Below are 121,601 nucleotides of genomic sequence, written 5' to 3' on the forward strand. Positions count from 1 at the left end.
CAACACGCTCCCCCCCCCCCCAAAAAAAAAAAATTGAGGGTCATCCCCCATCAAACAGAATCTTGGTTAAGGGAGGACATTGATAGTGCTGAGGTTTCTTACCCGGGGTATGTTGTGTATCGTCAGAACAGGAGGGATACTCATAATGGAATTGGTGGGTGAGTTTTACTGTATGTTGGGGATGATATTGTAAGTGTTGAGAAATGTCAGTTGCAAGGCTCTTTTTTAAATTCTGTCTGGTGCGAGTTGTCCACGTGCCCACAACTCTAAGAGGTCCAGTAATGTTATAACTATTGGCGTTGTTAACCGTTCTCCTGACAGCAGGGAAGATAACGATGTCTAGTGTTTGATTCAATTATAGAAAGGCTGCTAAAGATGATGTTGTTATAATGGGCGGCTTTAATTTTCCTGACCTTAATTGGATAGATGGTTCCGGTAGTAGGAAGGGTAGTAACTTTCTAGATGTTGTGCAAGATTGCTTTTCACATCAGCATGTTACTTTCCCTACTAGGGGGGATACCATCCTGGATCTTGTTTTGAGTTCTGATCCAAGCAATGTTGTTGATTTGGAGGGTCTAGGACAACTATAGAAACTAGCGATCATGATATACTAGCATTCGATGTATTTGCAAAGTTGTAAATTCTGTTGGAAAAAGTCCCTGATTTTTCGGGATCAGATACAGGGGGGTTGAAATTTTACTAAAGGGTACCGATTGGATTAATTTGTTTACAGATATGAGTGCTTCTCAATCTTGAATTTGTTTAGCTGATAAGTTAGAGTTCATTATGGAAAATCCTGTTCCATGGAAGAATCGTCGTCGTAAAAGCAGTATGCCTTCCTGGATGAATAAGAATTTAGATGTGCAATAAGGCAAAAACGTAGAATGTGGAAGTTGTTTAGGAGGACTAATTCTGAATCTCTTTTGGCCAAGTTTAAAGTTCATCAGCCGAAGGTAGAACGTATAGTCTCTGATGCAAAATTGTATTTCGAAAATGACATCGCCCTAAACATTAAGGATAACCCAAAGGCCTTCTTTTCTTATGTCAGGTCAAAGCAGAAAGTTAAAGATGCAATTGTTTCTCTTAGGGCACCACAGGCAGATAATAAAGTTACTGATAGTCAGGATATCTTGCAGATCTTTTGAATAACTATTTTGTGTCGGTTTTTACAAGGGAAGATATGAGTAGCATTCCAGATTTTCAGGGGGGATATGATATAGTCCTAAACTAGATTTTTTTTTTATCGGATATGGTTGTCTTAAAGGAGCTACTTCGTCAAATGTTTCTAAAGCTTCTGGACCTGATGCAATCCATCCGTATTTGTTGAAGAATTTTGCACGCCTTTTCTGCGCTCCACTCTCATTGTTTTTTTGTTGTTGTAAATTTGTGAATGAAGGTTAGGCCTATGTTCCTAAGGACTGGAGATGTGCTAATATTACCCCAATTTTCAAGAAGGCTGATAAGTCTAAGCCCTGTAATTATAGGCCTGTTCAGTGGCGTAGGAATGTACTTTTGAGTGGGGGGGGGGGGGGCTGAAGACTGATGGCCGGCCTGGGGGAGGGGTTTAAGGGGAGGGGGTGTCCCCCTCCCCTTTGAAATTTTTTGCATTTCCAGGTAGCCTCAGATGCAATTTGGTGCAATATAGCACACTTCAACACCGACTCCATTTTGTAAACTTAATTTTGTATTTTCACCTGGCCTTAGATGCAATTTGGTGCTCCAAATGAGATTTTTTTTCTCATTTGGAAATGAAAAAGGGGTTTTCTGACTTGCGAAGCGGGGGGGGGGCGGAATGATACTTCCGCCCCTCCACATTTTTCACTGGGGGGGGGGGCTGGTGCCCCCAGCCCCCCGGTTCCTACGCCCTTGGGCCTGTTAGTCTCACTAGTGTTGTTTGTAACGTTACGGAGCCTATTTTTAAAAAGTGTATTGTCGGTCACTTCAGCAGTCAGTCTTTGTTCAGAGAGTCTCAACGTGGTTTTTGTCAAAAAAAGTCTTGTCTCACTAATATTTTTGAGTTTATGGAAGATGTAACAAGCTCACTAAATAGGCAGAAGTCTGTATATGTTGTGTTCCTGGATTTCCAGAAAGCCTTTGATAAAGTTCCCCACCAGCATCTTTTACTTAGGCTGAAGAGTATGGGTGTCAATGGGAATTTACTGTCTTGGATCGAGAATTGGTTTGGTAATAGGAAACGTAGGGTGGTAATTAAAGGCTGTGCTTCTTCTTGGCAGGACGTAACTAGTGGTGTTCCACAAGGGTCTGTTTTGGGTCCCTTGTTGTTTGTTGCCTATATAAATGAAATTGACAGAGATATTTTGTGTACAACTGAGAAGTTTGCTGATGTCATCAAATTGTATTCTGAGGTCTCTTCCAAAAGCGATTCTGAGAAATTTCAAACGGATTTGGATGTTTTTTCCTGGTCTCAGGGATGGCAAATGCTTTTTAATATTAATAAATAAAAAGTGATGCATATTGGTAGTAGTAACCAAAAGTACACGTACAATCTTAATGGTGTGGGGTTAAAGGAGGTATTTGTTGAAAGAGACCTAGGTATCTACATTGAATCATCTCTGCAACCTTCTAAACATTGTCTCGAAGCTTCTAAATGAGATAATAGGGTTTTAGGTATGATCAAGAGGAACTGCAGTTTTCTGAAAGAGCACATGGTAGTTAGGCTTTTTAAGCAGTTGGTTAGGCCTCATCTGGAGTATGCTGTGCAGGCTTGGAACCCATATTTTTGCTAAGGATAAGGAAGTACTCGAAAAGGTCCAGAGGAGGGCTACCAGGATGATTAGTTCCTTAAAGAGTGTTCCTTATTATAGGCGGTTACAACTGTTGAATCTCACCACACTGGAGCTTACTTAGGAGGTTACGTGGTGACTTGATTCAGGTTTTCAAGATTGTGTATGGTTTTGACAATTTATCCTTCACTTGCTAATAGTAGTTGTACCAGAGATCATTGTCTTAATCTACAAAAGTCACAAAGTAGGATTAATATTCAGCATAATTTTTTCCTATTAGGGTTGTGAATGAGTGGAACGGTTTGCCTGAGAAAGTTGTACTTGCAAGTAGTGTGGATGGGATTAAGAATGCTTTGGACAAGCACTTTAAGCATTGCAATCGGGTCTGAGTGTTTGTGTCTTCAGTTTTTCTCTCTCTCCTATAGGGTCCTTGATGGGGACTTGAGTGTCCCTCCTGATCCTTTTTTCTACTAAACTAAACTAAACTAAACTAAACACACACTGGCAAAACCTTTACATGTAATCACATTAGCAGAAAAGTTAATATTTTGACAACACACAATGCAACTTTTCAACAGCCAATGAAGAACATAATGGAATAATGGAATTAAATTAAGTCTAAAAAGTGCTGCTTAATATGAGATCACATTGCTTGAGCAAAAGTTATACCATGAAACAAAGACTGACAAACAAGATCTATATGGTAAGACTTGTATTTACATATATTTACATGTTAATGATTATGCAAATATTTACATATTTATATATGATATAGTAAGAAACAAAAGTGAATAGTTATGCTGAGTGTAAACACCAAACCATAATCCTTTCCCTACCTTCATACCATAAAGTTTTGTGGCAGATGCAGTAGCCTAGCCTATTAAGCATATTAGAATTGGGACTAAAGTTGTCCTATCATACACCTTTAATGATAAGTAACACCTACTTTCATATTTCTTAGAAGATGCAGTAATTTAACCTAATTAGAATATTAGAATCAAGACTTAAGTTGTTATTATCATACACCTTTAACGACAATTACCATTTTCTTTCATATTTTGTGATAGATGCAGAAGCGTAACCGGTACCTATTTAGAATATTAGAATTGGGACTAAAGTTGTCGTATCAAACACCTTTAATGAAAAGTACCACCAACTTACATATTTTGTGGAAGATGCAGTAACGTAACCTATTTAGAATATTAGAATCAGAACTAAAGTTGTTATTATTATACACCTTTAACGATAAGTACCACCTTCTTTCATACTATGTGGCAGATGCAGTAACGTAACCTATTTAGAATATTAGAATCAGAACTAAAGTTGTTATTATTATACACCTTTAACGATAAGTACCACCTTCTTTCATACTATGTGGCAGATGCAGTAACGTAACCTATTTAGAATATGAGAATCGGAACTAAAGTTGTTATTATTATACACCTTTAACGATAAGTACCACCTTCTTTCATACTATGTGGCAGATGCAGTAACGTAACCTATTTAGAATATTAGAATCGGAACTAAAGTTGTTATTATTATACACCTTTAACAATAAGTACCACCTTCTTTCATACTATGTGGCAAATGCAGTAACGTAACCTATTTAGAATATTAGAATCGGAACTAAAGTTGTTATTATTATACACCTTTAACAATAAGTACCACCTTCTTTCATACTATGTGGCAGATGCAGTAACGTAACCTATTTAGAATATTAGAATCGGAACTAAAGTTGTTATTATTATACACCTTTAACAATAAGTACCACCTTCTTTCATACTATGTGGCAGATGCAGTAACGTAACCTATTTAGAATATTAGAATCGGAACTAAAGTTGTTATTATTATACACCTTTAACAATAAGTACCACCTTCTTTCATACTATGTGGCAAATGCAGTAACGTAACCTATTTAGAATATTAGAATCGGAACTAAAGTTGTTATTATTATACACCTTTAACAATAAGTACCACCTTCTTTCATACTATGTGGCAGATGCAGTAACGTAACCTATTTAGAATATTAGAATCGGAACTAAAGTTGTTATTATTATACACCTTTAACGATAAGTACCACCTTCTTTCATACTATGTGGCAGATGCAGTAACGTAACCTATTTAGAATATTAGAATCAGAACTAAAGTTGTTATTATTATACACCTTTAACGATAAGTACCACCTTCTTTCAGACTATGTGGCAGATGCAGTAACGTAACCTATTTAGAATATGAGAATCGGAACTAAAGTTGTTATTATTATACACCTTTAACGATAAGTACCACCTTCTTTCATACTATGTGGCAGATGCAGTAACGTAACCTATTTAGAATATTAGAATCAGAACTAAAGTTGTTATTATTATACACCTTTAACGATAAGTACCACCTTCTTTCATACTATGTGGCAGATGCAGTAACGTAACCTATTTAGAATATGAGAATCGGAACTAAAGTTGTTATTATTATACACCTTTAACGATAAGTACCACCTTCTTTCATACTATGTGGCAGATGCAGTAACGTAACCTATTTAGAATATGAGAATCGGAACTAAAGTTGTTATTATTATACACCTTTAACGATAAGTACCACCTTCTTTCATACTATGTGGCAGATGCAGTAACGTAACCTATTTAGAATATTAGAATCAGAACTAAAGTTGTTATTATTATACACCTTTAACGATAAGTACCACCTTCTTTCAGACTATGTGGCAGATGCAGTAACGTAACCTATTTAGAATATTAGAATCGGAACTAAAGTTGTTATTATTATACACCTTTAACGATAAGTACCACCTTCTTTCATACTATGTGGCAGATGCAGTAACGTAACCTATTTAGAATATTAGAATCAAGACTTAAGTTGTTATTATCATACACCTTTAACGACAATTACCATTTTCTTTCATATTTTGTGATAGATGCAGAAGCGTAACCGGTACCTATTTAGAATATTAGAATTGGGACTAAAGTTGTCGTATCATACACCTTTAATGAAAAGTACCACCAACTTACATATTTTGTGGAAGATGCAGTAACGTAACCTATTTAGAATATTAGAATCAGAACTAAAGTTGTTATTATTATACACCTTTAACGATAAGTACCACCTTCTTTCATACTATGTGGCAGATGCAGTAACGTAACCTATTTAGAATATTAGAATCAGAACTAAAGTTGTTATTATTATACACCTTTAACGATAAGTACCACCTTCTTTCATACTATGTGGCAGATGCAGTAACGTAACCTATTTAGAATATGAGAATCGGAACTAAAGTTGTTATTATTATACACCTTTAACGATAAGTACCACCTTCTTTCATACTATGTGGCAGATGCAGTAACGTAACCTATTTAGAATATTAGAATCGGAACTAAAGTTGTTATTATTATACACCTTTAACGATAAGTACCACCTTCTTTCATACTATGTGGCAGATGCAGTAACGTAACCTATTTAGAATATTAGAATCGGGACTGAAGTTGCTATTATTCCCCATACACCTTTTATGATTATTAACAGGTACTTTAATATACGGTTAAGAATGAATACTTCATAGAGTTTTCACACAGACTGTTGCGGGGTTTTAGAGTTGAGAGATAATTCTTGCACATCTCATCAAATTATAGGCAACAACCTAGCTGTGACACGAGACAGCTGTGCGATATAGGCCATTGCAATGTTGTTTCACATTACAGATCAGTCCGAAGTCAAATATATGAATCAAGGATTCTCGCCTAATTTTTTCACGAGGGCCATTTGAGAGAAATATTATTGGATTAAATTAAAGGCAAAAGGAAAACACAAATCACACAATAACATGATTGAGCAAAAAAGAGGGCGCTATTGCAAAATTGTTCTTGTTGCTTGTCTGTTATCCATTCAACATGGACCAATACAATACATTTCACTAAATAGATCTATCTTCTCAAATGTCTTGATCCAAAGACTGCCGACTTTCCTCTGCATTCTGTTGCCTCTTCCATATGATGACGAGTCCCTATAAAAATGAAAATGGGTAAAAATCTATTCAAAAATATTGAATATATGGGGTAAGTTATAACATTAATAGTATTCAAACATCTTCTGAAATCAAAAATACCATATTCCTTCTATGCACATACAAGACGTACAACAGCATGTTATCAACTGTGTCAACTTAGAATATTGTTATTACATGAAGGTCAAGACCAACACACATTGCCCAACTGAATACAAACTAATTCTTGTTAATATTTTAAGACTCCAAAACCTGGTGTGAATCATAAAAATAGAATGATGACATCATACTATCCTTATGGAAAACGTTTTGGAGAGATGGGCTTAATACAAGTTGAGTTGGGTCACACTCGCAGTTGGCTTAACTTCCTTCTGGTTGGCAAATTCAACTTAACCACCTAAAATCGGGAACTTGTACAACCCATCTGTGTTTTCCCATTATCATATCATTTGTGTCCTAACGTCATACCAAGGTTTGTTCATGTGATAAGCTAAACTTTCCGATGTACTTACATCTGAATCTGATGATGCTAGAAGACTTTCATCGTAGTTGAAACTGACAGAGAGGACCGGAGCAGAGTGTCCCTGTAATTTATTCACACAGGGTTTGGTGGTCCTCTCAATATCAAAGAAATAGACAGACATGTCTTCGCTACCCGTAACTGCAAGTCAGATAGAAATTTGTAAACTTATGCAAAGGATTTAGTGGTCCTCTTAATAGACAAGAGATATAAAAGACATGTCTTAACTTACTTGACATGCAAGTCAAATAAAACTAGTAAACAATATGTTTAAACCAAAGAGAAATAAAAGAAAATGAAAAAAAATAGAAATAAAAAATCTTAATAAATCAAAGAGAAATATCACAGAAATATATACACTAATATCTTCTCTTCTTGTGTAAAAGTAAGTTGGCCTGACATTTTGATCCTAGCAGGATCTTCTTCAAAGGCTAAATGACAAGTAGTTTTTATAAATACAATTTTAATACTAATAGTAACACTAAGTTGAGTCACTGCTCACAAGTAATATTCTGTTTTCACTCAATTACATCTCTATGACGGAAATATAGTCTTTCCTCAAGCACAAGTATTTCAGAAGAAGAAAAAACAAACACAATGCAAAGCTCTTTAACACCATAGTGAGAACCAGTTTTTAAAGTGTCACATAGCTCTGAGACGGGCAAGTTCAGGTGAAGTACAGAGTGAATATCAATTATGTACATAGATGTTAACGGTAAAAACCAGAGAATAATTTATCTGGTATTGCATAGCAAAATGCTATGCAAACTGGTCAAATTACTATACAATTACTATACAATTGAGAAGCTGTGTAGTAGTTTTTTAACACAGAAACCACAGTACTTTATAAGGGGCAAAGTTCAGAGCCTTCAAATTGCTACGCAAAATTGGAACACTAGATTACTCCCTGCAAACATTTCTATCTAAAAATCTGGGCTGGAATGGTTTTCTACTGTCATCAACTGACTAGGTTTATAACCAAGATATTGCTTCATTGTTTTTGTTGCATATCATTCAGTAGAATACAAGTTACTTGATTGAATATAGACGGGCACCTCGTCCAAATTGAACTCAGGATTTATAAGTTAACATAAGGAAATGGCTCTATCTGCATTAGTCATTTTACTGGATGATACTGGATGAAGCTATTTCTCTCACCTACACAAGCTCCCTCCCTGAATGACATCAGAGGACAGAAGGAACTGCGAATGTTCTCGTTCCTGTGTTTGATCGAAAATGTCTTCCTCAGGCGAACTTCACCATCATTGTTAACAATCCTAAACGGACAAAATATGTGACAGAATGATACCAGCTCCTTAGATGTGATAAAAAAAATCATCATGATTTTATTTCAGAAATATTCTTCTGATTTTAAGGAAGGTTGAGCGGGAAGGGGCAGGGAGGGGAATGAGGTGAGGTCTTGTTTATATTTTAATAAAAACTTCAAAGTAACATTAAAGAGATTTCACCATGTTGAGTTATAGCACAAATTTGAGATGAATTTGTAGTGTTAGGCACTTCATTATTAAATTATGTATTGACCAATTTACCAATGACAACAAACTATATGAGCAGTGAGAACTACATTAACTTTCTTTTAATGTTTTTGTCAACTAGTTTGTGGTGCATCCCTCTACCACCCCCCCCCACTCTCCCCCTCCTCACACACCCTTCTCAATGAATGAAATCACAAACCTGTAGAGACAGAGTGAGTTGTATGCACAGTTAACGAGTAGAGATGGGTCCGATGCTTCCCGACTGATCCAGGCTCGGAACGAGAGGCAGGTGATGGGGTGACCTTCACTAACCACCACTCTTTGTAACAAAACAGAAAAGAGTAATCAATCAATGTGTCCATCTAAATCAATCTAAGTCAATCAAACCTAAGTCAATCTAAATCATTCTGTCATTAGTACTACGCATTACCCGTACATGATATTTTTGTCATTTGACAAACATAACTTGGTCTGCTCAGGCACAAACTTCGACCAGACTTTAACCTGCATAAAAAACTTTATGCACACTATGAAGTTATCATTTCCAATGCATATAATCTCCAACCAACCCTCTATAGACAAAGATGACAATTCTATTCAGTTAGGCACCGTGTAAAATAAGTGGGATAACTGAGGGGGCTGCATCAACCTGCAGCCAGGCTGCATAGGCAGTTACTATTTCCTTGCTATATCATTTAACACAAAGGTACTGCAGTTACACACAATAGGCACTGCAGGTCTGGGAAGATAATCCCCATTGTTTGATATATTGATTCATCTTAGCCGAGCAGGATTAGCTGCTGCAGTCTCTCATTGTGACATGGTACATTAAGCTGCTACGGAAGAGCTTTTCCAAAACCTGCTTTTACAAGTTTTAATATCACAAACGAAAACTGTTATTTTGAAGAATATTTGTGTATTTCCAAAACCTGCATTTATGAGTTTAATATCACAAATGAAAACTGTTATTTTGAAGAATATTTGTGTAATAATTAAACTTCAAGAAAACTTCCAAAAAAAAAATTGCATCTACATACAAAGTAAACAGTGTATGAATACTTAAACAGAAAGGAGGTATCCGTGAACTTTACCTTTTGCCTTTAGTGAGTTTTCCAGATGTGACATCAAATATGAAAGACTGTAAATTACTCTGTTGAAATTAAAGCACAAAAAAAAATAATGTTCTCATGAATTATTGAAAACAGTTGAAGTACTATACAAAGCATGTGAAACAGTTGGAGTGTGGTGTCATAGTACATGAATTCTCAATGGGAAGCCTGTGTTCCAAATCCAGCCAGTGCAAACAAGAAACGGCCCACAGTGTTCCCCTAATATCGGGTATGTGGGCCTTTAACGAACACCTTACTATCCTACCCTGCACATGGCTCAAACAAAGTTTAATGTGACATTGGTTCCCTGTGGCCATATGCTACAACCAATTTTTCATTTCTGGCTCTCACAGAAAATTAATCCAGAACTCCTGTTATACTATGTCAGATGTTACAACATACAAACATGTCACATCAAAATGTGAGAATAAAACACCAAATTATTCTTTTATAAAGAGAGATTTAGCCTTACCCTGTCATCACCACCCCATAGCAGGCTTCCTGTGTCATTACAGGCTAGGCTGAGTATACTACCAGGCATCTTGCCTACACCTCCTCTGACTCTCTTACCCGTAGAGACATTTATCACTTGCGCATGGCCTCGACTATTGCCCGACTGAACCGTTGTGTTAAGGATTTGATAATAAAAAACACACACACACAATGATAAACAGTTAAAACAAATAAATATGGATACCTGAGGGAGGGCTAAGTTCCAGAAACAGGATATGAAATATGTCATTAATTATCATGATTTTATAGATTCTGAACTCTTCAGTGTTTTCAGACAGTTTTTATATTAATATTTCTAACATGCAAAGAGGAAAACTTTGAAATTTTAGACCTCTCATTTTATTTTCACATGGTACCTGACTTTAATTTAGGCTTAAATTAACTACATGTTTCATGGTATTATAGGTTTTAAATGGTATCAAAAATTGAGAGAAAAACAAGGCAAAGAGCTAGCTTAATTCTCCAAATTCTACTCAATTATTTCAACTCATCCCTTTATTCACAGTCATTAGTGGTATGATTCTATAAAATCTGTTCATTCTGCTGTATTCTGTTGTATCCTTCTCATCTATGTTAGTTCAAGAAAGACAATTCTAACAATGGCTCTTTAAATTAAAGATTTTCAGGCTTTGTTAAGTATGGACTTTTCATAAGAAACTATACCACAAAAATGTCACAAAATCTCCTACAACTGAAGACATCATGTCTGCTGTGAGCCTAGCATATTTTTAGGGTATTCATTACTTGCAGTAATCTTTTCTGTAACATTCTTTACCTTCAGCAATGTTTTATTAAAGTTATGCCTCGGTCACTATGAAATGTATACAAAAAAAAAAGAAAAAAGAATCAAATCACTGTATACAAAAATCTCATAGAAGGATACAATGACTAAGTTATTGTTGATTGGTTGGAATGTACAGCAGAGGACAGGGGCCTTGTTTGGGTCCTCCATTATGCGGGCACACTTGCCACTGCTGACCACCCAGAGACGAATGGTCCCATCCATCGAGCTGGAGAGGAGGAGGTCATTCGAGAGTGACCAACAGAAATCTGACCAGGAATCAAACGGTTAAAAAAGTTAGATCATCAACCAAACATGATTGATACCAGACGTTTTAAATGACAGTGCCCATCAAAGATGCCTATGTATTAACTGTTTAGCCATGTAGATGGATTATTTCAAACAGAATCACATCTGGAAAAATCTACAAACTTTTGAAAAGCAAAAATCATTTTAAGGGAATATAATCAATGCTTTAAACATTGCCGATAAAGCTTCAAAATCGTGAGAGAAAATTTTTTGTTTAGTCAACAATTTTAACAAACCTGCTAAATAATACTGAAAAAATAAAATTGAAATGGATCAGACTTTATCATGTTTACAACCTTCTTACCCTTTATTTTAAAACCAAATAACTGTAAATGTTTCAGTAACTAATGTATGACAGAGTGATGACAATTAAATGATGTTGGTTGATCGCTTACTTTAATATTAACCTGCACTCTGTTAAAAATATCTAAGAGGGTGGCTTTATTTTGATCAATTCCAATCTTATTTTGAGTGAAATTCAGGAGGATTGTTATACTGTCAACCACAGACAAAAATCTGCTTGCAATACTGAGAAGAGCAGATTATGTGACAAACACTGAAATATTTAGAAAACTTGTTGTATATTGTTTAAAGTTGTGGCAATGAATGAATTTTGGCAGATGGGCCTTGGGGTAGGTGTTCTATTCATTTACCTGTTACTCCATCACTGTGACCTTTCAGAATACATATCACGGTGGCTGGAGATGGTAACACCTGGCAGACAGACAGGGTACCGTCCAATGAACAGCAAGCAACTCGAGATTTGTCATCATTTGCAAACTTGACAGATGTTACTGTAAGAGAAGAAGAAAAAACATCAAAGATATTAAAGAAAGTTATGGAAGGTTCTTGTTGAAGAACTTCAAAACAGAAGAAATGAAAAATTAATTTGAGGGTTTCCAAACAGCAAGAACTGTTTGACTATATCATATGGGATTATTCGGCATTCGGAAAGCGCTAAACGAATTCTTCAGCAAGAAGTGCATAAGCTTTATTTTAACAATACAAGCAAAAGAATTGATAGGTTCCTTGACCCTTTACACTGTCAAATTAGAAATTGACTTCACTGTGCAATTTCAAGTAGCCCTCTTGATTGACTGAGTTCTGAAGCTGGTCAAATTTCTATTAGTATTCACATAATACTGGGACATTAGTTTGGCTTGACAAAATTTTAAAGTAGAATTTTATTTTGAAAGCTCCTTTAAAGTGGTAAAGAGTATGTAGTAACTTTTACTATGTCCATCGTGCCATGTGCATATGATTATAAAACACAATGCCGATCTAAAATATTGCCTAGAATTGATTGAAATAATTTATTGCTCGCTTTAACAACATTTGCTTGGTGACAAAAGTCTTGGAATTTTACTTAGTTGGATCAAATGCAATTAGTTTGAATCATTGTTGGCAAAATGAGTAGGATTGTCAGAAATTGCTGACCTAATTATGCAAATGAGCTACTTTATAAGAAACTTTAACAGGCAATACAAATATGTTTTGTATAGTTTGAAAACTTGTCCATAATGGGTATTTTCAAATATTTACACTTTTAAAACACAGAGAGAACACTGCAGCATGAATACAATGAAAACAAATCCTTCGAGGTGCTTTCTTGCTGTCTTGAGTCAGTCTGTTGTGTTGTTCATGAGAGTATGTTGTAAATGGTAAAAAAAAAATCCAAAGGAATCAACTTTTACAAGTCTATTTTGCACGGCAATTTGATTATGTTTGTTTATGTGTATATCTAAGGAGCCATTTTAAAAAATTTGGAATCCTTCCTGATCCTTTTGTTAAGCAAAGCACTAGCTGTCATACTAGCTTTCTACGTTAGGTTCACTGCTTTAGAAAGTCAAGACATACCTGCTTTGGTGTGCTGATCAAAGATATGGTGCATACCAGCAAAAGCATAATTTTCTCCAATTGTGTTATCACCAACCAAAGCCCTGAAATGTGAGAGTGATATATCATAAACTGATGTTTCTGTTCTTGAGGGATGGACTTCAATTTACAAAAAAAAAAGATCTTGGAAGTAAAAAACAACTCACATCATGAAAGCAAAGAGAGGAGGGAGAAAACAAACTGCCCTGACAAGTTACATGCTTAAAAAAAGATTTACAGTTTGATGACACAATAGCAACACCCAACCCTCAGAAGCTATGAGGATACAATCATTGACTGTACAAATGAGAATAGATTTCAGAGAGGTATATAAGTCAATGTGGTTGTTTATAACAAGGACCGACCCCTGCCCCCCCCCCCTTATGCAACAGACAATACAGTACATCTTTTACTCAAATATAATAATAAATAATCAAACCAGTACATGATTATTGTTAGAACAATACAATATTATAGATACCTGCTAGCCTCAGCATTTTTTGTCGGCGTCAATCCTTTTGGGACAGGATTCTCTCCAGATATGTCTAACTGATTGAACGATTGTCGGCTTTGGGATCTTCCATAAGGATCGTCTAATGCCTGAGATCAAGAGACGGAGAGTCAATGAGAATAAAGCAACACAACAACAGACACTATTCTCAGACTAACAAGTCCTGGGTGCTGATCACAAATATGATAGTCAACGGGAATAAAGCAACACATCAACAGACACTATTCTCAGACTTACAAGTCCTGGGTGCTAATCTCAAATAAACTGGAGAGTCAATGGGAATAAAGTAACACATTAACAGTGGCGGAGCTAGGGGCATTGGTCAGGGGGGGCGAGAATGGTCTGTAGGGGCGCTTTCGACACTTTCTAAGCAGAGCGCCACCACAGGTTGGCGTGGAGCGTACAGAAAGTTTTTGAGTAAAGACACTCCCTAGATTGCCGGAAATGACCCTTTCCGGGCCTTGCTAATTTGTGACAAATGTCAATAGGTAGATGAGAGCGCAATAAAAAGTCAATAATCGCGAATCAGTAAAAAAGTGGTAAAAAGCTGAAAAGGGCCCCCCCCCCCTGACTGTATGGACGCTCCACCACTGCACATTAACAGACACTATTCTCAGACTTACAAGTCCTGGGTGCTGATCTCAAATAAAATGGAGAGTCAATGGGAACAAAGCAACACAACAACAGACACTATTCTCTGACTTATAAGTCCTGGGTGCTGATCTCAAATATGATAAAGAGTCAAAAGATGGCCACTCATGCTCAAAGTTTGACAAGAATGCTAATGCCACCTTCATTGCATTCTCTACATGGAGGCATTGCACTGTCTAGCATTATCACAATCCAGTGGCGTAGGAAGGTACTTTTGAGTGGGGGGGCTGAAGACTGATGGCCGGCCTGGGGGAGGGGTCTAAGGGGAGGGGGGTTTTTGCATTTCCAGGTGGCCTCAGATGCAATTTGGTGCAATATAGCACACTTCAACACCCACTCCATTTTGTAAACTTAATTTTGTATTTTCACCTGGCCTTAGATGTAATTTGGCGCTCCAAATGAGATTTTTTTCTCATTTGGAAATGAAAAAGGGGTTTTCTGACTTGCGGAGCGGGGGGGCGGAATGATACTTCCGCCCCTCCACATTTTTCACTGGGGGGGCTGGCGCCCCCCAGCCCCCCCGGTTCCTACGCCCTTGTCACAATCTCTGGGAATAATCTGGACAACCACATGGTGACGTTTGTAAACTTTAAATATTAGTGTGTTTGACTTTGGGACGGATCAATACTGCTGACCTTTAAATTGCAACTTTTGTTAATTTTCAACAAAAGGGGTTGCAACTTTTTATTTTTCATTATTTTCATTATTTTTAATGTTGCAAGTCATCTTTCCCACTATATTAATACGGTTAGGCCAGTAACAGGAGCAAAACACTTCAACCCAAATCGTGCATAAAACATGTGTTTTCAAGGCATAGCGTCACCTTATACAGTACAGGTTGAAATGAGTGTGGCATATGGAACCTCTGAGATGATAGAAAACTTGCGTTCTACATGAATTTCAGGTGCTGTTACATGTTCCTCACTTGTTTGTCTCAATTTCTCATTTTTGATTCTCAATATTAAAGGGCATACATTTTACTACTTATGGAGGAAACATCAGGACAACTAAAGGGGATCCAAATCAAGATTATTGGAGCAATGAAGATATCTGTATTAGTGAGTATGGCATGCCAGTTGAAACCTCTACCCTACTACTTTTCATGCATCGTAAGTCCAACAAATTTACCGTGTATGATGTCAATTGAGCAAATTAAGTTGTGGTACATGACTGATACACTAACTTGTTCAACCAATTTTGCACAGGCTACCAGTCTATATATAGGATACTCACACTGAGATTGGTAAAACTCCCTCGGGTGCTGGCACTGCGGCTCCGAAGACTACTGTGGGTGAAATGAGCATAATAAAACACATAAATGCACACACACACACATACAAAGAATCTAGCATTCAATTTACATTGTAGGGGGAAGCTTGCTCGAAAGTAGATGTCTAATTTTTATATATATAACAAACTACTTCAGCATGTTTGTTTGGAACTTTACACAGTTTGTTACTGCCAGATGTTCTGTTTCAGTATTTAGTAGGGTGCATCGGTGTATCGATATACCAGGTATACCCATTATTTTATTCATTCCCATACCGACGGTATTGAGATCTGTCATAAACGAATATACCCAAAATACCATATATATATATCCGAAATAACACTTGAATACCTGGTAAAAATAGTACCCGATTAAAATACCGACCCAGATAATACACCCCGAACTTGAAATACATTCCCGGTGCTAATTTGTACCCTAGTATATAGTAGTTTCATGTACATGAGAGATATCAAACACTGATCATATTAATGAATTAACATAACGAAATTACTAGTCAGAAAAAATAAACATTCAGCAAACAAGGAAGAGAGTAAAGAAAAAAGAAAGTAAAATTACAGCCAAAGACATCAGTGGCATAGCCTACTGTATGTGGAGTTAATTGAGCAAAAGCAATAGAAACTGAACTACACAGTTACATCACTTTAGAAACTGCTTTGAGTCACGCAACCATGACAACTTCCTACCTTTGGTCTGACAAAGTAATTGTAGCTCCATACTTGTCTGCAAGCAGCTGCATACGTTGTCGTAAATACTGCTTCCTGATCAAAGGATCAAACTGCAAAGACAACATGTGAACAGACAGTAGATCATTCCATAAAACATTTGAAACAGGAAATTTGAAGAGAATTTACTTCTGAACAGTATCAAAAATTTACCAATACTATATCAGCACAAACAGCTTCTTTCATTTAAAGGGGTTGAGTGGGGGAGGGGGTTGAGTGGGAGGGGTTGATTGGGAGAGGGTGGGATCAAGTGAAGTGCAGTTTTTCTTAGTTTTGTCTTTGTACAGTAGTTCATTACTCTCTCTCATCTGTCTTCTTCTTGCCTAGAGGCCTCCACACAGCGTCTCCATTCGTCTCGGTCGGCAGCCACGTTTCTGGCCTCATTCCAGGATCGCCAACCACCCCTATCTCTCTCTTTTTTCACATCCATGCGCCATGTTATGTTTGTTCGCCCTCTCTTTCTCCTGCCCTCTGGTGCCCAAGTCATACTGATGTTGCTGTCGTTGTTTGGCTTTTGGCGCAATAAATGCACAAAAAAAGTATATTACTAATAAACACATAATAACTGTTTATAATTACCCCTGCCTTGGCATTTTCCCTTAAAAGCTGGCTTCTTCGTTTCACATAGAGAGTGCCTGTAGTGAAAAATTCAATCCCGATTAGGCTAGTCATGTTATAATTCACCACACAGTACGTGCAACTAATATCATTGGACAGTCTTGTAATTTCACTGTAATGATATAAACTTTCAACCAGCCTCAACATAAGAACAATGGATTTTTGTTTATCAAAAAATGTTTACCGAACTGATTGTTCACCATGTTGCTAAATTAAGTCCAGCCAGATAACTAGATCGAGGTATGCGTTGTAAAATTTAACACATTATCAGCACTGTACAAAATGAGTAGCCAACTACATTTTGTAACATTTGTGTACATCAATCACTGGGGGTTGCTAAATGTCAAACACTGAAAGCGAACTAAGCCTAGCCTGCAATAGTACTGCTACTTCACCTATCTCTTTTTCTCCAGGCACAAAACTACGTTAATGTTGCAAGTTCGCAAACAAACTAACGTAAGAGACATAACCTAACGTTAGGCCTACCCCATCAAACTTGGTAACTCACGGAATTGTGGACTGTTGGGTGTACGATATGCATTGTATCGCGCATCCAGTGCTAGGATCTGCTGCCAAGAAGATGCCATTATGGCAAATCCTCAAAAAACGTCCCCTTCGGTCTTCAACTAAATTTGGGATTGGCCTAGGTCTTGTTGCTGTTTCAGCCGAAACCACACAGAAATGACATTAAGTCAAACCTAGTCATACATGCACAATCATATATTTGTTTATTTGAGCCGTCTTGGGATTATGCAATATAGTGCTTCGGTATATTTCTAACCAGACTGAACTTTGTGAATCTTTCCTGATAGGCCTATAAAATCATACATGGATGTAACTCAACAGTGACACTGATTGTTGTATCCTTGCAGTTTGTATTTTCTAAGCTCATTATGATACGTTATCGAAATATTTCAAGCAAAACTGCAAAAAATATGCGCGTTTACGAGGGCATTGGGTTGCAACTATTTTACAAATGAGGATGATCATTTCTTCGTTTCTTACATAAAACGACTGAAGTTCCATTTCTAGTCTAAGACTCACACGAATGTTTATATTTCATCCAAATGAACTTGTGCTGTGGACTATGCATATAATACAAACAGTCAATTGACTGTGCATGGCCGTAAGACCGAACTAACGTAACTATAACCGACTACTAACTTTGTGCGTAGGCGACCTGTGTCGTGTATTGTAAATGAGAGAACGACATGAATCATTGCTGGTGCAAAAATTGGATTGATTTGTTTTCGTGGTGAATCACACACTCTTTGGCTGGTCCGCCTGTTGCCTGTCTCTATTTCACTCTAAAGAATTACCTCACCAACTTCTTCATTTTACTGATACTCGTTCAGAACTGATTGGTACTAATTCTTCTGAAAAAGTGAGGTGTAGGCCTAACTACTTTTGATGAACATGGTTGACGTGTTTTCTGATGACTATCGGGACCAAGGGCTAGGAGGCTATGGTGATGTCAATATGAATGACTCTCTCCAAGTTGACCATCTCTCTGGGAATGACCATGAATTGACAGATGCCGAATTATTTCCAGGTAAGAAGACTAATGCCTACCTGTTACCTTAGTAGACTTAGAGAAGTTAACAGCCTAGGTTCTGACCTAGGCCTACTGTAGACCTAAGTTCTAACTGTACCTAAGTTTGGCCTATACTATAGACTGCAGTAGAGCTAAAATCCTATTTAACCTAACATTGCCTAGGCTAGACCAAACTTGAGTCAGTGTAACTTTCAGTCTAGGACAGTTACCTTTTAAATTTACCATTGGTCAACTTAGTTTTGTAAACACCCATAAATAAAGCTCTGCCTGACATTAGGCCAGGAAAATGAAATGCAACTAGGCAACATCAAACTCTTCTGAAGTGATAGTTTGAACTAACATGTTAATTTCAAGATTGTAAGAGCACATATATTTTTATGTTGTAATGACAAACCCCCTGATATTGCTTTTTAATTTTTTAAAGTTTGTGGAAGGAATCCCCCCCCCCCCCAAGTTTATTACAATTATGCTGTGTTAGGTCTAGATTACATTTATGGTATGTAATTTTTTTACTGTCTTCATATGATGTTGTATCCACTAACAAATCATTGGAGTATCAATCCTTATGTTGATGCAGGGCCGTATTTAGACATGTGGAGGCACATTGGCAACCTTCAGTAGTGGAGGCCCGTGCAGCACCTCAGTGATCGCCCTCCTGGTGGAGGGGTCTAAGGGGAGGTTTTTTTGTGTAATAATTAAGGGTGCTTAGATGCAAAATGGTGCAGTATTTTGTGATTTTTGAAGTAAATTTAGCTGTTTCTACCATTCACAAAGAGATATAATTACAATTGAATATGACTTGCGCATATGTAGATGACGTAAAACGCGCGCAATATGATTTTGATTGATGATACGTGTCAGCCTACATTTCCTCATATTATTTTCATGAAATATGTGGAGGCCCCTTGTTGTGGAGGCCCAAGGGCAACTACCCACGTTGTCCTACATCCGGCCCTACGTTGATGTGACTTTAAACAGTATATACAATACCAGTTTTCTTAATCTACATGCTTCTATTCTTTTTTTTTGTGCTTATCTTTGGCACCCATATGAAAAATACCATTGTTTTAAGTGTTATTAATAGATGAGAGAGAATCATCTGGATTTAAAGTACTGTACTGACAAGCAACAATAATTATGTTTCAGAATGTCTGCACATGTACAACATGTAACTTTGAGATTAAGTTGAATTGCAAGTTACAGTTTCATCAGAAAAGGAGGCTATGTGTCATTTACCATGCAAAATACCCCACAGTACTTCCAGCTGTAAAGCCTACAGCAAAACTTATTAACCTTCTTTTATAACATGGAAGTAGAAGAGAAAGTTCAATGATGCAGTTAATGATGCCATTGTAATGATGCCACTGTAAGTACTACAAAAGAAGTGGAAGATATGCTGTTTTGCACACACAGAACATTATACATACATACTGTACAGTACTTATACTCTTTCCCTGTTGTGAAATGTGAACCCCTTTTGTTAATATGGAACACACTTTAAGGGTCAATGATTAATAAGGTTAAGGTAACTTGACTATCAAACTGGAAATGCAGTAAGTTCTGCTGCAAGCAAACCTGTGACACATTGTCCTACAGTAAATCTTGGCAATAAAAGGACACTAAAAAAACCTATTAAATGCTTCCTCAACATGTACTTTTACAATAAATAGGTACAAGTGGCAACTAGTTTCATTACACAATGGCATCATTAACTGCATCATTGAACTTTCTTTCTTTTCTACTGCCATGTCATAATACAGTAGATGGTTAATAAGTTTTGCTATAGTTTAGTGATGGAATATGCAGCCATCTATTTCATTGGTTATGGATGATACTGTGCATCATTCATTTTACATGTACACTTGTACAGTGTCAATATAATTTACATGCTCATTATTACACAGTCTTCAATGCTGAATGTTAGAGCATGTCGTAATTACTTTAAACTTGTACACACAGATTACAGTTTGATGAACTCCAGATTTTAACCTTCATAACTAGTCATTAAAAGTAATGATTTTTATGTTGAACTCATAGTTTCCTAAATGTTGTGCAAAAGTAGTAAGTAAAATAGACTTAATCAGCAAAGTTGCATCTTCTGTATTATATACCAGACATTGACAACAAGGACCTAAGACTCACACAGTTGCTATTTTTTTTTGAAAAAAAAAGTTTTGGTTCATATCTGGGAGTTCCTTTCACAAACATTTTTTAACAATAGTGTCAGCCAGAAAACAGAACAAAAAGAATTCCATCTCCATTTGTCACTGCTCACCTCCTCTGAATATACTGTACAGTAAGCTGTGAACTGCAGCTGTTTGGTTGCTACACATGATTGCACACAAGTATTATTGAAATCATTCAGAAAATAATAAAAGCATTCAATGGTGAATTATTCAGTGTGGGCATTAACCTTCAAATTGGCAAAGGTGATAAATATAGGGACATTGCAAACGACTACAAGTAATTCAGTTTTATGATGAATTAACTTAGCATTCCAGAAGTTTCAATACCCTCAATAGAAATATAGCTCACTGTTTACAGTATCTTTGTCTTATTCTCGCTGTCCTCTATTATTGTTTTGCAAAGTACAAGGTGTTTCAAAGGGCCTAGGCATTAAGTGAAATTTCACAAATGCATCCCTTTATAGCTTACTGTACTGTAGCTATGCAAAAGTGCCAAATTTTAACACACATACGCTCAAAGGTGTACTGTTTTGAAACCATATACATTTTCCCTGAATTTATAATTTTAAGATAAATATCATCAACCTACTAATTGCTCTGAAATGCACCAACTATAAATTATGTCGTCAAATTTTTTTCTAGATTGTGAATGTATAGTATTATATGTATTTTAGATCCTCCTGCAAGCAGGAACTCGCGAAGAAGCCATCATTGGCTTATCAAAGCCGCAAGCTGACCGAAGTCAGTCTCTTAGATTCATGTTTAACGTCCATGATTATGAATTGTCAATTGTCAACAACACTGTAACTGGACGACATACATTAATCTTGGAGTGATTCAAACTTGGGACCTTATGATTGAAAAGCAATTAACAAACAACCTTTTTACTCCCAGGTGATTCCAGCAGATTATTTTCTTTCGGAAAGTTGGTATGTGAAAGTTAAACTATTGGTCAATGTACTTTACTGTTTAGCTTTCATATTTTTATTAAACTCTTCTTAACATACTGTATTTTACCAAATTTTACATAAACTTACATCCTATCACATGACAGTCATAATACTGTGCAAGACATGGCTTAGTCCCGTCACAAGAAAAACATCCTGCCTTTACATCAAGGCTTAGATGGCACCGTCAGTGTGTCTCCCTGTTAATGGAAAAAAACAAATCCGATGGAAAAAAAGTGAAACTGTTATAGCTATTAGGATTATGTGTGGTGAGAGATTTCTTCTGTTCTTGTACTGTATGTTATACCTGTAGGTGAATAAGAATACCACAGGATGTCACTGGTAGGACTAACTCTTCAATCAACAATTCTTTTAACCTGTGTCAGTTGTGATCCATATATTCATCTTCTTACAACCTTGCTTTCTCTTCTGTTTTTGTGGGTGGTCTGCCATAAGAATCTGAAGGGTGAGTGGACAAATACTACGGAGTATACACTGTACAGTAGGCTACTGTACAATTCACAGTACACTTACAAGCCTGTACATTATAGGTTTGATACATGATAGTGTTAGGGAACTAAGGGAACCTTAAAAATACTGTACTATTACATGAAGCGTGGTTTGTTTGTAAACAGACTGCTTCTTTCTATCAAACCATAATATTTGGTATATAGTTAATACGTTTAGAAGTAAACTGTAATTCAAATTTGTGCAATTACAGTAATATAGATTCTCTTTGCAGTTTTGGCATACTGTATTGGCAGGCAACACCTGTCCCTCCCCTCTCCCTCTCCCCCATCCCCCATCCTAACACCATTCAGATTCATGAATTAAGTGTTAAAAGCACTTGTCTGTGTGGTTGTGGGTTGAATGTTCTTGATGGGATTAAATTTCTTTCTCACCTTTCATTTAATCCTGACAGTTCCCTAATTCGAAGAGAATGTTTGATATTTGGCTTACATGTTGACGATGGTCATTATTGATTGAAAATTCAGCTTGAGCTGAGACATGTTCATTAATTAATAATTATAGATAGATACTGTATTGAGAGTAATGAATGAAAACATAAATGCCAGACATATATATAACAGAAAATGGACAGAAATTTCAAAAGGGCAACCGATGTCAAATTGTGAAGATTTTCTGCTGCGGGTATTAACTGTATAGTATTTAGCTATCAATTGAGAATTAAATCAGATATAAAGAACAGTTACTGTATGACACACACACACACATAAAATAAAAAGTGGTAAGCTAATTAGTCAAAAAGCAAATTACAGCTGAGCTATTTTTAATCCCTTGGTTAATCAACAAAGGGACATATCTCAGGATACACAGTGAAATATTTTAAGTTCCTCTTCCCATTTCTGCTCGTTGGCAAAATAGGCTGCTGTACAGTATGTTTTTACACTTATTGGCATGGCTTGCAGTCAATATTTGGCAATTCATTTCCTTATTATTGGCAGGGGTGTCTCCCTCTGCCAAGGTTCATTGTGATATATATACTGTACACATACAGTATATTGTACAGCTTGGAGATCCTTTCTCGACCCTTGACCTCAGCAGAGCTCTGTAGTACTGTACAGTAGTTATTTTCGACTGATAAGATCCCTCTTGATATCTTGGCAGATCATTTGTCCATTGTCTTATCATTGAGTCCTGGTTGTCAACAACTCTGGGGAATTGTGATACACCACCAATCCATAGTTAAATGAGCTGTGAATTTGTATTAAATTTGAATTTGAGGAATTAAAATATAATATCTTGGTCCCCATGTTCAGTATGACTATATTCTAGTGAAAGGGGGAAGGGGGGGGTCAGGGGTTTACAGAAGGGGAAAGGAGCAGTCCACCAAAACGTTGCCTTCAGGACTACCTTTAGAAACACTTCTTTTCACAATTTCAATACTGTTTGTTGTACAAAACTACCATTAATAATCCAGATACATCATATGTTATATACATGTAATATTGTTTATGTAATATTGTTTATGTAAGAATCATTTTATAACATTGTTTATGTAAAATCGTTGTGGAAAACAAATAAATGAAAAAAAATGGATTGAAGTAATCTGTTCGCTATCCTCCATACACCCACCCAAAGTGGACAGAACGGCCCAAATGCTTAAAGACCAACTATGGAGACAATTTTTGTTTTCAGGATTTTCCATTAATTTGGGAGTTAACATACCCATAATCAACATGTGTAAAAATAATCTTCGAAAACCTACTATAACCCACCAAAAAAGACCATGAAAATTGACATTTTGGGTCGTCATGTGACATGAACCTCTGGAATGTCTGAAAACAGAGATTGACCCAAAGGAGCCTCTGGTCACGGTGTGACGTCATTGTTTGTATACCGCGAAAATCAAACGCTGATATAGGCACTGTTTATACACAGATAGCGAACAATTCTACTGTATTTGACTTCCAATTTCGAGTGTTTGAAAAGCTGTTAGCTTAAAACAAGAACACATGAATGTAAACAAATAGTTTTAAGACAATTGATCCAAAGTCTGCGGCGTTTAACGTCGGTTCTGTTACTTGGAAATCTAAAAAAGCTGATGCTTTTGTTGGGTGAGGTATAACTGCAACCTCCAACAACACAGAATTGTGGCATTTCGGGGGAAAAGGAGTATTATCGTTGATGTTTTTGGCAGCTCTAGTATACAACTTTACACACTAAAAGTATTGTTGTGAGTGAGGTATACAAACAGTGACGTCACATGGTCACCTGATGTCTTCGGAATGTTTCAGGAATGTCTGAAATAGGTTTCATAAAAAGCTGACTTTTCTTCCCATTTTTCACGTATGTAACGTCCAAAATTGGTAAAGTTAATTACAGCAATGTAATTGGAGTGAGTTAAGGATTACATACATGCAAAATGGTGGGATTTTATGTTCATCAAAAAGTCTCCATAGTTGGTCTTTAAAATGTCTTTACCCAAAAACATGGAGAAGACTCACAGTACTAGACCTACAGTATAGTGAACTACAGTACAGTGCACATCCATGGATGATGATGTGAACATAACTACTGTAGGAACGTTTTCTGAGGGAAAAAGACAAAAACAAAAGTTCCTTTCACCAGCGATCACAATATCAATGATTACTTGGAAAGGAAGTTGACCCGTCATTTTGTGTACCTAGACCTCGTGTGAAGTCTTACGGATTCAGAAGTACATGTACAGTACTTACTCTGCTGCAAGTCTTTGGAATCAGTTACCAGACCATCTTTGAACTTGTTCAAAATATCAAGATTAAATCATTTACTGAAGACCATATTTTTTCTGTTCTGCATTTCAATGTTGATGCTTTCCACTTTTTGAAGCGCCATGGGCAGTTACTCGTTTCATGGAGTGGCGATATATAAATCTACATTATTATTATTTTCATTAAACATGTTAGGAATTATACTCTACCAGTTGTACTCCATCCAGCTACTGTAAGCATGAAACTGTAGAAAGCTTATAAAGTTTAAATAATTTTTACCTTTGCTTACTAAGCTCAATCGTGACAATTTAATTGTCCAATTTTGATGTCAAATGTCATTTTATTGATGATGTCAGTAGGCGATACATGATGTGAATAGTTTATGAATCATGGTAAGTTACAGTAGCAACTTACAGTAGGTATATAAAAGCATACTGTCTTTAGATTTTGTGGTGGAGAAAATGTAGTTTAATGCCTGTCAAATGGCTAACATACTGTACATACGTACCACACCAGTACAGTACTACTAGTATTACAGTACTGCTCTCAGTCTCAATTCCCAAGACGTTAAGTTTTCAGCATGTGTTTTTTACATAAAGTCTTGCCCGCATTTGATGTTGATAATACAATAATTCTCACATCCATGCATAGTCCCAGCAAACTAGAAATACTGTGTTTCTTGAACAGCGCTGCCGCTGCACATAAAATAATATCCGTTTTGGCGAGTGCTTTTGTCATTTCTGCTGCAGTAAATGTTGCCGAATAAGGACTACATTAACGGAAGTCGTTTTAAATGCTGCAGTAAAGACTGTCGCATGATGAGTGAGATTTACGTTAGTCCTTATTTGACAATACTGTTGCTGCATAATTAGTTTCATTCTTTCTTGATCATTATGTGACCATAAATATTGCCGCATAATAACTACGTTTTTTGTGAAGTCATTATGTGGCTGTAAAAACTGCATTATAAAGACAGTATGATTTTTGGGCGAAATGGGGACCTTTCTGTGACAGCTGATAGACTGCCCAAGAAAAATTTAAGCCTTGGTCGTTATGCTGTGTAAAAAGAACCTCACATAATGACTTGTAATTGTTTTTCTCATTATGTGACACAAAATTTACTTCAGTAGAAGGAGTAAAAGCTGCATAAAAAGTTCTTGAATAATGTCCGTTTTGGTGTTCCTTACTCCTACAGTGTACATGTTTATTGGCAAGCCTTTAATAATCATTTTTTCAGACCAAACGGTAAGAACTGGGTAGTAGGAGGGACGATCAGGAAAGACACCTTAAAAAAAATTTGTCATGACGTAATTAACTCTAGTACAAAGAATTTATACAGTACAGTAGTTCTATAGAATATAGTTCTTTGAAAAATGGTGAATTCGTTATCTTTGCCGGTCGCGTGTCTATCAGGAAATTATTTGTATCATGAAGCTTCCACTCTAATATCATTCTTGGAATTAATACCATTAAATTACATTACTTTGGCCTTTAAAAATCCTTCTGCCAATTGTTCAAATTTGTAGATCAGTATCTCTGTCAGTGGAGTTTGTGGCATTTAATATGGGGCTGTCTTTCCTCTGAACTTCCTGGAAAATAAGTTGTTCACTTCGTGCGTGTGTGCGTGTGCGCCCCTTAACTCCCTCCACCTTGCCCCGAATTATGTAACATTAGTCAATGCCATACAGTGCAGGTGTACAGTGGACATGTGCGATCCGTTACCAAATGTAAAGGGGGATTGTTGACCCTATCGTTTTCCGTTTCTGGTTTGACCTGGACTGTTTATCTCATCAGATTGCTATCGGAGTATCCTTTGCTTAACAGGCAGGTTGTTCCTCGGTTTCCTGATGGGATACATGATTGCAACAATTCACTCTGACCCCGTCAGACAAAAATGCCTTTCTTTGTAAAAAATTCATTCTTTGAACTTTTGGCAACAATTTCAAGAATCCACACAGTGTCATACTGTAAACTTCTTTAACACTCTCAGGACAGGTTTATTTTTGTGTTGTAACTTTCGAACTTATCAAGGGAAATTACCTTGGATATTTTGACTTTTCTCATCAAGGTATGTTTTCTTTATTTGTTTCTCCCGGCATCAGTTAATTACTAAGTACTTTTTTCCCCGTCCTTTTAGGGTTACAGTGATTTTGAAAACGTGTTGACTGGTATTGTAATTACCGTAGTTTCAAACCAGTTCTTAGCATGACATGTAGGGTACCATAGATCAAATCAGGTAAATCACTTTTCAATGTCACCTACTAAAATTTTGATTTTCTTTTCATGGAGGAAATGTTTGGATCGCCGTGGTTTCCTTTTCTGTTTATGATTTTTTTATATATATTTACATGTTTACATGAAAGTACACGCCAGCAAAACTCCAGTAGATTTTTAGGTACAGTAGTAGATATTATTTTTTTTCTTTTTCAATAAAAGAAACTAATTGTTTAATTATTCTATTTTTGGTATAGATGGGGGTGCTAGGGCAGTTGGCCCTTTTTGCCCCTCTATAAATTGGGCATTGCATATTGAATGGTATATCAAAAGAAAGTAAGTTTGATGTTCATACTTTCAAGTATTTAAAAAATTCCTGTGAGACTTGTTGATAAATTTACTGTAGGAAAGCTAGGTTTATAATTGAAAACAACTTTCAATAGTTCGGGTATATCTGAACACTGTAGGGACATGTACAGGATTGTACATGTACAGGATTGTACATGTACATGTACATGTACATGTACATGTACAGGGACATGTACAGGATTGGCTACTGCAGTACAGAGTTTCTTCTACAATACTGTAGATACCTTACCAAGGTAATGCAGTAATATACAGTAATAAAATAGTACAGCAAGCTACTTGCTGGTTGAAAGTTTCAAGAGCCAAGAAAAACAAAGAACTTGTAGAAGCTTGTACACTGTAAGTTCATAACCAGTTTGGTCTTCACCAGAATATCAGCCACACTGGTAGAAGCTTTATACTGTCAATTTATAGCCAGTTTGGTCTTTACCATCTTTGATCAGCCACACATTATGAACATTGTAAAATGTATAAATTTTAAATATAATTTTATTATTTCTTCAATAAATATCAGAAGCTATTTCACAATAATATTTTTAATTATCATTGTCAACCTGTCTAAGCCTTCCAATAAATCTGTCGATTTTTTTTTCACTGGCTGACAGTTTGTGTGTAGTCCTGAGGTTCATCAGAGGGAGCCAATCTCTTACCCTGATCAGTGGCAGAGCGTCCATACAGTCAGAGGGGGCAGATGCCCCCCTGACGGACTCAAATGGACTGCTGGCGCCCTTTTCAGCTTTTTACCACTTTTTACTTATTCGCAATTATTGACTTTTTTTATTGCGCTCTCAAATACCTATTGACATTTGTCACATTTTGTTGGTGTAATTTTCTGACAAAATGACGATGACACTTATTTATTCTTCGTTTATCTGCCAATTAGCAAGGCCCGGAAAGGGTCATTTCCGGCGATCTTGGGAGTATCTTTACTCAAAAAATTCTGTACGCTCCGCGCCAACCTGGGGTGGGGCTCCGCTTAAATAGCGCCAAAAGCGCCCCTACTGTACACACCATTCTCGCCCCCCCTGACCAATACCCCTAGCTCCGCCACTGACCCTGATACTGAACACCACAAAGTTCTGCAGTGCACTGACCTATTGGAGTAGGCTTTCTGGCATCTTTTGAATTTAGGACATATTTTAGAGCCTGCCTCTGTCTCTTACACTTGAATTGTTCTGGTGCTAATTGCTTCCTGCATTTGGTGGAGGGATTTTGTCTTAAAACAAAAAGGGGAAAAGTTGAGATTTAATGGCTTTCAGCAGTTGAATCCACCAAATACCAACTTTTTCTAAGTGTTTTATTGTTTAAGAAACCACTAACTTGTCACCCCTTGAGGAAATTGGTTTGTTAATTTACGATTTTTGAGATCAAATTTTCTTCTTTACCTTAGTGGGTTACTGTTCCCAAGAGGAAAGAGATATGTTTTCACTTGGGGCAAAGATTGTTTATTTTAGAAAGACATAGGAAGAGGGATTTTGACAGTTTTTTTGAATGGTTTCCTAATTTATACTTAGATTGCATGACACATTGAAACCTGTGTGTTTCGTTATGTCAATAGCAATTCTATTAGGGTCTGACCTTGCAATATTACCATGGTAGACAGTGTTAAACTGAATTATTGAAATATATCCCAAAAATTATTGCAGTAATAGCCTCCAAAATCGCTGCTATTTCTGCTGTTGACTTTATATCCAGATGGGAAGGGTTGGAAAGGGGGGGACAATAAAAAAATAGATAAACATAATAAGGAAAGTAGGTCAAAGTTCAATTCGCATCAATTGCATAATTGAAAGAAGGAAGTGAGGATAAAAACTCAACATGGTGCTTGTATATTTTCTTATTTCTTACATGTACTCGATTGGAAATCTTTATTTGGTGTACTGTATCTGCAGGAAATGGAACCCGTTTTTTTGTTTCACATTATGCAACAGTAACGCCATCACTCGTGTTCACTGTACATGTATGCGAAATATTAATACCCAGTGTAGTATTGTACACCTGATTAAAAGTGTGCCCTCGTCACCGTTATTTAAAGTCTGTCGACTGCTGTTGGCAATTTTGAGGGTTTCATGCCAAGTGCTAAAGGTGTGTGCTGTCTTATCCAAACACTCTGGAAAACACAGAAACTGTGCATTGCATGAATAGATTCTTGATTCAACAGAACTTTCTCGTCTGGTTTATTTCCAGTTTTTTCTTCTATTCTTTTTTCTCATGTGTCTTTCTCTGTCTCTCTTTCAACATTTGTATTATTCTAACTTATGAATTCTGTGAAACTTGGTCTTTACGGAGAGATGTTATCCTTTCCTGTATTCACTTTCATTAAAAGTTGTGTTGTTTCCATATATGTACTAGGAGTTCACAAAATAAAGCAGCCATGCCTAGTTCCTACTACATATATAGAGGCAAGCACAACACCCCCTTGTGTAAGAATATGTTAAAGGAATACACTCAATGGGTGTACCCTGTTTGAATTTGGTTTCCTAGCCTTTAAAACAAACATTTCATTTTATATCATGGCTATACTGTATGTGGTCTCCTTGGTGCCTTTTCTACATTGAGTGATGCATATTGCCCTAAATGTTTTTTTTTTCTCTCACTAAAGTAGGTAACTTCTACAGCAGTACTGTACCTTGAATACTTTATATTGTTATTCAAGTTCTTCCATAAACAGTACCTTGAATATTTTTGTTCCTGTAAAAAAGTTTTGGAATTCAAACTCTCAACCTGTGTGATTTTCAATGTCGTCCTTTAAAATATCAACCTTTCCAAGGTCACCTTTGAAAACTTGAGGAATGACAATAGACGCCTGTGTTCTGGAATGCGGTGTCCTCATTAAAATTGGGGAAGTGACCACTCACTCAGTGTAGGAGGGAAGTGGTGTGTGTCATCCCTAGGTTTTGTGTTCCTTCCTTGTGACAATGCCATTTATTATTGTGGTTTTTCCAAGATAATTCCTACATGTTTAGAACACTCATCATCTATCTAGTCCTGATCTCTACCACAGACAGACACAGTTGTAGTGTTGGGATGGCAACAATGCTTTGGTTGTAGTGACTGAAGTGGGGTGCATGCTATAACAATAATAAAAGTAATAATAATAATAATCAGCAGTTATTTTACGAAAAAATGTGGGAGAAACCAGCAAGGGCTAATGGAATACAACTTACACGTCCAGTGGCTTCTAATTCAACATTTTTACACAAATTTGGAATGTTTTCAAATTTGAAAGTTATTGCAGACAGGAAAACCATAGATTGCTCTTGGAAGAAAACCTACCTTACTATCACCCTGCTGGGAATCGAACCCAAATATCACCCTGCTGGGAATCGAACCCCAAACCTCCCAATTGCTAAGCCTCATTGCTTCAAATGCCACTGCCTTCATCCACTCGGCCACAGCACTGGTTAAGCATAGACCTATCATAGACCTTTAAAACGAGGTCCTAATGTTGAGAAAGTGATTGCCAGATGCTTGTGACCTGATTTATCATTGTCAAAACAACTGAAATATTCTGTAAAGGAACCACCCTTTTACGGAAATAGTTCATCATCAGTCAGTATTTACAAAGGGATGATATCGTGGAACACTTCAGAAGTGCCTTGAAAGAGAAAGGTCATAAGCTGTTTCTTGAAACTGCTCAGTGAGTGGCAATGTCTGAGTTCATGTGGCATGGAATTCCATAAACGAGGGCCAATTCTAGAAAAATGCACGACCACCTTATAAATTGAATTTGAAGTGAGGCTCAATAAGGAGAAGTTAGCATGTAGAGAGCGGAGAGAATGAGTTGGCTTGTAAGGGGAGATGAGATCACACAAATATTGAGGTGTTTGCCCATGAAGGGCCTTCCAAGTTTATAGCAAGTTCGTTGTCCTGTATGCTCTACAGTACAGTAGTTTACTTCCAGAAACGAGAAACTACGGTGTTGGTGAAATAACTGCTCATATTATGACATAGAATTGCTTAAAAGTGACAGTTCCTGGAAGTACAATGTCAATTGTTTCACTTTGATTGGATGAATTCACTACTTTGAATACATGTATTGACTGCACAGGACCTGTATACACAATGGACATATTCTGCAGATTGGTTCATTGTGATGCAGGTCTCATGGGCTCCATAATATTTCTCCTTGCTGCTGAAAGAGAGAAAAAAATATTTATGAAATATTTATGAAATAACAGCTTATCTTAATTGAGACAGAATCACTGAAAGGTGATATATGTAAGGTCACTATAGATGGCATTTGATTCCCAAACAGCATTGGACTGACTGTACATAAAGTATATTCTGGAAGCCTGTGGCTTGCACACAATTAAGTAGACATGTACACAATGGACATGTATATTCTGCAATACTTTTATCTCAATTATATCAATTATATTAAGTCCATTGGGAATTTGGGAGCTACAGTAGTTCCTTGTGGCTGGCCACGGGAGGAAAAGGGAATTTCTGGTCACAATTTTAATACAGCTTTCTACATCAAAAGTGCGTGCGTTATTTCATGTGAAGATAAATGTTTATTGGTATAAAGCTTCAAAGCTGCTTGCTGTGAGTGAAAATTGGAATTCTAACCGATCCAAGATCGAAACAAATAGAATGAAAAATAAAAGGGGAAAAGACCTTATTTGTCAATTTGCAACTATGACGTCTTTCCTGTAAGTTCAATGTTCCCTTTTGGGACCAAATATGACAACTTCAACGACAAAAATTTAGGAAAAGGCATACAGGAAGGAAATTGCATGCATGTTGCACAAAGATACTTACTGTGGATTCCTCCTTTATTGGCTAAATATAAATTTACCTCATAGAGCTGTTCTTTTAAGCATTGAAAGGACGAATTTTGCTGCAATTAAAGTAACACTGTCTATAAAACCTTAAAGCAAGTTTACCCCCACCCCAATGATGAAGTATCTTAGAGTAACCTACAGTTTGGTTCTGTGTGCTTTGATAATGTCAGGACAGCTTTAATATTAAACCAAAACTGTGACAGGTGACTATAGATACTGTAACTTTAATACTTAATACCATAATGGTCTGGATGTCTAACAGTGAAAAAAATACACCAAAAGTTTTTTATTGGGAGCTATTTGAAAGGTTCCCAATATGTTTCTGCAGGGCAGCTCTATACTTCCCGATTGTATTAGTTAGCCTGTGAGTGAAAAATTCTGCTGTGTTGTTTTGTACTCCTGAAATATAGCTTGTACATTCAGTCTTGGCAGAAGGGTGATGAGTGCATACAGTAATTATTAGCTACTTCAAGTAGATTGATGGAGTTAAAGTGAACATTCATCACCTAACATGCTATTAACCATGCATCATCCAGCAAATTAATTAATTTTCAGCTATAAGTTTTTATTTATCAGCTATAAGTTTTTAATTATTCATCATCCATCAATTTTCAGTGAAGTGCTAGCTGAAGACAGATGTTACCTGTGAAGTGTGTATCTTCACATTGAGTAGTAAGTTAACATGTTTTTGAATTTTCTCACTGTGTTAATGGGGTTTTTTTTTATTTGGGGGGGGGGGGTTATCTCTAGACAAGGTAGAACAATAGTTCAGTAGTTGTGTGGAGATTGGTGAGTGAGTCCCTCATTAATTCCCAAAACCTGGGAATTTTTTTTGAGGGGAGGGGGCGGGGGTAAACATACACTAGATTAACAGTAGTATGGACCCTGTCACTGTGATTGTGTCAGAAGTCACTAAATTTTAGGTTTTGAGTGGAAGTTGTGTGTTATCCTTATCAAGCCTACTGTATCACAACAGTTTTCCAACACATGATCCTCATGGCATCATACAGACCAAACTACAGTAACCCCAGCTATTGTAATGTAACTTCAGTTTACCTCACAGCGGTATGTGACGAAGAAATAAGGACAGAAACAAATACTTAAATTAAACAGAGTATATTAGAGCTTCATCTGACTAGATATCTACTAACTGCCTCAGTCTTCATATCATGCATCAGAAAAAGGAACAGTAGAGATTACATTTTACTTATATAGCTATACATGTAGAGAATCTAATTTTTTGCACTCTCCATAAAGACCTTAATTTCTTACTTGAAGGATAGGTTAAAAAAAAAAGAGAATTCAGGATTATTCCACAAAAAAAAAGGGGGAGGGAGTTGGAGGGAGAGGGAGGGATGTGGTGGGAGGGGCAGATGGATTTTTTGTCTCTGAAAATTTGTTCCCAGAAAGTATGAGCAAGATGCCATTACCTCAATACTTCAAGTCCTCCTTAGATGTGAACTGTTTTGTGCCAACATTCTTTGCACTCTTGGCCATTACTTTGTGTCTTAGCACATCATACAGGCTAAATAAATAGACACCACCATGACACACTTTGCCAGCTTTGATGTCCATTCCTTTAACATTTTGTTACCTTTTATCAAGTTCTATTGTTGCCGTTCTTTAGATTTGACAATCTCCTATTGTTACTTACTGTCCAGTTAAGATACCATTGTTACCTATATCCATAATCTGCTAGGAAGTTACTCCTCAAAAGAAATCTGCTAGCTATTGGAATTTGGATGGTTTCCTGTCTTTTATGCTCTCTAATCCTGAATAAAAAAGAAGACTCACTTTAATGCTGCCACTTTACCCGGCTCTGTCCAGTCTGTGGTATCAGTTTTCAATTAGCCTGTTTAAAAGGTCATCATGATTGCTCCAGATTTTTCTAATAACTTTCTAAAGTACTTCCTGGAGGTCCTGACCCTTGGAATTATTTCCAGCCATTTTGACAGTTTAATTATATATGGTGAATCAAATATATCAGAGAAAAAAAGTTGCTGTTAAAAAACCTCATTTTTGCATTCCAGTATATAACACACAACAAATAAAGTGCAATCTATTTTCTTTGAGACTCCTCAATAAAGAAAACAAGGAACAGAGGATCAAGAGGGAAGACGAAAATGACAGACAGAAAGTTAACCCCCATCCCCACCTCCTCCCCTCCCCAAAAAATAAATAAATTAACAGACAAACAAGCAAAGCAGCTACAAAGATAAAATAAAATATAAAACATCAACTTATTGAACATCTTATTGTTAGATTTACAGACAGTCAAGTATATTGAGGGCTCCTCTGGAAAGCAGTGCTTCTGCACTGTGCAGGACTACCCTCATTAAAGATCACAATAATAAAAAATATAATAAAAAAATATTATTGCTTGTAAAATAACATCTAATTTACATTTCTATTGAAACTCTTGAATATTCATGTCTCAACATATATTAGTATGTATAGTAGTCTGTATCAGTCAATCTGGTTATATCTCTACAAGATTTCCCCCTGGCTTGGCCCATCTATGTTTAGAATGTTTTTTTTAGATGAAGGAAGTAGGTAATCTTAGTTGAATTTGACCTGCAGGAAACAGAGGAAAGCCGAGCCAAAGATGAATGCTTCTTGACTTCTTTTTGACTTCAGTCTTTGACGTGGACAAATCACGTACAGGATGTACCTCTGCTAGTTCCTCGTAACACACATCCGCAATCAGCGACAGGTTTCTCTGTTCATTGTTCTTGACCTAGCTCATGATCTGTTACATGCTCGTTAATTTAATCTCGTCTGTGTTTAGATGTTACGTTCTCATTGGCGGAAGAAAATTTGGTAAATGGGATTATTATACACAATGTGACACCTAATTAAGTCTTGGCAAGGCAACTACTGTAAGTATTAATAGCTTCAAGTTCATTTCTCGGACAGCCTGAAGATTTTTTCATGTGTAATTATTCTACTGCCTTAAAACCACTGTATTAATGGAATACATGTACACAGTGAATCAACTAAACTGCAGTCTCTTCCTACCATTCTGCAATTCTATGTATTCTATATTCTATATATTTTCATCTAAGCAGGCATTCTTGGACCATCTGCAATTGACATTTGTCCTTTTGAGTCATGTCTTATGTAGTTGACAGTTGTTAATGTGGAAGAAACCTTGTACACTTACTTATGGACTAAATGTTTACTAAAATAACAAAGTGAAAGTTAGAATTCAGGCAGAAACATTTTGCCATAAGTGTTGTTGTATATTTTTACCTAGTGCCTGTGTACATTTCTATATATTACCCCTGTGTATATTTCTACATAGCGCCATCTGTTATGCTCCAAAATGTAATAGTATGTGTTGGTGTGCTACTACTGTATGAGATGCCTGTCACATTTGTACAATGTAGACTGATTCACAAAAAAATTTCATCATGAATGCAAAATCAAAGAGCTAGAAAATGGACTAATGCTGTATGAAGATATAAGTATTGGAATATTTAGCCAACATTGTTAGCATGTCTTGGCAGAGGTGAATAACTGTAAAAGGCAGAACAGCAAAATCACTTTTGGCTTTAATATATACCAATCATACTTTTATTGTAAGTTGATTCTTTGGCTCATTGTTGTCTTGATGATCTTGGATAAAGCTATGCAACTGAAGATCAACAATATGTTATGCCAGATATAAAACAATTGAAGAATTGCACATAAAGAATAAAAAGAAAAAACACATTTCTTTGTGTGTCCTTCAAAGTACAAGGTAAAGATTGCACAATAATTAAATTAAAAAGTAGAAAAGTCAGAGATGTTGTCATTGTGTTTCATACAGATGTGAAAGAAAACTTGAGATTAATAATAAAACAGGGTGAATTACTGAATTTTCATCTGCCTTTTTAAATATTACACATATCAATTCTTTAAAGACTGAGCGAATAGCTTAAATGCCAAATGTCAGCCTATTTGTGGCATCGCCCCATTGATGGATGAAACAGTGTAAAAATTACTAGGAGACATGTATAGATTGAGAGAGGGTAGAAATTAATCAAAGAAGAACAAAATTATGTCATTTAGTTGGTTAATATTGCTTGTTGAAACATAATGACTTTAGCAGCCTTACCAGTGCTTATATATTGGAAATTGTTAATATCAGACTGGGTAGTCAGAAGATTCGCTTAAAGCAGTTGACTCTGTGTTGCAAGATGACATAGGTCAAGATTCCCTCATTCAAATATAAACAGAATTTGAATAAGGTAAAACAGCTATTTATTGTATTCTTTCGTTCATACATTTGATAGGTATAATAATGATAATAACAATAATAATAAAAACAATAATAATAGTAATAATAATAACTATAATAATAATAACAATAATAATAATAGAAATAATAATAATAATAAATAAAAATACAGAGGATTTATGAGGCCTCAAATCAGAAGCAAGAAGTAGCTGCTCTAGGTGCTAAACAAAACAAGACAATCGCAATCAAAATGAACAACTATACAGTAAATGATGTTTCAAGTTGCTGAATATTCATAAAAATTATCTAGTGTGGATTGCCAATGATCATGCTAACTTAGCGCAAAAGGAGAAAAAAAGAAAAGGAAGAAAGTTACTTTATTAGTAATGATTAGTAGTATTAATTATTAAATTATTGATAGCTATGTTCATAATCAATGGGGGGGGGGGGGTTCGGGAGAGGGGAGAGGAGAAAAATACCCAGCAAGATAAAAACTTGTCTCCTTTAACAGTAAGTCTCTCGTTGTTGTGCTTCCAATGCAGTAACTCATTAAAGCGTGAAATTCACAGATCTTCCCCTCGTACCGTAGAACTGAATTATATTAAAATTCTTTTATCCACTCTGTTATTGATAATTCATTTGTATTTTCACCTTGCTTCCGTTATCGCTCTTAAAGTTTACGAAAAGAAATTTTTACTAGCGATGCGCATACGCTCTCATTGAGGGCCTTGAGTCTAAACTCTAAAACTCATTTACTATATATATTTACATGAACAGGGATAAAAAGCGACACCAATATTTGAATAGAACTGAATCGTTGTGAAAGTGAAGCTGATCTCAAAGGCAAATTGATGAATCTTTGAAAATAATTTCACACTTTCATTCTCAATTCACAGAGATATGAAATATGAAAATACAGACTACTGTCGCCGTTTATCTTGTGAAATCATTACACTAAATTTTTTTCTTTCAGCATCGTATGTGTTTGAAAGCAAGCTTCACACTCGTTGAAGTGACCAATTTTAGCTACGACAACTTTCGATTTTTTCTTTCCTTCTCGTAAAACCCCATTTATTTTTGTGTTGTTCGTCAAAGCCTGACATGGGAAACATGTAAGAATGGAATCTACTCACAGCAGCAATAGATAACTCTGCACAGGATCATGGAGAAGATTTTAAATTATGCTCGAGATGCGGCAGGATTTTTTTAGAGGTGAAATTTTGTGTGTAAAATGGCCGAAGATTATGATGCAGAGTTACATGCTTTACATTCAGCCATGAGCAATTGGGGTTTGTTTGCAGTAAGTTCCGACGGAAGCTTCTTCTTGCCGAGCGTTTACCTCGAGGAGGTGGAGGAAGAAGAGGAGGAGGAAGACGATGATGATGGAGAGGGAAATAATAATAATGAGGTTCACAGTTTCTTTGCGAGTTCGGAAGAAAATAACAATCAAACCATCTCAGGAAAAAACGACGATTTAATAAAGCAAGGTGAGAAACTTGTGTTTAAAACAGAAACTTAAAATTTAATTGTAATGAGGGTTATTTTTGAGGAATTATCAATTTTGTTAGTCTTGAACAAAAATTTAGTGAACAAATTTTGTACTACGAGATGTGTAACTGCAATAGCAATACAATAAGAATACTATACAATTCATGTGTGGGTACTGCACACCATTAGATATACTTTAAGCAGAATCGATTCGTAATTAATTTAAGTTGTTATGTCTAGGCAGCATTAATGTCTGTCTTTTGTTAATGTTCATTAACGGTAGCAGAGTTGAACTTATGTGTTACAATAATTTTGAGTTGTAATTTCAGAGAGGATTTTTATGAATTGATGCTAATGGATTGATGTTGTACAACTTAAGTGCTATAGGTTTCTTTACATTTAGAGTGTAAAATATTTCTCTAGTTAACCTTTTTTACTTTAATGCAGGTCTGCATATTTCATACAATATACTGTACATGATATCAAACATGCATGAAACACTGCAGAATGCAGTTTGAGGATTTTAATGATATGGGCTAGTTTTCAGATGTGTAAGTGGGTTGTACAAACATTACAGGGATTTATTGAACCAAATATTTTACTGTACTTTGGAGAGCTTTAGAAGAACAGGGTATAAACAAGTCTTTGTTTCACCTATCTATCTGTGCAAATATTAAATTGGAAAGGAAAGGAAAATGGGTTGCAACTGCAGGGTTTATCTGAAAGTACAGTAAGATGATTGGGGCGGGGAGGTGGGGATGGGTTGGGAGAGAGGGGGGAGTGGTGATGATATGCACACTATATAGTACTGTAAGTACTTGAATTCAGCTTGGTACAACAGAAAAGAATGTGCTCTTTTGAAGAGGAGAAATACTGGCTTGTGGAAGGAGGACAGGCATATATAATCTTAAATGTACCCAAACCAAGACTTTTTGCATGTATGGAGCTTTTGTATGGATTTTTTTTGAATACACAACACCAGATGTGAGAGAACTCTCAGCATAGATACAGTAGGATGCATAGGATCATGGCCTCATGCATAGGTCACACTACAGATGACTATGGGGTGTACAGTAGATTCTTAAATGGCTACCCATTAATGTCATGTGTTGGTGGATTAGTGCAATAGCTCCACCACCCCTTATATAAGGAACTGGTAGTATAACACATAGCAAAATTACATGCACAGTCAAATTGTTATGCAAATGATAAGGCTACATGTACGGTATTACTGTATACTGCAGTGTACGTAGCAGGTTATATGAACAAAGCCAAAGTAGATTTCACACCATTTATAATCAATTATAGTAAAACATTTATCAATGGAATCGAAACTTGCAAACTTGTCTGGAAAATTTGTGAATAGAAAATTAAATTTCCCTGCAAAATTATTTTGGAGACACAGGATGTGGTAGTCCAATCCACCTTGCATCACACCTCATTTTTATATATTTTTTTATTCTAACCAGTAGTCTGTATTGAAAAACTTTATTATACTGTAGATGGGTTTTATCAGCTTACATACAGTAGGTGAATGAAAAAAAAGCTTCTGCTAATCTAAAATATGGTCAGATCAGTGTCTACAATAAAGATGTTTATGGGACAAAATTTATTTTTAACTTTGGGCATCCTATGGTTTGATTTCATCATTTCATACCAATTAGTTTCCTGTGGTTTGTGATTGCTCCCTGTGGTTTGGGATACTTCTGACAAGAAAAGGTCTGATTGTATGCACTGAGTGGTCGTTTAACCAAAATACTACTCTGATTTCAAAATCTGTCTGCATTTGATGACCATCTAAAAGTGAAGTGTGACTGGAATAAAATGTAGATAACATCAAAGCTTATAACAACGTAAATATTCCTTTCTCCATTACACAATCAGTCTTACTGTACTGTTGGGAAATCACAGGGCAAACCCTCAAAATGCCCCAAAGGATGATAAAGATAAAAAAGTAATAAAAATATTAATAAAAACATCCAAGCTTGAGATAGTTTTATCTAATTTCTGAGAATTGGCCTTAAGGGTGTTGATTTAACAGTAAGAGGAGGATAAGTTGTCATAAAAAAATAAAAAAAGTTCTTTGTCAAGGTAAAAAGAGAAATTAAGATTCCCATATGGTTAACATATAATTTTAACATTAAGCAAGAGGGTACAGACAGATTGACAGATTTGAAAGTTTACTGGGGCAGTGTGATGAAACAATTTGGAAATGATATGAAAGCTTAAAGTATGCATTCATTTTCAATATGTGTAATTAACGATCTTCTTTTGATACTATTGTGTAATGCGTAGCAAGTAATTAATCACACCACCATGATGATGTACTCTTTTTGCCAAATATTTGTGGCCCATTTCGCAGAGTTTGATGAAATGAAAATCCAGACAATATCATCGCCTTTGTTTATCCAAAACATTCATCGGGACACGTACATGTGCAGGCATGTGTTTTGACCTTTCCGATCATTATACTGTACATTAGGCTGTACATGCAGGACTACGTGTTTGAATGCAACCACTGTTAAACGCCTAACACCATTACCGATGGCATTACTTAATGTCTGTCTGTCTCCCTCTATCTCAAATAACAGTTATATTCGTTTATGCAGAGCGAGCCTTTTCGAAGGACACTTTTAACAAATCACCTCGAGTCATTATTTCCTCGCTGGCATGTAGTTGAATCCGTGATCGTATTCATACTCTACTGAGTCCAGTTAAATGCACGGAAGTATACTTATTGTACCCTTAGGTTATACAATGCTTAAAGTGTACACTGTGTAGCCTACTTTGTTTTTATCATGTTGTTTTTTTTTTCAGTATCAGATATTTTACTATAAGGCCAATGTATTTCCTCGTTCATACACCCAATTAATACTTTCAACTGACACACCCTGTATTGACAAACTTAGTAACCAACCATTTAATTGTACTAATCATAATAATAATGTTGATTTATAACGCGCACATAACCACCCGGAAGGGTGCTCAAGGCATTGGAACCTTCCTTTGGTTACAAAGTTCATCGAGTGTGACTAACAGTATTGTTCTTTAACGAATTGCAGTCTTATTTTGAGTCTTATACGTAGTGAAATTTGGTCTAATCTCGACCAAAATGCTAAAAACCTTCTTTATTTCATATACAGTAAACAATTTATAGTATTTCAAAATGACATATGAATTGTACAATCGTTTTTAATAACTTTTTACACAGTTATTTTTAGTTTGAGTTGGGCTCTTGAAATGCCATATTGAAATGCCAGATAATTTACTATCGAGGCATGTTTTGAGAACATAGCAATCTGACATTTCTCTGTTTTATTAAAGCCCATTAATACTGTTGATTTGTTAATTAAAGTAAAGAGATAACCTTTAACGATGGTCTGCAAAAACAACTATATATATAAATATCCTTAATTACTTGTTTATTTTAGTTAAACTCAAACTGAACACCTTAAGTCATTTTGAAGTTTAGGAGGAGGAGGGGGATAACGTTATTCATCTATATATTGTAATGTAATACGATAAGTAGGACAATGAAAAATGTTATAAATAGCTTTATGTTATGCTAACCCAGTAAAAACATTGAAAGTATTGGTAGGCTATATCCATACAGTACATGACTAACTCATCTCACGTTGAAGGTGCTGTAGTTATGCAAGGAATTTTAAAGGGAACGGAGACGTTCGTATGAGGCAGGACAACGTATGCTTTCTCCTGCACGTCTTTAACTGACCAATTTCCAAAACCAATTCAGTTTGTTTTTAATTGCTTAAATTGTACTCTGCTTTCATTATCCATACATTGATGATTTAGCTATACATGTTTACTAGAATGATTTAGCTACACATGTTTATATGTATGATTTATGTATACATGTTTACATGTATGATTTGGCTATACATGTTTGTATGTACTGAACTCTCAGACAGACTTACTTTTTTTTCCAAAAAATTAGTTCTTGATACTCTTTGTATTTATAAAGACATAATAATATTCAGCAGGGACATACTTATAGAAATGCAGTGAACTTCGGTTTTCTGTGATAATAATGGTTCCTCATTCCTCCTCTCCTTCCTCCCCTTCCCTTGGCCTCCCTCCCTTCCCCTTTCATTTCCCCCCCCGTCCCCCACCTCATCTCACACTCCTTAAGATCTGACATCAGACTGAACCTGTAAAAATTTAAGAAAACAATGCACCTTCTCGTTTGTATGTCCTTTTCCCTAGCTTCCTAAGCTGGTCTCCCAGACAATAATTGTAGGGGATTATTTTGGAGTGTCCCATTTATGGAATGCAGATCAGTGAGCTATTAATTGGCTAGATATACCTTTACTACAATATATGGCAATGATGAATAATGATGACAATTCTCATTGTTCCGTACATTTTCCAGTGTGTCTGCTATCGTGGCAAACGTCCATCAACCCAAATGGGTCAAATAAGCCTGGATGCACAGAAGTTATTGTCACTTCTGCCCTCGATTAACAAACGGGCAAGACCTGCAGTTATCATTCGATTTGGTTCTAGTTTAAGGTTATGGTTTCGTTTTGAAAGAAGCATAAGATTTCAAGTTTTGTTTTTAAAGAGATACTAAGAAAAATTGGAATGTATTCCTTTCAATATTGGCTCTCGGTTAAAAGTGTCCAGTCTACTGTAATCTGGCCGTTGTAGGAAATTCAACCCATCAGAACCTAATTAAACGTTGTAGTCATTTCCTTACTCTCAAACGGGAAGTTGAGGGAGGTCCTTCAGCCCGTAATCTATTTCTAAGAGTTCGTTCAGTTTAGTCTCTGTTGTGCCTGCTTGCTTTGTAGACAGTGACCGTACAGTAGAAATGGCTTTTGGTCTTTTGTCCTTTGGTGGTGTGGATTATATACCTACAGGTAGAATGGAATTGGATGAAAATGGTAAGTTTTTCTTTAATAAGTTCATTGCATTAATTGATCTACGAATGGAATTTGTCACAACAAGGAAACTGTAGCCCCTACTTGAGTTGTGTACATAAAGTATTTATGGTGAACTGAATGAATTCAAAAGCATTGAAAAACACATATTGTAATATATACATTACAGTGTTCTTGCAAATGCATTGCTTGAATTTCTTGGCTAAGTTTTAACCATAATCAGAGAGTAATGTAGTGTTCAATATTTGTGTAGCATTTTTAAAGGCTATGAATTTTTGTTCCTTGTAAAATTTTACTGTTCCTGTGTAAAAAAAAAAGACCCTGCTATACTGTACATCTTTGCACTGGTATATAGCAATTTGACCACTTTGCAGAGCATCTTGTGATATTCCATCATGCTGGATAATGTATTCCCTGATTATCTGGGTCTTTTTTGTTTTTTCAAGCCTGCGGTGCTTCATTGTGTCTTTCTACCTTGACACAGAAAAGAGAGAAAGTTTTTACAAAAGAAATTTTCTCTGAGTGTTTTGTGTAAAAATTGTTATAACAAAATAATGTTGTTTTCCAATAAGAGATGAGAAGATTGTGGAAACTTCACAGTCATGATATTTAGAATACCATGCATTGCAGTTGCCTTCATGAGTATGCAGCTTTGGTATTTTCCTTCCATCTACTGTATAGGCAAAGTATACAGTCTGTGTGTTGTATCAGATAAGCAAACCTAGTTTATTAACTATTTGTTTCCTTTCGGGAAGGTCGTTTTAGTTTCTTCCATTCAATGATGTACAGTATCATACTTTAATTGCAAAACATTTCCTTATAATGTTCTTATCAAAGTTATCATTGTACCCTAGTAAGGTGGTTGATGTAATTATGTATTCTGTGTCCGCAGACGACCACAACAGTTGATTGAAAAGTGAAAACTTTTGAAGTTAAGAATTGGACATCATCATAAAGGCTTTCAAAGACTGCATTGTTTAGTTTTAGTAAATGATACATTGGATGTTAATGCAATGTACAGAGCTATTCCAAGAAAACCTTTTTTAATTTCTGTTAAAAATGTTACAAAATGAAACTCAAATTTCTGTATAAATTAATAGTTTTCATGTGCGATGATTGTTTTAATAGTAGAGTGTTATAATTTGAATATCTCCGGTAATTCATTCAGGTAATAAAATATGTAATTTATTAAACCAGGTGATAAAATATGTAATTTATTAAACTTACTTCCCTCCCCTCTTAACTGTCTCCAGGACCAACCTATTTACTTTCCCATATCTACCTAAACCACATTTGTCTTAAGCTGGAACAAGATTTTCTTCAACAATTATTGGAGAGCTGTAAAATTTTAGATCTAGTTTCCTGTGTTTCTTGCTGTTGTTGCTGAAATTCTGTCCCACAAATAAACTTAATGAGTGCATCCCTTGGTGGCAGTAGCATTATAAATCTTGAAAACTGGTTGCTTGGAAAATCTACTGTACTATCACTTAAGAACATGATATTCAAGAGTTGATCTATCTGGATGCCTTTCTATTATAAAAAATTATAAAATACTTAAAATCAGTGTTTTGGTCAAGTGGATGAAGTTGGGGTGGCATACTGAATGAAACAAGGCATTATATGTGGAATCATTAGTTCGATCTTTGGCCGGCCAAAGTAACATGTTTTTTTTTTCATTTTTCATCCAGGAGAAATTTCCCGGTTTTCCCACCTGAAATGGTCTTCCACACTTTTTAGGAAAAAAAAATGAACTACTGTAACACTATCAATTGGATAAAGCCACCCAACCTAAAATAACTGCCTTTACTCCTCACTATATGACGATGCCTTTAAATTAATAGGCAGCTTGATATTAATAACGATGTTATTACTACCCACATTACAGTAAAATTTTTCATTGTACAGTACGGGCATGGAGGTTTGATGTGTTGTAGCATGAGTTTTAGAATTTACTTCATTCCAACCTTATCTGTCTCCTCACAACCTCAGCACTGTCACTCTACTGTAGAGTGAACTGATAACCTTTTAACACTGTGCACCCTCTATGACTGGTAATTATTTAATAAAGATATGAAATTTGAACATGTTGCTCTTCAGTAGAAGTAAGAGTTGTTATGGTCCCTTTAATGCAGTACTTGGATCTTGCACCATCTTGTTCATAATTTAGAAGTTGCTGGAAATTCCCAGCAGAGAAATTATCCAAAGATTGTCAAATCAATTTATTAAACTTTGTGTGTGTGTGTTCAACTATTTATCCTGCCTTTTTATGGTCATAAATGATCTGGAAAAGTCATGAAATATATGCATTAAGAAGAAGGGGGGGAAAAGACGAAAAGTGAGGACATTTAACGAGGAAACCATCTGAGAATCTTTTTTTTTTAATACATGGATGATGTGACCCTAGGGAAGGTGTTTGAACTCTCAATTGTGTTTTAACAAATTTAAAGCCTTAACCATCTGGTGTAGAGATATAACCTTTTACTCTGTTAATAGTTCTCATGGAGATCGGTACAGAGTGTAGATGGATCTGAAGACTTCCTTATGAAGACTTGATAGGTCTTTTTGTGTGTGTGATATTGAGATTATTGTCAGAACCAGTTTCACACTTTGAAGTATTAAAGACTGATTGCCAACAGTAATGCTTTAACAAGTTGTGATTCCAGTTTTTATACCCATTCCCCGAAAAAAAATGAAAGGACTGGATTCTATTTCTGATGTCTTTCTTTTCCATTCTTTTGATCCCTGTGCATGTAATGGCAGTACTGTACTAGAGTGACAGTACTGTACGACAGTACTGTACGAGAATGAGAATTTCAAACTTTCCAGTGGTTTTTATAATATCTTAAAGAAGTGGTATTTATGTCAGTGTCCAAATTCCAGTTGGTTAGGGCAGCCGCATATTAGAGTGGTGGAAGGCTTAGATTGGAAATAGTGGTTGAGGCAGGAAGTGTTTTTCACTGTTCTAGATTTTCCACCTCATTGTTGTTTCAAATATAACATGATCAGTATGTCCTCTCTTACAGTCTGTTTTAGTAACCTACTGTAGACTTCCATCTGACCTTCGACGGTAGTCATGAACCTCTGTCAGGATGTTAGTCCATCCAGAAGTAGTCTGGCTATTTGAGTCATTTCCTGACAATATGACCATTGAGCCTAGGTACCTTCTGTATGATACAAAACTGAGCCAGCTAAGAACTAATTAATATTATTCATTTCTGCCTGTAATATTTATGGTTCCCTATGCAAATTTATGGAATGTGGAAGAAAGTTGATGATGCTCAGTATATATTTGTAACTCATTTTCCTCTCTCTAATGTGTCTTCAAATATGATTCTAATCTATTTAAGCAGAGTTAGGTTGTAGATTTATAATGTAAATTATACCAATTACAGTAGATACCTGTGTTCAGTACAGTGAAAAGTACAATTGTAGTGTAGAGACAGGTTAGGATTATGGCTTGCATATATATCCAAACTAGTAAATTTGTAGGATATTTTGCCATTTTTTTATACACTCCACTGTACAGTATATGCTGATACTTTAACTTCATATAACTTTATATTCAAAGTCTTCAAGTTTGCATCAATAGCCAACATCCAACATTTTGAGCTCACTTTAATTATTAAAACCAGTTGCTGATTGGTTCAATCCGTAAAAAAAAGACAACAACTTTGAACGAAGCGATTGCGGCGTTATGGATAATATATGCAGCGGGTTTCGGTTACGTTCTGGAGACGTCAGTATAGTCTTCCGATAAGGTTATTGGGTATCGTATCTCAACGTTGCCTTAGCGACTGCATTAAAGGCTGCACAGCAACAACTATCTAACTGTCAAAACCCAAAGCATCAAGAATATGAGGTGTCTAATCTAGTTGTTGATAATTCTAGAAGTCCTGATTAAGATCCCCAACCCTCCCCCCTCCACCCCCTCTTGATTCTTGATTTACAGTCATATAAAACCTCACCTTTGCGGTTCCATGCTTGTTTGATGTACTGTACATGTTGTACCGTATATATGTGTATATGCTAAATGTATGGCACGTGTGTGTGGCTGGCATGATCCTAGCCAGGGGTTCTTACAGCTATGAGGTTTCAGACATAATAATTGACTGCAATGGTTGGGTAGAGTATGACTGATACCGCCAACAGCTGTTGGCGTCTCCTTTGGGGAAACTACGTAATTACTATCTATTTAGACCGTCCATGTAGCATAATGAACTACCCAAACATCCTCCAAATTCCTACCTGACAGCGAATCGTAGCTACCGCAGATGTTCGTGTCTCAGCGTTCCCGCATCTCAACCGATTCGCCAAACCGTCAGGAGGACGTACCGAGTGAAAATTGTGAAGGAGCATCTCACCTTGAATTGGTTTCATGTCGGATAAATATTCGTTTCGTGTGGAAATCATTCGCTGAAATCTATCTTTATATCTAAGGATAAAGGGATCAACATTTGGTTGGAATTTCTGCAGGGTGCCTTTGGATGATAAAATGACTTCTTTTTCTACCGGAAAAATGTTAACTTGTTTGTGAAAGGAATAAAAGCGAGAAGGATAATGATTACTTGGATGAAAGGTTTTCACTTTATCGTAGTATTTGCTGACTTACCGTTTCACGTTTTTATAGTAGGTGACTTATTTTAGCGAGGATGTTTAGACAGTTTCACTTTGGTAACTTATTTGTTTATATTGAAGCCCTCACTATACAGTATCTCTCCTTGCTGTACTTTCTGGGATTTTTTTTTCTTACAGTATATTTGTGTATAGTTATGTTTAGCTTGTTTGTTTGTTTTCTTAGGTAAATTAAGGTTGACATACTTCTTCTGCTCTGTGAGTAAAGTCATTTCGGATTTTCTTGATTCGTCAGTTCCTTAAGAACACTACATCAGTTTAAGGAATGTTTGAAATCAGTGAATTCCAAATGCATCACCCAAGACCATTCTGTAATGGGTTTCAGAGGCAGTCATTAAAATCCCAACCCCTCCACCCACCCACTCTTTCCCCCTCTCTAAATGTAACCATAATACAGTAGTTGCCCTAATATACACATTCACAATTCCAATCTAGTCTACTCCAGTTATAGAGATGACCACATTCCAAAAAGAACACCAGCTCACAATCTAACTTTTAGACAAAAGGAATTTTGAATATACAGAATGGAATAGTAGTAGTTTAAAGCAGTTCAATAGGTGATGTACTATAAATGACTTTTCTAAAATTGAAAAGATTCTAAATTTTAGTTAAAATGTTGGATTGGAAGCCACCAGACATGTAAGTTGTAATCCATAATCCCTTGCGGGTTTTTCCCACATTTGTGGTCGCTTAAGCGTCGTAAAAGAAACTGCTGATTATTATTATTATTAGTACTACTTATTATTATACAATAATAACAGTCCCTGTCCTTCAGCTTCCTCTGTTTTATATACCAAATTGGAACAATCACTGTTCAACAATATATATATCCTGCACAGTAGCAGGAAAAAAACTGTAATAATAATAGGGGAAAAAGAAAGAAACTGACGAGGTTAAAATTGAAAGTTAATTGTTTCAGTCTGGTTATGGAAGAACTTAGTCATGGAAAGTGTAATCTGATTAGAAAGTTTTATAATGACTTATTTGAGCAAACTGTGACCTTTAATGTGAAGGTTCAGCTTTCATTTTCTGTTTCTTCAGATTTATTTTGTTTCATAATTCCCTAATATTCATGAAGAAACCATATAGTATCTTAATTGTTTGATACTCCATAATTTGTCTTCATCTTGACCTTTGACATAGTCTGTGCACGAAAAACAGTTGTCTTTGGTGGCGGTCGATGGTCATTTGAAGTCAAGAGTGAATTCAACGTTTGGGAAGAAGTTTTTTTTTTCATGGTTAAAAATAGTGAAAGATGTTGACGCATATTATGTTTGTAATGAATGCTTCTGGCTTTCAGGGAATTTGTCTTTTTGTCATAATTTTCTCTTTATCAAAATTCAGATTTTGATAAAAAAAAAACTTGAAATTGGAATGAGGGTTTGGAATAGGGAGAAAATGTTGAAGAAAATTTCATAACTCTTTTAATTTCAGTTTGATTAATTTTGTACCAGGCAATACCATAATCATTTTAACAGAATTGTTTCTTTTCTGTAAATTGACTCTGAGCACTGTAAAGTCAGTATTCTTTGTACGAAAAGAGATGTGAATATTTGACACATACAGTAATGTACACCTGTAGTCAAACCAAAAAAAATGAAACCCTCAGAGGTGTTCTGTACAGTCCCTTTATTGACTTGATGGTTAATGAAATATGTACCCTTCAGTCTCACAATTTGATGGTTTGGTCAAGTTTTTTTTTTTTTTCTGTTTGGGATTTGGATATCTACGGTCTGTATTCTGTGAAAATGAGAGATGTAAGTAAAAATATTTGATTGTTCTTCATGTGTGAGTGAAAACTGGTATATACATGCTACTATGCATGAAATCCAATCACACATAATTTGCAAACAGCATATAGCATGTCTAGACACTTTTACGCTCTTGCACTGAACCATGTACAGATCAAATGCCTTCTGTTGTTATAATTATGTTAAGATGAAGAAAGAGAAATGGACTAATGTCCTGCAAATGTTTGTTAACTTAAGAAACCATGTATCACTCTTATTAATGATATATGTGTAGTACTTATGGGGAGAGAACGTGTTCGTCAGATGCTTCGACCTATACAGTAGTAGTCCCAAAAGTAGTCTGTAGTGCTACAGGCAGTATTTACTTCCCTGTCCTGTCACAACAACTGCACTCCCACTCTACCATTTCAAGATCACTTCTAAAGGCACCTTTTTACAGTAGTATGCACTGTTTTCTCTCTGTGACCAACCTTCCATTCATTCTGGTCTTCTGCCCTCCTTCTCATTTTACCTTTACCTCGCAAAGTTTCTTGCACACCATCTGTGATAAGAAGTAGAAGTTTTATCTCAAAAATTCTTACATTGGTAAATCAATGGATTATTGTATCTGCAAGGCTGTCCATTTTTTTGTCATCAGAAGCACTTATCTGGACGATGATTGCACAAGTGTCTGTTTTGTATTGGGCATTATTGGAAACTATGAACTTCCCTGGGTTTCCCAATTTGTTGCACGTGTTACTGCTCAAGTCATGTGACTTTATGTGAATTCCATTTAATATAAATAATTTCAATAGAATTTATTCCCCCAAAAAGCAAAAGTCTATTGAGACCCCAACTGTAGAATCATACTGTACTTAAGCATTTTTGACTGGTAGTCATACAGTATCAGTGATAACACCATGCATCCGGAAGCTAAGATGTGACTACAATGTAAAGAATTCAATCAGCTTGTTTATGTGGTTTGAATATCAGCCACAGAAAACGATGATACGGTCCTTGGTGTCATGTGTATTCGTAACACATTCCATGTAATCGTATACAAATGTTAATGTCTTCACAGGCAATAACTCATCCCATGTCACAGTACAGTTATACAGTATACTAAGTGGAATCTCTAGAGCTCCTCCTCACTCTGGCTATGTATCAGCAGTATGATCACTGAGATGGTTGAGGCAGCAAAACTCCAAGTGCAGAGTAAACAGTTTTCCATCTATGAATTCATAGGCCTCATTTACACTTCATTGGTCATGCCTAAACCCCATTAGCCGAGTGGAAATATGTGAAAGATAGGTCCTTATCATTCACATTGGGTTGTTCATTCAATTACGTCGGTCGGCTCTATCGTGCGGGGGCTCCTAGATTCACATTACTACTGAGTGTGTGTGTATGCTCTCTCATGAAAGTTGGTCTGTTTTTACGTCTACAACAGAGATTATTACATCAGGCCGGGTGGTGTGCTTTTCGTGGTGATTCATTTGTCACCCCCTGCTGCTACTACCACTGCATTGTCTTTCTGTCACAGGTATGGTTTACTGTGTACTTTGTTTATATTGGTACTGTAGTTAACTACTGATGTTCTTCCAATATGTCATTGTACATTCCTAAGGGTTCTTTAAAGTTCCTAAGTTCAATTCACTATCTATCTTTTACTTACTTACTCTCCTACCTGCCTACTCCCAACTATTACACTCTTTCATCTATACCCAGACTCATTATAAATTAGATAAGGACTGTACCACCTTTTCCTGTAAAAGTTGATTGTGTCCTGACATTTCAATTGTGGTCTATTTTCACTTACTTGTAAACCATGCTGGTAATGGCCAATTTAAGTTGTTACTTTAGATGCTACATTAAAATTGACAAAGCTGAAATATCTCCATAATATTTTAAAATTCCTTTAAAGTTAGACCAAAAATATTCAACTTTTGGTAAATAGTCCAAAGTAACAATTGTTCCTAGATAGTTTATTTGAACAGTTTATTTGAACAGAACGTACAGTGTAATTCTGGTAGATGTTTGAAGGTTCATGAGTCATATATATTTTATGATTACACAATGAAATGTCAATATGGCAGGGTTCCCTTACTTGTCTTCTAAGAGAGACAGTTATTTTTTCCAGTTTTAGAGACAGCGGCTATAACAGCAAGAAGTGTGTGAGTTGTACTGCTTGTAGAAAGATTTACAGTCATTTCTTTTCCAGTATATGGGGATACTTATCTTGCACCTCAAGTGAGTGTATCTTGTATCAGTGTCATCTGTCACAGATTTTAAAGGAGCTGGACGTAGTAAATTTTCCTACTTAAATCAAATGTCTGCTTCTTTTTCATTCTCATAGTCTATCATTTCTGCCCCCCCCCTCTCATCTTTAATTAAGTACTGTAGACATCAGTACCAAGTACACTAACTACAAAGTGAGGTAACAGTGGGTATAACAAGTGAGGTAATTACTTTAGGCACAATTCTGACATGTGTGGCAGCAGAATTGTACTATTATATAGTGCATGGATGGGTCGTAACAGCCCTCCATTGTTCCCCCCTCCCCATTGGGGAAGCATTACCTGCCAACTCCATCCGCAATCTCTATCCTCAATCCCACCCTCTCTTCCACTCATTCCGACAAAACTCACTCCCACACCCAAATATTGTACATCTTGAAAGTTGACAGAATCTATACCTCCACGCTTCCATGCTAATTTTACTAGATCACTTCCCCTCACACATTTTAATTTTTTTTTTTCACCCCTGCATGTGTCATGACCTTTAATAGATTGTGATCCTCATATTTGAAAATTTCTCACAGCAAGTGAAAAAATGTCAAGTGGTTGTTTGAAGCGCTGCACTCTGTGTGAACTCATATCCATCCTTTCACTCTCAACCAAACTGCCTTAACCCTTGATTACAAGTTCATGAAAATAATGAATTAAGAAAATTATTCATACGAAATTGCAGAATAGTTTGTCAAAAACCTTTATATTTTCCTTCAATTCCAAATTTTTTGATCATAACTGAAAATGGTATTGAGGCTAATTCTTATGTACTTACAGTAACTCTCAAGAGCTTTGCTAAGATGCTCGAATTTCAGCCTCATTTGATCTTGTCACAGAATGCAATTAAATCGGAACTCATTAGCATAAATTAGATCAATCTGAAAACTTTTAATTGTTCAAATTATCAAGTTTTATCTTTATATATTTGAAATTATTTACAAGTATTAGTCACAAGAAATTGATGTCTCTTGGGCAAGTGTCTTGGAGTATGAATTTTCTGTCTGCAAAGTTGTTTAATAAATTAATGAGGTTGGAGATTCTTTCCAGCTGACATAATTTAGAAGTACAGTAGGCTTATACAGGTAGTGTCAAATGCATATAGTTGTGTGTGTTCTGTATATAGGGAGTGTATATACTGAATCCAGACAAATGGATTATAGGAAAGATACTCAGAAAGGCCTTGAAGACTTGAATCCTGGCATATAGCAATTTTGTGAAGAAAAAGGTGTGAAAATCTGGTTTTCTGGTTGGTCGATATTTAGTCTTAGCTGCTCAAGGTACTGTAGTATTATTTTCATGTGTTTGGTCTTTCACATTATTTCATAAGTTATCATCGTATATCTTTACAATAAGAATTTATTATGTGCCTATTTCCGCTGAGAAAAGGGCGCTCAAGGGTGCTTTACAGCTTGCAGGTGGTGTATAATGATCAAGAATTAATAATTCAATTTTGTATCAAACAGCTGTTTACTACGTGAGTTCAGGGTATTGAAACTGATGCCAAGAAAATATGCATAGATTCATCCATAGATCTGTGGTAATGCAGATATGCAGTCACAGCTGTGTATGAAATTAAATAATTTGATATCATGGGGTTTAAAACTGTAGGGAGGGAATGTGCTGAAGTACACAGCACAATACATATCATTAATTTCTGTTATGTCTGTTATAATATTTTTTTAATCAAAAATTTCTTTACAGTAGGGATAAAATCTCTGAACAGTAGCGCCCTTTGTTTTTCTTATCAGGTGTATACCGTACATTACACAGCCGGATGCTAGTGGTTAATACTGTTATGTGATCATTATAACTGACACAGGGTGATGTATTTGTAAATATTCGCATTACAGTGGGTGGTAATTATATAAACGTATGACATAATTGTAGAGGGTGGGAATTCACCTTTGCTCTTCTGAAAGCGCATGAATGTCCTCAATTCTCAGTACAGCAGTTATGTTGTGAAACATTAGCAAGAGAATCTTGGTAAGTGTTTATTTTATGGTCAACATGGACGAGAAATCTAATACATAACTGATCTTAAAGGAAAGAATTGAAACAATAGAAAAGAAAGAACAAACGGCCAATCGCTTTTGCAGAACAACAAATTTGTCAAAGCTAGTTTTATGATTCCTACGGTAACAGCTTTGTTGCGTGAAACTAGAACTGACATAGTATTAACTGATCTTTAAATTTGCGCATTTATGGTTAATGCATTAATCGGTCAAGTTCAGCTTAATTAATGTTCAGAGGTTTGAAAGTGTATAAATCAAGTGTTATATTTTGACAAAGTAATAGTAAGATTGATATTGTCTGTGAGCACCGAAACCCTGAAATTTGAAGTAGTCTTCACTTGGCCTAGTCTTCACTTAATTACATTGAAGGGATATAAGGTGGTATTGTAACCTTCCTTTATAATAAGGTATCGGGACCATTCAACGTGACTCATCAAGTATCCTCCAGCCTCCCGTAAGATTTTTGTTTACAACCAGCATCTTGTCACAGGCCTGTTTTTACTCCACTAAAACCTTGACTAATTGAACAATACTATGATGCTCTACCATCATTTAAAATGAATTTTCTACTCTAGGCAAGTGAGCATGCATTATAGATATATCTTTATATCATATGTATGTAAAGTGACTGTATGGTGCGATAGGGTTGCTTCATTCTCAGGATCAAAAGGTCCTGGAGATATCATCATAAATGTCTTTTATACCCTGCCCAAAATCCTTTGATAATAGAAACCTAAAATGTTGTGAGATGTGACTAGTGCTTGGATATGTTGTAAAGTTTGTTGCCGATACGTAGTGGATACTTGGATACCTGTAACTATGGAGAGATACAGGAGTAAGTATACATTGCCTATTGAGCCTAAGTACTGTGTGTAGGCCTACAGACTTAGGCATGTAAGTTTGTCATGTACATACAGTTGCAAAGTAAAGTGGTAATGAAGAATTATGTTAGACTTATTGAGGCATGGTGGTATGTATGGCAATATTTTGCATCTGTTGTTGTTAAGACCCATGCAGGCTTAGAATTTCACTGATTTATTCACTAATGTTAATATTTGCTAGTGCTTTAAAAAATCTACTGTACACAGTGTATAATTAATTAAGTTCTCACAGGCATTTTCCTGGATCACAGTATAACACACATTGGGTTTAATAATGTACAGGCTTTTGAGGGTAGTCCAAATAGTATTTGTTGATAATAAGCAGTTATATGGGAGGTTTATGTTCGGTAATGGAATCATGATGCAGAATTTTAAGACCGATGATTGTGAACCAACAATACTATGTGTTTAAGTTCTTTCTGTCTACTGGCAGAAAAATTGCCAGTGCCTCTTCTTTTCTACTGGCAATTATGTACTGCAAAATCCACTGGCCATAAATAGCCTGAATTTCGAGGCCTGCAGACTGAGACTCAATTAAATGTTGGACTGACATCTAGATAATAGTTACTTTGGGAGGAACTGGTGCCTGCATGCAGTCCAAACAGGCTGCACGAATGGACAGTTAACATGGATGTTCTATTTCACATTGTATAGTGATCCATTTACAGTAGCACACCAATAGTTATTTAGCTTTCAAGGGACTGTCATTAATATATATATAGACCTGTTTCTCTCTCCAACTTGATTCCTCCAGTATCTTTCTTTTCTTTAATCATTTATCAGTTTGGTAATTATTATTTTTTTTATGAATATAATACCATTGTCATATTTGACTTGCATTGATCAGTTATAATTTATATCAGTGCTAAAACGTTCCTATAGTCTTGTCAAGTACTTTCATTGTCATATTTCAAGCCTATTTACAAAGGCTATACTTCAATGTCTGCACTGAATATGATGCATACTGTACAGTATATCAAAAACCAGGAAATATCTGAGCAGCAGCAAAACATGCAAGCCTTAAAATTTATTTCCTGCATGCTGCTGTCCATGCATCCTGCTGAAAGATATTTAAGTTCAAGTTTTTTGAGGCCATACATTTTTCATAAGCTGGCATATATGCCTGCAGGGCAAAAAGCTTAAAATTATTGATTTGAACACAAGATGGCAACATATGTTTTACAAGGTTGAAACGAAATTTCCCAGCATTCTACGGTCTCTCTGGCATCGGCCTTATAAATTGGCTTCTTAGTCAGTCCGACACCCTGCTGTTTCAACATCGCTCCATGACTAAACCTCACTCTTGTTTGCGTTACGTCCAGAGTCGGCCCTTCTCTCTCACCTGCACGACGACAAAAAATTGACCTGTGCGAGTTTTTTCGTTTGTAGACACAGGCGAGAAGTCATCCTTGTGATTCTAAGAAAATAATATCTGTGGTTTGTTTTCCAAGAGTAAATGATACAAAACACCCTCTCCATATCAAGCCTAGTGTGTGCACAGCAGTCCATGCTAAGTAGGGGGCTTTATACCAACAAAACAAAACTATAAGGGACTTAACAGTAGTCTGTGTGTGTGTGTGTGAATAATCAATATGATCTATGCCCTTTGAATGGGTTTGTAGGCCTGTTTGGAAGTGATTTAAAGCCAAACCATGCGAAGTATGCAACAAATTGATTCTGGTGTCTCATGAAGTCAGGCTGCTGCAGGGATTGTTCCGTCTCACTCGTTGGTACTGGGGTGAGATTAGTGGTACCCACTGCAGTCAGTATCTTCTCCATGGACTCAAGTCTAAATAATCGGATTAAATATCACAGTGGAGAGGTTTTTAACAGGATTTATCAATTCGCTGGATTAAAATTACTAGCGTACCTTCTTTTTTTTTTAAACTTTCATTATTTTTGGATTTTCGAGGAATTTGTATCAGGATTGCTGGATGTTCTATTTTGATTCTGAGGAAACCATGGCAATCATGAGGCAAAAGTGCAATAAGAACCCTTCAGGTACATCAGTCTGTCATTTTATCTTGGGTTTATACTTTTCTTGGGTTTGTTTTCTTGTTTGTATGCTTTTGGGGGTTTTGGGGGGATCTTATTTGATAGAAATCATAGGTGAAATTACGCTTGGTAGGCAGGCCTACTGTTTATCTACTTATAGGTGAAGTGTGCAACAAATTATGGACAAATATAGAGAATAAATACTATGGGATCCTTTGTGTGTGTTTTACAGGTCGTAATGTCTGAAAAAAATTCCCACACTTCAAAAATAATAAGATGATTGGCTATTGGATTTTGAAAGAGACAAAAATCATTTCATCTAGGAATTTTTAAATTAGGTCGCAACGACCATATATTCAGATTTTTTTGATTTTATTAAACAGGTTTTTGACTTATCATTTGATGTTTGGTTACGGTACTACCAAGTGCCATCTGTTAACCTGTTTTATGAATGTGCCACATATATGCACATGACATATTTTGAAAGTATCTCCCCTTTAAAGAGCAATTCATTTCTGAACTTTCTTTTTCATAAAAAAACATTTCATTGACTTTCTATAACTGTGGTGAGCCTATAATTAGAATTATGATTTCCTCCTGTTTTTCATGATGCATATTATATGCGGTAATTTTATACAGTAGTGAACATGTGGAACACATCTGTTGATAATTTTATACTGTACAAGTTGAATTATGCGGAGCCAAAGTCAACAATGTCTATGGTTATTAGTCTTATTTAAAAAAAAGTCTAAAGGCAATGCATGTACATCAGATAGTCTGTATCTATCTTAATTTGAATTGATGCAATTCTGTACCTGTAGTAGATTAATGGTTCTTGTGCACAGTGGTGGTGGTGGTAACAGGCCCTTTTAATGCGAGAGAGACAGAAGGGGCGAGAGAGAGAGAGAAGTTGGAGGGGTGTGGGGGGGAGGGGAAGGGATACATGTGCGAGATTGGTGTCACAGTAATTTATATTATTTGGGATAGCATACTTTATAGCGGTGTATGGTACAGTAGCTATGTGTGAATGTCAGGTACCGATACAAAAAGTACATTCAGAACGACGCAGCACAGTTTTCAGTTACTCTGCACCCCGCAGTGTCTTTTATTACATTTCTCTATGAAAATGGTGTCATGCAGTATTGTAAACATATAGCAGCTCCACACGACACATGCAGGGATTTTGTTTTGATTAGTTGGGTCGTTAACAAACAATATAAATATACTTGCCATTGTTCCAGGATCCATTGTCAGAATGGAAGTGAAAGTATTCTTCTGTTGACTATGATGCAACAAGCTTGTAAAACTGCAGGGAGAGAGAGAGTTATTTCTCTGAGGTGAAGGCCTTTGCTGAGTATGTGGTACAGCTCTACTGTACAAGAGGAAGCATTTTGTACATGTACATGTATGTGAGATATCAGGTACGCTGGGGGAAAACAAAAAAAATTACCTGAATGAAACAAATGAACAATACCAAAGGTAGCCATCTATTTCCTGGAAGATGACTATAATAATACAGATTTAGCACTTACAGTAGTGCAGTACTCTTTATATCTCTTGAAAGGGAAAGGTTTCACATTATAGCCACTTGTTTTAAGTACATAACACTGATGCCTTGTTTAAGTAAATAAAAAAAGTCACTCGCTTACAGTAGTACTCTCGAGAAATCTCTTGAAAGAGAAAGGTTTCACTAAATTCACACTATAGCCACTTCTTTAGTACACAACACTGATTGTTTCTATAAATAAATATTAAAAAAGTCACTCGCTAATTTATTACTTTTATGGAAAGAAAAAGTGGGTATGTTTTTATGTAACATGTCACAGATGTTAAAGTTTGTTGTTAGTATCCCCTATCAGCTGCGCAACTACAGTAGTACTGTGTCCATGAGCAGGTTTATCTCAGTATGTACAGTATCTAGCTACAGTATATACAATAATTAGAATTTTATATTTCAAGTATATATACTATATACATGTGTATTTTACATTACTGTACTCAGTAACTAAAAGGAATGTGAAATGCTGGTGGAAAAAGTCATAACGGTTTTAGTATTATCCTGACTGAAGCAGTAGCTCATTATATTGAACTTATTACACCAAGATGGTAGACTGAAATGTATACATGTTACTGTATATATGTAGCATTGTGTCACCTCACATACATGTATCTTAGACCACCATGATGAATTCCTTGGCATACAAATGTAATGTATTTTGTCAGAAGAGTAACCTGCGTGAGGTTAGGTGGCTCTGTGATCCAGTCTGGTTCCCTGGTTGCACCTGTCATCATTCTCAGTCTTATGTTATACACACAACTCACACACACTTGTTAATTCTATCATTCTATGCATGGTGTAATGTAAGTGTTGCTCACTTGGCATAAATTCTTGCCAATGTTTTTTCACTGCTTTTGTCATTTTTTTCAGTATTTCACTGCCTCATAGTGTCCCCGGGGTAGATTAAGTTTCCCATCATATTTTCATTATTGATGAAGGTTGCAGTCTCAGTGTTCAGTACAGTATGTGTTTTTTTGGTGTGTTTTTTGTTTTGTAAACCAGAGATTCAAGTACTAGTTGTCCAGTGAGAATAGTATACTACATGCATACAATAGTGACTGCTAGGACCAAATTGGTCATGTACAGATCTATACCGTGCAAGTACAGTACCACGGACTCTAAGTATATATATGGTATAATAAGGTACTCATCACTAGTGTTACATAAGTTTCTCAGTTCTTGAGTATAATCATCACAAGAAATTGTGAGTTTTCTACAGTACCATCTATCATCTTGCATTATACTGTATCTTGTAATGTACAATGACAACCTTTTAGGAGTAGTAATTACTTCTTTATTCTACTCTTAAAACCTATTTGCATTGATTCTGAATTAGGAAGCACTGCAACAGAAACCAAAGAATAATTAAAAAAAAATAAATAAATAAGAGAAACAGTTCCCCCAAGTTGACAAAGAGTCTATTTTTTTCTGTTGAGTTATTTATAAGGGTTTTCCCATTCCAGTTTCTATTGTCAGTAATATTACAATACATATATGCTCTGATTGACCGACCTACTGTAACATTGTAATTTCAACAGTTCCCATGGCCTGTGGTATTTTCAGCTGTATACTTTAAGCCAGGTGTTTCAATAGGAAGTAGTTCATCATTGCAGACAACCCACACACATAATTAAGATGACGGTGGTAATTCTGTGAACCGTGATGTGTTTTGCTGCATCTATAAATAGTATGTTTTAGTAAATGGAAATAACAAGGGTGTGGCAGTTAATAACAACATGAGTCAAACTTGAAGGGATTCCTTTGAGCAATATACAATTTATTTTAATATTAAACAAATATTATTTTAATACCTTGGGAGTTTTAAGGTGTTGTCTACATTTGAAAACAACTTTATCCATGAGTACCACAATATTATACCCTGCCATTTCATGCTATATAAAGTCTTTTAATAGACCTATACAGGTCTGTAGTAGGAAGTGATACTACTACCAAACAGTTGATCCGGATTTTTCTATTCAGATCTTCAAGGTCGATTTGTACTCTGCATTTATAAAGTTTGTAAGATTTCTTTACAAAATAAGTTTTTGTTTGAGATGGTGAAGATAAATAAATAGAGGGGTGGGTGGGGAAAGAAAGATCTATGTAAAAAGACAGTCTTTGTACTGTTATAGGCTGAAAGTAAAATCAATGATATGAGACATTTCAGGTGATTATCACAATTATAGTTGGGTAGATTTTTGTGCAGATATTGAGAAAATGTATGTTTTATTTTAAATTATGTACATTTTTTTATTTTGGGAAGTTCCTCATTAATGATTACTGTAACAGTGTTTTTTTTTTGTCAGTGCTCTTTTTTGTATTTGATTTTTTCCCCTTTTTCCCTTTCCTAAATTTGAACCAACACAGTGCAGTTATGCATAATGTTTTGCATCGTCAACTTTTATCAGATACCCTGTAGGAGGTGTGTACCCAATAAAAAGCTGCCCAATCACGCTGGGCTTCTATAGCTTCAATACAGTACTCTAGAGATACTAAACTAATAACTGAGAGAAAATGCACATTGGCACAAAGCACATTCAGTGCATCATTTTCCGGGCTGTTTTATCAGCTGACTAGAAGTTCCCTAGAAAATTTTGTTATAATTTAGTCCTACCAATATATAACAGTTGATGCGGTGTAGACTACACAACCAACCACCCTCAGGACAAAGTTTGCATCTGACTACACCATATGCATGAATTTCAATGGATTTGAAAAAAGGTTTTTTTTCCAGAACAAATTACTCCCAGATAAGAGTAGTTGTTTTGACTTGACATCACCCTATATATGGAGAACCCCCCCCCCCCCATTCCCTCCAGGAATCTCTGCCGCTTTGTTAAACTGGACAAATAAAGAGAGACTTACAATATGTATCTTTGGGGATTGATTCATTCATCTATGAATTGCATGTAGTTGATATTTGAGAACAAAAGTCTCTAGATATCCTCCCTACACTCCCAAGACTTGATGCATGCTGTGTTTCCCTATTCTAGACATGTGCGTGAGGGCTGTTGCTCATGAGGTCGGATGTTTTAACCATCTGGAGAAACTGTTATAATGATGACTTTTACATTCTACTGTATGTAGACAGCAGAGTTCTGATATATGTGTGGCTTTGCAATTATATGAAGGAGCATTAGTTACCGTATTTCGTTCTCTTTGCTTATAGAACTACAGTATTTTTGGGTCCGAGCAAACGGTGTAACTTATTGAATTGTTTCCAAGGCAAAAGGTGACTTTTCCCCCTCCATCAGTGGAAGAAATATATTTATTATACTGTATAATGACTTGACCTCTCCCAAAGTTCATCTGATCTACTGTCAGCAACTTTAAAAGTGGAGAAAATGGTCACCTGAAACCGAATTGGAACTTGACGGTTTTTGGTTCTCTTCAGCGTTGCCAAGCGGTAGTCGCGGTGGACCTTGTGAAAACGGATTCGTGGACTATATCTCATCGAATATATTGAGAGATATATCCATCAGGAAAACTCTCTACTATACAGACAAAAAGATCAAGAGCGTGCAAATCGAACATACATTAATCTTCAAATATTTAAATATCTCACGACCAAGGTGATATTTGGCCATTCGTTTGGTCAGTTTTTACTTTCTATAAATAAACGGTATTTTCTCTAAAATGTTGTGGAAACTGTGGAACCATGTTCACTGGATGTTTGTTGGTGTTTATCTTCATCTCTCAGATCTGACCCAAGAGGAGCTGAAATTGCTGAATGATATACGGAAAGCCAAGCAGCAGCTGCTGCTGGAGATCAAGGTAAGCCATCTCTTATTTATAATAAGAATCTAATCATGTACCTCTGCTCCTCCCCCTGCCCTGCCCCCCTCCCCGACTCACCCTACTACTACCCTCCCCCATCCACTTCCTCATCATTGGATGAAGACTCAGGAAGATATGTGAGAGTTTAATAGTTTTATATTGATAATACCAAAAAGAAGTTTTCTGTTGTCAAAGAGGCATCGCAATTTAAAGTGAACCATTGTTGCCCCCCTTAATATGCTAGAAAGATCCCAAAAATGGTCGGTACTGTAAGTATAAAAGCAAGCTTGCTTTTGTACCACTCTTCCTAAATGTTTATTCTCAATTAGATGTACTTCACCCCTTCAACCTCCCTCCCTCCCTTTCTTCCCCATTCCTTCTCAGCCAGCTGGTAGAGGATTCGATGGTTACTATAATTTCCCAAAAAATATTACATTCAGAACTGAGAAGTCCTGTCAATACTATAATAACATAACATGCCATTTTAGTATTCGATGGCTGCATGAACAGATCGTCACGTAACATGGTCTTGTGTCATGTCATTGTACCGCATGTATGTACCATGTGGTATTCGATGTCGTTACGGTTATTGCACTGCAGTATGTGGCCCAAGCTGCATACATTGATCAAGTTTGTTGGAGCTTATAAAATGATAGGCTCACACATGTCAGTGCAATATATATTGCGAAAGTTGATGTCCTTGGAATTCCCTTCAACATAATTATGAGTATGAGTTAAATTGCATATTCAGACATGTACGTGTACTGAATATAGTGAAAATATAAGATGAGTTTCTTGGTCCAATGGATTCATAAAAAACTGCAGAAAAAGGACGTCGAACTAAACAACTTTATTAAAGGGCTGTTGTATAGATCCCATCTATAGCACGCTATCATGGGAAAGGTTCTTGAGATTAAGTGATCGACCTGCCTTGGTCGTTAAATGACCTCTTTTTACCAATTAGTCTGCCACGCATGCCACATATTTTTTCTAAGGTGTTTGTGTGAATGCTGTATGATTAACTAAACTGAAGATTTGAACATATTTCCACACAGTGTTAACACAAAGAGCCTAATGGTGTCAAGAATCTATGCAGGCTAATTTTAGAGCCTGAGGTCGATTTATTACCATAGCAGGTCGATTATGTAATCACAAACATTTTCTAGCTATAGTGTGCTATGATTGGAGCAAATAAAGCAGATCTTTAAACTCATATGGGACAGTTTGCCCCTAGTGTTTTTTGGTATTGACCTAGATTCATCCACCATTATAACATTTAACTGTTTAAGTTCACTTCCAAATTTTGAAACTATTAAATATTAATTAAATATTGTGAAAGACTGTTCCTACGGGCTGGAGTAGTCGATTTGGATGTACATGAATGCGTGTAACTTTGTGAACATAACATGGTTGTTATTAGCAAGTAATATGTGATGAACTGCTTCACAAATGACCTTTGACTTCACAGCATTTACTAGTATGTGTAAAGCCTGAGTTTGTTTCTATTGAAGTGAATTTCTTTGGTTTCGTTTGGATCTATTTTTATCTACCTAGAACCTACCTATACTTTGGTTTGTGTTTCACTCTCAAGCTTTTCTCAAAATATTCAGCCATAACAATTTTAGACCTTGAATCATCAACTAGTAGTACCGGAATTGCTGAGTACAGTATATTATTCTAGGTAGCTCAAAAAGTAAAAATAAAAAAACATCTTTCGAAATATATCATTAAAGTGTTTAATCACAGTAATTTCATATGCTGCCAACTACTTTCTGTTCTTAATTCTTCTTTGTTTACCATTGAATGAAGACTCTTCATCAAATCCCATAATCCATTCAGACATTGAAATTCCTAGGGAAGTTATCTTTCTTTCCTTTTCCATGACCGCCTCCTCCCTCGAGAGATGACTGATGATGGCTTCACCGCTAAATCTAATCCTGTACAGGGACCCTTGGCTTTTCACTTAGATATATATGTAAGACAATGAAGTCGTGTCGGAATTAGGGAGGTGATAGTTCCAAAATACACCCCTAGGGGTGAAATTACCTGGGTTCATACCATTTAAGGGGAATATAACATATTGAAATTGTATTCGGTGACCATCGGTACGCACAGACCGAAGAAGAAAGTACTGCATTGAAGACAAAGGGAGTCTGAAGGTCTTGCAGATTTTATTGTTTTTCAAGAAACCTAGACGTTTGGGGAAAATAAGGGGTACAGAAGGCCTATATGTGTTAGTGATGAGTCAGCGAAGATATCGGTATTAAAACACAAAAGCAAAAAAGTTGATGGATCGGTGTAGCGATCTCGGAAGACTGCACTGGCAGGCATAATTATCAACCGTTAGTCGAATGCATTTGACAAGTTCATGGCTTTGTCTTCGGCATCGATATGAGTCGCTGATTGACGCTTTTAGTGGGCGGATGATTCTGCCGTAGAGTAAAAGGTTTGAAAGAGTAGCATATATATACAGTAGCAGTATGTAAATAGAGAGGAAGGTATATAAAAACATAAAATCTGACACATTTAGGTGTAAACCAAAGAGAAGCGTGCATTGTCATAGGATCACTTTAATGACCAGTGCATAAGGGATGACTAACGAAGCTTTGTTTATAAGATACCGTCTGTTCAGCATTCGTGTCGATCATAGTCATATATATATCGCCCAGGGGGACACACACCGTTATATATGGGACAATTTATGCCATGACTAACAGGCTTTAACTAATTAGTGTAAATATACTACAGTACTGTTGACCTTTGTTAATCTGAGCATAAAAGCTACTGTACTGTGGTTAATGACAGAATAGTACAGTATCCATGGGACTAGTGGCCAGTGTGTGGTAGTGTAGGGGAAGATTTCATTATTAAACCGATCCTTGCTTAATCAGGGTCTTATCTGTTCCACATCCTCAAACAAGCTGTGTCGTAATCTAGACGTAAAACTCGTTGACTCACTGCAATTTCGTGGTCCATAAATTTAGACGAGAGATGTGATTTAATCCAGATACTTTGATGTTTAAAATTTTAGCCATTATTCTGGGTTAAAATGTACAAGACTCGTTAAAGTGTATGACACTATTTGTAAAATATCCCTCATGATCTTCATCTCAGAAAACAGAACAGAGTCTTTTAGCAAAGTAAACTTACAGATTAAGAAAGGATGGAAATGTTGAGAAATTATCAATAATTCATTCAAAGGTCTGGTTTCTTCCACTGATACTTTGTAAAGAACCAAATATCATAAAATCAAAAGTATATATTGATGTTCCAAAAGCATAATTCAGTCTGTACCCATTTTGCATTTTATTACATCCTGTCCCAACAAATTTTGCAACATTTGGTAATTTATTGATCAGAACAGATATGTACATAATTTAAGTAACTTTGAGGCTTTTTTTGTTAAATTTATGTAACTGATAAGTCTGATATGCAGTGATTACATCACGTTAGCATTTATTTCCATGCAATCAGCACTGGTACAACATTGATATGGATAAATGATATGTACTGTAAGAAGTTGGAACACATACTAGACAGTCGATGTAATGTAGACGTAACGTAAGGTTAACAGCAAATTCAAGTGCCAAATCTTGTTTTCGAAGGTTTCATGAATTTTTTTTTTTTTCATTGGTTCAAATGGACAATTTTGGTGATCTATTTTTTTGTCTTTTTAATTTTTCCAAAAGAATAATTTACTAATTTTGTGAAAAAGACTCATCCATATGCATCTATGTAAACTTGTCGATCTGTCTGTGCTGCTCCATATGGTGTATATAATTACCCGAGCAGTATATTCAATCATCCAAACATGAAACGGAATCGTCTATCCGCGGTGTAACATCCGCAGTATGCTACTGTATGTAAAATGCTGCTGTACTGTATGTAAAATAGGCAAATTGAATAATATGCAAAGATGTATCTCCAGCAGTTTGTTTGTTTTTGTTTGTTTCTACACAGGAATCATAATATTTTTGTCCAAGAGACAGAATTCAGACACTTGAAAACACTACTACACAAAATTCGAACACTTATTTGTTCTCTGTGGATTGGCCACACCTTTTGATAAGAGTCATTAGCTCTCACTTATTTGCATAAATACTACAGTGTGTGTGCATGGATTAGGCAATGCACTGCATGTACAGTTAACGATGTGTATGCAGTAGTAGTCAATAGCTATAGACATTGTACATCACACATTGCAGTACTACTACTGTAGGTTTATGTAGCTCATGTACCAGCATACTGTGCATTCATTCGCTACAGTAACTCCCTTCTCCACAGTATCTCTCTTTGTTGATACATGATAAGTTGTTCTGTAACCTTCCCAACTCAGATTCTGTGTTTGTACGTAATCTATCTAACATTCGTATACAGTAGAGTACATGCGCTTAGTGGCCGTGGATGTTACAAACTGCCTAAAGTCATGTCCTTTGTCATGAATGTGGATTGTACGTGACATATAGTAATTTACCGACAGGGCTGGAACTTGAGAAAATTTGTTTTTGCGCTTAGCATTAAAAAAATAACAATACCTATAAAAAAAATATATCTATAAAAAGAAGTTTGTGAAATCTGTGTGTGGGATTGCCTACCAATTCCATGTACTGTTTGTGCAAGAAGATATATATTTTTTGGGGCAGGAAATAATAAGAATAATAATATTGGTTATAACATTGCCCCAAATATAGATACAAATTATACAAAAGATACCTAAGTTTATAAACCAAAGAATGATAGGAATTTCAAACAAAGTAGACCTACAGTTCATTAAAAATGTGAAAAAATATGAGATTTCACTAAAATTTATGCCTGAACAATGTTTTCATTGAAGAAGTGTCCCTTTGGCCACCTTTAAAAGTCAGCTTCACTAATAATAAAACATTCACTTGTCAAGTTCTCCCTTCCAGAGTTCTGCGGTCCATCATCATCATTGTCAATGTCTCCCTAATTGATATTTATATAATTTTTTATTTTTATTTAAAGGCGGGGAAATCTTCTAGAAAGGGACCATTTGGTGCTGAAAAACCACAAGTTTTGTGGTCAAATTTCATGAACTACCAATGCTCTGGCACATGTATATACCAATTAGATATTTATACTGTGGTTTAAAATATTTCTACATCATTCAACCATCTTTAGAGGGGCTTATTAGCCACCCAAGTGTCACATTGTTGGAGGCATGAACAGCAACAGTCTCTTTTCATTTTTTTTTTTACATTTTTTCCTTTTGATGAATTTACTGAAAATATGTGGTCGAAGGAAAAGTGGTAGATGTGGTTGTTGAGATTATCCAGGAGCATTTTCGAAATCTTGTTTGTTCAATTTGAGTATGACTTCCTATGAAAGGAAGGGGAGGAAGAAATGCCATCATGCTTTTGTGACCTCACAAAGCTAAAAGCTGGGATAGTCAGATTTGACCCCCAGGGGTCATCCAAGTGGGGATCGGAGACAATGCAGTGTCCCCAAAGAATGTTTCCTTAGCTATTTTGAGTGATTTTTAAGTGTGACCGTATATTAATGTATGAAAGTTCTCTGAGAATGTAGCAAGCAGTATCCTAATTCTTTTTATGGTACAGTACAAGGTTCAGAAGCTCTGTGATTAATGGTTTGGAAATTAGTTCTAAGCATAATTACATTTGATATGTACATTCAACTATGATTGGTTCTTTTAATACAGTTGTACCTGTTTGAACAATTTTAGGTCAAATATACTGTATACTTCAGAAATGAAATCAGTGTCAAATAGGGAGACTCAAAATCTAACCCTGTAAGACTTTTCCTTTACACTTGACTTAACCTTTACACTTACTAAAGAATTTGTTCACTGGTTTTATCCCAGTCATTGGTTTCTGTTCTGTTAACTCTTATATGGAGACCTGTCCGCATAAGATTATGGCATAACTGTTGGTACAGTAAAGAGGAAAATCGCCACCACCGTAGTCTAGCCGTTTACGTAACCTCTGAGCATGACTGCAGCTACAGTATGTTGCAAGCCTTAGATATTGTCAAGGTATGGTCCTATAGTCTGTGTGCATTTGCCAGCATGTGAAATAGCAGCACATGTACAGTATGCTTTCACCCCCCCCCCCCTCCCCTCCCCTTTAGTTGACCTTTCCTCACACTTCTTGCTTCAATTCTTGGATCATTTTTCTTGTTTTTTTCAGGACTTGGAAGATGCAATGGCCAATGTCAATGCTGACTTGGAAGCAATGGACTATGACGAAAAGTAAGTATTGACAGAGATATTGGGAGGGGAGGGGGAGAGGAGGGGAGAGGGGTATGTGCATGAGGAGCTCTGAGGGAGCAGAAAAATAAGAGTGGCGGAAACAGCAAATCTGTCATGAGATACCTTAGATGCAAGATAGAGAGGTACGGGGGGGGGGGCCTATACATAGAGGTACAGGGGGCCTATACATAGAGGGCCACTTGAAAATAGAAGGCCTGTAGGCCCTTGGACTTTGATATACATGTGTCTTTATGTCCTGAGAAACAAAAATGTTATAGGTGGATTTGAAAAGAATGGGAAATTACAGAGAAGTACAGTAGGAATCCATGAAGTGTCATAAATAAATAAAAAATGGTATTAGGTAGATTAGATGGATGATCAAATAACACCCATAATTAGATACTGCGACCCCTACAAATGCCGCATCTGGTGAAGTTTTAGCCTTAATTTTAACCTTGTGTACAGTTGTAGGAGTTGCTTATCTGTAGTATTGCATATGTATACTGTAATCAGTATAGGCATGTGTCTGTGGGAGGGGCGGGAAAGAGGGGGATAGGACATGGGTAGTTTTGAAAGGTTCTTTTGATTAGAAATAATATTTGTCAGTATTATTATAGCAAGAAGGAACAAAATCAAGAAAAGAATGGGATGAAAAGCCTTGTTTGAGTGTATACATTTTAACAATAATGAAAACTGTTTTTTTTGTATCCAGTGAAGAGAATAACAAGTATTGTTTTAATGGTTAATGAAGTGACTTTGCTATCATAAACTTTAACAGATGGCTCTATTTGTCCTGTTTCTCCAGATGGTCAAATATTGCCATTTTTTGTGACAAGAATGTAAAAATGATTATGTATTTCTCTTGCTATTTCACAGGACCGATTCCAAGATGAAGCAATTGAATACCGGACGCAATAAGTTTAACATGGACCCCAAGAAGGTTAGTTTACGATTCATTTCACTGTCCATAATCTGCACTTTAAAGGCTGTTGAGCTAACGCTTGGTGTTTTGCTTTGAAGGAACACACATCAATGGAAAGTAAATGTCACATATTGAACTGTTGCAACATTTTATTCCCAGATGTTATGACTTACATTAATGTTAATTGACAAAACAAAAAAAATCTTTTGTGGCTTTTAGTTTCAGTCTCTTGTTTAGGGCGTCTAATGCCCATCATTGTTTTGTCACACCCATCATCGTTATGTTACACCCATCATTATTATTTGAGATGGTCCCACCAAAGTGAATGGTCTTTGTTGACAAACACAATAGCCTTACTTTCAAGATTTAACAAAGAATTCAGTATTCCACTTTGACAAAAAAAATAAAATAAAAGAATGAAACAATCATGTTTTTTTTTAGGAGTTATATTGATTGAACACAACTGTTAAAGGAATCTCTGATTGGCTCCATATTTATGACTGTGAGGCTTGTTAGATGTTAACCACATGTTACATTTCAACATAGGAAATCTTACAGGAGGAAAAAACAGGAAAGCTCATTTTGGAGCTTGTTAATGGACAATTTTGATCTTTGAGGGGGTCTGAAGGAAACAAACACAGGTGGGGGATATGTAGTACCATTGAGTGGATTCACAATGTTGTTGATCAAAACTAAAATCTGTTTGTGATGAAAAAGATGTCCCTAACAAGGACATTTTAGTGTCATGTACTCAATTGATTCAAAGAGGAAAGATGAGGAGGAGATTAGAATCAGATGATCGAGACTAAGGACATAATTTTGTCTCTATTTCTGTCCGAGGCCAGGATGCTTTAATTTAGAGCCAGTTTACGAACTGACCAGGTCATTTCCTCAATTCTGTATGATATTTCAAGGTATTACACACGATGAGAGTCGTTAATATGAGATTAAAACGAAGCCAGGAAAAGAAAAGTTTGTTATTAAACATTGTCAGTCTTAACGAGGTTATGTATATCCTTCTCATTGTTTTCAACAATACAACCCTCATAGACACACCTATCAATGAACAACACAAAACAGTTTGTGTTTGACAACTTTGAACTCCATACTCTCAACTTTCTAATTTTCTAAATTTGAGCAAGAAGTTAATCATTTTAAAAAACAAAAAAGAAATCCAATGTGAAATGTTAATATTCATGAAAATTAATTTCTTTGTATTTTGTTAAAATTAGTTTTAATGTTCATTTTGAATAATTTCAATCTTACTTAGAGAAATAAGTGGTAGGTTTTGTAAGCTTAATTTTTTTTTTCTTCAATATTTTTAATTTATAATTGTTTTAATTTTATCAAAACAAGGATAGCTGTTCTGCAGTTCCAGATGAATAATTAATGTAAGAGTTAAACAGCCTAATATCTTCTTTGCACTACCTTTGGTGTTGCATTTAGTTGCAATTTTCTCTCAAATTTTTTCGCTTAAATATTGTCAGTATTGGCCCCAAATATGCGATAAACATAAAGTCACGTAATGGTCGTACATGCACCAACCTCTTCAGGTACATAGCATTTTAATATGGCCCTCCGAAGTATGTTTCCTCACTGAGATATTTTATTATCTCTATGTCTGAAGTATTTGATTGTCTCTATACAGTATTTGCAACTGCTCAATATTTGGAAATACTTTGGAAATTTAGAACCACCAGCAAAATACTTTTCAAACCTTCAAGCGATTTTTAACATGCTAACAATTTTGGGCCACTAAGTGGACCTCAAAGTAAATCAATGTGTTATAGTTTGATGCCTGTGTCTGATTCTTAAGGGCTTCATCAAAGCAGAATTCCTGGTATTACAGTATGCTAGAAGTGGAAAAGCAACTTCAGATTTCCTTTTTATCTTGACGGTTTATCTCTATTCCTCTCTAGTACTTTGCTACCTTAATACTTACGGTAAACATAGCGTCAAGCAACTTTGCATCCTATTAAGGTATTAGTCGTTACGTTAAAAAATTCAACAAAAGCCTTAAAGAAACTGTGTTTGTTATTGACTGATGCTGTTCAATGGAGTCAATAGAGTACATCACACATGTTTCTGCTGTGTAACTTTTGCTGCACACAGCCCTTCCGGCAATGGCCTTTTACTCTAGTTATGCACAGTAGTTTTCTCTCAGATGTACCTTTCCATGTTTCTTACATTGGTGTGAAATAACAATCAATTAGAGACACTTTATAGAAATATGAAAGGATTGTGGCCACTCGATTTGGTCATGTGACCTTCTCTGTAGTCTTGTTCACATCAGGTGGTCTCTATTCAGGTCGAGTGGACCCCGCGGCTGGCGACTTGGGGATTAGAAGAATTGCATATTTGAGTTAAAGGCTAATCTGGGAGGATTTAAAAGGGCAAAGGGCCTGCAAAAAAATGTGATGAGGTCGCAGAAAGCCCAGTTTGTGCTGATTTTGAATGCAAATTGATTTTAATGGCAGTTTAATATCAAAGTTCAATATTTTCTTTGACTGTTATTATCAGTCAATTAAAATTTTTCCCTGGAGACTGTGAGTTTGAAATGTGTGTAGCTGGGAGAGAATTAAAATTGATGGACCTTTAAAGGTGTCCATCATTCTTAGTGATGGGGAGGCGGAGTTGGAGGAGGTTGGTAAAGTACCTTGAAAATATTGTATGCACAGAAAATAACCCAAGTCAGAGCTACCACAGTGGGTTGTAAGGCATAAAATAATAATGTTGTATCCCTAATAAAAGAAAATGTGATTTTTCTCTCTTCCTCAAGGGTATCGAGTATTTGATTGAAAATGGCCTCCTGGTGGAGAAACCAGAAGAGGTTGCAGCATTCCTCTTCAAGGGAGAAGGTTTAAACAAGACAGCCATTGGGGACTACCTGGGAATAGGGTAATTCAATTCATTTAAATTTCGTGAATGTTATCAGTAAGCTTTGATGTCTGCAACAGGAGAGCATGAAGTGCACAGTCAACGACATTAGAGAGGGGTTGGGAGGTGGGGGAGGGGGTGTTGGGGGGGCTGTTGGTACTTGGTAATTCTTTGAAGTTTTCTTATATATAGACATGAAGCGATTGATTCACAGAGTTGGAGGAGTTTGAAGACAATATTTAAGTCTTTGTTAATATCATCTTGAAGATGGAAACAAGTTTACGACGCCAGCAAAGTGAAAATTATTTACCTCGTTATTCAATGACGGTCATAGAATTTAAATATTCATATTATGGATGGGGTTTATTGCGATCCTAACGGAAAATGTCTTTGAGCAAAACAATGTTCGAAGTTAGATTTGAATAGATAAGCTAGTTTATGTATGTCGTTATGTCATCATGGGGTCAATGAGATTAAGAAAATCATAGAAAAGGACAAAAAAAACTGCTTTAAGGGAAACAGCATTGGTCCAGAAATGTTTGCAGGCTCAAAATTGCCAAAAGGTGCCTCTGATCAGAAAAGACACAATTAGATGTCTCCTCGTGGATAAAATGCAGTTCAAAGTGCATATTTGGGTGATAATACTGAAGACCTTACAGATATATATTTTTCCTGTCGGCCTTAGGTACAGTAGTCAAAAAGATTACTATATTAGTCAAACACACCACTTGAGCTACAGAGGTGTTCTTGTATAGCTATGTCAAGCTTAACCTAACTCCTTTGAGGAGTTCCTTTCCTTTCCTTTTCATATATAGAAAGGATTTCATTGTTTTAGAAGTCTCTCCCTGTCTCAGAATTTTTGACAGGTTGAATCCAGCAGCTCTCTTGAAGTTTATTTCTTATTTTTAAAGTGGATGGTTGAATCTCTCATATTTCCTGTTTGACATTGTTAGAGCAGATGATAGATGGCTTCCATGACTTGTTTTCACTATCATTGAACTTCAACAATCAGACTATAGTGTATGTTTAGAAATTGACTTTATCTTTTCTTTTAAAAAAAAAAAAGATTTGGTGTCAGACATTTATGATGTGAAGAGAAATGGATTCAAAGGACTTTGAATTTGTCTTGTTTTTATGTTGTAAGGCAAGAAGTCTGTTTGTGGATATTGTCTTCCCAAGAGGGTTAGGTGTTTTGAGGGAAGAACTGTTTCCAAGGGTTGAAAAATTCTTTTTTCTTTACAAACTTTTCATACAAATTTTGAGGATTTAATAGATGTCACAGAGAAAGCTTTCTTGTCGAAAGGGCTGGGGTCGAACTCTATCAGATGTGTGCTTAAAAAGATCGTATTGCGATTTTCAATTGATATGAACTCTCATAGAACTGAGTGAAGATGTCATGCCATATCAGCGGTTATACAACACCTAATTATATTCGGGCCATGTGATTGGTCAATTGCTCGTCGATTGCATGCAAAATCCGCTCTATTGCACGCTATGATGATAGAACCATGCGTTATACTCTTTTGATAGCACTTTTTTCAATGGTAAGAGATCAAGAGAAACCTGTCTGTTCAATACAATCTGTAGTATGGGTGCATTTTACATCCAATAATATCCAAATTTGAAGGTGTTGTATAATACAAATAATGCATGGTTTCCATTCGTGCAATAGTGCAAATATTTCATTCGTTGAAAGATGTAATTTGTTCCATGGCAACTCGGCTGTGCCTCGTTGAATGGAACATTCCATCTTTCAACTCATGAAATATTTGCACTATTGCACCCAAAACCATTCATTATTTGTATACTCTCAGGCGAAAAACATGATTTGAATATGTCACGCATACCCTGGAAAAGATTTTGCAATTTGTTTCAGTTACATGGTCAGGCTCACAGTGTTTCCTAAAATTTTCTTTTAACCATCTCTTCCAGCGCCCCACCCGCCCCCTCACCCCCTCACCCCCACCCTGTAAATCACTTCCATATGTGTGCAAAATCCAATGCCCTAAAATAAATGAAGAAAAAATCTTCTCTCAGACACAGATTTCACATCACTCTTGATTATCTTTAAATGTTATAGTTTACAAGTGTGATTACTTTAGATTCTTTCAGACAATTTATCTCCGACCGGTACATGTATCACTGTGGCTAATTGAAAGCAATTTAGCGTATCATTAGCTGAAGACAATATTTGTTAGAGTAAATTGAAAGCAATCAAGGAGGGGTAGTGGTTATATCCGTTCATCATGGATTAGTTTAGTACAAGGGATAGACATAAGGGTAATTCCACAAGGCTTTGTACAAGTGTCTATGTACTGTGTTGAATGTGTCATGTCAGCACAGGAGAGAGCAGATCTATGGAAACTGATTCTATTGAGGTATTCATGCTGACGCAGCTGGGTCAGCATCATGTGGAAAAAATGGGATCATGTGTTACAATGAACTTTTACTCTCCATGTCTAACCACAAAAATACTGTTATACTGCAAGCTAACATCAACAAAGATTACCACATAAGGGCAAGTGTAACAGGAATGTTTTGTCTAAAGGGGGATGTTTCTTTTAAATAGTTCATAGTTTGCTTTTAACTGTACATAACAGAAAGTAGTCATTTGAGCTCTTACATTTATAAATATAAACTTCTCGGGGCCAAATGGGACAGTAACCTCAGATTGTTGTACTAATGGTCACACAACTTCTACCACAAACTTTGATAAAATCTGTTTGAAAATTTGAAGAAAACAAAATATATGAAAACTTTTCAGTAGAGGTTAGGGTTTTATTATTATTTTTTTTTTTGGGGGGGGGTTTAGTAGTTTTTGTTCTTTGTATGTTTCAATTGGTCAACTTTTTCAGGGGGAGAGAAAGGGGGGGTGGAGGCAGGGAGGGGGTAGGAGATATGTTTGGAGGTGCTTGTAGCATTTTGCAGGATGACAATGTTGATAATAAATTCTTTTAGAATACATTTTCAGTGTATTTCAGTATCATCCAAGAGTTACAAGTACTGTATTCTGATTCATAGCTCATTCAACATAGCGTTCTGAAAAATGTATCATATTGTCAGTTTCCTGTTTTGTTGTAGAAAAAATGCAGATTATAGCATTTGACGAGTAATATTGTTTGATTTTTTTTTTTTTTTTTGTCAAAAGAATTCTTGGCAAACTTGAATCCTGGGCGTTGTATTTATCTGAGCTGTTATCCAACTCTATTCGTTTGTGAAAAGTAAATATTTTATGTTTACCTTTCATTACTTTGTTTGTTACTTTCTGTTTGTTTTGCAGGAAAGAATTCAATAACAAAGTCATGGATGCATTTGTTGCTTTGCATGAATTCAAAAACATGATTTTGGTCCAAGCTTTAAGGTATGTATAATTAATATCCATTCTAACTTTTTGTTTAATAGATAAGATAACCTTTTCTGTCCGTCCCTGCTATACCCTCGTTCTTTATCACAATCCCATCCCATCCTCCTTGCCTACCTTCCCATTCCTGCTCCCTCCCCGTTCCTGCCCCCTCTCCATTCCTACCCCCTCCAATCCTTCCCCCTCCCATCCCCCCATCCCTGTCCCCTCAAATCCCTACCACCTCCCATTCCTACCCCCTCCCATTCCTTCCCCTTCCCCATCCCTTCCTGCTTCCTATCCCTCTCCCCTACCATCCCTGCCCCTCCCACTCCTCCCCTCCCTATCCCATCCCTTCCCCACCCATCCCTTCCCCATCCCTTCCTGCTTCCTATCCCTCTCCCCTACCATCCCTGCCCCTCCCACTCCTCCCCTCCCTATCCCTTCCCCACCCATTCCTTCCTCGTCCACATCCCTTCCCCATTCCTTCCCTCCAGCTTCCATTACACACCCGGTAAGATCTTGATACGGTTCAATTAATTGGAATAACAAATGCACTAGCTTTATGTAACTTTGGTTGTGCACTCATGTTTGGATGTTACTTTAAAACCAGCTGTCAGTATCAAAACAGACTGGTTTGGGTTGATTTTGATCAAGTTTTGAGCAAGTATTTAGAACTGAAATCCCACAATGTCAGTTATTAGCTTGGTTGGGGCAGACTCATTAGGTTAACTACTAAAACTACTGCCCAAACCAAACTTTTATGGTAGTTTTGTGCTAGTTATCTTTGCTTTGTTTTGATATCATGGATTGATTAACTGCTGCTAAGCAGAATGGCTCTGTTTGAAATTCCAACCCAGCCATTCAGAAATGAAAAACTGTGACACATGACCAACTGATTATTTTTTGGGCACTTAAAAAAGAAAATACAGTCAACAACTGGAGTGTTTATCTTCAAAAATGATCGAGCTTGTATGGAATTGTCCTGAGGACATTCCTTTGATACTCAATGGTTTTGCTAGATCTGTAAACTTCATGAATATTCATAGAGTGCTTGTAAAACACATTAATATGTACATGGTTACCTTGTCTTAAGAAACAAATTTCAAGATTTTGCCAATTGAGCCTGAAAAGAAAGGCTCATAACACTTAGTTGTTGTTTTAAGCTGAACTTGATGTTTAGAGGAATAGATTTAACAGTGTAAGATTCACACAAGCTTTTCATAAGATGACAAATAAATCCTGTGGGCCTCGTCGGTATTTATAATTCTGGATGTGAATGATTGAGCATTTGTACCTTACCCAGCCTCAAAACCTGTTGTAACCGATGAAGAACTTTTTCTCGTTTTAGCGGAGAGTGTCGTTGACAAGTGTTGAGGGCTGAGGTCATTTACATATTGTTTACTTCAAACGTAACAATTCATTTCCTGTTTCAGACAATTTTTATGGAGCTTTCGTCTTCCGGGAGAGGCCCAGAAGATTGATAGGATGATGGAATGCTTTGCCAAACGCTACTGTGAATCTAACACAGGAGTTTTTGAGTCTACAGGTGGGTAGCTTTGACATCAGTTAGCAGCTTATAGGAGTATGAGGAAGGGAAGGTACTCATAAGGACATTTTGTCAAGAGAAAGGCTATGAGGGTTAAATCATGTATCCCTCTTCGTAGATCCAGTTTACCCTCAGGTTCTTTAGCCTATTGATATGCTCGAAAGTTTATTTTAATGCTAAGTCACTTGACCACCCCTGTGCAATTGCCCCCCCCCCACACCAACCCCTCTCCCCTCAAGGGAATTGGAACAGTATTGGACTATAATAACTACTGTACTTCCTGGTAACCTTGTCACAGCTTGCTACAGCTTCAGAAAAATTCTAGATGAGTGCTGTTATTATCCGACAAGGCTAAGAAGCTTTTCTGGCCCTCTGAAGAGACATCAACCAAATATTACAATTTAAAACTTAATCTTTAAAGCATTGTTCAATGTGCAAGATTTAAAAGTATCGTCATGGCTACTTGCCCTACCATCCAATCTGCTGTCTGTTAAAACACAAACATGCAATGATCTCTGTGTGTGTTCATCTCAGAGAATGTGCAGTGATGACAAAACAGAATGCATGATACACAGTCTCCTTCAATGTGTGGTTCCTTAAGACTCTTTCCATACACAACCTACAGTACTCATCAATAAATGTCTCTGCAGCCCAGTGAGAAAAAAGACCACAATATGCACGTCACAAAAACACTAGGAAATTAGTAACATATTGAGACAGGTTTCCCCTACTGGCTACAGTACTGTAACTTATTAGTTACAATCCAGGCCTGTTTATTGACTAAAACAGATATCCTGGGCTTTCTAGAGTGACAGATCAAACATTTCTACCCACGGTCTGCTAGGTTTTTTGAAAGGAATAATCAATTCGTTTTTAAGAAATTTTTCCTTGGTTGCTAGGGTGATGGGAGTATTTTCTTTTTGATGTGTTTTATATTACGTTTCTTGTCTTCATGGGTAATTACATTAAGTTGTCTGTCTGCTTGCGCACATAGGGGACCTCTAGGCTTTGTATTGTACAAATACTGTATGTGTTATTTGAGGGTATTTGCATGTCATTAATGGTATGGAGAGTATAAAATGTCCGATCCATTTCGTTTTCTAATAGAGAGAAATTTGCTTCCGAGGAGGCGAGTAATGGGAGAAAATTGATGTTGTCGGTTCGTCTCAGCATCCTCAGGGCAGTTGTCAGTTTCAGTTTGTGTTGAATGCAATGTTGGGAATCTCTGAGACGGGGGAATATTACGATCAAAATGAGTAATGAATGAGAAAGAGGGGGTTAGGAGGGGAGGGGAATCGGGAGGGGAATCGGGAGGGGGGAGGAATTTCAACAATTTGAAGGAAGTGGGGAGTATAACAGGGAATGGTACTTTTCCTGCAAAGTTTGCAAGAAGTTATATCTCTACAGTACCTCCACTACATTTTGCTTTTAATACACATCTTCTCCCTGGACGGTACATTCTGATCTAATAGTGAGTGACAGCTAAACACCACGCAACTGCTCTTATCATCCCACCTATATTTGCATGGAAGACGTTAAATTCCAGAATAATGAAGAAATATTGTTTTTAGTGTGAAAATTTGTTCATAATATTACAAAACTAAGAAAAAGCAAAGTGAAATGTCTTGTTTTGTGTGAATTATTCAGACATAAAATTTATTTATTTCTTTTTTTTCTTTTTCTAGATACCTGTTATGTGCTGTCCTTCTCTGTCATCATGCTGAACACCAGCCTCCACAACCCAAACGTGAGAGAAAAGCCAGACCTGGAGAGATTTGTGATCATGAATAAGGGCATCAACGAGGGGGGCGACCTACCCAGAGATCTCTTGAAGGTAGAAGCCATGACCCACCCCTCCATACTTCATAATCTGTTACGGCATCTCTTACCTAAATATAAATCAATTTAAGCCTAAGGAAGAACATCTTACTGACTTGACTAAAGTAGCATTTGCATCAATACCCTGCAAAGAGATATGTGACTCCGTATAGTAAGCAGAGGTGATTCCCCCCCCCCCACCCAACCCCCCCATCCTCCTATGCATTTCTACCACGTTTTTTTCCTTCTCCCCATCCAAACATGTACACACCATTAGTTAGTTATCATCACAACTGTTCCTGAAGCACAAAATTCTTTGTGTGGAATGATTTTAAGAACAAACACTTAGTTAAGTTATGCTCTGTGTATCCTCTTATACAATTCACATATATGTTTCGTTAGTGCGGTACTTTAACTGAGGCTGTTTCTAAAATTGAAACATCATCTCATAATGGAGACAGTTTGTCTCAGTGGACTGGGTATATTTTTTGGTCAGCCCAAAGCATATGGTTTCTCTGAGGATTTGTAACCTTTAACATGTGTCTGAACTTTTTTTTAATGTGAAGTGAATGCACTTTTTAACTGTCCTTGATATTGTTAGCCTTATCTGCCTTGGCATATGGTATGGAATCTTCATTGATATTTACTTTATAGAATATCCAAGCCATTGTATGTAGGGACTCACCTAAAGCACATGTAGCTTTGTATGCCAGTTAGGAGAAATTTGTCCTGTTAGCCAAGAAATCAAGTAAAGTTCTAGACAAATGCTTCCAACCAATTCCATTTGGGGAACGCATTGGCCAGGTGTAATAGCTACAGAGAACAATGAATCATTTCAGAAAAGAAAAAAATCCATGATGTTTTACAATTCTCTACTGTTAGAATTATCATTCGCTTGAGAAACTAACTAAAATATGTCAAGTGGAACTCTGTTTTGTGTATGTGCGTGTGTGCGTGTGTGTGTGTGTGTGTAAGGGTTACATGGAATGAGTAATAAAGTAATTTCATTATATCTCCAGCTGCTCATTCATGACAATGATCTTTTCTTTCATGGGTCTGTTCCAATTATGTTGCCCGTAACTTCACGAGTGTCTTTTTAATATTGTTCCGTGTTGCGTGTAGAGCCTGTACGATAGCATCAAGAGCGAACCGTTCAAGATTCCCGAGGACGACGGCAATGATTTGACGCACACCTTCTTCAATCCAGACAAGGAAGGCTGGCTGTGGAAGCAAGGTATGTTGTTTGCGTATCTGATTCAATGTGGCTGCATGCAGTCTTGTTTTGTCCCGCTTTTGCTCGTGGAAAGACTGGAAAGTGTTGCAGAATGATGGAGAGCTGAGGTCAGGCAAGGGAAGCAGTAATCAGGAAATAGATCTTACTTACATATCAGAGGCCAAAACACTTTATTTAAGTCCTCCTGGTAAAAGATGGACACTCGTGATGATGTGAAAAATTATGAGAAAGATGTGGAGGGTCCATTCTCATTATATGAACAATGGTGTTCATGAAATTGTGGCTAGTGAATGATTGTCCTCTATGCTAAGCGTGTAGATGCAGCCTATCCCAAAAAATCTGATTTCAAGCCCCTCCCATTGCCCACTCCATCACACCTCATCTTAAAAGCCCCCTCCCCCCTCCTTTTTTCTTTTTTGCATTTTCACCAGTTCTCTCTTTTTTTTGTGTCTCTTTTTCTTTCTTTCTTTTGTGGAAATCATGAGCCAGTGGCTTCAGATTTAATTACTGCGAAGATATTTCTTCTCAGCATATGACATATCAGCAATTTACTCAGGTATTCTAAGAATTACTGAAGTGTCACAGTGTTACCCTTAAGCTTTCTGGCATTCTCTTTGTGTAAAACTAAAAAGTAAAGCCTACTGTCTTACCAACTTGCATTTGAAATCATCAAACCAAACCAAAGCATTACAAGTTAAATACATTAATCTTGACAAAGAGAGGATTTACACTTCATTCCCCCCAAGTTTTTCCTCAGAATGTTGAGTCATTTATCAGATTCACCGTTGGTCTAACTTCCTTCCATGTTATTTTGGTGTTACGGAAGTTTGCGGTGAATCATTCTGAACTGCAGGGGTTGTGTAAACCTTTTTAACTTAATAAATTATCAATTGCAGGAAGTCAACTTTCTCTTTTAATAATGACATCCCATCATAAAGAAACAGAGAACCATATAGAAAAGTAAAAGTGTTCACATCCTGATCTCTGATAGTAGATTATATCAAAGTGGGCTTCGTATTCTTTAATATCTGTCAACCCCCCCCCCCACTTCTTTTTCACTGGATTTGAAAATTCTATCAATCTAGCATGTGCAAAGTGTATCATGTTCCTCTTTCATGCACTTTTATAAAGCCTGTAGCTTGATTTATATTTCAAAATATTTTGACCGCATCTGATGGCTTTGGTCATGGTTGTGATATCTTTGTAAATTTTTTCAAACTTAGACAAACACAGTTCTGGTTCTGTCTTGGGTGGGGAAGGGCAGAGGGGGGGTGGGTTAGAAAGGAGGGAATGGATTACCACTAATGGATTATTTAGTTGGAATGAAATGCCAAAAATCTTGATTCAATCTATTGATTTTGGCCAAATACCTTGAATGATTTGTGGTCACATCTAAACTCAAACATTAATAATAGACTGAATGGAATCAAACTGATTATAAAAAAATGCACATTTCTGCTAGAATTAATTTGTTTAGAACTAATTTTTTCAAAAAATTTATTTGACTTATTTTATGAATAAAATGAGAGAAGACAAGTGTCAAGAAACTTGTGTCAATGAAAGATCTTACAAAATAATAAAACCGGGGTTGGGGACCAATTTAAAAAAGAAGTTCATCAAAATACCAAATAGGATCAGTGTATTATCACTTGCTGATAGGCTGTGCAACTTTGTAAACATTTAAAAAAAGTTCAAACATCTTGTTCAGATTGTTTAAATTCGACAGATTTCTGTGGTCGTTCCGTTCTGGATAGATCCAAGAATGAAAATGATTCTTCTGCATTCCGATAATGTTCATTTCAAACTAGTTGCACAAAATTTTGATGGAAATATGGAGTAATTTGAAAAGCTATAATGAGTTATGAGAATGTGTATTATGAGGTATTTATCAGGATGCGTATTATAAGAACGTGTGTTATGAGGGTGTGTATTATGAGGTGTGTATAATAAGGATGTGATATGAGGACGTATATTATGAGGATGTGTATTATAAGGACGTGTGTTATGAGGGTGTGTATTGGTGTGTATTATAAGAACGTGTGTTATGAGGATGTGTATTATGAGGTGTGTATTACAAGGATATGATATGAGGATGTGTATCATGAGGGTGTGTATTATGAGGATGTGTGTTATGAGGGTGTGTATTGGTGTGTATTATAAGAACGTGTGTTATGAGGGTGTATATTATGAGGTGTGTATTACAAGGATGTGATATGAGGATGTGTATCATGAGGGTGTGTATTATGAGGACGTGTGTTATGAGGGTATGTAGTATGAGGTGTGTATTATAAGGATGTGATATGAGGACGTATATTATGAGGATGTGTATTTTGAGGACATGTGTTATGAGGGTGTGTATTGGTGTGTATTATAAGAACGTGTGTTATGAGGGTGTGTATTATGAGGTGTGTATTATAAGGATGTGATATGAGGACGTATATTATGAGGATGTGTATTATGAGGACATGTGTTATGAGGGTGTGTATTGGTGTGTATTATAAGAAAGTGTGTTATGAGGATGTGTATTATGAGGTGTGTATTATAAGGATGTGATATGAGGATGTATATTATGAGGATGTGTATTATGAGGGTGTGTATTGGTGTGTATTATAAGAACGTGTGTTACGAGGGTGTACATTATGAGGTGTGTATTATAAGGACGTGATATTAGGATGTGTATCATGAGGGTGTGTATTATGAGGACATGTGTTATGAGGGTGTGTATTATGAGGTGTGTATTATAAGGATGTGATATGAGGACATATATTATGAGGGTGTGTATTATGAAGATGTGTATTATGAGGACGTGTGTTATGAGGGTGTGTGTTATGAGGACATGTGTTAAAAGGGTTTGTTGTTATGCAGCCATAATATCTATGAAAAGGGAGAAGAAGTGAAAGTTTGGTAGCAAAGTTGTAGTAGTCTAGCAAAAAGATAAAATCAATTTGTCATTTCTAAATTTCAGGGATTTTTTTCTTTTTTTCCCCTCTTTGGCATTTCACCTACAAACTGTGTCATAATACCAAGAGGTGAACACTCATGCTTTACCATTTCCTGTTTCACCAGCCATGTCCGGCTAGAAGAATATTGTTTTAACCAAGAAGGCATCCTCTTGGTCCTGATAGGAAGAAAAGATTCTTATCCAAAAACCAAAAAAAAAAAAGCCTGTGAACAAAAAAGTAAATTTCCCTGCCAGATCGAACTTCTTTTAGCTGAAAAAATGTTATTAATAATAAATAATAAAATAATTTAGAAAATCTATAACTTTGTCAGTGTCCAATGATCTACTTAGCAAAAAGTCCTTTCTAAATTTACTGTTTATTTAGATTTTCTTATGGTTTTTACTTGCTTTCTGTTTTGTATGTTTTGTTTTGTTTTATTCTTTAATTCCCATTTGATTTCAAAGTCTAAAATATATGAATATTTAAAAAAGTTTGATGCATTTACACTTTAATATTTATTTTTCACTTTTATATTCACTGCACCAGAAGAATGATGTTTTTTGTGTTCGTGCCTATTATTTACAATTCAGAAATGTTTTTTATTTTTATTTGAGGGAGGAGGAAAGCATTGAATCCCCATCCCCTTCCCCCCCCCCTCACAGCTCTAGATCAGTAGTATCTGTATACTAATTCTGAACAACTCTTGTCAAATTTCTAGTTGCAGTAGATAAGTTGAAAAAGTCAGGCAAACTGGCACATTTTGGAAAATGAGCTCACATTCATGAAAATTATGCTGTATTCTTTTTTTAGTTTAATGAAAAGGAAGTTTTCAATCTCATGTAGATATGAAATAATCTGGCATTTGAGACATGCACTGAAAACTGATTTTTATGAAGTTTTGAAACATTTCCATAGAAATAACAAATTAATGATGACATTTATTTAGCCCCCCTTCCCCTCCCCCCCCCACACTCACACTCAAGAAGTAGCATCTTGATGTGTATCATTACGAACAAACATTAAAAAATTTCTAAAAAATTATTTTCTTCCAGTAATCTTCACTATTGTGATTGTTGTATGTAGGATGCGATGCCACATAGATTAATATATGTCATATTGCATGTTTTATGTTAAGTCTGACAATCAGGGTGTCCATTCGTACCTCTGCTATTCGATTTTATCTGGATTATGTAATCGTCTACATTTGTCAGATAAAAATCAATTGAAAAAAAAACTTGAATATATCCTGACTATGTTCAATGTAACCAATTCTGTTTTCTTTTCTCTGCCATTTTGATGTATGTGATGGTTTGGTTTCCACCTTATAGGAGGTTAGTTTACAAGCCTAGCACCTTTCAGTTTTGCATTTTGGTTCTGCATGGGTTCACTGACTGACCTTATGCTTTTTTTATTGACCTTTTGATGACCTCTGACCCTAATTTTGAATCAGTGTCTTCTGACTACACTTGTCTCCTTTTCATATCTTCCCTCTTTTTTTTCTCTTTTCGAGTGCATCTTGAAATGTTTGTCAGTTTTCTTTTTTGATATGCTCCTGCTGTTCTTTGTCCTAACTCTCTCAAGCATTTTGTCATAAAAAAGGAAAACAAACGTAGAAAGCTATTGACTTCAAAACAAACTTTTTTTTTGCTTTCATTGGATGCTTGTAACACATCAGCTACAAATAAACAAGAGGCTGCAACCTTTATCGACCTTACCGTTTGTCTCAGGATGTTTTTTTAGTCCTTCATTTACCAGTCTTCTCGTTAATCTACTTTATAGAACGAAAAATCTTTTGGTATGCTATTGAGATAATTCATTACTTCTGTCGCTCTTGCAGTCTAATTCCATTCAAAATGTTCTCCAGTTCCAAACTAATAAAGAGAACTCAAGAAACTTTAATTCCAGTGAATGATGGTTTGTTTTCTGTTTGCTTTTGCCAATCAGAGGCAAACTTTTTATTCACTTAAAAAAAAGAAGGAGAATATTGCCAACCATGTCCTACGTTCCTTTTATTTCAGGTGTTTTGAAAGATCAAGATTTTAGCAGTTCTGTTAGTGATTTAAGTAAGCTTACAAAGTTACAGAAACCTGTCAGCTTTAGCAAACATAGCCATAGATTTTGTAACCATCTTATGGTAAATTATTCACAATCGTTTCAAGTGATTTTGGCGAATATGTCGGAGTGTGAAATCGATCACTTAAGACATCTCTTTCAATCAAACTTCCCTAGAACTTTTTACCTTTAAACAAGTCTTTAAGATTGTTTTGAATTGGATAATCGGATATTACCAGTCGGGAGAATTAGATGTCTTGATGGGATTTTCTTTGCTGGTATCTTTTTGACTGACATTTGCAAAATAACACTTCCTCTTAAAGTAATGTGAGAAAGCAGTTTTCTTCTTAATGTTTCATCAACTTGCACCCTTTTAACCGTCTTAAAAATGAGGACCGGGAAAGTTTTCGTGAATTGGTTTTTAATGTCGTTCGCTAAATCGTGTAATTTATTCGTCAAAGCTGAAATCTTGTGAAAACGTTTGTTTGGTGTGAAAGTCAATTTTTCGTTATGTCAGTCAGTAATAAGTTCAACTCGTTGCTACTAATTAAATTAAAAGAACGTGGACTAATACAATTAAATTATCTTGAACTATAATTAAGAATAGCTTACTAACTAATAGTCTAGAGACATTTGCAATTTGGACACATTAAAATAGGAAATGAAATGGTTCTTTGATGGTTGATTTAATTTATTCATCTTTGCAAGAGTTAGCTGACAGGATTTCCCAATTGCAGCACTTTACGATGACATACATCGCCAGTTGTGTTACCATTGTGCCTATAGGGTTTCTGTCATTAGGTGCAGATCCCTTGTGAAGAACTCAAGACACTTGTTAGCAAATCGCTTCAGATTGGTTCCCCAGTTGAGTCCAAGCCAAGCGTCAAACTAATTTTATCCTACTGTAAGCTATTTTATCCTAAGCTATTATGTCCAGGCCTAGCTTTATAGGATACTGTAGCAGTGTTTCCATTGAGTTTAGGTCCTCTATCTCTGTATGTTGCTGCTGGCTTAAACAATAATAGCAAACTGCAGCTACGTACTTATTAGTTTTATGTTTAAGTTTTAAAGTTTAAGTTTTGCTATTAAGTTTAAGCTTCCTGTTATGCTACTGACTGTGTTTGTAACTGTCAGTAGCCATGCCCTGTTGAATCCATTTATGTGTTTGCAGGATATTAGCTTCATCAATGGTACCAAGTCTAGTTTCATGGGATACTAGTATCATATATGTCTGTATTTAGTGAGTAGAAACCTAGTTTGATATGGAACTGGCTTCATCAATGGCTAGCAAAAGCCATGTCCTGTGGAGTACCAAGTCTAATTTCATGGGATACTAGTATCATATATGTCTGTATTTAGTGAGTAGAAACCTAGTTTGATATGGAACTGGCTTCATCAATGGCTAGCAAAAGCCATGTCCTGTGGAGTACCAAGTCTAGTTTCATGGGATACTAGTATCATATATGTCTGTATTTAGTGAGTAGATACCTAGTTTGATATGGAACTGGCTTCATCAATGGCTAGCAAAAGCCATGTCCTGTTGAGTACCAAGTCTTGTTTCATGGGTTACTGGTATCATTACTGTCTGTACTTAGTGATTAGAAACCTAATTTGATACGGTACTTGCTTTATCAATAGCTTCCAATAGCCATGTCCTGTTGAGTACCAAGTCTAGTTTCATGGGATACTGGTATCATTACTGTCTGTACTTAGTGATTAGAAACTTAGTTTGATATGGTACTTGCTTTATCAATAGCTGTTAACATATCCATGTCATTCTAAAAGTTCATGTCAAACCTTTGATGTTCAGTTACATTACACTTATTGTCATCATCGTCATCATCATCGCCATTGTTTCAGTGAAGCAGAGCATGAATTACAGATAAAGAACATTTTAAGCGATAGCAACTAATTTTTGCATGACTCAAGTCATATTTGCCTTGACATCACATTAAAAGACTGGTTAGTTTTGAAGTTAAAATTAGGTACCATCTATCAATGAAAGTAATCAAAAGTTATTTCTGAGATTTCCGACTTCACAGGACGATTGATTTCATGTCTCTCTTCTCTGTGTACCTGTGTGTGTTCTTTGTATACATGAGATACTTCATATTATTATCACAGTGACTAGTAGACAGGGAGTTTGGAGAAATAAAAATCGTTATTAAATTAAAGATCGGAGAGAGTCGACCAGCTTCATTTAAATGTACTTTAAATGTACAGAGCAATGGATAGGCTTATTTTGCATATCAAATGAAGTATCACAAGTCTGGTTTATATAAACTTGTTTTGAATAATTTAATTTGACTTCCAATGAACATAGGCCAAAGGGGGGAGGGTTTTGTTTTTAATGGGGGGGGTTGGAGTTTCTGTTCTTTAATTATACTTTTAACCACATGTCTTACATGGGTGACTACAGTTCATAGTAACTCTTTTGACTGATAGTATTTATGTTTGTTAGCTTGTGTCTCTTCCAATGTCCTGCTTTTGTGTTTGTGATTTGTGAAAGGAAAAACTCAGGCAATTTGCAGCTTGTCAAAGTTGAAGTAACTATCTGTTATCCTTAGTCTGCTAGAAAGACCAAACCTGGTCACATAGTTCAAATATATTAATATTGCTGTTGTCGCTGTCTGATGTTTGGTGTTCATTTTTGGGAAATCCATGTTCTGGTCATTCCTTGTCTCCGGGTAAAGATCACCACCACTGGTTCGGGTAAAACCTAACCAGTGTGCTGGTGTGTGCATTCTCGAGATGTGTCATTTCTTCACGATGGTCGAATAGGTTTGTAATGGAAGTTTACCGAACTGTAACCCTTGTGAGACGCATCGGCGATGTTCTTCGTCATTGATTTGAAAATCTCGACACAACTTTGCTCTCCACTCGGTCGATTCTTCATCCGTCGTTGGTTTATCAATTGGATGCAGCCATCTGCCTCTTTAGGCTAACCCCATCCTCATTCATATTTTCTGATCTGTTCCTAATCAGTGCACATTTGAACTATTGCCAATCACTGATTGGCTAATTTTAATTGTTATGCTCCGGTTCATTACCATAACTTCATACCGCCCTTCCTCACAACAAATTTTGCTATCCATTGTATCGTATCGTTTTATTCTACAACATTGTGTTTATAATCTGGTGTGACTTTGATTTTAATGTCGGTTTGCTTAATACTTTTATGCCGGGCTTGGGAGGTGAACTGACTACCCTTCTGCTATAATTCCTTCCCCCCCCCTCCACTGTCTTGTAAAACTAACGACGGACCCACCCACTACCATTGTTTATTCTTTACACATCTTGACCCAATATTTATTCAGGGTAGTAAACAGGACTAGTGAACAACATTTTCCAAAGTATATTTGGGAGAAAATCCATTTGAGTGTGAAATTGTACTTTAATTTATGTATATTTGCCTTTTTTGGTCTCATACATCTACATGAAGAAATGTCCAAATTGACAGTATTTTCGAAAATTTCACAAACGTGCCTTTATAGGCTCCTGGTCAATAGTGGTAGTATTTAGTTAGCTCGTAATTGAATTTGCGACTGAAGATTTTGATCCTGAAGAGTTGATTAAATTAATGTTTCTGAAAATAATATTTCACCACTTTGTGCACCATCAGTTCATATATTAAAACTTTTGACATTAAGTACTAACTCTTTTGGATTTTAATGTACATCTTTTATTGCTGTACAGCTTGTCGTACTGTACGGCTTGTATAAAAGTCACTGCGTCTTCAACTGACAAAGTTAGGACAGTTGTTTGATCTCTGAAAGACATCTGTTACCTTGTGCATGGTTTGGTCACATGACTAATTAGGCATGTATCTTTCAGTTGCTATTTTTGCCCTTTTCGTTAGCACTAAATCACTTTTCGAAAAAGATTGCTCAGCAACAAAGTAGGAAGATTTTGTGGAAAATGCACTGTGAATTGTTCAGGTTAAAAAAGAGGTAAACATCCAACAAATTTGAACAAGTAGGTTTATTGCCCCACCACAAGTCTGACAGACTTTGCCAGCAAGATTTCTTTGTGAAGTAATTTTCCTTTAATTTTTGTTTTTCCTTTTACCAAGCCAGAATCTCACTTGTAGTTAAAAAAAAAAAAGCCAGCTTACAGGAAGGAACCGATGAATTAGAAAAAAAATTGATATATTAAGCAGAACATGCATTTGTTTAAATGCTGTTACAATGAGATTGAACTATTAAACCTAACTTATGTAAATATCGAATTGGATATTCATAAACAGATGCGCTTATTAATTCAGCCCCCCATATCTTCTCATTTTCACAGGAGGTCGTATCAAGAGTTGGAAGAGAAGATGGTTTATTTTGACCGACAACTGCCTCTACTACTTTGAGTTTACTCAGGTTTGATAAATTTTCCAAAATGTTTCTATCATGAGGGAAATATAATCTTTATGTTAAAAGAATGAGTGACCATAGTAGGATGTGTTGTCTAGTGGAAGAAGATTCTGCTAACATAGAAACATCAGCTCCTCTAAATTTTCTTTATTGACCTACTCTACCGCTTTTGCGGTAGAAAAGCAGTCTGTTAAAAAAGCTTTGTTTTTGTCTCTTTAAATATCATCATCTTTGATAGAATAAGGTCAGTTGCATATAATAATTCGGTTATGTCAAATCTTGTCTTCTATTAACAAGAATGTTGTTATGGTTACAGGAATAGCTATTCTCTTACCATTAGTGTGTAGGAAGTATTAAGTTTGTACATATTCCCAATGTTCATACCTATACTTGTGTATATTAGCTACATCACCTTATCATCTCAATGTTCTACGTTTTTCTCAAAATTTGTATGAAAAGACATTTTATTTTATTTTATTTGTTTATTTATTTATTTGTTATATATTTGTTATATATATTTTTCAATTTTTTATTTAAGATTATTTTTTTTCTTTTCTTTCTTTCTTTGTCATTATGTGAGTGTGAAGTTTGTAAATATACAACACCTTCCACCCAACCAGTCACAGGGAGCGTCCAGGTTTATCAAATTCTTCTAATCCATTTTGTCTCACTTTGCTAACAGTTTCTCATGAATTTCAAATTTCCATCTTTCAGGACAGAGAACCTCGAGGCATCATTCCACTAGAAAACCTTCAGCTCAGGAATGTTGAAGACAACAGGAAAGATGTGAGTATGATCGAGATGTGTCTATCCTCCAACTGTAAATAAATAACACTTCATGAACACCATAACTACGATTCAAAGAACATGTCTGCTACCCCCAAGATGCCAAAAACACCACAAAAAATGGATCAGCTCATTATGTTACCCTTTATAAAAGACAAATTACTCTTCTCCCTTCAAAGTTTATACTCTCTGGGATCCGAGACCTCAGGAAAGATAGTGTCGGTAAAATCTCTAGCAGTTTTTAGCATAATGTTGAAGAAGAGGAAAGACGATGTTCTTTAGAATGGCCCCTGTGCTCTACCAAGTGAGCTAGCTATCTAGCCCTTTTGTTGGTGGCAATACCTATATGTCCATGTCTTTACTGGGCAGAGGGAGGGACAGCTGTGGGGAGGGGGTGGGGGCAGCCTGATGCCGCAACATCTTGTTTACCTTGTAATCAAGGCTCACCACCTGATTTCTGTTGATGCAAACCAGAAAGCAACTGGGAAGGGATTTCAATATACATCTAACATTTTTCCATTCTTCATTTAGGGATATATGTATACATGTTTATAAGTTTTTAAGCAAAGGTAACATTGAATACTTTACTTATAGACATGAATCTCTTGTTACGGTAAATCCTGGTTGCTTAGATTACGCTATAGCCTATATCAATCTTCATAAGTCTCACTATCTCAAACACATAATATCAATGTTATTGCAAGTAACATAACACATTGGAAGGGATTTAATTCAATCTCTTTAATTTGTCGCGTTTCAGAAATGATGCGCATGCCACAGGAAATAGTTGTTTATTTTGTCAGTTTGCTTGGACGTCATTGTGTAAAGTTTGGAAATTTGTTGTGATCAAATTTGGAAATGAATCATACCTTATGAAATGAATCATACCTTATATCCTGTCACTTTCGTTTCACATTTCATGAATGTCATTTAGTAATCATAAACAGATCGCCGTTATATCGGGATTTTAATAGACAGCATCCAATGTGAAAATGGATTCACATGAGACAAAATCCAAAACCCTGTCATGTTTGAAGCTTATACTGCGGTTGCAAATAAAAGAGAAACTTATATTGAAGAGAAATATATTCCACACTGCTAGTTAAAAACTCTTATCTCAATATCATGTCCCTAACTTAAGATTATGGTCGATTTAATGTCAGCTATTTTGACTGGCTAAACCTTCAACTACTCCAGGATTTTTGGATCACAGTAGGGGGGTCTGTGATGTCATCTGGGCAAATAATCTTCAAAAACATTACTCTGGCTATTATAACCTTCTTGTTAATTCATTCTTGAAACCAGATGCATTTTGGAATGTTTCTAACTGTAGTGTCAATGCTCTCCGTATTCACACATTCATCAAAATGCATCTTGTTTGTGGAACTATTCTTTTCCTCTGCGTTTAAGTTTCCTAACGACATTATTTATTCTGCCTTTGCCAGTTGCATTTATAAAATATCACAAAAAAATCCTTTTAGATAACAAATTCTTTTTGAGGACTTTTTTCCTGCCTAAAGATGGAGAAAAGTTTTCAGCAATTTTTGTCAAAGTATAAATTTCATCCACCAGAAAATCCTTTTAATGCTGACTGCCAGAAGGATTATAACAGAGTAAAACCGTGGTAGCATTCATTTTCTTTTTGCTCCCACAAGTTTTAGTTTCTTCTTCCCGATGGCTATGAAGATCGTGTGACATAAAGTTATCTTGCCTTTAGAAATGATAGAGATTCTACACTCGACTGAGCTGTTAACTCTCTTATGTTTCATGGTCTGGCTATGATGAGTCTTGAAAATTGATCCATATTTGAGGCTGGATCCAAACTAAATCACTCCAATCAAACACAGAATGACAGAGTAAAGATAGACCAACTCTCACAAAGACAGAGTAAAAGACAGACACATCACTCTCAAAGACAGATAAGATATGATAAGATGTTACAAAAGTCATTGAAACATTAATAACTATGATAGGAAGGAAGAAATATTGATTTCATAGTAGGTACGTTCAGCGATGTCTTCATTGTTGCATGTAGTGGTATGTATGTAGTAGGATATGTATGAGTTATTTCCCCGCAGTTGTTTTCTTGTCATCAGCTTTTTTCGCTATCAGTTTGATGCCCTGCTGCAGTTAATAATGTTTGGGAAGGAGAATTTAAATTGTTTCAGGGGTTTGATTTCAAATGTAAAACAACATGACAGTATAAATTCTGCATCGGTCAGGAAGATTTAATGTAGAAACAGCAGTAGTGAAATCATTTTATCACAGAGGTGTTTGTTTATGGTAAGACAATATGAGGGTTATTCAAATTTAAAACCAATAGACTTAATTAACAATTGGAATAAAAACATGCTTCCTCCTCGAAGGCAACTGGTCATGACTTTTTTTTTTGATTTTTCCTTCCTTCTTTTTTTGTCTGTTTTGCGTTTGAAGTCTATCTCTTTACAGTGCAAAGTGTCAGCTACAGACACCGATATGTTGCCACAGACATTAATAGTGGTTGAATCTGTTAATTACCACTGTAATTATAACATTGTCTTCCCCCTTTTTGAGACTTGATGGTGTTTATCTGCCTCAATGCCCGTTGTCAGTTGATAGGAGGATAAGGATTGTCAACATCTACCGTTGGAGACCGTTTGACTCAATTCCCATGTTTTAATCTAGCTAGCTCCGTCCTTGATTGTTAACAATATTAATGATTACTCTATTTATATACTAAATATTCTGTCTTTCTTGACTTCCATTTATGATGAAATCTTTTCTTCTTTATCTTGTTTTTATCAGCATTGCTTTGAGCTGTACACCACAGATAACCGGGAGGTGATCAAAGCAGCCAAGATGGACGCCGACGGCCGAGTGGTGGAAGGAAGACATCTGACCTACAGGATGTCCGCAGGCTCAGCAGAGGAGAAGGAGGAATGGATGAAAGCCATAAGGTGGGTGTCATCTTAGAGAAAAATATTACACTTTATTCTTTTCACTAATATCTCACAATCTTTTATCGTTATCTTTTATCAGAAATATCCGTGATTTTTTTTTCTACCTCGGGGACAAATCTATTATCCTAACACACTGTAGCATATGCAAACTGGAGCCTATACTGCAATTTTTGCAAAATTCTGTGATTTTTTATCACCCCAGGCTCATACCTGGTTATTAAACTTTGACTCAGTGAAAAGTAATTGGAAAGGCCCTTGTGGTAGTGGTGGTGAGGGGGGTGGGGAGGAGAGGGAGGGGGTGTCAAGACCGTTGGAATTTTGTCAAATGGATATTAAAGACTCTGAATTCTCCATGCTCTGTACGGTGATAGCGAGTATTTGCTTCTATAGAACAATCACCCTCTAGGTACTTCTCAGATGTCAACATTTTGTTGTCTATGAATACATATGGCTACATGGTAAGTCAACTGCCTAAAATTTTATAAAATATATTTGAAAAAAAAAGGCTAGTACCTGTGCTTGACACAACCCTGCCTCTACCTTCCAAAAGATGATTAAATGGTTGTAAATATAACAGAAGATCTGAATTAATAACAATGTTTATGGAAGGTTCTGATATGTAACATCCAGGCACTAGGATGACTTGTCACAGAGAAAAGGGTTGTTGTCATGAAGTTGAATATGTATTCTCCAGAAAACATCCATATTTCCTGTAGCACTTGGATTAAACTTTAGAGAATGCCATAGAAGAACCGGGAAGTACTTGTCGCGTAAATGTCAAACTTGCAATTGAATTGATTAGTTTCTTCTAGCTGGTCATCCTTGTCTTGAAAGTCTGTAGTGATTACCACAATTATGCAAGCACCAAAAAAAAAAAAAAAGTAGGTTAATTTTGGCTGGTTTCACAGTTTCTTTTGAACAAGTTCAATAGTTTGGATAATGGGTTGGTTTTACCTGGTATGCCACAGTAAGCCCTTAAGGTGTGTGAAGAACATTTTAGAGAAAGTGTCCCTAGAACCACAGATTGTATCTTCTATTCTTTTATACCTGCCTTGCAAAGTCAAACAATTACTGGAATTATGAATTACCCAGAATGCTGCTCTGCCTGTTCATTTTGCATTCATATTTATCTTTTTCATTTGATGTTTTTATTTTATTTTTATTTTTTCTCATGATTCCACTGCTTTACTACTTACCCTGTATACATCCTTTACTTTTGTTGCCAAGTTGAATGATGTCGTTGTTAAACCTTTTATGATTATACACCGTGCTGACTTTTATGATTTTCTCCTGCTTTATTAAACAATACCTCAGTGAAGGGCTGCTTTCATGTGGAAGGTAAGACTGTATATATGAAAAGTTCAGCGTTTCTTTGGTGGCTGGTGTTTTCTTGAACTGCGCTGTTCCCGAATAATCTTCAGCTTGGAGGGGTTTGCCTGTGTTCTCTATGTAAAACAACATAAATTAGTATCTTCTGTATTCACCCATTTAGTCGTAAAAACACCAAAACTGATGCACATCACAAAATGAATCGTCCACAGTGGATGTTTAAGAATGATGTGTGTGGGATCTCAGTGTAAACCTATTTTAACAAATGACATCGGATAAAATTATTAGAAGGTATGTTGCTGCACAACCGTGATATCGCATCTTTCCAATATGACCATGTTGCTATGGCGATATCTGATGATGAGGTGGATCTGAATGCAGCCTTTACTGTATGCAATCCTAGTAATATATCTTCAAGCTTTTCCATCCATGCATCCAAACATTCCTGTCGCTCTGCCTCTCCTTCTCCCAAGATAAATTAAATCTCAACTGTGGTCAAGAAAAGTCAACAGAATCCCATCTTTATGTATTTTCTTTTATTCTGTTTCCTTCTTTATTGTTATTGTTCTTTTCCTTTTTTTGCATGTTAGCTTTAAAGTGCCCTTTGTTCTACCCCCATACCCCTCACCCCTGCCATTACTATTGTTCTTGTATCTTTTGTTGCTATTGTAACATAGGACCCGTCTGGGCACCTTGACTGTAATTGGACCTTATTTGGCCCTACTTGACACCTAAATGAAAGTGTCTTAGTGTTAACTGACTGCTAACTACTACAGAGGACGGATTAAATTTTTTTTTTTTTTTTTACATATTCACGGAAAGAGATAACTTGTGTTTGTTTAAATACCATACTTACATACAACAGTAACACAAGTCAAGTTTTAACTGGTCCATGGCGCCGATACGAACACACACAGAGTATCTCTTCAGGAACAGAAAGGCTCCTTTTGCATAAATTTGTGGTGACAAAGAGAGAAATGCTCATCTAGTATCTTACATCTAAATAAGGCCGGACTGGTATATAACATGTCATTGTCAAAATTAATACTTGATACTTTGTTTATGGAACAAAGAACTCTCTCCCCCCCCCCCCCCACACACACACACATACAACCATCTCTAGTGACACTATTGCACTGCAAACTATTTATGTAGCTCCAGTATTTTGTGTAGCACGTGTGCTATGTTAGACATCACATCAGAAGTCGCTTTTTCTAGACACAACCAGACTTCTTTGAGGTTTCATTACATGATCCATGTATCACTATTACAGGTTTCCCTCAGGACCCTTCAGTTCCAAATGTTCTCACATCCAGGTGAATTTGGTTTTTGCAGGAGGAGTTTCATTTTAACCATATGCACAGCCTTTGTGTATATTATGATTGATTCCATCTCTCAGATCTAAACAATTTCCATTTTGAAAACAAAGTTGTGATTTAAGAGCTACAGGTTCTTCACATCTTTAAGGTCCAATAGTGTTTGCAGTGTTTGTGTTGTAAATTTGGAGAGAGCGCAGAAATTTTGTAACCAGGGATCACATTCGGGTCTGATCCCTGTAACCAGGGATCACATTGGGGTCTGATCCCTGTAACCAGGATCACATTGGGGTCTGATCCCTGTAACCATGGATCACATTGGGGTGTGATCCCTGTAAGCAGGGATCACATTGGGGTCTGATCCCTATGGAAGATGAAGATGCTGAATTGTGGTGTTATCTCATGGAAGTTATTACAAGTTTATTCCTCTTTTGCTTGTCATCCAACTTCTCTTTACAAACTGGGGATTTTGATATTTGTGCATGACTACGGAGGGTCTGCTTTCATTCACATTGGTTTCCATGGTTACAATGTACAGTATGTTCTTAGATTGCATGAAATATTGATGAATCTTAACATCTTAACTAATATATATCAAACGACTCGGTGGAAGAAAACAGAACAAGTTTAGCGCAAGGAAAAGGTGTAATTAACGGAAAAAACCTTGTATGCATAGTTTTTTTTTTTTTCCTGCTTCCTACATGGTTGCCATTCTGTTTTAAAATGTTTGTCCATGAAAATGTAGTAGTAAGAAGATGTATTCAGATTGGCTGGAATCTTTCTTGTCTAGCTTCGTAGCTGCTCGCATAAAATGTCTGTCTGTTGCGAAGTGACACTAATCTGTGTGACTCTATGAGTCCATTTGTGACACACGAATAATTATATTGGCCAAACTATCAAGGTGAAATTTGGTCTCGGGTGGGTTCCTACGAATAATATAGGTAAAAGAGACGTCAAAAAGGATGCAAGATGAATGATAGCTTTCTTGATGCTCTCTGGAGCTGAACGCTTTATCGGTCATAATCCTGCATAATCCCACAAGTCTGTCACTGCTGTGCATTTCTGCTTTTATATTCAAAGGTTAATGTCATTTACAAGGCCTGGTTGATGTATTGTTCCAATGTTTATTGAACTGTGTAATGAATAGTTCATACATATTCAGTTCAAAGTGAGTTTTTGATAAACAGGGATGCTTCACATACCAAGTCACGGGTTGATTCACCGTCATGCTAATGGTATTTACAATGTTTTGGGGAAGGAACCAGTAACATCAATGGAGGAAATTCTTCAAAGAAATCTTACTTTATGAACAACTTATTAATTGTAATGTGAAGTCTGCTATTAATGTATGTAACCATGACAACTGTGGCAAGATAGCAAGGAGAATATGTAAGGGAATTATGCCCTCCCATTATGTCATTCCATTAGGAGCCTACATGAAGGGAAGCACAAAGGACCATTATCAAATGATATATATCCTTTGGTTTCCTGGAACGATTGTTATCTTGTGTCTTTGCACCCAGCAACATCACTTATAAGGATAGTAGAATATTATAGTAACTAATAATTCATTTGGCTAAACTCTAATTTTTTCGTTTTTTCTTCTTCTTTTGATCTCCTCAGAGCTAGTATTAGTCGGGATCCATTTTATGAAATGCTGGCCACCCGGAAGAAGAAAGCTACCATGCCGAGTGCCGAGTGAATTGAATCGGAACAGACTTGTGTTATAAACATTTGATATCGGTGCATAAACCATCTCTGTGATGAAGGTTTACCGGGATGTTGGGTCCGGAGAAAAAGTACACCACTAACAAGCCAACAAATTTGAAATGGCAAGGCCAAAGGTCGTATTTTAAGACGATGAATATAAATGAAGAGACGAATATTAACGATGAAATTGTTTGCTATGTTGCGGTGTGAACTTGATAACATGAATATTTATGAAGAGATCTCACAGTTACCACTATCTAATGGTGGATCAATGGCAGATGGCTACATCATCTGTTGGGAGTATTCTTATCAAAATTTCTTACAACCAAAATGATACTTTATTTTATTTTTTTGTAAATTTATGCTTGCCATATTAATAAAGAAATGTACGTAGAATTCTTATCAGATTTGAAAAGAGCAGGAAATGATTTGTTGTGACATTATCTTAACATTTTAGAAGAAATTTCACAACAGAACCAATCACAACAGTAAACATCATATTTACATGTGTGTAATGTTGGGTTTATGTAATGTTTTTGTTTGCTCTTTCTGTTTTTCAAGTTTTCCCTTCTTTGAAGCATTCACATTTTTTACAGGGTAATGGGCAAACCAAATTCTGATAGTGGGATAGGGAAAGTCTTAGTTAGGTATAACCAGTGTCACAACAAAGTGTAATCGTATCTGAAAACTGCAGAGTTCATCTGGTCACTGATGTTAACCTATGCAATGCATACATGGGACCGAGTTGTTGCACCAAGATAGGTGTGTGTTAAGGTTATGTCAAAATATATATCTATGCGTGATTATTCGGCCGCAGTTTTGTCTCAATCTTTGACAAAGAGTCTTTTCGAGAAAACAAATTTGTTTACTGGAGGTCAATCAATGAACTGATTTGCATATGAAAAGAGACGTAAAACATCATTTTGATATAACTTTACTGACTGGATACCAGCGCTTTCAAATTAGTTTAAGATTCAAAATCATCAATAGTAATTATTCATATATACAATGCATGTTCATTAATAATGCAGGAAGGTCTGTTTTAAAACTGTTCTAAAATAAGATGTTGACACAAGGCCAAATTTAATGAAAACTTCAGACTGGCTGTACTGTACCTAAGCCTCGCCTATTTAGCATGTAAGAATTTGGGCAGAAGTGTAATCGTCCTTAGCAACCACGGGTAAACTAATTGCAAGCTCAGTGGGCAAGACGATATACACTACAGAAAACCGTTCACTCTGTATTTACTCAGGTGAGCATTGTGGTTTATCTAACTTGCTTCTGTTATATAATTTTCATGTGGAACTTTATGGCACCAACTGCTTTTAATTGCCTGAAATTATAATTCGGTATAACTGTGCAGCCAAGATAAAAGCTTTGTTACAATGTCTCTCTAATCTGTGAATCGCTTTGTATTCAAACAAGGTGTTTGATTCCAGCCATTATCAAGCCTCCCTGACTGTGGTCATGTGACTGTGATGAAGGTGACATATAGCCTTTTTACATGGCCAATCGAGACAGGTCCACTGCATATAATGTAAATGCAAACTCCCATTTGCTATTAAACTTAGTTGTTTTTTTTCTGTCAGAAATTTCACAAACATGGAGAACAAGCATTTCTGGAATGTTCGCTAAGACATCTTATTTGCTGTCGCATAAATGAATATTCATTGCTCTCAAGTCATGTATTCTATGGTTGAACGAAAGAAGGGAAATCCATTAAGTTTACCTCAGTCACAAAAAAATATGTGCACCATCAGTAAACACTGCAGAATGCAAGCTGTAACTAATAAAGTAAATCATTTCACAAGTTTGGTTTGAGCCGCACCAATCTCAGAAGTGTACATGAAAGTGTGTTTGGGAAAATCTGTTACTTTCTGGCATCGGACAGATCTTACATAAAGATGTTTAAGCAAAAGGAATACATGTTTCCTATTTATTAAAATAGATAAACATATTAACATATTTATAAGTCATAACCATCCACTTTGGGGTTTCTCGTCTCCCAGCCGGGGTCTGTCACAAGAGGTTTATTAAAAAAATGAAATTAATCTCGACTCAGAGATTATATAATGTGATACTTTACAATATCTACGTTGTTCCTTTTTGTATAGCAGAGTTATATTCTGTACAGTGTATTTGCTTTTCGTTTTTTCTTTCTTATCCTATCTTGGAATGAGGGAGGGTGGGGTGAGGGGAAGGTTGACATAGAGGGGGTTATATATCTGTTCTTATTTTATGGTTGGTACCATCTTATAAATACTTTATATTTGTATAGTTTTGAAGTTTTCATATTAATCTCCAGTGTTATTGTTTTACAGCTTGGAGTGGTACTTGTGTGGGTTGTTGCCATAACCATGTTGATTATGTATCTAGAAAAGAATGTGTTGCGAGTGAATTGTACCAACTGGTGGTGCAAAAGACAATATCAGTTGAGAAATGCCATAAACCAGTTGCCAGCAAACCTTGGAATCTTCTAGAAAATGAGGAAAGTGTAAAACACTGCAATATGGATTAGATCTCAGATTAATTGAACTAAAAAAAAATCTCTACTTTGATTTTTTCAAACAGTTAAAAAGTGGAAAGAAGGGATACTTTGATCACAGATGAATTCTCATTACTTTCGAACATCTTTGGCAAAGTTGCTTTTCATAATAAATGTTCAAGTCGAGGTCATCTCAGAACAGGTATCAAGAATAAGGGTGTCCAAATTTTTGTTGCTGAATATGCTAAAAAGACCAAGACATCTTGTGGTGTCAACCTAAGATGACGATGGTTTTTCTCCTTCCACGGGAGATTTGAGAGGTGCGTGCCCCCAACTTTAGTTGGAATGCTGGGGTGTCCTGATTTGGTGGGGTGTTCCTAAAGATTGAATTCTTTCTCAGTTTAGAAAAAGGGGAGTGCTCCCTCACTGTAGAAAACCCTAGGGAGAGGACAAAATGTCTGGTTCTTTCTAAAAAATTAGATGCTATGTCATAATTTCCTCTCTTCATAATTAGATATGATTTTCTCTAACTCCATCAAGTTGAAGACTTTATCTTTTGTGTTTTCAGTAATTGACGTATTTATATTCTGTTATATCTTGGATGTGTTCCTTTACAAGAATCTATGTTAAACTAAGTTAGTTGATTCTTACTATGCATTCAGTATATAAGCGTTCGTTTATCCTTTTGTCAAAAACAGGATCAATTCTATCGTACAAGGACAGAAAATATTGAAACGACTAAAACCATATTCCGCTTCATAACTTGACCATTTCGGTTTTATCTTCAAGTTCAGTTGTATTTCAATTATCTGAAAAGGAAACTTGTTATGCAAAGTGTTACCACCCTTTGAGAATGTGTTAGTTTCCTAAGGTTCGACAATTTCCAAACAAACTATGATAGATTATACGACAGTCTCTGCATTAAGGAACCAAGTGTATTCATTTTGCAAAATACATTAAAAGTTATCATTGAAAAACATGAATATTCATGAAGCATTTTTAACTATTTAGCATTGTGTCACTTAATATCCTACTGACCTGATGTAATATCCACACAATATAGTGGGTCGTTCAGATCAGTAAATCGCCATTATTTAAAAAAAAGTTGCACTCCTCCTTTGTTCTTAGCAGAGGCTAAAATGCTACGCATAATTAATTGATTTTTTTTTAATTGATAAAGCAGATTAGTATATTTTCTCTCTCTCTATTTGATTCCAATTACTTGTGTAAGTATTAACTGTGTAAAGTATCAAGTTTTCATTTGCTTGATGACTTATTTTAAATCAATGTTTTTTTTTAATTAAAAACAAGCAAAATAAACAGAAAATTGTCACATATATTAAACAGACTTTTATGAGACTATGTTTATTGTAGTTGTTAGATAACATATCAGTAGTAGATACGTTTATAGGAAATGATTCATTTGAAGAAGTTCACTCCAAGCCCCCTCCCTCCCTGCACAACTGACCTGTGCACAACTACATATTATAACTTTTACTTTTACCATTAACAAGCATAAAACCATCTTACACAGGGTTGAGAAAGTTCCCAAAGAAAGCCTTTTGCAAAAGTCTGCATGTAATGGCTCTACTAGGGTTACATCGAAGGAAGGGCAAGACAAGCCACTTCCTCCAGACCCCACCCCCCCTCGCCCCCTCCTACATTGCCATCCCTGTCCTTTGGTATTCAAATGATGCACACACCTCTTCAAGGCAGGAAGGGCCATTCCATTCAGTGTCTCTGATCAATGTAGACTCTCTTGTCATCGAACACTCTCATTGAACAGAAAACTAATTAATCAATTGATTGCATGAGCTACTGTCAAATGATTTGAACCATCATGGCAGCGTAAGCCATAACTAATACAACTGACCATGCCTGAATTTTGCTTCTGTATCAAAAAGAGGGATCCAGGAGTTCAAGGTTCAGGTGATATGACCTTCTAGGAACGATCCCCAGGTTTTTATGTACCGCCCCCAGACCCACTGAAGCGTGACGGAACCATGACCGGTTTTGTACTAAAATTTTACACTTCGCCTGTTTGGTAGCTAGAACATAATCCATCATTGCTTAATACATCAAACATAATAATTCAAACTCACAGGCAGGGTATCAGCGACCTAGAGGGTATTTAGTGACATACTTTTGTGCCAACTTGACTGAATAGGTTGCTTGCTGGCCTATGGCCTCTGCTTAATAACAGAGATATGCACAATCATCGATAACTGCATCGCCTTAAACCATCTTCTTATCATATATCTAATGGATATCTGTTATTGGCTCAAACGGTCAGCTCCCTCCACTTCTTACGAGAGTTTTTGGTCTTGCACTCATCAAAATATCTTCAGTATAAAGTTTAAATTCTCTCAGAAAGCCAGATGGCTGTCCGGCAGCCTGCCTTGATAATTCCGCTCATCGTATCGTAGAGAGGAGCCTGAGAGGAGAATGAGAGGTACAAACAGATAACAGATAGAGAACTATCGACACGTATGATCTCATTGTCATAGCAACATCGGTTAAGGAGATGAAACGAGTGTGTAAAGTTTTCTTGCCTTGAGCAAAACAAAAACTTGTAAGAAAACATTTTGAAGGCAGGACAAATTTCTCATTTTGCAACTTCACTTCAACCTAACATGGTGAAACATACTTCAAAGCTGAATGAGAAAGCTAGTGAGCTTGAGTGTTTTCTTTACCAACAGAACAGGCTTAGTGATTCATTGCACTTGTCTGAATGAGAACATTTAGTATAACACTGCACGCAACGTTTCAACATTGTTACCATTACTGGTAATCGCGAGCTTGGTGCGCCAAAGTGGAGCTATATCTCAAAAATGACGTTCAACCAAGCTTAACTTTTGAGTTAATATGTTAATAACATTTCATACTTGTACCTGTGTGAACCTCAAATGACCTTTGACCTCCACTAACACAATAGTGTGAAGTTCAACAACCACGAGTTACGATGTTTGATAGCCAAGGTAACAAGCATACACACAAACACACATAGATAAACTTCTGAGTTGAAAACGGAATTTAATTTTACACAGAGCATCATTGCCAGGTGATGGCTCTGTTATCAGGTGACCTACCTTCAAGGCATCGTTTTCTAAACCAGTATCTAGATGGTGAAGTTCGTCGTCACGGAATTTCTTTAGAATTTCTAGGAGGTCTTTGTGCTTTTCAGGATCTTTCTCTATTAATTGCCTTATTTGGCTGAAATGAAATAAAGGGAAATGAAAAGTTTCATGCAGTTCACAGATTCAATCTAGCAGTTCACAGATGTGGTCATTATTGTAAATTTAATCGTGTTCTGTTCAACATCTCCATGGAAACATCATGACTTTAACAACTCTTACTGTTTATTAATGTCACAAAACTTTAATTTGACACCTTCACCAAAGGCAAAAGAGGTAGAAATGCTAGCTATTTTCCAATGAATAATGCACCACTATGAGAAAGAAATGGGACAGCCAAAACAATGGCATCTAAAAATGAGGTCACTCTGTGCTACACGCAGACACCCAGTTTACTTTGTGAAAGAAAATGCAAACAAAAGGCTCATAACATCTTCATAGCACTATTACCAAGGTCAAACCTGATTTACATAAGTATACCCTACTGCATCAGGCAGAATATCCTATTGCTACCAGTTCATATGACTTATTTCATATCAACCAATTTTTTTTATGAGGAAAGATGGAAACAGTTCAAATCATTCATCACCTGACAGTTCTCTAAAGCAAATTTTTTTTTATGAAATTGGTCTTGTATTTAAAGACTGTATTTCATTGGTAAATAAATCACTGATTCATTGTAGGTTCCGCAATGAAATAACTCACACACTACTGTCCATTTGATTACCAATTGTGCATTGTGAAGCGAGGCAAAGTGTATTAGCCACCTCCCTTCTACCTCACGAACATTTGTTAAGCTAGGTTTAAATCAAAGCAAGTACTTAACAATTCATTTGACTCCTGAAAATTTTGTGCCAAATCACACTGTCAAATTGTACTATTGGGGTTCACTGGACTGGTACTAGTAGCAGTAAATACTGTTTGGTAATACATAGCAGTAAATGCATTCATTGTCTCTGATCCACTAAATTGTTTGTTGAAAACAGGTTTGACCTACTATTAATATTTACATTTATGTATGATTGACAGTTTATGGATTTGGTCTTTTTCATTAGCGAGTATTTTCAAATCTTCAATGTTTCGGTAGCAGTATCACAGTAATAATGTCAATGTCAAACCAGGGAGTTGTTATGGAACAACTCCCTGGTCAAACATAGCATTGTCCCTGTTCCACTAAATTGTCTGTCGACATCAGGTTTGACCTACTATTAATATTTACATGCATGTAAGATTGACAGTTTTATGGATGTAGTCTCTTTCATTCACGAGCATTTAAACTTTGTGTTATTCACACTTTTTTCTGTAGCAGTAATTTAACATTTTGGGAAAAGAAGGTTCTGACTTACTCATAGCAGGTGGATACTAAGTGGGGTTCTGTGGTCAGATTTGACAGGTGGGTGGTCAAAAATAATTTGAAATGCTTTTATTCACCTAGCTGGTTTCCTGTGTTTTAGAGACGGACCATCCTCTTTTCGCGACACTCACACAGAATAATTTATAGCATTGCAAAATGCTATGCAAACTTGACAAAGTGGTATACATGTGCAAATATGTATGGCAGTTTAATGTACATAGGAGCCATAGTATATTACAGAGAAAGTTCAGAGCCTTCGAAACTGCTACTGAAACTTTGAACACTAGATCTTTCCCTGCCTAACCATTGGTCGACACAGCAAGAATCATCTGCATACGACAAGGAGACGTATATCTCCGCAGAAGCATTTGCGTTCTGGTTGAGACTATACCTACTCGTTATAGTGTTCTCCTATGGCTTCTTCTACCGCAACTGTACACGCCATTGCAGCCTCTTTGCCAAAAATTGCACTTCCTGCTCCTGAAAGATCAACAGAAAACAGCAATTCATTTTAGACTATGAGTAGAACAGGAAGTATTAGACATTTCACTCAAACACTGCACCAAACCTGAAACCTCGTTAGTGAATGGATTAAACTTCACTAGACTCACTCTCAATTGTTCACCACTATAACAGGCTAGCAGTATTCAGTATGAGCCCCATCTCTCTCCCCTCACTGCAACACCCCCCCCCCCCGCCCTCTCCCCTCTTTAAACAGCTGTACACTGATTGTTGCATATCAAACTTATTGACTGCCCTTGCTTGCCACCATCAATACTTTTGAACTATAAACTATAAAAAAAAACTTTCCTAAATTATACTAGAATTTCCAGTAATAGACTTTGAGCTGCAGATGACTATTATTAAACACAGCTTGATGCATTTGTCAGAACATCCTGGCACTCAAATACACAAGCACAAAACATATCATTAGTAAGATGCAATAGTATAACAACATTCTTTCATTCATTTATATATTTACTTGTACATTTATTCCAGGGCAAATCGGTAAGCCACAGCCCTTGTTTACAAATATGGAATAAAGATTTGCATGTTTATATATCATATATAAATATCTTTATATATTTGCATGTTTATAAGGAAAAACTGTTTTACTGGCAATAGAATATTGTTGTAACCATGTCTCTAACCATTGTGATGGAGTTGCTATTGCATCACACAATAATTAGCTATTAACCAGCAGAGTAGCAGACTTCACTTTTTTAGGTTGACAAGGTATTGTAACAGTATGCACCTATATAATATTAATAATATTGAGGATTTATAAAGCGCAAACGCATCCACTGATAACGGTGTTCAAGACGCATCACAATATTACCCTGGTCAACAGTAAACCTGTCAAATATAGAGACTATCCCTCCACATGGCAGCAGCTAAACAGCGCCCAACTGACAGTTTATCTCACAGGTCCCCATTTATACACCTGCAGGGTGAAGAGAGGTAATGGAGATAAAGTGCCTTGCCCAAGGACACAACGTAATGATCTGGCCAGGAATCGAACTTGCAAACCTTTGATCACATGTCCACTGCTGTAACCACTTGACCACAACGCACTATGCACTGATTAGTTGAGAAGACAAGTTGGTAGGCCGATGTTAAACTGGCTATTAGTTTCATTTTTCTTTGGAAGAGATAATGGAAGCTTTCCATACATCTAACAACAAGATGCAATAATAGTGACGCTGACATTTGTTTTTTCAAGCATCAGTTTATCATGACATTTTGTGGTTATGAACAAACAGCAGGTCATCTTAAGACAGCCATACCCAGAGTAAAACCAGCAATATTCCACAGGGGAAGTAAGGCAGTGGGTCTGGCTCGATGCTGTGGGATCAACTTCTCAAATGTTTCTCGGTGTTCTTTTTCTTCATCCCACATTTCCTGAGAAAATGTAAAAAAAAAAAATCCAATTTACAATCCGTAAAACTGTTTAGAACAATTTCTGATTATACTATTGTTATTAGTTAATAATTAGTAAGCTGTTAATGCAGCAGCAGGTTTGTATTCCAGTACTGAATTAATAAAGTTGATCATGCAGTTTCTACCAGCTTCATTGATCATATGAATTAGAAAGCTAATGAAAGTGTTTGCTTACTAGCTGAATGTAAGGTATGACCAGTAACCACTGTTTATGCAGACTGTACACTGATGACTATAATCTACCAGGAATGAAACTACCTTGTAGTCATAGCAGGGACTATCAATACTGAATGAGGATGACATTCTTCATCCCCCTTCCCTCCCCCTCTACCCTCTCCCCTTGACCATTCCAATTATCACCTGTATCAATGGACCGACAGAAGTATTTCGTAACACGGCAAGCTGTCCCTCGTAAATCTTGTCCGCTCCAACTTCACCTGCATGGTCTACCCTGAGGATCCTATCGATCAATTTGTCAGAAGTCATTCCATCGGAGGAACTGGCCGATCTGTAGCTAGATATTGCGAGTAATCTCGGATGACGTTGGCAGATCCCACGTATTGATGTCCGACTCAGTCCTTTCGCGAGTAGCGACGGATGCATGATGGAAATTTGCTTCCAAACGTATTAAACCCAATACATGCAACTGGTCTGTTTTGACAGAAGAAAACATTAATATTAGAAAAGTATTGTAAGCTGGATCTGTAGTCATAAATCTAGATCTACAGTATGCAAAAGCAGCAGTGAAAAGAGACTGAAAGTCTAATGTATACATGTATGTATGTATGTATGTATGTATGTATGTATGTATGTATGTATGTATGTATGTATGTATGTATGTATGTATGTATGTGTGTATGTATGTATGTATGTGTGTGTGTGTGTATGTATGTATGTATGTATGTGTGTGTGTATGTGTGTGTGTATGTATGTATGTATGTATGTATGTATGTATGTATGTATGTATGTATGTATGTATGTATGTATGTATGTATGTATGTATGTATTTTAGATCCTCCTGCAAGCAGGAATTATGAAGAAGCCTCATTGGCTTATCAAAGCCCCAAGCTGACCGAAGTCAGTCTTTTAGATTCATATTTAACGTCCATGAGTATGAATTGTCAATTGTCAACAACTTTGTAACTGGACGACATACATTAATCTTGGAGTGACTCGAACTCGGGACCTTATAATAAACAGGATGTGGGCATATTTCCCTCGTCAAGCACAGAAGGTGATATCGTCAATACTAATAGTATTAGTGTCTGTAATGAAACCCTGAATGGTTTGATGTATGTACAATAGAATAACATCACACATTCTGTGGTATGTAAAGCTTTTGATATATTTATTGTAACCTGCTATTTAGTCCTCTTGTCAATGTCTCAGGGTGTACACTGCTAAATATATCACTTTATCTGGCAGAAAAATTGTAGACAGGGATTAAAGTATTGTACACAGTAAATATTTTAATTCCATTACAACTGTACAACACATGGCAAGACAAAATTTCTGTTAGGCCCTGCAACATGCATTAACTAAGGCTTACAACTTGCCTTTTACTTTTTCTATGTGATTTAAGCCTCTTTGAGAGAGTTGCAATGAATGAAAAATGAATGAAACTAGGATTTACATGGCCATACCTAGTCTTGACCAAGATGTTTGTACTACCACTGTACAGTAATGTACAGTACGTTGTGGCCAGATACTGCAGTTCTGCAATTTGCTATCGAGAACGTACTATTAAAGTCTCAATGTGTGTTTGCCAAATTTGAACTTCAACCTTTCCAGCTTATACTGCCCTAAAAGCTCAGTGAAAATAACACTGTTCTACACAATTTTCATATTAATACTCATTATTTTTATTCAGTTATCTGTCGTTAAACATTTTGAGCTGAATAAAATTTGCCAGATTTTTAACAAGTCCGTAGATTCTACAAACTTCAATCAAAATTTGCAAGCACCGCCCAGCAGATCATGCGCCAATCAAATCTCTGTTTTGTTTATGACCGTTAGGCTAGGCTTACTTTCACTTTCGTGGTTAGCCTATGTTAGGTCAATTCTCTGGAATAGTTTCTTTCTTTCAGTCTTACCGATGTAGCTTGCAAAATTGTGTCATTTCCTTCCATTGCAAGGAATAAATAGGTGTTTTCAGAAGTTTCCTCTGTGAAATTGGGTAATAAAAGTGGATGATACAAGTATATATAGGTTACATTTGTGTAATGAACATGGTGATACGGGCGGTCCCAGTGAGTTTACAGTAAATCGTTTGCACCATAAGGGCAACAGAAAATAAATTTCTTTCTTTTGATTGCGACAGCTTTTCTCCATTAAACCCACCTGGTCAGAGTGTATTTAGAATAAGAAAAATTGAATCTGCTTTTAAGTTTCTTTTGCAAAATTCATCAGCAAACACGTATTGTGACTTCAATCTAGAGGATTTCCTCTTTACACAGGATTAAACATCTTGTAATAGGTGATATCAGGGCACACCCTATTAGACCAGAGACGCACAGTAGGTTTACTGGCTTCTTGAAAAGCCTAGGTGGTACCATGAATCCATCACAATTCAATTATTTATTTCCCATTTCTTGAATACTGTTACAGTCAGGGGTATCAAGAAGCAGGCCAGGGACTGAATGGCCACCATACATTTCCAAATTGTCAACTAAAAAATTGTATGCCATAGGCCACTGTTTAGTAGCACACAGCCAATCAACCACTTAATGATGCTACTGTGACATGATCAGCATTTCAAGGGTGGGGGAGGGTGAAACTCCAAATTTTCCCCAGACTGATTACCAGGTATGAACCTTTGTCACCTTCAAAGTGATATAGAACTTGCATACAGTATGTCAATCTGTTGAAATATAGCTGTAGCTAATTAATTAATTGTTGTCAAGGAGCCACTTTCTGTGTGAAAGTGGCTCTTAGGAAATGTTTTTTTTTTTTGTATCTAATATCTGGGTGAGGGCTGGTAAGTTTGGTGCCTGGAGAATGCTTATTTTCATCCCTGCCTGTAGCCTTCTATCACATGTGGCCCCTTGAACTAAACCTCTAGCCTAGGCTTATACAATCTCTCTAAAGTAGGCGAAGTATTTCATATCTATCCTTGACATAAGGGTTCACACACTCACCGGATTCTAGAAACCTCGTGGGCCACAAATATTTACCCGAGGGGTGCGCTTTGTCTTATCTGTGGCCTGTTTTTACTACTGTACTAGGTGCACATGCAGCCAAAATTGTGCCTTTTCTAATTGTGTACTAATAGAACTAGACTATTGCCAAGGCCTAAAATAAAATGAAAATCTTGGTGTTTAGGCCTAAACATCACTATGGAACACTGAGTTCCTAAATTAAACTGTTACAACTTTCAAGGCAACGAACCTTGTTTTCATAAGCGTTTCGTGAAACTGGTGCTAAGGAATGCAATCTATGCTAGGCTAGTAGTAGTGGGACCGTAACTGTTACTAGTGTTAGGCCTACTGTATGTGAATGGACTTTAGAAATGGAAAACTGATGTGCCGAAATGATTGATTAGGCCTAGTCTAAATTCTTTTAGGTAATATAGTTGGATCAACCTTGTCTGTAGCTCTCTACCGAAACTAGGTCTAGATATCCGAGCTAGTAACAACAGTACAGTTTAGTATAGTCGTTCGCGTTTGGTTTCGGACTCCTTCCACCTTTATAGAATCGAGGTGATTATTCGCAGGGCAGCCCGGCGAATAACGTACACAGACACCTTATTCGCAGGGCTCTTACGATTTTGGAAATAGGTTTATTATTGGCTTTCGATGACATCATTTTTGATGTGACGTCATTCATTTGACCTCGGCGCGCAAACCCGAAGTTCTTTCATGTCTTTCAGTTTCAAGCTTACAAAATCAGATTCTACATTTAACATGTTACAGATGCTACATTTTAAATGTCATGAATTATTAGAAAAATATGGTATTTGAAACGACTGACATAAGAAGAACTTAATTGCATCGCACATTAAATTTACGATTCAGCCCTAGGGGCCTAGGCCCCAGACCTAAGTCTGTACGTAAGTTCTAACGTAGGTAGGCTATATATAGCCTAAAATACATGTCATAAGCGTTACTGTTAGGCTAGGCTGAATGGACTGACCAACGGTTAGCCACTGCCTAGTCTTGCTAACGTTAGGTGTAGGCAGTGATTAAGGATATGAAAGGATAGAACAGTTGGCCCAAATCATGAGACTGAATCTTTTGCAAGTTCCCAGATTTATGAGATGCAAAAAGGGCTTCTGAAAAGTCAATTTTGGAGTCCTATAATTATGCCAATCTTTATGGCCCAATGACGTAAAATAGAGGTAGCTACTTAATCCTTATTTGAGGGGCTTGGAAGGCCGGTTTTTCTATTGATACCAGTCAGTTTAGGGGCCTTGAAAAAGCCAACCCTTTGGGCCCAAATAGTCTTAGCCACTTCATATGCTAATTTTTGGAACCCCAGCAGTTCAATTTTAAAAGCTTATTTTAATGGAGCTTATCTTGGGATTCCCCAAAAGCCGACATTGCCTGAAAGCCGATATGGTCAAAGGTGTACGTGACACCCCCCCCCCCCCCCTTTACATGCAAATGAGCAGTCACTCTGCAAAAACAAAGGTGAAATGAGTGATGAAATTTTTTTCTGTTGGCGGTACTAATGTTAGACTGGTTCAATCTTAAGGCCCTAGGCTCCCAAAACCAATCCTAACAGCATTAAGATAGGAATCCCAAAGGCCAATAAATTCCCCAAAAATAGGACCTCCCAATTAAGACTCTCAAAAAGCCAGCTGGTGCTCAAAAGCAAACTCGAATAGCCCCAAAGTTACTGAGCCCATTAACCCAGTCTAAGGCTGCCCTGTGGATTAGGTGTATATGTTTCTGGCTATTCACAGGGCAGCCCTGCAAATAATGTGTCTGTGTCCGGCTGTTCGCTGGCAGGGCTGCCCTGCGAATAAGATGTTTTGTGTCCCAGCTATTCGCAGGGCTGCCCTGCGAATAAGGTGTATGTGTCTGGCTATTCGCAGGGCTGCCCTGCGAATAAGGTTTATGTGTCTGGCTATTCGCAGGGCTGCCCTGGGAAACCTCAGTCACAAGGGATATACGTTCGTGATGTATTCACCTTTTACATCGTTTCAACTGCAAACTATCGAAATTTACATGGCAGTTACCATTCAAGCATTCCTGGTGCCTAGTTTGTTCACCAGGGTCAAAATAGTATACTTAGTTCATAACCTTATTTCTTTAATCAACTCGTGACATGACATAGAACCCCAGAAATTCAAGGTTTTTATGTGAACTTGCAGCTTGATGCATAGCAATCAGTCCTCTGCTATCTAATCATTGACTAAACTAGCGCACGTGACGTGCCTATCGCTCCGCGACTTTTCATCAATATTACGTATACATTCCCTCCGCCGAATCATGGACTCTTGATACAGTCAACAGTTATATATTGGCCCCAATATTTATCACGCTGAAAATATCATTCTACCAGTTTTGAAAGATATACGTTACTGAACGTTCTGTTTCTTCTACTCTTTGACAGACATAAACGCGTGTTGTACTTTTCTTTTCATGAAGAAGTTTAGACTACATATTATATACTGACTGTCCTCTGAATTGTCAAACACAATCCTTTCAGCTATAGGCCTAAAATTAAGCAATCAGTTCACAAAAGAGTTTGCACGGGCATTTGCTACTTGTTTTTTTCTTTCCTTGTTTTAAATAACAAAGGAACTTGTGGCCTGTATTCTCTAAGTTCGTTTTTGTTTTCAGTCATTCTTCTTTCGCCTCAAGGGTGCTAAATTGAATGGTAGATATTGTGCCCTATTTTTTGACCTCGATAGGTGAGATTTTCTTAAAATTTGATTGTCCAATTTGGAGGTCTTTATATCAAGTTGTCACTTTTGGACACGATCTTAATTAGCACGAAGGATGTCAAAAACCACTATCGGGTTTGCCCTTAATGGACACCCTCACCAAATTAACGCCAATTTTACTTCTTCTACTGGAAAGTTCAGCTGCAGTTCATCCAAAATCTATATTAACAATCAAGACATTATAATGTGGTCAATGTGTTAATTCGAAACATGTCATTAAATTTTGCAGTTTTTATTGAGAACTCGTAATTTTAGATTCTTATTTGTCTAAGTCAAAATTTTACACCATCTATAAATGAGCGTAATTACAGATTTCAAATGCAGTATAACGGTTGCATTGTTTGAAGAGAGATTTTTCATGCAAATTTGGGTTGAAGCCTTGGGAGACTTTTCACACCTATGAGCACGAACCTCGCATGAACGTGTATGTTGCATGAACAGTTTAATGGGATCAGAATTGATCAGTTGAATGAACTTCTCAGATTCACCCTTTAACCAAACAAAAGCTTCCATCAAAACCACACAATGTCTAAAACAAGCAATGTTTCGACATGAACTGTCGAAATTTCGTGGACCTTGCTCCTCAAAATTATGACTTTTGATATATAGTATCTATCGAAGCAAACGTTCACAAAAGAAGGTCGAAAGTTTGACTGAATAGTCGGCAAAAGTTTGAGATGAAAGAGTCGAGAGAATAAAACAAACAAACGTGGTATTCGAAGATTGCATTGCAAAACTATACCAGAATAGAGTAGCCGGTACTTTGGTTTTGACACCCATGACCGGACAATCTGAAAGACAACTTAAACTTCGCCACGTCCATTACAAGCTGTGTGGCTACTTCAGGGAAAGCAAATACCTTAGATGGTGCCATTTCAGTTTAATAAATTGTCGATAGAAAGCATGAGCTTTAAATATTCATAAGAAGATATAATTGATATGATATTTTGTTGTGTAAAAAGAACAAAATGCATCGTGATTTTTTTAAAAAGCTCCCAGGACAATGGACAAGGTTAGGCGCTAAGGTGAAACTGTCCAGTTTGTTCCTCTCTGCCTTAAAGTCATTTCTCATGTGCCTTGGGTTTTATCACCTCATAACGATTGGGTTGATCGCAACTAATTCTTGGACAGATTTTCACCGTCAATCACCGTTTATTACTGACAGAAAACGATCCGAACTCGGCCTCTTGACATTACCACCTGAGGACAACGTTATCCGGACATACGTGCAATCGAAATCTAACGACCAAATCAATGGTAATTATCGAAGTATTTTATATTTCAGTTTTCCGTTCTATTTCTATATGTGACATAAACTTTAGTTGAGAGTATATATCGTGCCTAGTCCATGCATCATTAAGCTTATTATCATTATCTCTGCATGTCTCCACCTATCTGGTTTTTTTTTTCATTTTTGATTTACTATGTAGGCGACAGGCGAGCCGATTTGTACTTTTCATATTTCATAGAAAACAAACTTTGGAAATTCCATGTTAACGATGATACAAAGAAGTCGTAATAAGTTTCAAACTCGATAAAGCGTTTCTGAGATGTACGGTATAGTTAATACCCTATTCCACATTATGATAATTCATGTTCTGTTTTCGATAGCAGTCTTTTTGCGTTCGGCCGCCAAACCACCCGACGTATTTTCACACACAAAAAGTTGGAATTGATCACAATTAAACCCCTGTAGATGTTTTCACCAGATGAAGTGTAATTAGTATAAACGCTTAATGATTTAGCCGATTCGAAACATTTCGTCAATCAAATCCATTCTTATATAGTATTACCAAAAATTTATTAAAAACTTATAGGTTCTACAACTTTCGACTCTTTAATAATGGACAAGAAACTAATATAAACAATGCCGTCATGCGGTCTTGTTTCGAACACCTATCGAAAAAATCAATTAAATCTGCTAATTTTGTGGAAAATATGTATAAAAATTTGGGTAGTATATAATGTATTATATAAATATTACATTATATCATATGTAATAGATATATAACCAATGAAATATAATTCAGTATACTTAAATGATGACTCACCTTTAACTGTGCGTTAAGTTATTAAATTATTGTGATATTTAAATATCTAATGTTCTTGACACTGGCCGATTCAGATACAAGGTTGGTATTTCTGAATATCAGAATAATAACATATTACGATATTTAGAACCAAAATCATTTATTTAAATAATATATTCACTAACATTTTTTATATTTTTTTATTTGTTTTTCAGTTTTGGAAGGACAAGAAGAGCCTGTTATATTTTCAGATTCGCTAATGGAATCATGCCCGCTCGGTTGGGTTTTAGAGATTTCCAAATTTAGCGAAGAAGGAAAGCCACTTTCTCAAGTTTGTCGCAGAAAGATCGGAGGTGATTGGAAATGCGCACAAGGATGGCACAAACTAGCTGAACATCCATTTTGCAAACGAAGATTTGAGCGACCAATGTCTGTTATCGTGTCAAACAAGCTTCGTCTGATTTTCGCACACATACCTCATACTGGTTCTCACGATATAGAGAAATATTTAGCCTGGAACGATAAAACAATTAATGATAACACAACTTACATGAACGAAGACGAATATTTCCTTCAACAGATAAAACAAATGTCATTTTCAACATTTCAATCTTTCAAAAATTATCACAAAGCAACAATGGTACACCATCCTTGTTCAAGACTTTATTCTGCATGGATCTTTCTGTCGCGGATGAAAACAGAAGGAGCGAAAAAGTGGGCAGAAAAACATCTTGACGAACAAACATTGAACTCGTTTGAAACATTCGTTGAAAAAATTCTTCAACCAGAAGGGTCTCGTTCTGTCAAGAATGACTATCATTTGCAAAGCCAGGTTGATTTACTTTTTGGGTTGAAAGATGAAATAAAACTGGACGAAATACTTTACTTTGAGAGATGGGAAGAAAGTATGAATGTCTTACGAAACATAACTACGTCAGATGCCTTTACCGAATTTCAACCGCTGATGAATATAGACTTCGATTGCCAGAAAGTATATACTCTGTCAACTTGGTCCAGAATGAAAAGTTTTTACGAAATGGACTTTTGTGTTTTTGGATATAATATTAAAATCGACAAAAGTCGAGAATCGCCGTCGATGAGATTAACAAGTGAAACAGTGAACTCTCGATTCAAAACATGTCAACAACAAACTAAAGTAGAACACGTGGCAGAAGAACAACAAAAGTATCAGGTTGAACCAATCATATTTAATAAAGATGAAAATTTCACAACCGGTGGTTGTACAGTGTATACATACTTCCAAAATTTAGAAAGCACTAAAGCCACTGATGTAGTAATGCACAACATAACCCTTGATATATGGCAGGCAGCTTGGAAAGCAGCAGGATGGAAAACTCGTACTCTAACAGAAGCAGATGCCCTCTCCCATCCCGAATACGAGTTACTTCGAAAGAAATTTGAGACTTTTCCAAGTGTGAATGAAGGCGATTATGAAATTTCTTGTTTTATGCGTTATATAGCTATGGCGAATATCGGTGGTGGGTGGATGACTGATTTTGACGTCATACCAATTCGTTTCCCGGCATGCACCGAGGAACTATATCATGGGAGTTTTACTATCTACCAGAAACATGTTCCATGTATGGTGTCAGCGAGCCCCAGTGAGTACATGCGAATCGTTCGTCTCATGGCAGACATTCAATGGCAAGGAGACGATCACTTTACCTTCAATGGGAGGCCGCACGTTTCTGACATGCACTGTTTGTTGAAATTTATCAATCAGGGTTTAGTCAACACACTGAATGTGATCGTTCCAGCTCACAAATTCTTTACCAAAGAAGATTTTTGTAATGCGACATACGACTCGTTTGTTGGTCAGATACCTCCTAAGATGTCAACCCGTCCTTGGGCTGTTCACTTTTCTCACCATTCTGCTAAAATGTTGAAAGCTTACATTAATGTATTGCCAGAGGATGTAGTTAGAAAGTTAGAGTTTCATGACAGGGGAACCCTCATGAGGAGTGCTTCTATATTGTTAAACGAGACATGTCGTTTTTATGATTGAGCTGTATGTACATATTTTTAGACATTAGACATTAATTCATTTATACCGTCATGAATATTCAATGTCAAGTAATATGTTCCACCCAGTTGGGACCATTTTTTATATATTGTACTGTCATGTCATGCTTCATAGCACTCATATTGTCAGTACGAGCAGTATGAATATCATGTTTCTATCATATCGAGGCCGTTAGGAACTGTTTGTACTGTCAATACCAGTGCTTTGAAGCATGATATTAGAGAATAGTTTAGAGAGGTATTACCATTAGGAAATTGTCCCAACTGGCTATATGTTCATGTATGTGGATCTTTTCGTCATTGGAATCAGCAGTTCCCTCTTTGTACTATTCATATTATATTCTTAAGGCAAATTGACAAATTTCTATTAGCTTTCATATAATATTGAACCATAGTCACACACAGGCTATCTATATACTAGCAGTGTTCACATATGATATGATGATGGTCTCGTCATCGAGTGATAAAATCAAATACCGCATCTATAAAGATGTGTTTGTTTAGAAACTGTATACATTTCGGCAGTAGCCAATTTGAACATGTTAGTTAGGTCACGTTTTATTTTCTTGCATTCCTTTCTTTATTTCTACTGCATTTAAACAACTGAGACATACATATTTGAACATAAGTACAACATAAGTAATATGATCAGAAAAACAGAAATCATTCATGTATGGATAAGATGAAGAATCAAAACTTTATAAATACAGTGAACGAGATCTGACAGAAGCAAAAGCTGATCCAGATCAGGCCACCTTGAAAAAAACCTAAATAAAGATATAATAAAGTAACATATAATTCCTGCGGTACTCCACCTTATCCCAATAGACTGGGCTGTTTTGAAGGAAAGAAGGCTAGCTGACAAGCGAATTGGAACATCTAAATTATTTATAAAAGTACCATTTAAGCTGACAGTTTGTTGACTTGTAGAGGACTTAACAATGTTACGGTAGAATTTCCCTTTGTTTCGTGTGTCGTATACATGAACGTCAGTTTATCATTGTGAAGTAAGTAGAAATATTGGGAGGAATTAAGTTCCTATTGAAGTTGCATATCACAATTCCTATTTGATGTTTAAAAATGTCACAAATACCAAGTATATTACGAAGTACTAAAGAAAAAGAGTTGATGTGTGGTGACGGTAATCTGCATTCACAATCAACCTTGCAGCTCGCTTTTGAATAATAAAAAGGCGATTAACGATAGAAGGATAAGTGCTACCCCAAACAATAGCAAAGTAATTTAAATGAGGCAAGACCAACGTATTATATAAAGATAGAAGAGTGGGTCAAGGGGAAAGAGATTTTAGTCTATGATAATGCCTATGATTCTTGATATTGTACTAGCTACCTTTTGAACATGATAATTCCAGCTAAGGTTATTACCAATTAGAACAGTACCTAGAAATTTGTTTTCTCGAACGGAAGAGATCCTCTTATAGGCCTATGTCGACAAATAATTCAATATTGGGAGAAATCTTATAGTGGGGATGAAATACGATAAGGTTAGTTTACTTGTGTTTAAGGAGACTTTATTTGCTTCTTACTATGTCGAAATATTTCTGAAATTCATTGTTGATTATTGGTCTAGCCTAAGCGGGATCAGAATGTTTAAAAAAAACCGATAATTGGACGTAGCATTATTTATAGGAATGATTATTACAAGGGGCTCTAGTATAGAACCCTTGGGAGCACCACATGAAATATCTAAGTTATCTGAGTGAGTGGAATTTAATCAAACGTATTGTTGTCTATTTGAGAGATAAGAGGAGAACAAATTAAGCGCATTACCCTAACACCATAATTATTTCATTTACAAAGTAATAGTGCAAGGTTAACGGTATCGAAGGCCTTTGAGAGGTCTCGAAAAATGCCAATACCGTACTCTTCCCTGTCAAATGCCCTTGCAATATTATCAACCAGATCTATAACAGAGCTGCACTTTTTACCCAAAATGGAATTTTAGAACCCTTGATATATTCATATGAAGTATATTAATAATCAATATTGATATATTTAGTATACTTTAATGTTTGCAAACATGACCTCTCACGAATCAATGTAATTATATGTTTCCTTCATGTACTGCTTATCCTAATTATAAATGTATATTTATACTGGAATAAAAACAATAAAAAAAATGTATGTAGAATACTTAGAACGACACGAAATTGGCCCGAAAATTATTTTTTGGTTAGTAAGAAAGTTAACCAATCAATTAAAAACAAGACGTCCAATTACCTTAGCAGACACAGCTAAGATAGAAACAGGCCTATAGTTTTTAACAGACAATGGGCGGCCTGACTAAAAATTGGTATAACTTTTGCGATCTTGAAGTTATCTGGTATAATACCTGTACTGAGGCTAAAGATATAAATTGAAAATATAATTGTCAATGGTTCAAGTAAACCATCAATTACTTAGTGACAAACAATTTACATTTACATCATCAAAGCCTGGACTTTTGTTACTTATAAGTTTACTAACAATATCTAATATTTCCACTTCATCAGTGGGGAACACGGAAAGACTATACATTGGTGAACTAGAAACTCATGAAAACTAACATCAGTATGTGGAATTTGATACGCAGGGTCATTTCCAACGTTTACAAAGAAACTATTAAATATCCCAACAATTTCATTCACATTCGAAATAATTTTGTTGTTGTGTTCAATTTCTCATGGTTGATGGTGAGTTATGTGTTTTTTATTAACGACTTGATCCCTCAATGTATTTTCATGTGTCCTTTAATACTTACAAACCTTTTATCAAATTATTTTCTTTGGCCGCACGAATAACATTAGTAAGCCTATTCTTGTAATTGACATAGTAAATTTAGCATTATCGGTTTTCACTCGAAGATACTTCTGGTAGAAAGGATTTTTCTTATGGATTGATTGAGTATCATGACATTTGTCATCCTTGGTGTAGGATTTTCTCTTTGAATTTCACCTTTTTGTATGGGCAGTGGAAACAAACAAATTTCGATAAACAGTAAGAAAACTGTTATATGTCCCATTTACATCATTGTAAGTATTTGATAGTGCTGCAATCATAGTTTGATCAACAATGTCGAAAATTATCCAAAATTTTGGGAGAAGTATCATATCATTCAATTCTTATTTACGGCTTGGCTTGCCTATAAAGAGTGGTTATTCTGTGTAAATTGTCAGATTCAAAGCTCCAGGGGTGCACCGTCTGTACTCAAAACACTTGGGTAATACGCCCTTAATGACAGATATTCAAAGCCAATTTATACGCTTTAACACACCAGTGGAATCACTGTGGTCGAGTGGTACGAACTTCGGTTCGTGACACAAAGATCCGTGGTTCGATTCCTACCTTCGCCTGATCGTCCCAAACGGACGAAACGGGTCGTGAATTGGAAATTTTCTGTTGTGTTATTCTTTATTGATTAATATATATATATATATTTATATATATATATATATATATATATATATATATATTTATATATAGTTGTACAATTTTGGGGGATTCATTGTCAACATGGTTGGGTAAACGCTTTATCCTTTATATATTTACATATTTAATTTAGTTGTACAATTTTGGGGCATTCATTGTCAACATGGTTGGGTAAACGCTTTATCCAACAGTTGGCCGTGTTAACTGTAGGTCTTAACCTTTTGACAGGAATTTGTTTTCTCTATAGCGCATTTAAGGAGCCCTTTGATATGCACCTATAGTAAACAGCAGTTCGCAGATATTCAATCATTGTAAAGTTTTAATTGTTAAATAGGTGATTGTTTACCCAAATACCACTCCAACGCTAAATAGTTTCTTTAGTTAATTTGACGCTATTGACTTAACCACATATATGCAAAGAAATCGACTAGCTGCGGCTAAGCCACATAATGAATGATGACTTGATCGTTTTAACGTTAGGCTCAAATGACTCACCATGACGGCTGATACACAAAAGAGTTTTGAAATCATTACCAGCTATACAGAGTACTCCCTTACCAAAATACGTTCAGATTATCTCCAGAATTTCTTTTCCTCAATTAGCGATCAGTTTTGACTGTGTTGCAGTCATTCGTTTCTTAAAATATTAGTGAAATTACAAGTCTCTCGTATATATACTTTTCCTGGTGTAAACGTTAATATGTATAGATTGTACTTGATATACAACGTTATTAAACAAGGTTTAACTCTATACCAAACGCATGGATTTCGTGAATTAGGAAAAGTACCCAAATGTGTGAGGAAGTGTAATATTAGCCTTACCATTCAGATTCTCTCATTAGTTGGGCTATAGGCGTATATGAACACGTTATAGGCAGAGGGGGCAGTACCCGCTTCTCCCACTTTTCAAAAAGGTGGCAGGAATATGTTTTAATCATAATAATATAATAAAAATCAGCAGTTATTTTAAAGACGACGCTTAATGAACCAAAATTGGGGGAAAAGCTCGCAAGGGCTTATGGATTACAACTTACACGTCGGGGGGCTTTCAATTCAAAATTTTCACTCAAAGTTGGAATCTTTTCAATTACGAAAGTCAATTCAGATTGGTAAACCGTAGATTGGATAAAAAAAACCACTTTGCTATGACCCGGCCGTTATCGAACCCGGAACCTACCGATTGCTAGGCCTCATTGCTTCAATTGACACCGCCTTTATCCACTCGGCCACAGCACCGGTTTCCTCTATGCCCCTCCCCAGGCTTTCTTACCAGTAATACACTCCTCTGGATTGGTGCATTGGCAACAAAAGTATACCAGTCCAGCAATGACCCTCATTTCGCTTCATATAGATCATCATTTTTCCAATCTTGTTTTCAGTTTTTAAATTTCAGTTTGGTTACAAAGCGTGCTAACTTCAAATTGAATTATCTAGTAAGGGGTGTATGAATTGAATGCCAAGTACGCTTAGAGATTCTTATATACACCTGAAATAGCCTATAGTCGATTGCCGCTGGCATAACAATAACATCATAAGCAAACTTAACAGCACAATACACCATAATAGAAAAAATAATTAAAACTTTAGAACAAGGATTCTGCATTGAGAAGTACAGTAACGGTGCTTGGTTTAACACCCTTGACTAATCAATAAAAATAACTAATCGTGTGGTTCATTGCAACTTGTCTGTGTACCTCCCGCTGGCGTGTTTTTAATTTTCATTTGGAAAGCAAAGCTTTAGATTGTGCCATTGAACGTATTGGAGTTATGATGGATATTACGAGATATGAATTTACATAATTCGCAAATATATCAATGAATTGAAATTTTGGTATATAAAAGGAACATAATGTATCGTGAGACTCTATTAAAGGGTCCAGGGCAATGGACAAGGCTTAACATCAGATGTAAACTGCCTAATTTGTTTGTCTTTGCCTTAAAGTCATTTCTCATGTGCCTCGGATTTTATCATCTGATAACGATTGGTTC

General features: G+C 36.3%; 5 protein-coding genes across 15 annotated transcripts in view; 3 read left to right on the plus strand and 2 right to left on the minus strand.

Annotated features, from left to right (window-relative positions):
- Window positions 1–3,441: 3,441 nt before the first annotated feature.
- On the minus strand, window positions 3,442–17,916 carry LOC139960534 (WD repeat-containing protein 13-like). Of its 3 annotated transcripts, none has more exons than XR_011790558.1 (15): window positions 17,658–17,916; window positions 17,111–17,166; window positions 16,493–16,584; window positions 15,752–15,803; window positions 13,838–13,956; window positions 13,339–13,421; window positions 12,135–12,275; window positions 11,275–11,441; window positions 10,351–10,494; window positions 9,861–9,919; window positions 8,969–9,088; window positions 8,432–8,550; window positions 7,266–7,414; window positions 5,841–6,753; window positions 3,442–5,737 (listed from the first exon to the last, which is right to left on the minus strand). XR_011790558.1 is itself a non-coding variant. In XM_071958963.1 (14 exons), exons 1-14 carry the CDS (start codon window positions 17,734–17,736, stop codon window positions 6,682–6,684), a joined length of 1,452 nt encoding a protein of 483 aa, XP_071815064.1. In that variant the 5' UTR covers window positions 17,737–17,916; the 3' UTR covers window positions 3,442–6,681. The 3 variants fall into 3 exon arrangements, 1 of the variants encoding a protein (XP_071815064.1); XR_011790557.1 differs by having other exon boundaries at window positions 3,442–4,861; window positions 4,965–6,753; XM_071958963.1 differs by having other exon boundaries at window positions 3,442–6,753.
- Window positions 17,917–18,333: 417 nt separating this feature from the next.
- LOC139960535 (cytohesin-3-like) lies at window positions 18,334–101,136 on the plus strand. 8 transcript variants are annotated; one of them, XM_071958966.1, is made up of 15 exons: window positions 35,162–35,298; window positions 37,615–38,128; window positions 61,827–61,900; window positions 68,071–68,132; window positions 69,009–69,072; window positions 71,834–71,952; window positions 75,212–75,292; window positions 76,708–76,820; window positions 78,506–78,654; window positions 79,761–79,872; window positions 89,157–89,233; window positions 89,942–90,013; window positions 92,798–92,949; window positions 94,267–94,290; window positions 97,221–101,136. In XM_071958966.1, the coding sequence occupies exons 2-15, from the start codon at window positions 37,873–37,875 to the stop codon at window positions 97,297–97,299; spliced, it is 1,434 nt and encodes a 477-aa protein (XP_071815067.1). In that variant the 5' UTR covers window positions 35,162–35,298; window positions 37,615–37,872; the 3' UTR covers window positions 97,300–101,136. The 8 variants fall into 8 exon arrangements, with proteins under 8 accessions (XP_071815069.1, XP_071815068.1, XP_071815067.1 ...); XM_071958968.1 differs by lacking the exons at window positions 35,162–35,298; window positions 37,615–38,128 and adding an exon at window positions 18,334–18,701 and having other exon boundaries at window positions 79,761–79,873; window positions 89,155–89,233; XM_071958967.1 differs by lacking the exon at window positions 94,267–94,290 and having other exon boundaries at window positions 35,159–35,298.
- LOC139960537 (5-demethoxyubiquinone hydroxylase, mitochondrial-like) lies at window positions 100,708–109,986 on the minus strand. Of its 2 annotated transcripts, none has more exons than XM_071958973.1 (6): window positions 109,803–109,986; window positions 106,582–106,872; window positions 106,068–106,182; window positions 104,676–104,760; window positions 102,882–103,005; window positions 100,708–102,226 (listed from the first exon to the last, which is right to left on the minus strand). In XM_071958973.1, exons 2-6 carry the CDS (start codon window positions 106,822–106,824, stop codon window positions 102,149–102,151), a joined length of 645 nt encoding a protein of 214 aa, XP_071815074.1. In that variant the 5' UTR covers window positions 106,825–106,872; window positions 109,803–109,986; the 3' UTR covers window positions 100,708–102,148. The 2 variants fall into 2 exon arrangements, with proteins under 2 accessions (XP_071815074.1, XP_071815075.1); XM_071958974.1 differs by lacking the exon at window positions 109,803–109,986 and adding an exon at window positions 109,609–109,743.
- A 1,435-nt stretch (window positions 109,987–111,421) lies between these two features.
- On the plus strand, window positions 111,422–119,547 carry LOC139960627 (uncharacterized). Its single transcript, XM_071959146.1, has 2 exons — window positions 111,422–113,368; window positions 114,357–119,547. Exons 1-2 carry the CDS (start codon window positions 113,080–113,082, stop codon window positions 116,165–116,167), a joined length of 2,100 nt encoding a protein of 699 aa, XP_071815247.1. The 5' UTR covers window positions 111,422–113,079; the 3' UTR covers window positions 116,168–119,547.
- A 1,436-nt stretch (window positions 119,548–120,983) lies between these two features.
- LOC139960397 (uncharacterized) overlaps window positions 120,984–121,601 on the plus strand; it is an 11,360-nt gene continuing 10,742 nt past the window's right edge. Inside the window, exon 1 of the mRNA XM_071958737.1 lies at window positions 120,984–121,601. This exon is cut by the window's right edge and continues 146 nt beyond it. Within this exon, the coding sequence (XP_071814838.1) occupies window positions 121,462–121,601 (140 nt within the window). The 5' untranslated portion in view covers window positions 120,984–121,461.

Source organism: Apostichopus japonicus, chromosome 19 (genome assembly GCF_037975245.1).
Source record: "Apostichopus japonicus isolate 1M-3 chromosome 19, ASM3797524v1, whole genome shotgun sequence".
Lineage (NCBI taxonomy): Eukaryota > Metazoa > Echinodermata > Holothuroidea > Aspidochirotida > Stichopodidae > Apostichopus > Apostichopus japonicus.

Excerpts from the sequence above, each read along its gene's own strand:
- LOC139960534 (XM_071958963.1), bottom strand. The coding sequence starts at position 17,736 with ATGGCATCTTCTTGGCAGCAGATCCTAGCACTGGATGCGCGATACAAT. Across the intron at positions 9,920-10,350 it reads TATGGGGTGGTGATGACAGG|AGTAATTTACAGTCTTTCAT; the intron begins GTAAGGCTAAAT and ends TAATTTCAACAG. Across the intron at positions 9,089-9,860 it reads AAACTCACTAAAGGCAAAAG|AGTGGTGGTTAGTGAAGGTC; the intron begins GTAAAGTTCACG and ends TTTGTTACAAAG.
- LOC139960535 (XM_071958964.1), top strand. The coding sequence starts at position 37,873 with ATGGCCGAAGATTATGATGCAGAGTTACATGCTTTACATTCAGCCATG. Across the intron at positions 89,234-89,941 it reads ACTACTTTGAGTTTACTCAG|GACAGAGAACCTCGAGGCAT; the intron begins GTTTGATAAATT and ends TCCATCTTTCAG. Across the intron at positions 92,950-94,266 it reads GAATGGATGAAAGCCATAAG|TGAAGGGCTGCTTTCATGTG; the intron begins GTGGGTGTCATC and ends ACAATACCTCAG.
- LOC139960537 (XM_071958973.1), bottom strand. The coding sequence starts at position 106,824 with ATGCATCCGTCGCTACTCGCGAAAGGACTGAGTCGGACATCAATACGT. Across the intron at positions 104,761-106,067 it reads TATTGCTGGTTTTACTCTGG|GAGCAGGAAGTGCAATTTTT; the intron begins GTATGGCTGTCT and ends TTGATCTTTCAG. Across the intron at positions 102,227-102,881 it reads TAGAAAACGATGCCTTGAAG|GCTCCTCTCTACGATACGAT; the intron begins GTAGGTCACCTG and ends TTCTCCTCTCAG.
- LOC139960627 (XM_071959146.1), top strand. The coding sequence starts at position 113,080 with ATGCATCGTGATTTTTTTAAAAAGCTCCCAGGACAATGGACAAGGTTA. Across the intron at positions 113,369-114,356 it reads ATCTAACGACCAAATCAATG|TTTTGGAAGGACAAGAAGAG; the intron begins GTAATTATCGAA and ends TTTGTTTTTCAG.